Below are 144,179 nucleotides of genomic sequence, written 5' to 3'. Positions count from 1 at the left end.
GGAAAGTAGATATATAAAGGAGAAAAAGAGGTTAGAAAGGATAAGACTAAGGAAGACACTTTTAAAATATCATAAAGACAGGGGCTGGGGTTGTGGCTCAGTGGTAGAGCACTTGCCTCACATGTGTGAGGTACTGGGTTCAATTCTCAGCATCACATATAAATACCAATTGCAATGGGACCGACCTAAGACAGGAGGCTGACGCCTTGAGGTTAGCTCATGACCGGTATGGACCATATGTAGTATTGGACAACCTAAGGCAGGCACAGTCCCTAAGCCACATGCTTGTTGTTTAAACAGAGAGGGGGAGATGTTGAGAGCCACAGCTGAAGGGGCCCCAGCAAACTTCCAGCTGATTGGCTCACGGTGGCCCCAGCAAACTTCCAGCTGCCAGCTGATTGGCTCCTCTGTGGTGATGCTCATTGGGCTGTTTCTCTGCCCTTTCAGACCACAGAGCTGCTCATTGGGGGACTCTTTTGGCTCCACCCACGCAACCCAGCCAATCAGCCTCAAGAGCAGGAGGAGTGGGGGATTGAGAGGCTCCCCGGAAGCCAGTGGTGGCAGCTGGGCTCTGAGGGAATTCCTGAAGAGCTCCTGTGGTGCGGTGGAGTGTGTGTTCTAAAAATAAAGTTCGTTTCTGCTTGACAAGTGGCTCGTGAATTGTGCCCATCCAGTCTGCGGCATTATGAATAAAATAAAGGTCCATCAACATTAAAAAAATTTTAAAAAATCATAAAATTTATGGATCTTTATAAACATCCAGCTGTATGATATACAACATGAATTCTCTTCTTTAATTTCTCAAGAACTGTCCAGAATAATTTTTTCTACTTTGTTTCAAAGTTGAATCTGGTTTGGAGAATGAGATTAATGTGTAGATGAGCTCTAAGACTGACATGGGATGAAAGGTGAAGTTTTCCATAAGAAGCCGGCCATGTCCAGGGTAAGGAGAACCAGCAGGCTGGTAGGAGCACAGTTGCTATAGGATACCAAGACAAAGGCCTTTGTTCAACTGAAAACTAGTTTTCTGTAGCTCTGGGTGCCTCCAAAATATTTTCTTCAAATACTGTATCATCCAACATCCAGACAAGAAATAAAAACTACATCAACAGGATAAAGAAGAAACATTTTAATATAAAGAACTACTGATTTTTTTTTTTTTTTTTTTTTTTTTTTGGTGAGGGAGGGAAATCACATAGAATGGGACAAAGCAAACAAAAAAAACAAAACAGCTTTTAATGCCTGACATGTGAAGAGTAGACAACTCTAAATGAAATTCTGGTGTTTTATTATTGTTGCTTCATTTTGGAGTTCTTTTTTTTGTGAATTTTTCCCAATAAACAGGTGTTAGGTTTTATGAAAGATAATACTGGTTGTCAATGAAATTTCCAGGATGTTTAGTTCACAAAGTCATCACTATTTTTTAAACAAACCCCTTGACACCAATCTCTAGGGATAAAGCCAACTGACCATGAGCAGAGCACACAGCAGCTCTGGAGGCTTCCTGGGCTCACCTGTCCCATCCTTATCCTCCTATAATTTCTCATAGTCTTACGTTGGTCACAGGATGTCCCAAGTGAAACAGAATTGCAGGGAGTAATGCACTTTCCCCCCCCAAGAGAAGCACAGTGGGCTGGGGAGACCACAAATCCACAAAGGCTCAATGATTCTCAATTCCTGACCTCAGGATAAATATTAAAATAATATTTATATCACAGGAGGAACCAAATTTTAGGACGCTGCTGAAACCAAAGCAAACAACTCTAAGAACTGGAAACATATTGAAGGTTTTTGTTTGTTTGTTTGCCTTCTTGTTACAGTACTCAAGAATAATTTCTCACTTTTGCAGAGGTGAAAAATGAATAGTAACAATTGGTAACAAATAGTAAGTATGTTCTAGGTACTACACACTATGCTTAAGTAATTAAAATAATATTTATCCTCACAGTGATTTGTGAAAATATACACTAATATTCTTTCCATTAGAATATCGAAGCTTAACAAGATTAAACGTTTTTCTCAGGATAAGACAGCTAGTAAGTCCATAGAAACTGAACCCCAGTTGGACTCCAGAGCCCATATTTCTCATTGTTATGTAAATACACATTGAACTCTGAGAAATATTTAGGGATAGCCCAACACTATTTTAGGCATTTAAAAAATGGCATCCAGAAGGTCTTGAAAATATGGAGATCCTAAAGTCACATTTATTTCACTTAACCAATATTTGTTTATATAACATTTACTCTTTAATAGGAGACACTCTGGAAACCCTTCTCCAGATGACCTTGAGTATCCCCCCCAACCCGGCCCGCATCCAGTCACTACTTCCCAGAATTACCCCTCCAATGTGGAATGGAGAAAACCAGAAGATGGTAAAACATGGATATTAGCACTAGATACCATAATATCTTAGGCAGTGAAATATCTTTTGAGACCCTCTAGATCGAGGGGGACTTTTTATAGGGAACCTCCTCACTCAAGCAGAATCACCACCATTAAAAATGGAGTAGAGTTGGAAGTGATTTGCCACTTGTTCTGATTATTGATGACTGCTTTATAAAGAACCTCAGATTTACTAGAGTAAAGTAACAGCCATCATTTATTAATATTGTTGTTTCTGGCTCAAGGATCTGACCGGGCTTAACTCCGCAGTTCGTGCTTGGGGTCACTCATTTACAGTCAGCTGGTGGCTGGGCATGGAGCCACCTCAAAGGCTTCCTCATTCATATCTGGTAGTTGATGCTGCCTGTCGGTTGGCCAGAGCACTTATGCCGACCTCTCCATGAGGCTTCCATATGGGACTTTCTAGGCTTCCTTATAGTGTAGTGGCTGGAGTCCAAGAATATGTTCCTCAAAAGAAGACAGTCTGATAGACATGAAATAGTGTAAAGAATGATGCCAGTCTACATTCCAGGGGGAAAGAATTAGACTTTACCTTTTGTAGGGAGAAGGGTCAAAGAATATGGGGATACTTTTTAAGCACCACATCATCTGATACCCAGAAATAAATCTCTTGGAGATTTAGTTGTGCTAGTTGAGGTCACAATTGAGTGACTCTGAATGAAGTGTTATATGGGGACTCATGAATATAGGATGGTGATTACAGGACCTCATGTCCCTTAAGTGTATGTGCCCTCTTACTTCTCCACACAGTGAATCGTTGTTCTCTAGCCTGTTTCTTTTTTCTCTCTTAGAAAAGTAAGAAAACATATTTTAAAAGTGAGAAAATTGACTGAAGTTGCCCTCATATTTTCATCCATGAGGACTTGAGAGAAAGGACCAGATTGAGAACAGGTAGAGAGATGGGTTTCACAGTGTAAGATATTAACAAAAATGCTCAGTTATCCTGTGGTGGCTTAAAAATAGACAAAAGTATCTGTCTTACTATTGGGGCTTATTGGGAACAAGAATGGTAGCTGGCTAAGACAGGAGGAAAACAAAAAAAAAAAATAAGGACCCAAGGCAGGTCCCAACAATGTAGCAGGAAGCAAGCTCTGGTAGGAGAGTCCATGTGCTTCATGTAATTAAAAACACAGTGTGATTTCTGATGTTTTATGAAAGTATGTTCTAAAGTCTGGGTCAGAGTTTCCCTTAATATATCCAAATCCTCAGTGAGTCTGAAACCCACTCCAGCTCGAGGTTAGTGGTAAATTGATAAATGAAGTTGAGATAGATGTTTTCATGTATTGGGACAAACCAGAATGAAGATAACTAAAAAAATTGATAGAAATAAGTTCCAGTCCTATCAGATAAATCTTTGGAAAGAGCAGAGAGGTGCTGGGCTTCTTAAAATGTCATGAGTGGAGGGCTTAAGCTGCGTGATTATGAGCAAGATTTTAAAACTTAGAGCTTCAACATATTTGTAGAAAAAGAGTATCAATGATACTTAATGTATAGGCCATTATAAAGGATAAGTGAGTTCACACATATAGGACATGTGACACATGGTAAAAACTCAATAAATGGGGACCTTATTATTATAAATCATGTTTTATAGATTTGGATAGTAAAGAAATGGAATTCCCAAAGGAGAACCCTTAGGAATACCCAGATGACATATTTTAAGTTAAAAATTAAATTTCACAAGAACTAAGTTTGTATATATTTTTTACAGATAGAGGAATGCTATTTTTATAGTCTCTCATAACTGATCAGTTCTTCATTTACTATGGCAAAGGTCAGTCCAGGGCTTCCTGTTTTGCATTTGTTCAATCTCTATAAAATATGGGGTTAAACCCATGATTTATTACTTATCTCTGGGAGACAGGAAAGTATCATGGTAAGATTATCTTACAAAATGGAGTGTGGTACATCTAGAAAAAGCAGTGGGTATAAAGTTTGGTTTTATTCACTATTCCATAGGAAAGCATCCCAGTTCTGAAGATCTAGAGCATGTTGGCAGGGTAATTTTGTCCTACACCTTCAGAGGGAGGGGTAAATAAGTTTAAGTAGTGGGATTTAGATTCTGGGTTATTTTACAAACAGTGGGGAAGCTCTGTCCATTGGATTAATAGAAAATGTTACTTGAGTGTAGCTAGTTTCAAGGAAATATACTGTTTGATACTAGCTCATAATTCATGAAATGAAGGAGGAGGACTTGGAGGATCGTTGTCTGCCTTCATCAGCAGGTACAAGAAAAGGGGGAAAGATCTGATTGACCTGCAACAGGTCAACAGGGGGTGACTCAAAAAATGTCTTCATGGAGCCATGAGGAAAGATCAAGTGCATGGAAAGTCTGATCCAAGTCTGGTGGCAAGAAGGTTCTTGGTGGTAATTCATCTTCTAGAACACAGAAGGGTGAGGGAATTTCTTACCTTTCCCTGTTTTCTGGAAGCACACAGGGTCCAAGTAGAGCTCAACTTTGCCACAGGGCATCTTGAGACCTTGTTCCCAGTTTACACTTTGCCATTAACTTCTGTGAGAATCGCAACTTCCTCATCACCAAACTGAGGAGAAAAGAAAGAGAAAAGATTTATCCAATGCATTTTATACCCCAGTACTCTGTGAGTCAGTGGAGACAGCAGAGGGATTTTGGAAAAAAAGGAAACGACAGGGAAAGGCAGGGAGAGAGGTTTAAAGTCACAAAGGAAGGAGGGGACCACAAAGAAAGGCTATGTCACAGAGAGGGAGGGAAGAGGTGATCAGGTTATATAATGACGCCTTGGGAGACTTCAGGGATCAGAGAGGAGGCACCAGAGCTTACTTGGGTCTGTCCCTTCCTCTCCTTCACCCACATCTGAGTTGGCTCCTTAGACAACGCGTCTTGATAAGAACTAGTTTGAAGACTTCCGTAAGACCTTCATTTCTCTCCGTACCTCTCAATTCCCCAGCTGTTCTTGTCAAGGATTTGGGACTCATTTCGGATGAACTTTCTGCTCTAGAAGGATTGCAGTCTGCCATGAAGGATTTTCTGATTCTCGTGCTCTTGAGTGCAACTGGTGAGAGTTTGGGCCTGGTTCCTGCCTTGGGCAATATGCAGGGGTTGGAAGGGCAACTGAAGAGAGCAGCAACTGCTGCAGGAGATGAAAGAAAGCACCCTGGATATACAGCTGGTCCTCTGGACCTGCTCTCTGAGTCCCTATGATGCCTGTGAGCTACTCAGGACATACCCACTGCCATGCCCTGTTCAGTCCTGGAACCTGCTCTTTGAGCTCTTGGGCATGTGATTTTCTCCTGCACAGCCTGGTGGTTTCCTTTCCCAGAGCAGATGGTTATTCGAGGATGTGGGCCTAGAAAGGGAGGGCAGGCAGGTCAGGGGTTCAGGAAGCCCCCCATTATCCCACTTCTTTTCAAGTCAGGCAATCTTTTGTTTTGTTAGCCCCATTCTTGTCAAAAGTTAATTTTTTAAAATATTTTTTTTAGTTGTAGATGGACACAATATCTTTATTTTTGTTTATTTTTATGTGGTGCTAAAGGTCGAACCCGGGGCCTCATGCATGTGAGGCAAGCACTCTACCACTGAGCTACAATCCCAGCCCAAAAGTTAATTTTTAAAATAATGTATTTAGGGTGTTCATTTAATTTTTTCAGTTTTATAACACACAGTACAGTCAATGGGCATTTCTCATCAACACGAGATGAGCACATAAGTTAGTGTCACCAAACTTTAATATAATTTCATCTCAAGCAAAAATACATGTCAAATTCCTTAATGTGTAGAGCTCAGATGGCATGGATGGTTTTCTCTTATTTTTTAAAATGTCAAGAATAAATTAAAGAACTCTATACTATTCTTGAAAACTTTTCGTTAGAGAACACCTGCATAGTCATAGTCTCTTTTTTTCTTTGTCTCTATGACCCCTTTATTCTCCAGGACTTATTGTGGAAAATGTTTCTAATGAAAAGAAAAAAGCACAAGATGATTTTACTATTCCTTACATGGTCTATCTGAAATCCACCCCAGAGCCCTGTGTTGGGTGTCTCATCCACCCCCAGTGGGTATTGACAGCTGCCCACTGCCCCTTACCGTAAGTAGCCCTTTGCTTATGGAATCAGGGGGAGATTATTCAAATAGATGTAAGTCTCATAAAACAGCCCAGCAAGTTTTTGATGGAATTGGAAGATCCATGAAAATAGAGAAGCTTGTTTTCAATAGAATACACAGTCGGGTGCTTTAAGTAGAGATCCAGAGGAAGATGTCATAAGATTTTCATGGGAAGTAAATAATATTCTCTCATCATGAGTCTATAGCAACAGCTGTTTCATGCACTGAGAAGACAGTGAGGAAACAGGATGGAAATCAGTTTTCCCATTTGGAGCTTACATCTGGTAGAGGAAGCAAGCCAAAATAACAAATAGCCGAAAATAAAGCATGAAACAGAACATCAAGTTGCAATATAAAGGAGCAGTGTATAGGGTAACCTATCAGGCCTCTCTGAAGACATGAGAGCAACAGGAGGAGGAAGCAGTCAGACAAATAAAGTGGAAAGGGTATTCCAGACCCAGGGATCACTATTTTTATAGTCTCTGAGGTAGAAAAGATAGTAGGGTATTTGGCCAAATGGTATTGGTCAGGGGATGTTCATAGGATAAGAATTGCCCCTGCCTCTTAAGCAGAGTCTCACCATGCAGGTAACAGAAGGGCAGGAGGGCGTCATGCACAATAATGATGCACAATAATGTCACATCTGCACTTTGGTTGGGCATGCAAATGTGTCATGTGAAGGGAGTCCTCCTCAGTTGCAGGAGTATAAAGGGCCATTTCAAACTTACAACTCTCAGCCACCTGATTGTCAAGACAGTTTATTCCAACGCAGATTGAAAGCCTGGCCTCTGTATCAGGAGGAACAGAAAGGAAATAAGTCAGTTCTCATCCTCCTGGACTCAGAGTTGGAAAATCAGACGTTCTTTCTATCACCCATATCTAACATGTGAACTGCTTTGGGCAGGTTATTGGGAGCCCAGGAATGATTAGATATGTTGTATGATTAGACTGCTGAAAATGGAAGTAGGTGAGTCTAAATGGGGATTATAAGGGATTATAAGCAAAAAGGCTTCTAGCCGTCTCAACAAACTACTAGTAGAATCCCGTGAGTCTTTGATCAATCTAGACAAGACATGGTAAGTATAGTGATATGGGCCTGAGAAAATCATCAAAACACCTAGGAATATCCGGAAACAGTGTGTCCCATGTCCCATGTATGGGTCAAGACAGTGTAGGGTAGACAAAGCACTGTGGAATCACTGATCAAGGTACCATCCCACCACCTACTAATTCAGATTATCCAAATCTTAACAACTGACTCTTGAGTGCATTACAGGTCAGGCTTCATAAAAGCATGTCTGTAATACAATGGTCCTGTCAACAGTTATTATTCTACAGACAAAGATACATCACTGCAGCTTTCAGGTTAATAAATGAAATTAAGATGATAGGAGAAGGCGACTTCTGACCTTTTTTGTATGATGACATTCTTGACTCTCCTCTTTCCCATTTCCTTGCCTTTTTTTTTCCTTCCAAAGCATCAAAATTCGACTTGGAGTTTATCAACCCAGCATCAACAATAAAAAAGAGCAGGTACAAAATTATTCATTGACTATGACTCACCCTGACTTTGATGCAAACTCTCTGGAAAATGACCTGATGATGATAAAACTCTCCAAACCTGTGGCACTCAACAACTATGTGGGGACTATTGCCATATCGTTGGAGCCCATCTCATCTAACGAGTCCTGCTTCATCCCCACCTGGACTTGGAATGACTACAAAAACCGTGAGTGCTCTTCATCCTGGGGAGGTTGGAGCTGGGAAAACGTGGTCAGATACACTTGATGGAAAGAGCTGGTATGAGGCAATGTTCTTGCTCCTGGAGGGATTCCTGCTAAGCTTTATGTGGCCAGAATTGGAGGTCAAAGATAAAATTTGGAGACTGGCCATAGGGCAGCTAATCTGACACCAACAAATGGAGCAGGCACTAATTGTTGTATATGTAGAACAATTTAAGGCCAGAGTCCAGGGAACTCTGAACTTTAAAAATAAAGATGGGGAATCAGTTTTCCCACTTGGAGCTTACATTCTGGTAGAGGAAGCAAGCAAAAATAAGTAAATAGCCAAAAATAAAGCACAAAACTGAATATCAAGCTGCAATATAAGGGAACAGTATATAGGGTGACCTGTCAGGCCTCTCTGAAGACATGGGAGCAACAGGAATAGGAAGAGGTCAGACAAATACAGTGTGGAGGGTATTCCAGACTCAGGGTATTCTAGACCATTACAAATGGCGCATACAGATGGAGTGTCCTCATGCACAGACAGTAGGCCAAGAGGGTGGTTGCTAATTGAGACTTTCAAAGAGCCCACCCAAAAGCAGGGGAAAAAGAAAAACAAAGCTTACAGGACAAGGTGAAGCCACAGAGTTTATATCCCACTCCCCACCACAGAGAACCCAGCCTGTACAGAGCCATGATAATCCATTCATTCCAGGTGACCCTGAGAGAGAGGAGAGGAGGGTGGTTGTAGAACCACCTGTCCTATCACCAGAGATGGCTCCCTGCTGAGATTACTAATCTCATCCCTCCTGATGCATCTGAGATCTCCCTGTAGAGGCAGAAGACTTGGGTGGTTCATAGAGAGTTGATTTTTTATGACTTCCTGAAGGTGTCTTTCTGGCCACACATACCTTATGGTCACCACCCATGTTGTAGGCACACATCCTCCTCTGTGAGCCCAAATTTGGATGAGCAGAGAGATTTGATGTCTATGGGAGATGTCTGTCTTCTCATGGGCACTTTGTAAAGAAAGTTAGTGAATCTGTTGGTCCCTGTTGGTAGATAACTTCATGTGGCTGCTAATAACCACTTATGTTCTCTTTAAGTATTGTCAAAACCTGTTGAATCAGGTTTAAACCCTGCATCTGGCACCCACAGATGGTCTCTTTATTCTGCGAAGACAAATAACGTGGGACTTTTAAAATAATTATGTTACTTAAAAGCAAAAAAAAAAAAAAAATAAGAAATGAGAACTTTTATATTTTCAGTGTGTTGCAATTTCACATTTCAATTTAGAAGCAAAGTACCTGGGGATCTTAAGTGAATATATTTTCTGAACAAAAAATTACAACATGTGATTTTTGTCCTTAAGTCTTATTCAAAGCAATTTGGATCACACCTTACAAAAGTATTCCTTGATATACCATTTGTAAATAAAAGAAAACCACGCAAAGGTTTTTATGGTGTGGGCTCTACATGTCAATTATAGTGAGGGACCACTCCTCTCCTGATATAATAAATATCAGGGTTTCTGATATTTATTAAGAATTTTTTTTATTTCAAGTAATTTATTTCATCTAGCTTGTTCAACATATTTTAATTAGACATATAAAACTAAACATAACTTCTCTCTGTTTTGTTTTGTTATGTTTTTTTCTGTTCTGAGACTTTTTGGCTTAATCTTCTTTGGGGCATTTTTTTGGATATACTCTATCAGAAAAATCCTGCTCCTTAAGAGCCACCAGGCTTAGTATGATCAGTCACTGATCACTTTTTGTTTCTTTTCTTCTTCCTTCATACTCTCTACCAGATATTAAAATTATACAACCCTGTAGCTAGAGTCCCTGCATCTTCAAATTGACAGTGTAAAAAACAATTGCTATGAAAGAGATGAACAGAATGACTTCTGAGGGAGAAATATGTCTTTACATACAGATAACACGCTTCTAAGTGATCAGTTTATAAATAATCTATTTGAAATCATGTACCGCATGCTTCAGTGATGGAAGACATACAACACTGGTCCCTTAAAATTATAATGAAGCTGAAAAATTCCTATTGCCTATTGTTTTTCACTTTATCTTTTCAGATATATTTACATACTTTAATCCTTACTATTGTGGTACAATCACCTGCACTGTCCAGTACAGTGACTTGCCATATGTGTTTGTAGCCTAAGAGCAGTGGTTATCCCTCATAGCCCAGGTGTGCAGTGGACTGTCCCATCTAGGTCTGTGAAATATATTCTAGGATGTTCTTACAGCAAAATAACCTGATGTGGCATTTCTCAATCATTGGCAACCCAAGACTTCAATTTGAAAAGCAGTTCTACACCATAAACATAGTTACCAATGTAAAGAAAATGAAGTAGATGCTAAAAGGAAAAGATGGTGTGTAGACCACAGAGACATGGCCTTTTTACTATCTTTCTTCTAGTGGCCACTCATCGTCTTTACACAATTGTTTCAAAGGTCTATACGTTATTCACAGTAGAGAGAAAATTAAAGATGTGGTGACTGGTGGAAGGGGACTTATGAATCTGCTTCTCCCACACAGATTCTGAACCAAGAACCTCAAGAAGGGTGGAATGTGGGTTGAAATATTCTCAGGGATGAATTTGTCTCCAACATAAGGGTTGATCATAAGGGCACTTGGGATAAGGAGCTAAACTCTGGAGTCCATTTGTCTTCTCATTCCCACAGTCAGTGACCCAGACATCATGACATGGATAAGCCAACATCCTCTTTCTGCCCGTGATTGCCAGAATGTGCTCCAACAACAAGAAGAAACAAACCCAAAATTAAACATCATGTGTGTGGGACAACCTCTAAGCCTCATAACTAAAGTAAAGGTATGTTCCGTATGGTAAGACAGTATGGGCTCCATGGGGCAGAGAGATGACAATAGGGTGCTAATCCCCAAAGCCCTCCACAGAGTAAAGGGCAGAGATCTGGGGTCAACCATCTATCTGTCCTTTCCCCTTCTTCCACTCAGGTTGGATCAAGCTTAAACTGAGAAGGGTGAGACTTCTCCGCATGTGAAGAGAGGCTTGTCACTTCTCAAGCAGTAGAAATCCATTCCCTTAGACGATTTTGCTACTATAGTGCATCACTTCATAGTGTTTACTCTTGTGTGACAACAAAGTTACATCAACGTGTTCCTTCTCCCTGGCAGGAAGTTTCCGCTGCTCCAGCCATCTGCAGTGGGAGGCTGCATGGAATCTTAACCTGGGCAAAAGCAGGTTATACTCTGGGAAATGAGGGATTCTTTACAGAAATTTATGCCTATTCAAGATGGATCATGAAAATCATGGAATCCTATTGAGGTGCCTGTTCCCCATCCCCTCAGTCTGATCTCTTCATGTTTTCTACACTGGATAAACAATTCTTCATCTTTTCTCTTCATGAACATGGTTGAAGGGGAATATATTCAATAAAAACAAAAAGGCACCAGAAATGTGTCATGTCTGCTGCTTTCTTTATCATGTGAACTTTGAAATGATGAGAAATTTAGCAACACCCCAACTATTTGTTCATTCATACAAAAATCATGGTACCACCAATTATTTAGTACACACTGCATTCGCTGGAGGTACATGCAAGGGTATGGAATGACCTTTGTCATTGGTTAGTCCATTCTTGTAGCAACTGTGATCATGGAGTTGAACAATAATCTCTAAGGGCATAAATCTAAGCATTTAGGTGGAATCACAGGAGGAACCATCAAGGAGGCAGACCATTGGGGAGGTATCAGAAAAGCAAATAAAAGTGTGAAAGTGTGATATGTTCTGGAAAAATACACAGAAATGAGTAGCACCTGAAGGTAGAAAATAAATGATAGAATGTAGTAAGATTCCATGTATTCTATAACCGCTGGCCCCATTCAAAATGTGAGTCTCTCCCAACCTGCTTTCTTTCCCAGCTTTGTCCCTGTGTCCCCCACTTCTGGTGCTGATTCCTTGCCCCCTTAATGAATCACATCTGTATTTGTGACCCCATGATTTAAAAAAAATAAAGCCCTCAACTGAGCATGTCTTGAAATGTCTATAGCAGTTAATTCTGTATTTTGCAAGTCAATTGTCAATTGTTTGCCTAACTTCACAGCACCATTTCAGAGCATCTCCTCTCTTCTCACACCTTGGATGCAATGCTCAATTTTAGCAAATGCCTTCTGGCTTGGGAGCAGGGAAGACATCTTCTACGACAGCTGCCACCACCAAATCTGCAAACATACCTATCTCCCCTAACTTCCTTACAGACTTGCTTTATTGATGAATATCTTCTTTTTGGCTTGAATTTATTTATGAATGTATTTGTATGCATATATTTGCATGCATATAATTTATTTATGCATGTATTTGAGCGTTTATTATTTCTATATGTAGGGAAACTTCAAGACCCTTCTAGTTATTTTGAAATAGATCATAAGATACCATATTCTACACTATTCACTGCCGTAGAATATAAGAACAAATTTCTCCTGTGTGTTTTGGTACCTCCTATCTGACCTTTCCTCTCTGAAGACTTCTTCCTGCCATCACTTAAACCAGATAAATCCTCTCAAAGACATGCTTCCTAGACCCGCTCCCTGACTGCTCTCTCTTCAGTTGTAGGTTTTCTGAAATATCTGTTCTGTGTCTCTGGTCTGTCTCTCCTTGCTGGTGTCTCTGCTCATACTCTGCTCTTTTGACCTGGTTCATCTTTCCAGAGACTTCTCATCTGTTCAGTTGTCTAGTTTCTACTGATCCTTCAAGTCTCAGAAATCACTTCCCAAAGGGCATCTTCTTTTAAATGTTTCTCTGCCCCACTTCACTTCCCACACCATGACATTCATGATGATGATTTTTATGACATCTGTCTCCTTAATTAGACTATGATACTCGAGCACAAGATCCTCATCTCCCTTACCATTAAATCATTGATATCTGAGAAAACACCAGCCCACAGGATACATTTGTATTAACTTTCCAATGCTGCATTAAAATCCTAACCAGAGACAGCACGGCTTCAAACATCATCATACATTTATCATCTTACAGTTTTAGTCCAGGCCAGACTTAACTGCATTGTCTTAACAAGCCTGCAGGGGAAGAATTTGCTTCTGTGCTTACGCAAGTGGAATAATTCATTTTCTTGTGGTTATATGACACAGGACCTTGAGTCTCTGCTGGCTGTCAGCTGAAAGCCAGACTCAGATCCTTATGCTATCCCTTAGTTGACAAAGGTTCCCAACCATTGTGTATCCTCAAAATGGCTTCCTAAACAGCTACTACTTCATCAAACCAGCATTAAGATCCTGTATTTCTACACTAGCTACACACACACACACACACACACACACACACACACACACACTTTGTTATAAATAACACAATCATTTGGGTGACACCCCATCACCTTGACTACATTCTTGAATGTGGTGCTCACATTCAAGGGAAGGGGATTGTATAGGGCATAAACATGGGGCTTGGATCCATACCCCAAAAGATTCAATAATTTTTTGTCAAATCATGAATTTCTTGGCTCCTTATCTCCTATAAAGAATTAGGTGAGTCTTATGCTACACAGGTGAGGCTTATGTAAAAAAGCTTTCATTATGTGATTCTCACTTATCTATCTTCCTGAGAACTCTTTCTTCAACACTTGATTATAGTTCCACAAACATGACATATTGTTGTAGGTCTTCACATCTTTGCTAAAGTTTTTCCCTCTCCGTGGGCTGGTTTTTCTCTTCTGTTTATACTATATGAGCTCTCAACCTTTCTGTAAGACCCAAGTAAAGTGTAATACCTGGGGACCCCTTTCTAACACACCATGTAGAGTAGAAAGTACCTTGAATTTTTTACACTAAGACACATACCGGGATTTTACAAAACCTTCTCTCCAGCATTTTACGAAATTTTCCATGCATACAAAAACACTAGAAGAATTACAGTATGTCCACCAAGACTCTACCACTGAGTAGTCTGTTCTTATTAACATCTTTCACTGTGGTACACTTGCTGCAATCAATGAACCAATATTGATGTATAATTATTAAATAATTTCCTCAAATTGTACAGGTATGTGGGTATTGTCAAATGTATAATGTTGTGTATACCATTCCTGTATTATACAAAATAACTGCACTGCCCTAAAATTCCCCTATGATCAACCTATTCATCCATCTTTCTCCCCAAGCCCTGACAACCCTTGATCTGTCTCTGTAATTTTGCCTTTTTTAGAATGCCACTAATTGGAGTCATAACTTTTATATTCTTTTCAGACTGCCTTCTTCTCTTAACAAAACATGTTTAAAAATTTTTCGCAATATTTCACTTTGCGTCCGCACCGACCTGTTTATCCACTTAACTCTGCAGCACATTTGGTTTTCTTCCAAGATTGGTGATTTTGAATAAAGTTTCCATAAACATCCATGTGCAGACTTATTTGTGGACAGAAGTTTTCAACTCATTTGGGTAATAATGAGTGTCACTGGTGGATTCTACGTCAAGGCCATGTTTAGATTTGTAAGTAAATGGTCACTATTTTCTTTAATGGCTCTATCATTTTGCACTTAGCAGCAATAGATTCCCAGCATCAGTTCAAGAGGTAAAGAAAGAAAGGGACTAAGGTATCTCAAAGAGGAATTTAGTGTTAGGCAGAGGGAGCTATGTCAGTGCCAGAGGCCTGAGCACGTCCAGCCAGTGTCACACAAATGGGGCTCAGCATCACAGAGACAGGAGGGGTCAGTGTAGTTCAGACAGAAAACAGCCTGCAGACACCCGACAGGACAGGGCTGTGGAGACACTGCGAACTGAAACTTTGTCAGGTTATGTAATTCCTTGCCTGAAAGGAGCAGCTGGAGGGACCCAGGATTCCAGAAATACTTTCTGCTGTGTCAGGGACAGAGTCACCAACCTTGTTTCCTTTCCCTCCAACAGCAGAAACCAACCCCCTCGTTTGACAGATGAACACCATTTTGGTAACTGAATCCTGACACTGAAAGAGTTTGGATAAGACTTTTATTTCAACCCTAGAGCTCCTCTTGTTTATCTGATTTAATACTTTCCCCATCCTCCTCTCCTTGTTTCCCAGAGACTCTGAGATGAAACGTATCCTGGCAAAAGGCTCTCCCACTGTCATGAAGCTCATCCTCATCTGGGCTCTCTCACACCTGTCTCGTGAGTATCTGCCCAGCTGGCTTCGTGTTCACCAAAGAGAAATCCTGGGGGAAAAGTGAAAGATGGGTCAAGACAGGAGACACCAGGGCAGACTTGAGATGTAGGACTGATTCTCGGTCCCCACCAACTCTCTCCCTGTAATAGTGCCTGCCTGCCTGACTTGAGGTTGTTGGTTTGTATGCTTCTGGGGAGTCCAGGACATTGACACCCCAACCAGAACCACTCCTAAGAAAGAGCTGACTCTGGACCTTTCTGGACCAGGATTAATGTTGGGGTGAGAGAATGGGAGTGAGGCAAGGATTTCCCAATTCATGGGCACCGCAGAGCATGAAACAGTCCTTTGTATTGGTGCATAGGTCATTCTGCTTGCATTATTTTTTGGAGAAAATAAATAAGACTTGTGAAAGTATTCTAAAATTGGCAAAGAAAAAAAAGTTGGTTTAATATTACATACACTGGATTTAGAAAGTATTTAAGAAAGCTTATTTGAAGAATATTTATTGTCACTTAAAAGGGCAAACACCTTTTTATTTTTTAAACATATGTTTCTATCATTATTTTCTTCATGTTTAGAACAGAATCAATTTATAGGTTTAGTTTATACTTAAAGATATCAAGAGAAGGTTGGAGAAGCCTATTAAATAATTCTCCTTTGGTTTTTCAGTGACTATTGAGAAATCTCAGAATTTCTTGTTGATGTCTCTCTTTCCAGTTGCCTTTGCCTATAATCCAGAGTACACAGGTGCCATTACCCCCTCTTACTTGGTCTACTTGAAATCCGATTACTTGCCCTGTGTAGGAGCCCTGATCCATCCACTTTGGGTAATCACAGCTGCACATTGCAACTTGCCGTGAGTAAAAAGCCACACTACTGTTTGGGTTTTCAGGTAGGACACCGCCCAGAACTATCTCCCAATTAAATGGGGTTAGAAAGATCTTTGAGGGGCATTCAGTGGCAGAGGAAAACATCTGTGGGCTAGTGAAGGCCCATAGGATGGAGAAGCCACCTATGTTAAGTACTGTTGTGAACATCTATATCGTTCCAGGAAGCTCCAAGTGGTGTTGGGGATCACAGACCCTTCAGATAGCAGGGAACGTTATGTGCAGGTGGTCGGCTATGAGAAGATGATTCATCATCCTTACTTCTCAGTCTCATCTATCCAAAATGACGTCATGTTAATCAAGCTGAAAAAAGTGATTAATCTCAATAACTATGTGAAACTGGTCAAACTCCCCAACCATCCTGTCCGTGTGAATACCATGTGCATGGTCACCACCTGGGGCTACAACATTTGTGATGTCTGTGAGTCTGTAATATGTGTGATGTCTGCTGAATTCAATGGCATTCTCTTGAAATTAGCCATGCTTCTGAACGCTCTCATCTCAGCTTCTGCAATTCTGCTAAATGAAGCTTTTCCCAGGCCTCCAAATTCATCCCTTTCAGATCATTCCCTTTCCCTTTCCATTACTCAAGGAATCCTTTAAGCCATTTTCCTGCTGTATCTTTTTATCATCTCTGCTTTCATGCATGATAGAAGTGGTTTCAGTGGAAAGAAGCAATAAAGAAACTTAGAGCCTTGAAATAGATAAATAAAAAAAATAAAAATAAATAAATAAAAATAAAATATAAGCACAAGAAATATACCTAATCCTGTGCTAAATCGGAACTCCCTTATGCAAGATGCAGGAGATGACCTAGTTTAACTTACAAAGTATTTTAAACTGAGAACATTCTAGATACTATTCATTTTTTCAGAAAACTGTCAAAGGGTACCATCATTTTTATCAATGAATTTTGAAACTAAATATTCTACCTAAGCTTTCTTCTATGTCTTAAAATTAAAATTTCTCGAAAAAAAGTCAAGTTAACATAGCTTTCTGTTACCTGTCTGCCAGCTAGCTTAGCCCAAAATTTTCATGCAAATCCTAATAGACTGTCAGTAGCTATTCATTTAAACACATTCATAAAGAGACAAGCACTTGTATCATAAGAAATTGTTAATGTGGTAACCTGTATCCAGGTCATCCTGACTACCACAGTCGTCCTATTCACACAATATTTTCTTTTTTACAATAGAAAGAGAAATAAGTTGAAAAAGAGAGAAAGTAAAGCTGATTCAGTATGTAGGAAAACTGTTGAGGAAGTCCAACTTCTCTCTTTTCTGTAGCCAAGGAACCTGACTCACTGCAGAATGTGAACATCTCTGTAATCTCTGAGAAAGATTGTCAAGGAGGCTACAGAACCCAAACCATCAAGCAGAATATGTTCTGTGTGGGCATCGTGCCAGGAAGGAGGGTGCCTTGCAGGGTAAATGTTCTAATTACTTCTGCCTTAACTCCCCCCTTCCTTGTGGAAACTGTGGAAGGTAACCTGGTTTTCTTTCTGCTGGCAGGAAGTCTCAGCAGCCCCCGCAGTCTGCCATGGAGTACTCTACGGAATCCTGTCTTTTGCAGATGGATGTGTCTTGAGAGCCGATGTTGGCATCTATGCTAGTATTTTTCACTACTTGTCCTGGATTCAAAGTACAATCCAAAACAACTGAGGGTTCCACAGCAGGAATTCCACAGCATGTGACACAGCATCTCCCATGTCCAACCTCAGAATTAATTAAATGGATTCCTGGGATGGTGCCATGTATAACTCTTACTTGTTCACTCATACACAGCAACCCTTTCCTCCCACATAAATGAAGATGGAAAACTTAAAACTTCTTAGACCACTTGGGTTATTGAAGTGGACATGGTATTCTCTCCAACAGACAAAAGGGCCACTCCATCGTCACGTGGGGTATCCCACTTTCTATTACTTCCTGAGTTACACAATATGTGTTTTTGGAAACTTAACACAACAATTGGAAAGAGGCATTCTAACAAGGAGTGGGCTAAATAGAAGAATGGGTGGGGAGAAGTGTTTAAACATGGGGACTGTGAGGGCATTGCACTTCATTTCTGTGTGTCCACATAGGATTCTACACCAGGCATGGATAGATTTCACCCAGTCTTTTTGCAGGATTCTGGGTGTCTACTTGAGACAAATGAGGTTGCTATAAAAGTTACTTGGGGTTTGTGATGTGGCAGACAAACAGAATCCAGGCCCAATTTTCTTAATGCAAGCTTGCCTCTTATATTACAGCATTTGGCCTAGAAGCTCTACTTTCTCCTGGCTGTCACTCTGGCTTCTTTCTTTCCTCTTTACTTTTCTTTTCATCTTAACTCTGCAGCTTTGGTAACCACCAGAGCATTTTAATGTGTAGGTTTACAGGAGAGAGTTCTGTGGCTATTTGACTGAGGGTTAACAAAGCAGAAGCTAAAAACAGGTTCCAGTAAGTTCAGCCTATGGCCACTAGCTTTTCAGTACAGCTGGGGCAGAAGAGAACCTGTCTCAGGAAACCCAAGTTCCAACAATACATTGTCCTCTCAAAGGTTCTAAAACCACCGAATCAGTTATGCCTAGCTTGGGATGCTTAGAAGAAGAGTTTTGTGTATGAATTATTAAGCACAATTATGAGAGCTTCACATTCATATATTTCATTAACTAAAATTTTAGTTAATGGAGAAATAAGTGGCATTGAAACAATTTTGCAAGAGACCACCTCAACCTCTGAGGATGTTTCTCAGCTTGAACTGGTGCAAAGATTTCAACAGGTCACATTAATGCTGTATAAGACCAGTTGATTCTGGGTAGCAACAAATGTGAGGTCCCTGAATTCCACGGACCTGTGTGCCATCCCCAGGTTTCACCATGAGCACTAGGAGGGGACTTCCTCAGTTGCTGAATATATTCCTTTTTTTGTGGAATGCATAAGACATTCACGTAATTTGAGGATGGGGATGCTAGGGCACTGGTGATAGTGAAGACAAATAGCTACTATGCTACAACAGAAAGGCCCCCCTTACCTCCACATGGCAGATGGGAAACATGGGATACAGTGGTAAACTGATGTTGATAACTGATGTAGGTTGTTGACTCTAGGTCTACAAGAGTAGTGGTATCGGGGTCAGACTTACAAGAAGTCTTTGATACTCAGCCATGCACGTGGTCCACTTGTCTCTATTGTTCACTGTTCATGAAGCTCTTTCACAAGCATTTGGAAGCATATGGAGGAAGTTGAGAACAGACTGTCCTGTCCATTGGATCACCAAAATCTTCTGAAGAGGAGTACTTAATGTGAGAATTCTCAGGGGACACAATTATTATCCTGCTCCAAGTTGACTTTGAAAAATTCTACTACAATACATAAATCTTCCACAAAGAATTTGTTCCCATTCCTCCCATCTTGCTCCTTCTGAGTGCCTATAAGGACAGAGCCCTAGCAACTCCCCAGAAATTCATATAAATCTTAATCTCAGGAAAGAGAACAACTGGATATGTTAATTGAACTTCTGTCTCCTAAGAATTCCGATCATTTTCCTCAAGCATCCCTGTGAAAAGACCCCCAGACCCTCAAATCCCCCATCCAAAAGAACTAGCGTCACACTGGCTGCAAAAGCAAGAGGCAAGTTTATTAATACACAGGCGCCTGCGGGTGCACAGCAAAACCTCAGCCGAAGCTTTGGTGAACTGGCACACCGGGCTTTGGGGTACAGATCTTTTATAGGGAAAAAGGAGTTGTTTCCCGCCTAGCACAGTAACAGGTGTCTCATTGGTCCCTTTGAATCCAACGTACAGGTCACTTAAAGGGTAAACTTGTTTTTCACTATAGGTTCCCGAAAAACTCATCAATCTCACAGGTTTACATTGTGTTTCCTCCCTGTTCCCGCTTATGGTCCCAGTTTGCTCAAGCATGTCCTGTGATGTGGTCAGGGTGCCCTTTCTAACAGGTCATGTGGTGAGCTCACCTGTTTACTGCATACTTTCTACTTTTTATAATCGGGCCTTAGGTTATGGGGCTGGGGTCTTTCACCTGGAAGGGGTGGTCCTATCACAGTAGCACACATGTAATTGATACCAATATATCAAGCAAAACCAAACTCTCAACATCACTAATCATCAGGTGAATAGAAATCACAAATACAAGGAGATATCACCTCACATTTGCTAAATGGCTATTCTCAAAACCAAGAAGGATAACAAGTGGTGGCAGGGATGTGGAGAAAGAAGAACATTTATTCATTGTCAGTGCATCATTATGTAAAATATTACGGAGGGCCCTAAGAATTAAAAATAGTTACCATAGGACATAATAACCCACTTTTGGACATATATCCAAAAGTCTGTACCTTGAGGGGAATATCTGTATTTCCGTGTTCATTGATGCATTATTCACAATGGCCAAGACATGGAGACAACCTAAATGTGCATCACCAGATGAATAAAGGAAATATTATCCTTAAAAGAATATTATCCTTGAAACAGGAGATATTTCCATTCACAATAATGAAGCCAGATTTCAAGACAGGTACTTAGTGTAGCTAGGTTAAATCAGTTCTGATATACAGTTTAATAGAGAAAAATAGATTCCCATCTGAGTCTGGGAAATCAGAAACTACACCTGGGAGATTTAAATGTTAATGTCCCCACCCCCCACACACACACACACACAGAACTGTTAATGAGGCAGCTCCCAGCAGATAGGGAGGTGCTAATCAATTCCACCAGCCTTCCCACCTGCCTCCCGCATCATATGCAGGATAAAGGAAAATAAGCAAGACAAAGGACAGGAATAAAGACCTCAGATATAAAAAAGGGATGAGACCTCCTCAACCCAGGGATTCTGCCTTTCAGTTCCCTTTCTTCCTGGGTGGGCGGTGTATGGGGGGTCTTCTCTGCTGTCCTTTAGTAAAGCCTTTTACTTTCCACTCTGCACTTGCCTTGGTGTGCTTCTAGGGTGTTATACTTCAACATTCGGGAAGCAAGGACTTGTCAAGGTTAGTATCAATAATATGGATCAGCCTGAAGAGAGTTAGGCTAAGAAAACATTATGTTAAGAACCTGGAGAATATTATGTTAAGGCACAGAAAGACAACTGCGGAATGTTCTCATGTACACATGTACATAGGGGAACTAAAACAGTCAAACTCTTAGAAGCATGGAGTGGTTCCAGGGCCTCAGAGGAGGGAAAATGTTAGTCCATGGTACAAAAAGTTTCATATATATCAGATGGTTTAATATTCATGGTGACTATAATTAACAATGTTATGTTGCACCCTTCCTTGAAATTTCTAAGGTGGTACATCTTAACTGTCCTCACCACAGGCACACACAAAAGGTAACTGTGAAATGATGAGTATGTTGGTAAGCTTGAGTATGGTGGTCATTTCATCATCAAATCACACACTTGAAATATATGCAATTTCTAGCCCAGCCACTATGGAAATCAGTGTGGAAGCTCCTTAAAAGACTAGGTATGGAATCACCAGGTGACCCAGTTAATGCCACTTCTCAAATTTTCTCCTGAAGAATTGAAGTCATAATAATACGGTGAAACATGCATACCTATTTTTAAAACAGCACAATTCACAACAGCCAAACGACAGAACCAGCCTAGGTCCCTCAATGGATGAATAAATAAAGAAAATGTGGCATATATACACATTGGAGTTTAATTCAGCCATAAAGAAAAATGAAATCATGGCATTTGCAGGAAAATGCATATAACTAGAGACCATTATGTTAAGTAATATAAATCAAACTCAGAAGGTTAAGGGTTGTATGTTTTCTTTCATGCAGAAGCTAGAGAGGAAAAGAGAAAACAAAGTTGGTGTATATATACTAAAATTCAAAGAGAGATCAGTAAAGGAAAGGAACTTCAGGTGGTGGGGGCAGGGAGCAAGTGCTGGGGAATAATACTGGCCAAATTATATTGATGATCTATTGTGTGTATATATGAATATGTAACAACCTGTCACAATCAATATGTACAACCATAGTGCACCAATAAAAAATATAGAGGAAAAAAAAACAAAATGTTATCCTTTGGGGAATACATGTATAAAATAAATTTTATTTTTGGATTTCTGCTGTCTTGAACAAAATCAAATGCATTTATCATGAAAACAAATGTCTTTTCTTTGTCTCTCTTTCCCAGTCTTTTGATTTGTTTTTCAAAATAATTATTAAGTTGTTAAAAATCACAGATAGGATTTACTTTGACTACAAAGTGCACATGAAAATTTGCTTTTGCCTTTTTGCCTTTTTTTCCCTTTATACCCCTAAATCCCTATGTCTATTCATCTATTTGGCACATCTGTAGTCTCTTGAGCCCCATGTCAGCATCTCAAAACAGGGGGCCAGTCCTATTTTAGATGAGAGAATTCAAACATCCTCCTGGTTCCAGTGACTTGTCACCAAGCCATGCTTGTTGTTACCCCTTCCCAGTAAAACAATGGGACTTCTGTTCTGTTCATGCAACCATGCATCGAAGTCCCCCTTTCATCCCAGTTCTATAAGCATCGAAGTCCCCCTTTCATCCCAGTTCTATTACTACTATCTTTGTCTTGACAATCTTGTTTGACTGTCCCGCTTTTACAAGCCCAAGACTCTGCCTTATCTCCCCGATGATTCTGAAATCCCTGCGGGCCCCAGCACCCACTGCCAGCCTTCCCAAGGAATCACAGCTAGTTTCTTCCTCTCCACGCAGCCTCTTCTCAACCTACAGTGCCCGTGCTCACCACGTGGCCTGGACTCTGCCAGCTTGCCCTTTCCACCTCATTCCAATAGGCTTTGGTGAATGGATTCCCTTCTATAATTTCCATCCTCCCCACTCTTTGATCTCTGCCATCAGCACTCCACAGAGAGCTCATCCAATTCTTAGATCATCTATTACCTCTGTTTTCACCAAGACCAAAAGACTCAAGTCCATCATAATAAGAGTTTTAAAAAGAGCACTCTCTTCCACCTTTAGCTAACTTAGCCTCTTTGGTCCTGCTTTCTTTATCTATAAAGTGGGACAAATCATATGTCTCTGGATTGTTGAGAAGGAAAAAGAGGACTCACCAAAGTCATGTGCCATGGTATTTAGTACACAGCTGGCATTCAATAAGCCTTTGCTACAGGAGGATTGGGGAATCTGTTACCATTTCTTTATAGCTCCTGTCTTAGTCCATTTGTGCTGCTATTACAAAATACCTGAGACTAGATAGTTTAAAAACAGCTGAAATTTATTTCTTTATTTCTTACAGCTTTGGAGACTGACAACTCCAAGATCATGACATTGTGTTGGTGTCTGGTGAGGGCCTTCTAGCTGTATCCTCACGTGGCAGAATGCAAAACGTCAAGAAACAAAACAAAACAAAAACACCAGTTCTCTCCTTGGAGCACATTGACAAGGCACTATTCCTGTCCATGAAAATGGATCCCTCAAGTGCTAGTTACCTCCTAAGGGCCCCTACTGCACTGGGGATTGAATCTCAACATACATTTTGGAGGGGACACAAACATTTCAATGTAGCGCCTGTGTTTATCTTTCTCCAACCAGAGGAGAAACTATGGATCAAGTCCACAAAATAAATTAATCAGAATCAGAGAGCCAAAGAACATTCTGATATGTAACTTCTCCTACTCAGGCACCTGGGCCTTATACAGCCTGAGAGAGAGGCTTTTAAACATAAAACATACAGCAGATATTTTTCTGCAACCTCTCACGGCTGGGCCATGACAGGTTGAAATTGCAAAGCAGGGTAGCAGTCCAAGCCTGTCTAGGGGCCGTTCCTCATGCTCTCGTTTTTCTTCCTCCTGCAAACATGTCCCACTCTCTCCAGTTCCCAGTAGCTATCTGTGACCCTCACCAAGGTTCTCTCCAGCCAGTGAGAAACCACTTTCAAATTATCTGTTTCTCCAACTTCCCTACATCTCCATCTAGTCTTTGAAGTTCTATTTTCCATTCGGACAAGGTGATTGTACCTTCAAGTAGTGACAGGTGAATCATGCTCCAGTGTTAAAATCTACTTGGGGGAACCTTCAGATTTACTTCTTCTGGTCTATTTCTAATCTGATTATTGACAGAACTGTAATCTAAAGAAATAGTGATGGGATTCTAGCTGTTATGTCAGGAAGGTAGGAGAATTATTTGAAGATAAGAATGGATGTCTCAGAATGTCCCTTGGGTCATGAGAAGAAAGCCTGTTTGTCCTCTGTCCCCACTGTCACACAACAAAGCCATCTTTTTCAACAGCACATAATGTTTTAGGAGAGATTGGGAACATGCAAACCTGGACAAGGGTGGTGGCACCCAAGCTGGCCTGCCCAGCCCCAGGCTGCACCAAAGCAATATTGCCGCCAGATGACACCCATCTGGAGATCTTTCTGTGGGAAGAGAGCGTGGGGGTGACAGACAGGAGGCTGAAGGAAGGAAGGGAAGAATACAGGAGACCCCTTCCAGGGTGCTAGGCCTCCCAACCAACACCACACACATCATGGAGAACAGTGGGTGTATGGTGACCCCTAATGGAAAAAATCCTCAATCACAGGGGCTTAGGAAACAGCCCTGCCAGCGTCTCTACCACACAACCCACAGCACCATTAGTGATTGGGTACTTTGGATCTGCCTTTGCAGCTGTTCATTGCCACCTGCATCCTGGTTGCGTGCCCACATGGTCTACACCCCTGGGATACAGACATTCAATCTAGAAGCAGAGTGGCTCAGCTACAGAAGCCCTTCCTATGGACTTAGGATCTCTCTCTCTCTCTCTCTCTCTCTCTCTCTCCCTCCCTCCATCCCTCCCTCCATCCCTCTTCACTCTGCACTTCCAAGCTTCCAAGGTACTACCTAACCCTTAGCCTGCAGCTTGTGCCTCCTCATTCCACTCCTTGCTCTAGGAATGACCTCAGAGCCAGTTCTGACTCGTGGCTTTATGGTACAATATTCAGGAATCCCTCCCCTGCAGATCCAGACCTTGCTCTTTTGGGAGGTCTTACTGTCTTAAAGATAAGCTTGAGTTTGAGGTGTAAGGAGTTGAGATAAGTATGAGTAATGAGAATGGAGATGTCATCAGAAAAATAAAATAGGAGTTTATTCTAGGGGTGTGAAGGGGAGGCTACACACTCAGCAATTCTGCCCATGCCTTTATTGAGCTTCCAGAGTTTCTCCAGGTTTCTCTCCTTTGGGATTGATACCATATTATCATGCAATATGCTTTTTATGTATGCAAACTATGGAAAGAACAACCATTGCTAGTTGATTGAGGTTTAGGTGGAATAAGAGCCTTCCCCAACACACACAATTGTTCACACTCAAGCCCTCTAGAAGCTGGGATGAGATTGCTGTGCTGTTTAAGCAGAGAAAGTCAAATGGTAAATCAGCAGAAGATTCCACTTGTGGTTAGAGCAAGAAGGGAGGGTGAAGGTGAGGAGGAAGCAGGCAGAAGAGATCCTAGAAACCAGCGTGTCTGTGTGTGTGGTTTTTATTCAAAGGCCCCAGGAGGGTTTCTCACTGTGTCTTTGCTGCAAGTACAGAACAGGACTCTTCCCTGGGTGAAGTTGGCCACGTGCAGCCTCAGCTCAGTGTCACTGACCCGTGTGGCCAGGTAATTGGCTCCTGGAAGGGATATAGCCTCCTTGTCCCCAGGGCTTCTCAGAGTGGCCAGCCACTGCAACTGCTGCTGGAGATCCTGTTGGTACCAGCTCATCCAGGGGTACTGGGAATTCCTCAGGATGCAGCGCAGAGTCTCAGCTTGTCCACGTGGTACCAGAACCCACCTGGGCCTTTGCTCCACCAGGTTTGCAGAGGGGTCTGGAACATAAAGGCTGGTGGAAGCGAAGGCACAGACAGTGGTTGCAGGGGGGTAACAAACTGAGCTAATTTCTGGGGAGGGAGTCCATGAGTGACACTGACAGGAGGCTGCAGGGAGCAGGGGGACACTTGCCAGGGTAGAGGCTGTCCCTGGGGCATTGTCCAAGACTGGGATTAGGGAGCACCTTCTCTGCCTATGGTGCTCTAGTGCTTCATCTCTTCCTCCCTCAACCCACCGAGTGGCCTCCCCCGCTGGTCATCAGACCTGCACTCAGGTCTGCAGCCAGGAGCACCCAGACGCACACAATGGAAAATGGCCCCATCTCCTGGCCCCTCTGGCTCTCTCCTGAAGCGCTGTGAGACAAGGCAGGATCTCGCCTATAAGACAGCAACCAGAGGCTGGGTCTCCTGGCCTGAGGTGCCAAGGGGTGTGGCTTCTTCAGGAAAACAAATATGTTGTCTCATTTCTCTGAAGCACAAAGTTCAAACAAAAAGGCTTCTGTGATTTCCTGCTTCCTGAGCTTCCCCATGCACTCCCACTCTCAGCCTGCACTCCCCATATTCCTGAAGACCTCTTTGAAGGGAGGCCTGGCACCCTCTCCTGCACCCCAAGATACCTGGAGGTAGTCGGAATCCAAGCCTCAGATCGTTGCAAGGGATCAAAATATCTCAGTGCAACCAAGTGAGGCTTATAGAACTGAGCTGTGATCCCTGGCTTACATGTTCCACTTACGCTGGAGGCTGTTACAGGGCCACACTGAGACATGACCATGTATGGCAGGTGTATGATAATGGTCACCCATCTCCAATGATCTGTGTCTGACTCTGTGAGGACCAATACAAATTCCATGGAGAAAAATGGGAAGACTCCTTTCTTACCCTCCCTTTTCTTTTTTTGAATTCTTTTTAGATGTTGATGGACCTTTATTTTATTCATTTATTCATACGTGGTGCTGAGAATCGAACCCAGTGCCTCACACATGCTAGGCAAGCACTCTACCACTGAGCCACAACCCCAGCCCAATTATCCTCCCTTTTCTTGAAGCATTTTCATTAGAGAACTTGGAATGATAAATTCCTCCTATCTGTTGGGAATGTTTGAAAATCTTTTGAAAAGCTCAGTAAACTCCTTGCTAGCCTTAAAACTCAAGAATGACATCTTCTCAAGGACCATTTCTTTGAAATTTAATCCTCAGGGTTAAGGTTGGCGCCCCTATCTCCCAGGTCCCAAGGAAGTAGCAACCTTCTATTGGGAACCTGGCTTAACTCAGGTAGAAGCCTATCTTAACTTAGCAAAGAGCCTAGTGCAGAAGTCCAAATTAAGTAAAAACCTTATTTCAAGTTGCAAACCTACTTTCTGTTGTAAAGATACAGGAAGTTTTTTATTTAGTGGGGGGCAACATGGATGTACTCCAGTTGCCAAGTGAGTCTAAGATGAAGGATGTTTGACAAATGGGTCTTTGAAGCCCTCCAAGTTCATCTTAAGAATACAGTCATAGTGGGTTATATCTATCTTTGCAACTTTTTAGTAAATTAAGATTCGTGCGCCTTACTTTCCAGTGTAATGCTTATTTACTAATAAAGTTATTTTCTTTTTCTTTTACCTCGTGGGGATTTTTCTCACTTATTTTAAATAATATTTAATTATTAAACATACATTTATTAATTTATTAAATATATTTAATCATATTTGACTGATTTATAGTAACTTATGTATATAAATATAACTAATTACATATTTCCCAACTGCTTACTTTGCTGTCTCTCCTGCCTAGTGGCCCTCAGTTTCTTCATCTACAAAAGGAAGATAATATTGAAAACTATTTTGTAAGAGTGAATGCATTGGTACATGAAAATATTCTTAAAATAGAGCTTGGCACAGGCTAAGCATTCAGTAATAACTGCATTTTATTATTGCGGTGTTAAATTTTAAATCCAATTAAAATATGGTAGAGTTAATGGTAACTTCTGTCTTCAATTTCTTATCACTTAGTAATCAGCTGAAATTGGAAGCACAAGTTCTCTTGACTGTGTATCACTGATAAGAGGCCTCCTGGTTTCCAGTTTGAAAACCAACAGTCTGGAAAATACCACTGAAAAGGCCCTGTGTCTGCCCTCTCTCCAGCCTCAGCAACTCCTGGATGACAGTATAGAGACACAGGCCAGTTTAGCCACTGAACTTTACCTTTCAAGACCTGGAACTGCACTGGGTTCTACTCAGTGCCAGCCCCATCACAGACACTGGGTAAAAGAAAAGGGGGACTTGGGTGACCCAGACACCAGGCCCATCTCCCTGGGGACCCTCCAAAATGTGCAGCAATGGCCTAGTGTCAGACAGACAAGGGTCCATAATGGCCGGCTTCCTGCTCTTTCGTGAGAACCCTGCCTCTTCCCTGAGAACGGTGCGTCAGCTGGTAGGACAGATTGCAGGATAAGGGATCCTAGGCCCTTCTCCATTTACAGGACCGGCTGTCCTGTCCCCCGTCTTCAGCCTAATCCTCAGATGAGATTGGGATCAGAGTGTCTCCAGTACTCCTGATATCTCCTCCCTGCTGTTCCTACTCCTCAAGGTCAGGGCCTCCCCAAGTATGACTTTGTCTTCAGTCTTGGCCACTCTGTTCCCAGCCACACTAAGCCTCTGGCTTCCAGATGGCTACCTGGATCCCCACTTTCTCTGCCAGGTCCAAAGATGGAGATTGTAGCTGCCCCTTGGGGACATTTGTTTTTCTCCCCCACGGCACCTCAGTTGCAAAGAGCTTCACCAGCTTTTGAGCTTAATATGTGATTCAAAGACTATGCGGGCACTGAATGAAGACACAGGCAGCTCACGCCAGCGTTCTTCACTCACCGCACACACTCCATGAGCTGCACTCCTGTGTGGGGATGCATGGGCCAGAGTGAGTTGGGCAAGCCCGTGGGCACATGTCCTGTCCATTTCCAAGTAGAGAATAGGCAAAGGGGTCATGTGAGGTGAACCACAGCCCTTGGGTGCTGTGTCAATAACCAGAAGGAAATAAATCTGGAACTAGAGTGAGACTTTGGTCCCTGCCTACAAAGCAGCTAACAAATGACACTAACTCCCTCTATCAGGATGAACCATGGAGGAAGAACATTCAGGGCTCTGCTGTCCTGCGGGGTCAAGGACCTAAGAAAATAAAGAAAAGAGCAATCCCAGGGCATGCCCCTTGGTGCTCCCATTTCCTTATCTAAAAGTAAATGGATTGGAACTTTTGGAAAATTAAGTGGGTCTGAAGTTTCTTTCCACTCTGTTATTCTAATATTCCCTTTGTGCTGTTATTGTTTGTGTAATAAAACAATAAAACCAATATGTTCGAACCTAGAGAAATTGGGCCAAGCCTCCCAGGAGAGTCAGTAAAATGTGGCTCTGTTGAGAGGCAGCTCGTCTGTTTCTCATTTTCTTCCTCTTCTCCCCTCACTCCTTCTCCTTCTTGTTCCTCCCCAGGAATGTGATGAAAATCAAAGCTGCCCTGGACTTGGACTTGCCCACCTGGGAAGCTGATTGTGGTTCTTTCACCTCTAGGTGTCCTTCCTGGGATTAGCAGCAAGGATTCCTGCAGGAGATGCCCAGCAGAGCCCGCCCACCCCTCCCAACAACTTCCCTCCTCCCTACATGGTACCAAGGACTGAGAGACTAGGTTTACACCCACCCCCACTAGTGCCTTAGTCTGCACAGACAAAATGGAAAACAACCATCTAAACTGGGGGTGGAGGGAACATGGCAGAGACAGAGCGCTTAGTAAGGATATCTAAGGATCCAGGATGGGGGAGTGAAGCAAGGCAAGGAGAGACAGAGAGGCAGAGAGAGACATGAGGGGAAGAAAAGCAGGGAGATGCCGAATCCTCCTTGACTCTGCAGGGTCCCATGGGCAGGAGACTGACCTGCAGTTGGGGTGGGAAACCTGAGTGATTTACTCAGGAGAATTTCACGCTAGGTCCCCTCCAGAGTGAGAGAAACCTGCCCTGTGCCCTCTCTGGACATCTGAACTCCAGTTATGCAAGTGGCACCACTCAGAACCCAGAGGATAATCAGATCAGAAGATCCCAGCCTGGCCCTCCCTCATGGCATGGTGCCTGGCACAGGTACAGACATATAAGTCCAGAGCTCTTGAGTCTTCATCTGCAGGAGAGATGCTCCAGGTCGCAGGAGCCATGACCTGTGTCCTTCTCTTTAAACTTTTTCTACTTCTGGTCCTGTCCGACACCTGCCCAGGCAGCCACCTCAGCCCCACATCCCGCCTGCGCTATTCCAGGTTCCTAGATCCTTCCAATGTCATTTTCCTGCTCTGGGACTTTGACTTTGAGGCTGAGATCATCACTTTTGAGCTCCAGGTCCGGACAGCTGGCTGGGTGGGCTTGGGCATCAGCCACCGCCACACTGTGGTGGGAAGTGACCTGGTTGTTGGAGGAGTCCTGCCTGATGGCCATGTCTATTTCTCGGTAAGTCTAAGGGTGACTCCTGTCCAGGGATGAGCGCCTTCGTTAGGTTGAAGATGGCTTTGTGTCCTGAAAACACCCATATTCTCCAAACATAACCAAACACACTCTCAGAACTCCTGCTGACTACTGGTCTCTCCCTACAAGAATGATCTAGCCTAGAGTTTGTAGCCTAGAATGCATGTCTTCAAGGCTGCTAAGAGAACCCAACCATTAGACTGTGAGAGATTCTTGCACCCCTTCTTTGCTAACAGCCTACTAAATACAGGTCACTGGGAAAAGCTCAAAGCTGTTTGAAACATAGGCTCTGAGAACCCAGCCCTTGAAGCTGTGCTCTACCCTAGGAGGAAATTCAATAATAAAGCAGACCTGGGTTCTGTGGTGTCGGTGCCCTGTGGGAGATAAATGGACACCTGCTGCCCCAAAGCATGATGATTTGAGCTTCTGGTTCTTACTCCTCAACTTTCCCTGGACCCTAGGATCAGCACCTTGTGGATGAAAACACCCTAGAGGAGGACGGGAGCCAGGATGCCGAGCTGCTGGGGCTAACAGAAGACGCTGTCTACACAACCATGCGCTTTTCCAGGCCCTTCCGCTCCTGTGATCCTCATGATCAAGACATCACGGTAAAATAGGGGAGGGAGAAAAGCACTATCCACACACAACTCCGGCTTCTGGGGAGGTACATTGCCTCCAGTCACACAATTCCTAGGGCATCTGTCCCTCCCAGACTTCCCAGGGACTTACCTCAATTGTTCCATCTCTGGAAATGCACAGGCTCTCCTCTGCCCCGTCAATGACTCTGCACCCACCCCTCCTGGAAGAACCCACTGTCCCTGAACCTGAGAATGTTAGAATTCCTGTGTTCAGCTCTACGACTGTGGACACAGGCACAGAGAGGGAATGTGAGGGTGCTCTGATTGTTCAAGGTGACCCGAAAGTTCACCTCCGAGTGGAACTAAGTTCAGACTAGTCTCCAGGCCAAACTCCTTCCCCTTCCACTGTGTCAACATGCGAGGCTTGATTAGGGTCTTGGGTACACATCTATGTGAAGTGCTTCCCGTGGGGGCAGCCCCTCAATGCTCACGGCACCCCCAGAGTGACACCATCAGGGTGCTGACCGCCTATGGCCTGGATGACACACTGAAGCTGGATCCCGAGCGTACTTTCGTCAAGTCCATCTTCCTACTACAAATGTTCCACCCTGACGATCTGGAGGTCCCCGAGGAGATCATCATCCATGACCTGGAGATCACTGATGTAAGCCCCTCCACCCCACCACCTGCATCCTGCTCCCTTTCCACCTCTCCACTCAACCCAGACCCCTCCTCTCGCACCCCGTGTTCAGCACATTCCTGGGGGTGAGGTTACTCCCAAAGACTGCCCATGTAGCCCTCAAGTGAACCCCCTCCCTGGCCCACCCTTCCCCTGGCATCGTTGAGAACCCCACCCTCACCCTGCTTGCCTTCTGGGTCCCCTTCCCCAGTTCCTCATTCCAGAAGATGATACCACATATGCCTGTACCTTTCTTCCTCTACCCATCGTCAGCAAGAAGCATCACATTTACAAGGTATGTGAACAGACTGGGGAGGCCGCCGAGTGGGGAAGGCACTCACACAGAGTCTCTAGAAGAAGCCATAGGGAAGCAGCTGGGAGAATGGAACCAGCTGGGGCTTGGTGGGGGTGGTATAGAAGTATACCTACCTGCACTATTTTACTCAAGCAGTGGAGATTTTTGACAGAGGTTACTAATTAATAACATTTGCAAAAAGTAAGCCCCAGAATTGTGCTCTGATAGCCCAGAAGGAGGTAAAAATCAGGAAGGGGAAGTGGCTTTGGGCTGTCAGGAAGTCAACAAAGCTAGAGTGAACTCAAAATTGGTCATCTAACTTTGCATATGAAGGGTTTAATCTTATCAAGTACCTGAAAATAGGATCTTATAGTAAGGGCCAAGTTTTGTATGGGAGCCACTTTTTGCTTTTTAGAAAATCGAGTGTGGATACATTCTCAGAGATCATGCACCCATTGAGGTTAGAGTGTGTTACTCACCTGTCCATTACTGTAACAAATACTTGAGAAAAACAACTTAGAGGAGGAAAGATTTCTTTGGGTTGATCGCTTTGGAGGTCCACAGTCAGCTGATGCCATTGCTTTGGGCCTGAGGTGAGGCAGAGCATTCTGACAGAAGGGTGCAACAGAGAGACGTTTCTCTGCTCATGGCAGCCAGAGTAGGGAGCAGGGATAACCAAGGACAAGAAATACGCTTCCAGGGCACAGCCTCAGAGACCTACTTCTTCCATTCACGCCCCATTACCTACAATTTCCACCACCTCCCTTAGTCCATTCACCCATCAGTGGGTTAATCCATCAATGAGGTCAGAGCCCTTATGATCCAATCATTTCCAACTCTGAACACTGCTGCACGGGTGACCAGGCCTGCAACTCATGAGCCTTTGGTAGATATTCCAGACTCAAGCCTAACACTAAAGAGAGCCAGAGGCCTTGGAATGTCCCTAGCTGGATGTAGAACCATGTGCTGTGATTTCAGGAAAGAGGTTTAAAGCCTTGACAGGAGAGTCAGGCAGAGTTGGGAAAAATATCACTTGGGGAAAAGAAACAGAGAAAGGAAATAGAAGAGGAAGAGAACTGGACAGAAGTGGAGAATGCCATAGTTGTAGCTGGGAAAAGGAGTGGGGAGAATAAGGATTGAAGGCAGGGACACTTGAGCCCATTCTGCCCTCCTTTCTCGGTGTAGTTTGAGCCCAAGCTGGTGGAGCACAATGAGACTATGGTGCATCACATCCTGGTGTATGCCTGTGGCAATGCCAGCGTGCTCCCCAAGGGCATCAACGACTGCTACGGGGCCGACCCTGACTTCTCCCTCTGCTCACAGGTCATCGTGGGCTGGGCTGTCGGGGGCACTGTGAGTCCTGCAGTGGGGGTGACGCATGGCTTATGGGGAGCATGCTGTTGAGCAGGGAGCATTGCTGGCTAATGGAAGATGGGGATAGGGAAGGTTGGGGTGAAGGTTAGAAAACCAGGCAGGAACCCTTGGATTGGCACCTAGTTCCAGTCCTTCTTGCTGCCAAATCTCCATCCCTTCAACAGAGTTACCAGTTTCCAGACAATGTGGGCATCTCTCTTGGGACCCCCTTGGACCCTCAGTGGATTCGACTAGAGATTCACTACAGCAATTTCCACAACCTTCCCGGTGAGCCTGCAGAGGACCTGGAGGAGGGCAGTTGGTGAGGTCGGCTGGTTCCTCGAGGTGTTGGGAATGCATTGCATGCTGACTCTGTGGGTCTCAGCCCACCCAGCTTTCCTACACCTCTTCCTCTACACACGGGGACCCACTGTCCTGCCTTCTGCACCAGGTTTATATGACACATCAGGGATCCGACTCTACTACACCTCTCACCTGCGCGAATACGACATGGGAGTCCTCCAGCTGGGTGTCTTCACATTCCCCATACACTTCATTCCCCCGGGTGCTGAGTCCTTTATGTCCTACGGGCTGTGTAAGACGGAGAAGTTTGAAGAGGTAAAGCTGGGAGACAAGCCTTTCCCGAGGTCCCCTGTTCCCCATCACAGATCTGGTCTGATCACCAAGCTGAAGAGCCGGAGCCTCAGACTTTTATAATGATCGTAGGCTGGTGCTCAGGAAAATAAATAGCATGAATCATACAAGGGAGAAAAGGTGTCAGGGTTTGGGAGTTCGGGGAGCAGGGTGTCAATTACAAGAGGAAGGTGTCAATTACCAAGGGAAGACAGGAGCAAGGTCAGGGTTCTCAACAAACCAGGTGTGCATCCCTCCTGCTGCAGATGAACGGCACCCCGGTGGCTGACATCCAGGTGTTTGGCTACCTGCTCCACACCCACTTGGCTGGGCAGGCCGTGCAGGCTGTGCAGTACAGGTAAGGGAAGACCTCGATTTGACTTGCCCTTCTGTATAAGGAATAGATTCTTCAGCAGAAGGTTTTGCTTGGTTGAGAATAAGGGGGAGCTCGCACTGTCCCCAGAATAGAGGTGACCACATAAGGCAGTGGAAAGAGGGGCTTCTTATTTATTTTAATGGACAATTTGTGTCTCCAGAAGGTCCCCGCATGCTGCATGTTTATTGGCAGACCCATTCCGACGTCATCTTTTTATTTCTGTCTTCTCTCCTTCTCTCTGTAGAAATGGAACACAACTCCAAACAATCTGTAAAGATGACTCCTATGACTTCAATCTTCAGGAGACGCGAGACTTACCACACCGGGTGGTGATCAAGCCGGTGGGAGCCCGCGGCGGGGAGCCCTGGCTGGAGCCTGCGGAAAGCAGGATCAGAGCTCACTGTTGCCAGCCCAGAAAGTGCCAAGACCGCACCATCCCTCTGTGACTTATCTCAGCTTTCATGTTCCACCCTGAACAGGGAGATGAACTGCTCATAGAGTGTCGTTACCAGACGCTGGACCGTGACTCTGTGATTTTTGTAAGTGTCTTTCTTCACTACGGCCACAATAACCACAGCCCCAAAAAGAAAGTTCTGCCCCTGGCTTTGGTAATCCAGTGACTCTGACTGTTCCTCCTCCCAATGGCATTATCCATTCATGTTCTCCAGGATGGGTACAGGGACTCCCTGTCGATGACCCTCTCTAGGCCATGGAAAGTTAGAGTGAAAGGAACAAGAACTCGGGCTCCTTGTGACCTGTGTTCGAAAACCAGCACCATCATTTAGCAGCTTTCTAACCTTAGGCAAGTGATCTAACCTCGTTGTGCCTCAGTTTCCCAGTTAATAAAGAGTACTACAACCTAGCCCCTCAGACCGTATGAGAACGCATGGACTCACGGGGAACTTCCAGAATGCTGCCTGTCTTGTAGCAGATACCTGTCGCAGTTACCATGGTCCCAGGGGACCACACCTAAGTCATGAGTAGGAAATGGCTGGTGGGTCCCGTGCGTTTGAGAAAGAAAACACAGCCTTACAAATGATCCTATTACAAATGATCCTAATAGGAGGTAGAAAGGAATACACACAGTAAGAGAAGAACAGGGATAATGCAGTAGGAAAATTCACAGGGAAAAAAATCCCAAGACAGTGAGCTGATCACGTGACACAAGTGAGCGTGTCCTGCTTTGGACCCGCCGAGACAGGGAGATCTGGAGAAAGACAAGTGTGAGAAAACCTCTGAGAAGGGAATATGGGGTGTGCGTAGGAAGCATCGCGCCCGTGTGGAGGGTGGGGAACAGGGGAGGTGACTGGACGAGTGGAATGAGGGCAAGGAGACGCGGCTGGGAAGAGTCCTTGAAGCAGGGATGATCCTGTCCTATCTATATCTCCCAGAGGGAAGCCTCTGCCTCTGCCACACCATAACTACCTGCCAGGTAAAGGAAAGCAATTTAAAAATGCACTGGAATAATTACATATCATCTAAGAATTTCTTTAATGAAAATGGAGTACTCTTAATAGGTTTGCTAGAAGCTGCGGAAGATGACTGAAGAGGCAGGTGAGGGGAGGCAGGAAATGTGATGAACAAATGGTCACATGGCTCTAAGGTCAGGTTGCCATCAGGACAGATGGGTGACTGATACTAGTTGAGAGGCAGTGGCAAAGGAAATGCAGAACACAGGGCGGATGTGTGTGATATTTCTTTGAAAATATTATCAACAATTGTCCACCGATTGGAAATGGAAAAGCAGAAAGGAAGAGGCCCCAACACGCTGGCCCTATGCTAAGGGAAAAGAGGATGGGCGTCTCTGGAAGGGTGACCACCGAGAAGGCTCTCGGCCTGCCTCGTCCCTCTCTGTCGGCTTTACATCTTTGACTCTCCATCTCCTTCCTCTTCTCCAGGGAGGTCCCAGCACTCTCAACGAGATGTGTCTTGTGTTTCTCTTCTACTACCCACGAAATAACATCTCCAGCTGCCAGGGCTACCCTGACATCATCTACGTGGCCCATCAGCTGGGGGAGGAGGTATCAGAGTGAGTCACCTGTGCGGGGAGAGATCTGGGGAGGGCTGGGGAAGGAGGAAGAGGAGACCCACCCACTCCCTCCCAGGCTGGTGCCCCAGGAGTCCTGGGTGGACGGCCTGTCCAGCCCCTCCCTCCTCACCCCTGCTCCTGCCAGTGTCTGACACTTAGAGCTCTGATACACACAGGATTGTGTGGGAAGTTTTCCATATCAGCGAGGTCATTCAGTGGAACAGATGAGAACCGACTGCTACAAGCCGGATCACTTATATATACATTCTGGGTGCCTTTCTCATGAGCACTGTTTGGCTCAAAGACTGTATTTCTTTTCAAATGATTTGGTGGTAAGGATCCTCTCTGGGACTCTCATGCATCCCTGAAACTTCCATGATGCACATCTGCACAGACTCTTCATTTCACCTAAGGCTCTGGCAAAGGCAGCCTGCAGTCCCCTCTCTCGATCCTCCTGGACTCCTATGTGAAAAAGCCATGTCCTTAAAGATAATCTTCTTTTCTCAGTTTCTGAAACTCTCCACTCTGGTGATCTTCCTCCTCCTGTCAACTCATTATTATAGTTTCATTAACTTCTAAGACGTTCTGACAGTTTACGCTGTCATGAACTCAGGCTGCTAACAAGCATGCTTTATACACGTTGTGGGAAAGCACTAAGTCGACCCTAAATGGCTCTCTCTCCCCCTGCCCTGCTCCTTCTGCCCATGGCAGTCCCATGGAGGGTACCATGGTCATGAGCAGCATTGAATGGACCCCAGAGAGCATCAAGAAGGCTGAGAGAGCCTGCAAGGAGTCCCAGCAGATTGTGGTAATCAAGACTATCGATGTGAGTGTCCCAGGAGCACCCACCCTCTAGGGCAGGGTGAGGGGTATGAGAGGGTGTTGGGCCAAGGTAGGAAAAAGGATAAAGGAAGCCAATGCAGTGGTGGGCACATGGGTTGGGGAAGTGGGATGCTGCTGCCGGGGTGTGTATGTAGTGGGAGCCTGTAAGGACAGGGATGGCCCAGTAAGGTTTCAAGGACGTGAAGATGGTAGGGAGGCTTTTGGAGTTACCATTTTTCTTCCCTGACCTGCAGGAGCTGGTAGAAAACACCACAGGCTGGATTCCTGACATCATCCCCACTCCTCGGGGGCCCTGTTTGGAATCCTCCGGAGGCAAAGTGGAGCCCCAGGACCAGACCCCTGCGGGCTTCAGGGCTGCACCGGTGGCCCTCTCGGGATCCTCCACTGCTGCCCTGAACCACCTGCCGCTGGCTGCCCTCTTGTTCATGCAGGGCACCCTCTCATGGCTCCTTGCCATGCTACAGCCTGAAGTCTGATTCCTCCTCCTCAGGCCACACGCCCAGAGCCCTCTCTGCTCAGTCCTCCCCTTATCAGCAAACACAGAACTCCCTGCTCTGGCCCCAACGTGTTCCCCTTCTGTGCCTTACCATAGCCCAAGCCATGACTCTGCAGGCCCTGGGCACGGCCCATGTCCCTGAACCCTTCTCCATGACATGCTGTGGGACCACATGTTTGCCAAGGCCTGGTTCCTAGGCTGGCTGTGAAGTGGTGGAGCTGCTCTCTGAGGACTCTGATGTCCCAGCCCTGCCAGGAGGATGCCGTGAGCCGGAGGGTCTGAAATCAGGGGCAGAGTCCTGCCATGCCCCGGCCCACCCTCCACCCTGATGGTGGTTCCTGTTTCTCTTTTCTAGTGATATTTGCCTCTAGCCCTCCCTGTGAGGCAGCCACAGGGAGAGTGGAGAGAGAGAGCAATTTGTGATAAAGGGAGGGACCCAGTGTGTGAGGGACAGAGCTCAAGACATCCCATTAAATAGAACTGGACTTGCTTCCTGTTGCCATCTCTTTCCTTTGAGCCCTTGGTTTGGGAGCTGAGCATTCTATTGAATTCTTCAGTGTGAGGCACCCAGAGGTGTATGAGTTCCTGGCTGCTCCAAAGGCAGCATTCAAAAGCACAGCCCTTGCCTCCGTCCCTGGGTCTCTTTTGTTAGATGATCTTTGTTTATCTCACCAAGTGTCACATTGTCACACTCAGAGCCCCAGGTGTCAGGAGCTTAACTGGGCAAGCGAGCTGAATTGAGCTCGGAGAACAGGTGCAGAGAGGGCATCCTTAGCCTTAGAGTCCAGGGCTTGTCCAAAAATTTCACAGGGACAGAGCAGCAACTAGATGTAAATGCTTTGTGGAGCCAAGCTGCAGCTCCCTGGTTCTTAGGAAAGGGCACTGGAGGTGGCTTCCTCGAGATCTTCTAGGGGTGTGTCTATATGCCTGGCTTGAAAAGCTCAGCACCTTGAGGATTTAATGTCACCATGCTGGTCTATGAATTGCCCTGCTCATTGTCCTCTAGAAGACACACCTTCCCTGGATTTTTCAAGATGTTTAGAAAGATCATCAGCCCCTGGAGACCAAGGACATAGTCCTAGCAAACTCCGTGTCATTGTCTAAGGGCCAAGGATGGGTCTAACAGAATAGCCCTGCTTCCTGACAGAGCAACATCCCTCTCTGGAATGTGTGAGGTGCACCTGAGACATGGGGGACAAAGGCTCATTACTCTTATATTCTACCCTAGAAAATTCTGGATATTTCACTCTGAGATTCTCCAAAATCCTCAGTGTTCATATTTAGCTCCTGCAATCTCTGTTTCTTATCTTAATTATTGGAACCACTTCTGAGCCTCATGGCATGGGAATAGAGAGGCTTTCCCTTCTAACACTGAAGATGCTTTCCAAAGCTCATGATTATGGACAAAACAGGCACACCTTAATCGACTGTTGGTCTTCTCTATTGGAAGCATGCAAGGGAATGAAGGTTTTCTTTTTGAGTAATAATCCTAAGGCATCTTCCACATAGTCCAGTATCTTCTACAACCCCAGGAGAACACAGAGATAAAAATGGGATCTAGAAAGATACTTAGAGCATCCAGAACAGATCACTTCTCCCCCTTTGCTTTGTCTGATTCTTGAGCAAGGCTGACATGTCTGTTCTAACATGTTACTCCACAAGTCTTCTCAAGCAAATACTTCCAGCCTCAGTCTTTAAGGTATAGGGTACTTTATCGCTGGGTTTCAAATGCTAGTCCTCAGGCTATACTGCAGCCTTACTCTCAGGTTTCTTCTATAGAGTTCAAGTGACCCCAGGTGCTGCAGCCAGAACCCCCAGGGCCCTCTCTGCCCAAGTCCTGGCCCAGCAATCCCCAGACACTGTTTCTGCTTTCCTTTAACTTCATGTTCCTCCTTGGCTTGCTTTTTTTCATTTCATTTCCCTCCCTCTTCTGATCTCAGCATTTGCTCATCATGCACATATTTACCAAGCAATATCTGCGCACTTCCAGAAGCAGGTGCTACTGAAATGAACAGGAAATAGGACAAGCACCCTTCTGCCCTTGTGGGGCTACAGTTAAGTGTCCACAAGCCCTTTAGTAGCTATTTTCCCCTTAGACTTGCACTGTCCATCTTGAAGGCTGACTGCCTCAAGAAAGAAATTATATGTATCCAGCCAATAATTTGTTAAAGGGTCACATTCATATCACATGTATGTGGACAGAAAGCGAAGGTGAACACTGCTGAGAAAATGTTTCAAAATACTCCCACAGAGGTTGAGTGCCTAAACCAGATGGCTTCAAGATCCTTTTCAGCCACAGTTCTGTGACTGCAGTCTCCTGATCACCTAATAGCACACTACACCAGGAAGATGCCAAGTTGAAATGGAAACAGGTGACCCCAACTTTCTCCAAGAATGTTCTGTCACTTGGCCTGCATGTCATCCTTCATCCTGAAAGGGTCTCCAAGCTCTCTTTGCCCCTGACTTAACTTTCTCCTCTACTAAAACTCCATATTAAATGTGGAGGATAAATAAAAGATTCATTCCTTCTTATAACTTTTATCTATGGTTCCCTGAGGTCAAAAGGAATCACAGGTTAATGTTTACAGTGACTCTGTCTTATGTGGAATAAGGATATTTGATACAAATTCAAATTTATAGAACAATTGGAAGAATTCTCTGTGTCCTTCATCTAGATCTTTACCCAGATCTATCCATGATATGCATTAGTTCCATTTTTCTGTCTCTTCTTGTCTCTTCTGTAGGGGGCCACCCTGAGCTACTTGAAAAGCCTCTAGTTGGCCTTGGAACCAAGGAGATTTGGGGTCTGGCATTGCAGGTCATTTTGTGACTTCTCCCACTTAATGGATTACACAAAGCATGTGACCTCAGTCTTTGCTTGGCTAGAGAGGCTGCTCTGTAGCTCCAGACTTGGGCATTACCCACTGGGCTTGGACAGCCCTCTTCCTATCTTACTTGGCAAAAGAGCATTCCATGAAAATCCTCTGAAGCCCTCTTGTATAAATAAAGCAAACACGTGGCTCTTCTCAATCTCCTTCCAGTGTGGAAGCAGGATTCCTAAGGTCACAGAGCTGTCCCACCCTGCTTTTTGAAAACTACTTTCTGTGTCCTGTGATTTTTCACTGTATGGGAATAAAGTTGTGTGGCATCCATAATACAGTTCACCAATGACCAATATTATTCATTTTCTAATTAATCATATATTTAAGTAATTTTATAAAAGACCAGATTTTTCTCAAGTGAATTTAGAAAATCTGAACAAGATCATAGAAATTGCTATTATCATAAATTATAAAATGCCAAGAAGAAAAATATAAGCTCCAGTCTAGTTTGAAATTAGAGTATCATATATTACTCTTTTTTTAGTTTTATTGATTTTATTTTTTTTAAATACACAACAGTGGAATGCATTACAGTTCTTATTACACATATAGAGTACAGTTTTTCATATCTTTGTATATAGAGTATGTTCATGCCAATTCATGCCTTTATAATGTACTTTTTTGCATTACAATTTTTATTACTCATATATACCACAATTTACCTCTATTTGTATATAAAGTATGTTATAGTTATCATATGGTAAAACTTCTAGACTTGGGTGAAAGCAGCTCTTCAGAAGAGACTTTGAATATCTTATGTTTAAATGAGTCAGCCATCTCTGGTCCAATGTGTCCATCAAAAGTTTGTGTGTTAGGAACTTAATCCCTGCATTCATGTGTCAGTAGAACTTGGAGGTGAGGCCCTCCACTTACAGCCCCCTTCTCTCACTCACTAACTACATCAGCCTCCGGGGTAACTCGCCATGATCCACATAATGCCCCACACAGCCCCAGCCTAGCCCCACTCACACCATTCTCTCTCAAATTTCTCCACAAAGAACTTTTTAAAATGTTTTTGTGAGTGCATTGTAGTTATATATAATAGTTGGTTCATTTTGACATAATCAGACATGCATACAATTCACAGAGACCTTTTGAAAACAACAAACTCCCAGTTGGGCCTCAGGCAGCACATACCAGCTCCTTACAATAAGAGAGGGAGGTGGGTTATACACTGGCTTTTCAAACTGCTTTCATTTTTCTTTCAAACCCCAGCTCCTTTGTAAAACTTGTGACAAGAACTTTATTGCCCTTTGTGGCTACTGGTACTGCCATGGCTTCTCCACTCACCTCCCACCCACGCAGACAATTATAGCCATCTCTGTCTGCATCACCTTTTGCTTCTGGTAAGGTCAGCCCTCCATGTGAGCAAGCCTCCCCACCCCACCTGCCTGCTGCCCCTGTTCCTATGCACTCACTCTATTTAAGTCCTGTCCCTCCTCTCCATGGCTGGATTCCATATCCAGAATCAGAACTGCTTCCTTACAAACACCCCTGCCTTTTTTCATCCTCTTTCCATCCTATATGCACACCAGCATCTCCTTCAGGATCTGGCTTTCTGTCTGCTTGCTTTCCCTGACCCGTCTATGTAGTGCCACTGGAGAAGCAGCAGCCCTCCGGTGTGCTCATGTCAAATTCACTTACAACACAGCCGTCCATCCTAATGTGAGTCCCTGTCCTTTTGTGATCCTGCTCCCCTCTCCGGCATGACTGTTACACCTTTCTCAAGCTTCCAACAACCGCTCCCTATCCTCTGATTCCCAGCGGATGGCCTCATCAAACACTTCAGAGAAACAACAGATCATCAAACAAGGAGAAATACCTCACCCTGTCCACACCAATTTCACTACCCTGCCTGCACTGCACTCGCATATTTTTCTTGCTCTCCTGTGGGAATGCAAAACAATTTTTTTCTGGTTCAAAGGCAAACCTGTTCAATAGGACTGGACACCATTTCCTCTGTTTCTCAGTGATTTTGCTCCTATAAAAATACTCCATTGACCATTTCCACTTGTTGGAACACTTGGCTTCTCACCTCTTGGTATACTCCCCGCACCCAGCACGCACCTAGTTTTCTTTGTACCTGCTATTCCCTCTCATCATCGGTCTCTTTTGCTGGCCTCTCTTCCTCTTCTAGATCTCTAAATGTTGGCATAGACCAGGGCTCTAATCTCAATCTCGTGTGTGTGCGTGCAAGCCCGCATGTGTGCTTTGATGTACATGTGCCTTAAGTGTGTCCCCTACAGGTCATGTGCTGCAAGCTTAGTTCCCAGGGTGGTGATAGGAAAGGTAATGGTACCTTTAATCCATGGCACCATAATAAGAGGTATTTAAGTCATTGGGGGATTCTTCCCTAAAAAAGATTAATTCTGTTCTCAGGGAGTTCATTCCCATAAGAATGGGTTGTTAAGAGCAAGACTGGCACCTCCCAGGTTTCCAGCTTCCTCTCTTGCCATGTGATCTCCTGTTGATACTATTGACCATGATGTGATATGGATAAGGGAGCTTCACCAGAGCCAAACAGCTGGGGCTGCCTGATCTTGAATTCTTGGTCTCCAAATCTGTGCGCTAAAATAAGCTTCAAATACTGTGTTACATTGACAGGAAATGGATTGATACCATATATGAAAATTTATGTACATTTATCCCTCAAGTTAATATAATTGAGTCCCATCGCTCAAATACTAGCTCTATACTAATGATCCCAAATTTATCTCCAGCCAGGATTCCCCAGCTTCGGAGTTATAGCTCAGCAGTAAAGCACTTGCCTAGCATGTGCTCAATCCTCAGCCCCACCCCCACATAAAGATAAAAAAAATAAAGGTATCGTGTCCATCTACAACTAAAAAAATGTTAAAAATGAATTCCCCAGTTTTGAACTCTGTTCATACATCTTATGATCTACTTAATACCTACACTTCGGTATCTGAAAGTCATATTACATTTAGCATGGCCAAAAGTGATCTCTCATCCTAACCCTCCAATTTCAGGTCACCCACTTGGTGCCCTGATAAGAACTGCAGAGAAGCTGGTATTGTACCCTCACAGGTGGCTTGCCATGGTTTCATAGATGTTGGTGTGATGATCCTGAGTCAGACAAAGGACTTTCTGACACCACAGGCAGCTTGAGCTTCCTGCTTCTATCAGTCCCATTTGCCTCTGAGTCACATGAGCTCATGCGAATGTGGGCCAAGATGGATGTAGCTCACAGAATGGTTTTGTGTCACATTTGAGGTACCCTGAATTTAGGAAATCCCAACCTTTTAAAAGGACTTCTAGTAAATATGCCCTATTTTTGCCTTAGAGGGATCCTTAATGATTTATTCCAAAACATGTTTTACTATTTATATCATATGTTGGGAAAACATAAATAAGTAGAAAAAAAAATATGTTCAGGTTAGTGAGAAGCAAGAGTGTCCTGTACACACCTTAGTGCTGGCCACAGTCAGCTTTGGAAAAGCATCATCAGGCAACCTTCTTATCACTGGGATCCCCTGGCTTATAGGGCATGCTTCTTTGTGACAGCTACGGCCCAGCCACATTCCACCACACCACCTAAGGAGCTCATTTCCTGGCTACATTGAACACTGTGAGAGTCTAGGCTGCAGGAAAGCTGCCCTGGCTCTACATCCACCAGCAGAGAGACTTCAATCCTTGCCAGCTCCAGAATTCTCATACAATGTGTAGGACCCACTTCAATTTCCCCTATTCCTCAAATGTTCCTTAGTCCCTCTAGCCTCTAGTGAAAATCTTGTTAATGCAAACTTTTCTATCATCTATATTTTCATTGGAAAACTAATCATGCACATTACAATGGCTTGAACACCCTGGGAGATGCAGAGATTCTGGTGACCTTTGCCCATATTCCATACTCCACTATGTTACTTAAAGAGGCTAGGACTTTCTGCAGGTCAGTGGTGCCCAGATGTAAGTCAGAAGCCAGTTTCAGCTTTCCACAGACTCTCAATCTCTGTAAGTGCTTATTCTATGCCTTTCATGCAATGTACACTCCATGACCCCAAGTACGCTGGGGTCTCCCTCTGTAAAGGTACAAGTGAGGGAGTTCATGACCAATCCCATAGAGGGAATATGAAATCAAAGCATGCTTTCCTGTGGACTCTGCTTGAATAAACACCCTTCCAATCCTCACTCAAACGTCATTTATCAAATGATAAGATTTGGCTGTGGACATTAAACTTGTACCTTTTCTCCCACTACAATTCTCTGCTATAGAAAGAGTAGCCTATTTTTTAAATCAGCTAATCATACTATATGAAGTTGCTTTCTTTGTCTAATTCACTCCCCACCAGAAATGCTTTCTCACGATCTTTTTTTACATTTTTATTTATTTTTTACATGAGCTCTCTTGTTATTATTATTGTTATTATTATCTTTTGCATTACAATTCTTAATACACCTTTATACCACAATTTATCATATCTCTGTATATTAGATATGTTGACACCAAATTCACATCTTCATACATCTATTTTGTACAACAATGAGGGTCTCCTTCCACCATCCATGCAATTCCCTTTCTCCCTCCCTTTCCCTCCCACCCCTCTTCCCTATCTAGAGGTAGTCTTCTTCCCATGCTCTTCCTCCCTACCTCATTTTGTGTTGCTCCCCTTATATCAGAGAAGATATTTTGCATTTGTTTTTTTGGGATTGGCTAATCCCACAATCTTTTCCATACCATTGAACACATCCCAAATTCCCCTATTCCTTAAATTGTTTCTTAGTCCCTCTAGCCTCTAGTGAATATCTTGTTAATCCAAAACATCCATCATCTATATTTTTCACTGAAAAATTAATCATACACTATGAATACAAAAATTCTTACATGGTTGATAAGAATAGTGTTTGCATAGTGACAAAATAAAGTTTAAGTGAATAATATAATGTAACATATCACATTATATTGTATTATAGTATCAATTGTAATACTAACAATAACTGTGCACAGGGATGATTGTGTGGGTGGAAACATCTAAATATCAGAAGTGTAGAAAAATAAATGTATTTATATTTAGAACATGATTTGTAATACATAGTGCAGAATTAACACCACTTACTTGAGTGGCCCAGTGAGGTAACAGACTAATAAATAAAGTTTTCAAGTCATTGTAGGTCACAGAAGTTTCCTTGGATCTTATAAATTAGGGTCCATGCATAAGTTTTACCGTGTTGCCACTGTGTGATAGTTTGGAACTGGGATGTCCCCAAAAGCTCAAGTTAAAGGCTTGTTCCCACTGTTGGTGCTACTGGGAGGTGCTGGAAACTTGAGGGGGTGGTCATGGAGGACTTGCTCTTGAAGGTTATTTTTCCCTTGCCTCGGGCCCTGTTTCCTGGCCACCATGAAGTAGCAGCTTTTCTCTGATATTCCATCCCTTCCCTGATGTCTCTCTCATCACAAGCCCAGAACCTACTGAGCCAAGTGACCATGGACTGAATGGAACCTCTGACACCATGAACCAAAATGAATCTTTCCTTGTCTGATTTAGTTTCCTCAGGTGTCTTGTCACAGTGATAGAAAGCTATCTCACACACAGTGGTAAGTAAGCATTGTCCCCATGTTTTCCAAACCTGGTTTGGGGACCACTCCCCTTGCACTGACTGTTGAGTTTCAATTCTCAAATGTATTCAGATATTTGACCAAGTCCAGGATTTTGTTTGAATTGTTTTATTTTTCAGACTACTTCTTCCATTCTTGTAATTATGGTCCACTTACATGTACAAAGGGGTTGGGTTTCAGCAACTTCAGTGCTGTTTATTAGAGCAAACGCATCCGGTTTTCCAAATCTCAAGTACTTATAGGGAAGCCTTTGGCCAAGATTCAGCTGGAATCAGCATCTTCTGGGGCCTTAGGACACTGAGCACTTTATTTTGTCTGAGTTTGGTACCAACAAGACAAGTACACTGGGGTCTCCCTCTGTAAAGGTACAAGGGAGGGAGTTCATGACCAATCCCATAGAGTTATATAAGTTTTGTTTGGAGTTGGAAGGTCAAGTTAAGGGCCATGTATACTCCAGCATATGGTCTCTTGGCCTTGTAGCTTGTGTGCCAAAACCACAAGGCAAATGTAGCTAACTGATGATCTTGTGGCCCTCATGTAGAGCACCACAAAAATGTCCTGACCACAGCACAGCTGTGATGGCCATTCAGAAATCTGGGAAGAAGTGTTTGTAGAAGGTGGTGGATAATCATGAGGAATAAGTCACAGATGCTGGAGTTCCCCCATGCTGTTCAGTAGTGAACCTGGCCAGGACCTGAGAGTGTGAATGTGGTCACCCTAAAGAAGTGGTTCTCAAACTCTGTTCTCAGGCCTTCTTTACATCCAATTCAGTAAAGACACCATGTTTCCTTTATGTGTGTTATATCTGTTAATATCAACTGCATTCAAATTTAAAATTGAGTCACTTGTAAAATATTTTTGTCATTATTTATTTTTTCATTCATTAAAAATAACAGTATATTCCCACATGTTAACATAAATAACATACTTTGTGAAAAATAACTATATTTTTCAAAGCACAAAAAAAGCAGTAAAAGGAATGGCACTGTTTTACATTTTGTAAATCCGAATAATATGAGTATCTTGCATAACAGAATAAAACTATATTATAGCATCTGTCTCTATATTTATCTATTGTGATACAACGCAGATTAGAATCTCTGGGAAAAATCTACCATATACTAATGAGAGAATAAGAGTAAGAATAAGAAATAGGCAAATAACAGCTTATTAGAGTGAAGATAGTTTTGATCCCAGAGAGTATTGTGGGGCACTGCACAGATTCTGTAACTGCACTTGGAGAAAGCATTTCTAGAGTTAAACCTTCAACAGCACAAAAGTGGCTGGATTTGGCAATGACCCTGAGTCTACTAAGGGGCCTCTGGGTGATCTGAGGAAGTAATAGGTTGGAGATAAGTGATGAATTTGTATATAAAACACCAAGAACATACAAAAGCCTTATCACACTGAAGAGAGTGTCAAATATCAGTCAAATAATAAAGGGAAAGAAGGCAGATAAAGGAAAAATAAACAAGATTATGAACTCTGATTCTAGGGTAGACCACTTCCCATGGGCTGTGTCTTTTCTCTGGGTGATTTCTGGAAAGTCAGAGCTAGTCACTGGTGGTACCAGTAAGGGCCTAGATTCATAAGTAAGATTAATGTGAATGTTCTGGAAGGACTTTAGTGTCCCACACTAAAGTAATGCATGTTGGGCATCCCTAATATGTAAGTCTGAAATTAAAACATTTTGAGCACCAACATGATGCAACCAGTGAGAAATTTCATACATAAAACTTTGTTCAGGAAAAAAGTAATTAAACATACTATATAAAATTAACTTTGGGCTATATGTACAAGGTATATATGAAAAATAAAGCATGTTTAGATTCGGATCACATCCCCAAGGTAAGCTCATTCTGCATATACAAATGTTTCAAACTCTGAAAAATACATGAAATCCAAAATACTTCTGGTCCCAAGCATTTCAGATAAGGGATATTCAACCTATAGTTATCAAATCTGTAGTATCAATAATGCCCATGGAAATAATGAATGCAAAATTGGGGGACTGCTTTTTTATTATGTAGAGTCATTTTTATTTTCTGTGATAGCAAAAGGTTTAATATTCATAATTTAATGACTTCAGTGCCTGCAGTCAAGGCATATACAATATCTACAATGATAGCATTTTCCATATATACAGCAACAACGAGAATTTTATGAAAAGCAATATGACTTTTAGCATGTGTGATAGCAAATTTCTATATTGGTACTTGGAAAAGTCCTCAGGAAAATAAAGTGCTATTTTGTATCATTAATCAAATAATTTGCAATATTAATAACTGTTGTTGGAAAGGTCAATTGAGTGTCATGTGTATCACTAGTGCATTTAGTGATACTGTTGTATCATGTCCTGTTACCCAAGAAACAATTTGAGCTATTTCAATAACTACATCTACAAGAACTCGAGTCTTGGGTACTAGTATTCATAGCACCTAATGTCTATAAATATATTATCTGAAAACACCAAGATTGTGTGTGAAGTCTGTAGCGAGGATATAAATATTTAAAGTTTAATTAATAGGGCTATGGAAATAATAAATATGATTAAAAGAATCATGGTACACAATTTGGCTTCTTTGGTGAAAACTTTGTAATGGATGCATTCTTAAACCTGCCTGCAATGTTGACAGTGTTGGAATACCCATATCTGCTCTGGTTAGAGTAAAAATAATGGTGAAAACAGAAAGCATAAGATTGGGTATCCACTGATTGTCTACATATGCAAAGTTGTTTCAAAGGGTTATCTGTAGTAATGACCTGGCTTCAACAGCAGTCATGGAACTAGAGCAGCATTTATGGCACTTGAGACTTCTGTAGATGCAATAACAGAAGCATCCTATGTTATTCTATGAGGAGTGGAAGTATCTAAAGTATATATTGAAATATACAGGATACCTGTGGCACTTGGGATGTAAGAATTTGAAAGGACTGTATAAGTAGTAATTGAATTTGTGGGTTTTGTGTTGAAAATATGTGTAGCCATGGTAGAACTACATACTGTAATGGCATTTCCAGTAGCTTTAGCAGCAGATGTGCTGTCTTTAGTGTTTGTGTATGAGAAGTGGCAGATTCTTGAGTACCATGTGGGAGAGTAGAGAAAGTATTCAGTAGAAACACTTGCGGTGCCAAGGTTAAGAGTAGTTGACTAGTTGGGGTACCTCTGGTGGGAGTTTCTGCAGGACCTGTGATGCCTGGTGCTACACAGCATGGTGAGCATTGGTGGTGATTGGTGTCAGGTATCCCCAGTGCCTGTGGAAGTGGTATTTAAAGCATGAGTGGGGCTATTTTGAGGATGAGTAGCAGTGACTTTTCTGGTATGTTCCGTCAGAGATTCATCATCTCTGGTGGCACCAGGGTCACCTATAGGAGGCAGAGCTGACATGCCTTGGTCTGTAGTTTTTACAGAAGTATCATTGGCAGACATAGTGACCATGGCGACTCCTCTGGCTGCATTTGTGTTTCCTGCAGTGGTGAGATGTGTAGCATTTGTAGTAAGTGAAACCATAGTTGTGGCCGTAGTGCTTGTGGTAGAAGTATCAGTGGTGCCCTGATTAGGAACATGAGTGGGGATTAATGTTGTGTGACTTAAGACTGGTGTCACAGTAACAGCAGAGCCGGGAGCAGTGAACTCTGTGATTTCAGAGGAGGCAATTGTAACCTTTTCAGGAGCAGAGGGGAAGGAACTCGAGTCTTGGGTACTAGATGGATGTGTGTCAGTAGCAGTTGCTACTTCAAAAGTGGTATCTGTGGTGCCAGAGGTTGTACCCTCTGTAGCGGGGCTATTTGCTAAGTTTGTTGTGACAGGGGAGGTTCCCGGGCCTAGGTCTGAAGATGGTGGCACTGCAGTATCAGTGGGATTAAGAGAGGTGGCAGTTGTTCCATCTGGGGAGAAAGTCGAAACAGAAAGAAGATGACTAGAAGCAACAGTATTTGTAGAAAGAGTACTCACTTCAGGAAGAGCCTTACCACTGTCGAAACCACCAGGCACCTTAGCGGGAAAAGGATGTGTAACAGGAGACTCACTGCCAGTGCCAGCCACCTTCCTACCTACGGGTGTAGTTCCCGTACAACAGTGGTGTTCAAAGCATCAGTACTATTTTCAGAGAAAGAAGGAGTCAAAACAGGAAAGCTATTGCTCATGGAATCAGCACCAGTGTGTGCGAGAGGAGTGGACGCAACTGGAAGCCCATGATGAGGACTAGTATCATCCTTATTGGCACGAGAGGAGGTGGTCACCAGAGAAGCACTAGCACCAGCATTGGATGTGGGAGAGGATGCAGGGGAAGGGGTGGCACCAGGAGGGGAAGGGGTGGTGCTAGGAGGAACCACAGTGCTCCTGCCCACATTACTGGTACTGGTTAGGGGGGAATTAGATGAGGCCAGTAACGCAGTACTGCTTTCAGCAGCAGCAGTACTGGCCGAGGAGGCCACGGCTACAGGAGGCACCACATCACTCGGGCTGGCAGCAGTGGTACCAGGAGGACGAGTTGTATCCTGAGCAACTGTGTTTGCTGTGGCACCAACAGTGCTTATAGGGAAAGTGGCTTGGACAGACACAGTGGCACTGGTGACAGTGACAACACTCGTGGTGAAGGAGGCATTGGTGGCAGTGGTGACATTAGTAGTGGCTGTGGTGAAAGGAGTGGTGGGGACGGGGACAGGGGCACTGGTGACAGTGACAGTACTCGTGGTGAAGGAGGCATTGGTGGCAGTGGTGACATTGGTAGTGGCTGTGGTGAAAGGAGTGGTGGGGACAGGGACAGGGGCACTGGTGACAGTGACAATACTCGTGGTGAAGGAGGCATTGGTGGCAGTGGTGACATTAGTAGTGGCTGTGGTGAAAGGAGTGGTGGGGACAGGGACAGGGGCACTGGTGACAGTGACAACACTCGTGGTGAAGGAGGCATTGGTGGCAGTGGTGACATTAGTAGTGGCTGTGGTGACAGGAGTGGTGGGGACAGGGACAGGGGCACTGGTGACAGTGACAGCACTCGTGGTGAAGGAGGCATTGGTGGCAGTGGTGACATTAGTAGTGGCTGTGGTGAAAGGAGTGGTGGGGACAGGGACAGGGGCACTGGTGACAGTGACAGTACTCGTGGTGAAGGAGGCATTGGTGGCAGTGGTGACATTAGTAGTGGCTGTGGTGAAAGGAGTGGTGGGGACAGGGACAGGGGCACTGGTGACAGTGACAACACTCGTGGTGAAGGAGGCATTGGTGGCAGTGGTGACATTAGTAGTGGCTGTGGTGAAAGGAGTGGTGGGGACGGGGACAGGGGCACTGGTGACAGTGACAGCACTCGTGGTGAAGGAGGCATTGGTGGCAGTGGTGACATTAGTAGTGGCTGTGGTGAAAGGAGTGGTGGGGACAGGGACAGGGGCACTGGTGACAGTGACAGTACTCGTGGTGAAGGAGGCATTGGTGGCAGTGGTGACATTAGTAGTGGCTGTGGTGAAAGGAGTGGTGGGGACAGGGACAGGGGCACTGGTGACAGTGACAACACTCGTGGTGAAGGAGGCATTGGTGGCAGTGGTGACATTAGTAGTGGCTGTGGTGACAGGAGTGGTGGGGACAGGGACAGGGGCACTGGTGACAGTGACAGCACTCGTGGTGAAGGAGGCATTGGTGGCAGTGGTGACATTAGTAGTGGCTGTGGTGACAGGAGTGGTGGGGACAGGGACAGGGGCACTGGTGTCAGTGACAATACTCGTGGTGAAGGAGGCATTGGTGGCAGTGGTGACATTAGTAGTGGCTGTGGTGAAAGGAGTGGTGGGGACAGGGACAGGGGCACTGGTGACAGTGACAACACTCGTGGTGAAGGAGGCATTGGTGGCAGTGGTGACATTAGTAGTGGCTGTGGTGAAAGGAGTGGTGGGGACAGGGACAGGGGCACTGGTGACAGTGACAACACTCGTGGTGAAGGAGGCATTGGTGGCAGTGGTGACATTAGTAGTGGCTGTGGTGAAAGGAGTAGTGGGGACGGGGACAGGGGCACTGGTGACAGTGACAGCACTCGTGGTGAAGGAGGCATTGGTGGCAGTGGTGACATTAGTAGTGGCTGTGGTGAAAGGAGTGGTGGGGACAGGGACAGGGGCACTGGTGACAGTGACAGTACTCGTGGTGAAGGAGGCATTGGTGGCAGTGGTGACATTAGTAGTGGCTGTGGTGACAGGAGTGGTGGGGACAGGGACAGGGGCACTGGTGACAGTGACAACACTCGTGGTGAAGGAGGCATTGGTGGCAGTGGTGACATTAGTAGTGGCTGTGGTGACAGGAGTGGTGGGGACGGGGACAGGGGCACTGGTGTCAGTGACAACACTCGTGGTGAAGGAGGCATTGGTGGCAGTGGTGACATTAGTAGTGGCTGTGGTGAAAGGAGTGGTGGGGACAGGGACAGGGGCACTGGTGACAGTGACAGCACTCGTGGTGAAGGAGGCATTGGTGGCAGTGGTGACATTAGTAGTGGCTGTGGTGAAAGGAGTGGTGGGGACAGGGACAGGGGCACTGGTGACAGTGACAACACTCGTGGTGAAGGAGGCATTGGTGGCAGTGGTGACATTAGTAGTGGCTGTGGTGACAGGAGTGGTGGGGACGGGGACAGGGGCACTGGTGACAGTGACAACACTCGTGGTGAAGGAGGCATTGGTGGCAGTGGTGACATTAGTAGTGGCTGTGGTGACAGGAGTGGTGGGGACAGGGACAGGGGCACTGGTGACAGTGACAGCACTCGTGGTGAAGGAGGCATTGGTGGCAGTGGTGACATTAGTAGTGTCTGTGGTGAAAGGAGTGGTGGGGACGGGGACAGGGGCACTGGTGACAGTGACAGTACTCGTGGTGAAGGAGGCATTGGTGGCAGTGGTGACATTAGTAGTGGCTGTGGTGAAAGGAGTGGTGGGGACAGGGACAGGGGCACTGGTGTCAGTGACAACACTCCTGGTGAAGGAGGCATTGGTGGCAGTGGTGACATTGGTAGTGGCTGTGGTGAAAGGAGTGGTGGGGACAGGGACAGGGGCACTGGTGTCAGTGACAACACTCGTGGTGAAGGAGGCATTGGTGGCAGTGGTGACATTAGTAGTGGCTGTGGTGACAGGAGTGGTGGGGACAGGGACAGGGGCACTGGTGACAGTGACAACACTCGTGGTGAAGGAGGCATTGGTGGCAGTGGTGACATTAGTAGTGTCTGTGGTGAAAGGAGTGGTGGGGACGGGGACAGGGGCACTGGTGACAGTGACAACACTCGTGGTGAAGGAGGCATTGGTGGCAGTGGTGACATTAGTAGTGGCTGTGGTGAAAGGAGTGGTGGGGACAGGGACAGGGGCACTGGTGACAGTGACAACACTCGTGGTGAAGGAGGCATTGGTGGCAGTGGTGACATTAGTAGTGGCTGTGGTGACAGGAGTGGTGGGGACAGGGACAGGGGCACTGGTGACAGTGACAACACTCGTGGTGAAGGAGGCATTGGTGGCAGTGGTGACATTAGTAGTGGCTGTGGTGAAAGGAGTGGTGGGGACGGGGACAGGGGCACTGGTGACAGTGACAACACTCGTGGTGAAGGAGGCATTGGTGGCAGTGGTGACATTAGTAGTGGCTGTGGTGACAGGAGTGGTGGGGACAGGGACAGGGGCACTGGTGACAGTGACAGCACTCGTGGTGAAGGAGGCATTGGTGGCAGTGGTGACATTAGTAGTGGCTGTGGTGAAAGGAGTGGTGGGGACGGGGACAGGGGCACTGGTGACAGTGACAACACTCGTGGTGAAGGAGGCATTGGTGGCAGTGGTGACATTAGTAGTGTCTGTGGTGAAAGGAGTGGTGGGGACAGGGACAGGGGCACTGGTGACAGTGACAGCACTCGTGGTGAAGGAGGCATTGGTGGCAGTGGTGACATTAGTAGTGGCTGTGGTGAAAGGAGTGGTGGGGACGGGGACAGGGGCACTGGTGACAGTGACAACACTCGTGGTGAAGGAGGCATTGGTGGCAGTGGTGACATTAGTAGTGGCTGTGGTGAAAGGAGTGGTGGGGACGGGGACAGGGGCACTGGTGACAGTGACAGCACTCGTGGTGAAGGAGGCATTGGTGGCAGTGGTGACATTGGTAGTGCCTGTGGTGAAAGGAGTGGTGGGGACAGGGACAGGGGCACTGGGGACAGTGGCAATACTCGTGGTGAAGGAGGCATTGGTGGCAGTGGTGACATTAGTAGTGCCTGTGGTGAAAGGAGTGGTGGGGACGGGGACAGGGGCACTGGTGACAGTGACAACACTCGTGGTGAAGGAGGCATTGGTGGCAGTGGTGACATTAGTAGTGGCTGTGGTGAAAGGAGTGGTGGGGACAGGGACAGGGGCACTGGTGACAGTAACAGTACTCGTGGTGAAGGAGGCATTGGTGGCAGTGGTGACATTAGTAGTGCCTGTGGTGAAAGGAGTGGTGGGGACAGGGACAGGGGCACTGGTGACAGTGACAACACTCGTGGTGAAGGAGGCATTGGTGGCAGTGGTGACATTAGTAGTGTCTGTGGTGAAAGGAGTGGTGGGGACGGGGACAGGGGCACTGGTGACAGTGACAACACTCGTGGTGAAGGAGGCATTGGTGGCAGTGGTGACATTAGTAGTGGCTGTGGTGAAAGGAGTGGTGGGGACAGGGACGGGGGCACTGGTGACAGTGACAACACTCGTGGTGAAGGAGGCATTGGTGGCAGTGGTGACATTAGTAGTGCCTGTGGTGAAAGGAGTGGTGGGGACAGGGACGGGGGCACTGGTGACAGTGACAGTACTCGTGGTGAAGGAGGCATTGGTGGCAGTGGTGACATTAGTAGTGGCTGTGGTGACAGGAGTGGTGGGGACAGGGACAGGGGCACTGGTGACAGTGACAGCACTCGTGGTGAAGGAGGCATTGGTGGCAGTGGTGACATTAGTAGTGGCTGTGGTGAAAGGAGTGGTGGGGACAGGGACAGGGGCACTGGTGACAGTGACAACACTCGTGGTGAAGGAGGCATTGGTGGCAGTGGTGACATTAGTAGTGGCTGTGGTGACAGGAGTGGTGGGGACAGGGACAGGGGCACTGGTGACAGTGACAACACTCGTGGTGAAGGAGGCATTGGTGGCAGTGGTGACATTAGTAGTGGCTGTGGTGAAAGGAGTGGTGGGGACAGGGACAGGGGCACTGGTGACAGTGACAACACTCGTGGTGAAGGAGGCATTGGTGGCAGTGGTGACATTAGTAGTGGCTGTGGTGACAGGAGTGGTGGGGACGGGGACAGGGGCACTGGTGACAGTGACAGTACTCGTGGTGAAGGAGGCATTGGTGGCAGTGGTGACATTAGTAGTGTCTGTGGTGAAAGGAGTGGTGGGGACGGGGACAGGGGCACTGGTGACAGTGACAACACTCGTGGTGAAGGAGGCATTGGTGGCAGTGGTGACATTAGTAGTGGCTGTGGTGAAAGGAGTGGTGGGGACGGGGACAGGGGCACTGATGTCAGTGACAACACTCGTGGTGAAGGAGGCATTGGTGGCAGTGGTGACATTGGTAGTGCCTGTGGTGAAAGGAGTGGTGGGGACAGGGACGGGGGCACTGGTGACAGTGACAGTACTCGTGGTGAAGGAGGCATTGGTGGCAGTGGTGACATTAGTAGTGGCTGTGGTGAAAGGAGTGGTGGGGACGGGGACAGGGGCACTGGTGACAGTGACAATACTCGTGGTGAAGGAGGCATTGGTGGCAGTGGTGACATTAGTAGTGCCTGTGGTGAAAGGAGTGGTGGGGACGGGGACAGGAGCACTGGTGACAGTGACAGCACTCGTGGTGAAGGAGGCATTGGTGGCAGTGGTGACATTGGTAGTGCCTGTGGTGAAAGGAGTGGTGGGGACAGGGACGGGGGCACTGGTGACAGTGACAACACTCGTGGTGAAGGAGGCATTGGTGGCAGTGGTGACATTAGTAGTGGCTGTGGTGACAGGAGTGGTGGGGACAGGGACAGGGGCACTGGTGGCAGTGGTGACATTGGTAGTGCCTGTGGTGAAAGGAGTGGTGGGGACAGGGACGGTGGCACTGGTGACAGTGAAAATACTCGTGGTGAAGGAGGCATTGGTGGCAGTGGTGACATTAGTAGTGCCTGTGGTGAAAGGAGTGGTGGGGACGGGGACAGGGGCACTGGTGGCAGTGGTGACATTAGTAGTGGCTGTGGTGACAGGAGTGGTGGGGACAGGGACAGGGGCACTGGTGTCAGTGACAACACTCGTGGTGAAGGAGGCATTGGTGGCAGTGGTGACATTAGTAGTGGCTGTGGTGACAGGAGTGGTGGGGACAGGGACAGGGGCACTGGTGACAGTGACAGCACTCGTGGTGAAGGAGGCATTGGTGGCAGTGGTGACATTAGTAGTGGCTGTGGTGACAGGAGTGGTGGGGACGGGGACAGTGGCACTGGTGTCAGTGACAACACTCGTGGTGAAGGAGGCATTGGTGGCAGTGGTGACATTAGTAGTGGCTGTGGTGAAAGGAGTGGTGGGGACAGGGACAGGGGCACTGGTGACAGTGACAGCACTCGTGGTGAAGGAGGCATTGGTGGCAGTGGTGGCATTAGTAGTGGCTGTGGTGAAAGGAGTGGTGGGGACGGGGACAGGAGCACTGGTGACAGTGACAACACTCGTGGTGAAGGAGGCATTGGTGGCAGTGGTGACATTGGTAGTGGCTGTGGTGACAGGAGTGGTGGGGACAGGGACAGGGGCACTGGTGACAGTGACAGCACTCGTGGTGAAGGAGGCATTGGTGGCAGTGGTGACATTAGTAGTGCCTGTGGTGAAAGGAGTGGTGGGGACAGGGACAGGGGCACTGGTGACAGTGGCAATACTCGTGGTGAAGGAGGCATTGGTGGCAGTGGTGACATTAGTAGTGCCTGTGGTGAAAGGAGTGGTGGGGACAGGGACAGGGGCACTGGGGACAGTGGCAATACTCGTGGTGAAGGAGGCATTGGTGGCAGTGGTGACATTAGTAGTGGCTGTGGTGAAAGGAGTGGTGGGGACAGGGACAGGGGCACTGGTGACAGTGGCAATACTCGTGGTGAAGGAGGCATTGGTGGCAGTGGTGACATTAGTAGTGGCTATGGTGAAAGGAGTGGTGGGGACAGGGACAGGGGCACTGGTGACAGTGACAGCACTCGTGGTGAAGGAGGCATTGGTGGCAGTGGTGACATTAGTAGTGCCTGTGGTGAAAGGAGTGGTGGGGACGGGGACAGGGGCACTGGTGTCAGTGACAACACTCGTGGTGAAGGAGGCATTGGTGGCAGTGGTGACATTAGTAGTGCCTATGGTGAAAGGAGTGGTGGGGACAGGGACAGGGGCACTGGTGTCAGTGACAATACTGGTGGTGAAGGAATCATTCGTGGCAGTGGTGACATTGGTACTGCTTATTGTGAGCGTTGTGGTGGGAACAGGTAAAGTGGCACTTGTGCTAGTACCAGTGGCCACGGAGTAAGGCGTAGTGTCAGGACCAGCTGCACTAGTTGTGACTGCTGTAGAGCTGGTTGGAGGAGTGGTTATGGCAGACGGTTCACTAGTGCCAGCAGCAGGACTTGCACTAGCAGAGCTAGTGAGAATCTCAGTACCAGCAGCTGTTGTAGAAGATGTAGAAGGCTCAGGACTCATGGGGAAGGCACTTGTCACAGGTGGAGTAGTAAAGGAAGGATCCCCATGAATCCAGAATACCTCAGTTAATTTTTCCAGACTAACACTCTTGTCAGTCAACTGAATAGTTAGTGTCTGCCAAAAAAATAAAAATAAAATAAAATAAAATAAAGTGGGTGTATTAAAACTTCTTTACCATATTTTAGTCCCATCTGAAATTTCATTTAAAAACAATAATAGAACCCACAATGTGCTCATTCTTTGCCAAGACAGTGACAGTATACAAACACTTTTTTTTTTTTTTAGATCACATGTATTCCTGACAGTTTAATATGTGCAGAATCCTATGATGGCAGTCTCTTCCTACTCACTTCATTCAGTCAGAACCACATTGATCACAAATGTTACAGCTGCAATTAAAGCCAGTGTTTATTAAAACCTCCTTGCCTTGCCATTGGCCTTACTCTTCCTGGCAGCAGGCTAGTTTCACACCTTCACTATGTTCAACACCTAGAATGGTGACTGGCACCTACTGGTATCTGATGTGCTATGGAAATGTCCAAAAAAGAGGGTATTCAAGGACTTCCTGTATTTGTCTTAGTTAGAAACAGTTACTTGATAAAAGTGGTTCTGAACTCCATAGTCCAGGGTAAATGTTGCAAACAACTAGAAGAGACTATAGAAAAAGGAATTATTTGGCCTGTATTCAGAAGGGCCTTTTTCTAAAAATAAAATATCAACAGGGCACCCTTTTCACCTTTTAGAAGCTGGAACTAGAGTTATTCATTTTCACTTTTTTACACTCTACACTATGACTTGCTGAACTCATATTTCTGATCAGTGTCATGTGCTAAAGTAGAGTGCTTTTTCCTCTGTGATTGCCCCAGGTGTTACTATTGTTAATACAACTTCCAAAATGCTAATTTACGTGGCTCTAACAACAAAAGCAGATCCTCTGATAGGTTCTTCTATTTTTGTCACTTTGTTTTATTAACCAAATAAAACATCAAAGGTTAGATATAGTCATTGAATGGTCACCACAATTTACTGCCAATTTTCAACCTAAAAGATCCATAAAAATTTGACCAGGGATGTGATTGCTGCAGGAAGCAGCAGGGAAACTTCGCAACTTTAAGGAATCATTCTTTTCTTTGTTTTAGCCTCTGAGCAGAAAAGTAAGTTCTATGATGCAGCCTGGGAAACTGACCTATTCAAACAGCACAATTTCATTTGTAAATGTACAGAATGTATCATCAAACCACTGACCACTGGACCTGGGACAACATACTATGCATTTCACAGCATAATCCAACACTGAACTTTTCAGGAACATACCTATTGCAAACATTTATAGCATTTGAAATATATGTACATATAAGGCTGATAATAGTGTTGATAATTTTGCAGAATAATAAAATTAGCTCATGATAGTATTCCTTTCAGACATACCTTAGTATAAGGGTCACTCTTGAAATTGGTTGTCGTGAATTCCCAGTTGTCATATGTGAAACCGACTTGTGTCACATAAGTAGAGTTCACTCCCCAGATTTTAATATATCCAACTTTCAATGAATTTGAGTCGCTTAAATATTTATTGTGTATGACCTGAATTTTCAAGGTGTTCTAAAAAAGATTTATTAAAGAAAAATGCAAAATACATTATTAATGACCTATGCCTTGCATTCAGATGCTTAGAAACCTCAAGTTGCCTTTGTTGTACTGGTTTGCTATTTTTATTCTTAGTTGAACATTTTATAAAGACATTTCCTGAATACTTGCTGCAAAAAATTTGATGATGTCAAAAAATAGGCCTATGTACCAGCATACCTTGCGTGTATCTTTTACTAATTCTTATAATAATTTTGAAAAGAAACTCTGTTTTAAAGATGAGAAAACTGAGGTTCTAGGAGATGAAGTGAGTAGCTGAAGGACAATGTGCCTATATGCACAGCATTAGAAGAATTAATACAGGTGAATAAAGAAAAATCCCTAGAGTAAGGATGGTTGACAAGAAATGCAGGAACTTATCTCAATTGTGAGCTCGTTAAGCATCAATGCAAGGATTAAAATAATCTTAAATAAATCATGAGATGCCATGTAACTAAGGCCAAAAGAAACACACAGTGAAAATTTGTTACTATAGGAACAATGTAGTCAAGGAAGATTTGGTAAGGACACAGAACTTCAGAAGTCCTGGGAAGATGGATAGGATGTATAAAGGTGACATGAATGGGGCAGGGAAAAGAGACAGAGATAATTTGAACAAGGGCACACTCATTGAATTAGGGCAAGGGCTACTGTAGGTGGTGCTAAGAAAAAAAGGAAATGAGACTGGTTTTGCATGTAAGTATGTCAGATAAGGTTGTGAACTATGCAGTAAGTTGAAATAATTGCAGTAGACTAGAATTGTGAATATCTTGATTATGGTGGTAGTAGTGGAAAGAGAAAGAAGCATACAATTGGCATTATCAAGATAGGGAAGAGGGGTGGGAGGGAAAGGGAGCAGGTAGGGGAGTAACAAGGATGGTGGAATGTGATGGACATCATTATACAAAGTACATGTGTGAAGACTTGAATTGGGTGTCAACATACTTTATATACAAACAGAAATACAAAAAGTGTGGTATTTATGTGTATTAAGAATTGTAATGCAAAAAAAAAATAATGTTACCTTAGATTAGGTAGAGGGAAGTGAAAGAAGGGGAAGGTAGGGGATGAGGGAATAAGAAAAATAGTAGAATGAAACACATTATTACTGTATGTATATAGGTGACTGTTTGACCAACGTGATTCTACAATATGTATACTCAGAAAAATGAAAAATTATATCCCATCTATGTATGATACATCAAAGTATTTAAGTGCATTCTACTGTCATGTATAACTAATTAAAACAAATTTTTTTAAAAAAAGAATTAACAGGATTTTTTGGCTGAATCAAAGGAAAAATGGGCAGGCCGAATCAAAGGAAAGATCAAGGAAAAGGTATACACTTGAAGCAAGTAGATGTATTAGGGCTAGATCTTACTGATTTGAGAGAGCAGATGGTTCAATTTCCTGAAATTGTGCATAGTAGTAATAGTTAGAAATTGGTTAAGATGGTGGATGTTTTTATACCACAGAAGTCAGGAAATACTATAGATCAGCTCCTACCCCACAAGTTGGCTCACTAGCCAGGCAACACTGATAATAATTACCCCAAAGAACGCTAGCAGCTTTTTTTTCACTTCAGGCCACTGATCTCTAGGGGGGAAATTTATTAAACATCCCAGAAGTAAGAATCCTCTTATCACTACTGTGGAATAACAAAAGAATGGAAATTTAGATTTAAAAGTAATTTAAGGGCCATCTTATGTTTTATAAGAAATAGATTTAACAAGAAAAGTGCCTCTTAGTAGTAGAAAGAGAACTAAAATCCAGGATTTCTAGATCAACAGCTTCATTTACAAACAATATTTTGAGAGGAAAAATAAAGTTTTCCACTCCAGTATTCTTTTGTTAAAAACAGGGAATGTACAGATTTAATGAGAATACAAACTCTTGCATTTAGTTTCGAAGAGGCAAATTCTGGATAAAGACAATATGATCTGATACTCATGTCTATGAAAATAAAATGTAGTTGACCATGAGATCTTTATGTGCCAAACATCTGATACATGTGTTTAAAAATTAACACAATGCAACATCAGTAAAAACCAGTCTGGCTAAAAAGTGGTAGTAGGCAATATAAAAATTAATTCTGTCCTGTAGGAATATAGTGCAAACCATGTATATAATTTTGAATTTTCTAATAGCCACATTTTCAAAAAGTAAAAGGAAAAATTGATTTTAAAAGATATTTTATTTAGTATCAAGTTTTATAAAATATTATTTCAACATGTATTCAATATAAAACACTCTGGGATATTATACAACCTTTCTTCAAACTTAGTTATTAAATATTTCAAATTAGGCTGGCCATACTTGCAAGGGCTTAACAGTCACATGTATTTTGGATAGTGAAGGTCTAAATTGTGCTCTTAATCCTGAGAACCAGGTTTTAGGGGAAATCTAGGATAACTGGAGTCCAAACAGAATAATCACATCTAGAAACCAATAACGTTAGCCGGGAGATGCATAAAGGCAGAAGGGATATATATATATACACACATACATAAAAGACATCTCACGTATTTGAAGTACTTAAGGAAAAGAGAATAGATTTGTGCTACAATTATTCTTATTTTAAGTCAATAGATAAAAATTACAGAGAAGCAAATTCTAACTTGAAAATTAAATGAACCTTTTTTTCTCTAATTAGAATTACAGATTATTCATAGAATTGCTTAACATAATACATTGATTGTAATGTTGTCTCCAACTCTTCATTCCTCACTTTTCTATGTAATTTTGGTAATTTTGCCTGACTTAATGCAATATGCTGTCCCGCATGCGCATCTGACTTAGCTTTGCTAGTGGGAGATTAGTCAACTCCATGCATGAAGTGATTTTAGGCATTTCCATGTCAATTTGCACCTTCTACCATAATCATAAAAACATCATGCTCAGACCATCCTATAGGTCATGTTAGATCATCTGTAGGTCAGCTGATATGTCAGGTATGTGAGAAAGTGAAGCCAAGATTACTCAAGCAGCCTAGAACCAGTGGCTAAATGCAGTCACTTTTGAGCCAGCCAGTATCAGCCAAATTCAGTCCAGGTCATCTGAGTTTTGCAGTTTAATAACCAAGTGCTTATAGTTGCATGCCACTGAGGGTTTGAGGTTGTCTGTAGTGCAGCATTATTGCATAACAGCTTATTAAATTTCTCATTCCTGAAAACATGTTATACATTTAGGAATCCATTTTTCCCTGGATCAATGTGAGCTCCAAATTTCTTTATCTATAATAATACTATTGGATAATTATCATAATAAGTATTTCTTTTCTTCCCTATTTTAATGTTAACAAATCTGAATTGGTAAAGGCAGTAAAGACCTCCTATTAAAATGTGAGATATTATAAACATTAACTGATAATGTTTAATCTGTAACTAACTGGAAAAGCATTTATAAAGTTCAACAAAATAGCATTACCTGAGCTGCAATAAAGTTTGCCAAGAAATAGTTTCCATTTTCATAGGTGTCTGAAAGCAAGAGAAAGAAGAAAATAAGCAACTTCTCAATGCTTCCATTGCAGCAGATAATCAAGTCAGAAAATGTCTTAATGTGGTCACAAAAGCCAATCTGGATATCGTCAATTCCCTGAGAAGTACTCAATAGTAGCCAACCACTTGCCCAAAATACATGAGGTTCTGGGTTCTGAGTAACACATCTACCACCACCACCCCTGCAACTATAGGTAGTATTCAAGAAATATTTTACCCTGGGTTATTATGGGGATGTATGAGTGGAGTAGGTCTGGAGATGGAGAGGGGTCAGGAGGTTGCATATGCAAAATAATCTGAGTTAAACTCAGAATAGAACCATAGGTGAAATGTGGAGACTTGGTTAGTCATTCTGCACTGATGTAACAAGCATATAGCCATGAGAGTCCCCATGGGTGTAATGATAAAGGCCCAAAGCTGAGAAAAGTGTTTAGGGATTCAGGCTTCCAAGTCAGAGAGACATGGATTTAAATCCCAGCTCTAGTACTTAGTAGTTGTGCCTCAGGCAAGTAAAAATATTTTATCATCTGTAAATGGAGATAAGAATAGTGCCCATTAATGACAATAGGCACATACACTGTACTTGTGAAAAATAAATGGTCAAAATTTGTTGTACGTGGTACTAGAGAACAAATTTGCCCAAATTATATTGTTATGTTGTATGCATGAACAAATACGTAACAAGTCCCACTGATGTGTATAATTACAATGTACCATTAAAAAAAGGGGAAATCGCTGTTCATTGTCATCATCAGTCATCATCTTTATCTTCATCATTCTCTATCTCTACTCTTAGCTCATTCTCCTAGAATGCCAGAGATCCAGAGTCCTCCTGCTGCTACAGAGTTCACTCCGTGAGTTCTTCATTGCTACGTGCCTTCACTGATCTTCCAGGATATATATATATATATATATATATATATATATATATATATATATATATATATAATATGCTCCAGAAAACTCGACCATCAGATCTCCTTTTCATTGCCATGTGTCTCAAAAAGGTAGATTTTGCTTGTGATGTTTGTGTATTCAACTTGAAATTTGATCTTACATTTCTTATGTTCCTCTTTTTTTCTTTTTAATCACTGAATCTTATCCTTTCAAAGTCACAAGTGACATAATATATTAAATCTAAATATCTCTTCACAGTGTTCAAGATTCTTAAGACACCCTTTACCTATTCAGTAGTCCCCACTTATACATGGGGCATATGTTCTGCTATCCCTAGCGGATACCAGAAACTGGTTTCTAATACCAGTACTAGTATTAATAGTACTGAAGCTTATTACTGTGTTTTTTTTCCTATATATACACACCTATGATACACTTTAATTTAATAAATTAGGCATAGTAAGAGATTAACAATAATAATAATAAATAGCAATTGTAACATAATTTTGTAGGCTTGAGCTTTGGGCCATTATTAAGTAAAATATAAGCATTGAAATAGTGCAACAGTTGACCTAATAACAAAAATGCCTTCTCAGTGACTAATTGGAGGGTAGCATATACAACATGGATACACTGAACAAACTGATGGTTCATATCCTAAGTGAGATGGACTAAGATTGCATAAAATTTCATACACTCTACCCACTGCATCAATTACTTATTTCTGGAATTTTCCATTTAATACTTTTAGACTGTTGCTGACCATAGGTAATTAAAACCACAAAATGTGAAAACTCAAATAAAGAGGAATACTTTATTTCTTAGTTGATATCTACTTTATTCATTCTACTCATGGTATTTTCATACCTCCTCCTATTCCTTAAAAGTTAGTTTTACATCATGATCTGTTCTTGACCTTTGTCAACATTTCATTCTCTTGCCAATAGTCCAAAAAATTATCTCCTTGAATTGACTAACTCTCTTCTAAGTCTTCAACATTACCTCATAGGGAAATAAACAATTGTAAAATCCATATGGTATTTTAAATTTAGCCTTAAAATGAATGCAACTTAATCAAACACTATAGCCACTTTTATTGGTTAATGAAGAGTTTTCCAGAATGAGATTTGGCTCACAGAATTTTTAAAGATTATAAGATTATCCTTGAGGTAGCCTTTATATTACTTTATGTAACCAAGGAAAATCTGCTAACAGAAATTTTAAATTAAATCTACTTGTTCCATATTTTAGTATTTAGTAATTTAAATTTTAATTTCTAAGTCTATTTGATTTGTTTAAATAGGGGCAACAAAGAGCATTATTAAAAAGAGTAACTTTTAATATTTCAAGGAATATCAATTTTTAATCTTTAAACCAAACATATTTTTATAGAAACTTAAATTGTTCCGAGAAACATACAAACTAAATCCAAAATGTAATGTGTTGTATGCCTGCAAGAGTGGTTGATGTTTTAAAAACTGATAATACCAGGTATTATCGAGGATGAGAAAAGTTGGATTCTTAATCATTGCAGTTAATAATAGGAAATAGTTACAGCCACATTAGAATATAATTTTGGCAATTTCTTTGAACATTAAACATGTATTTATCCAATATGGTGCAGCAATTCCACTCCAAGGTTTTTAGGCAAGAGAGATGAACAGATAAGATCACAAAATGTTTTACACCCAAATAATGGTTCCAAAAATGAAACAACTTAAATATTTATCAGTAAATCCATGGGCAAATTGTGATATATCCACAAAATGAAATGTTATTCAGGACTGAAAAGTAATTAGCTCCTTTTACAAGCATCAACATGAGTGAATTTAAAAAGCATCCTGATAAGTGAAAATCTAAAGACACATAAAGGGTCTACACTACCTGATTCTATTCATATAAAACCTAGGAGACATGGCTCTGTCTGTAGTTGGAGAAAGCAGAATAAATACTGCCTTGTCCTGGACGTAGCAGGTGGAAGTGGGAAAAGCTGACTGGAAAAAAATGAGGGCGCTCTTGGGTCATGAAAAGAGCCTGTATCTTGATGTGATGGTGGTTATCTCACTGTGTGGATTTGCCAGCTATTCAAGAGCTCTATTTAAAAATGAAGACATTTTATTTATGTAAATTACAACTCTTTGAATAAAGGAAAATAATTATCTTCAAGGAATATACTTTATGGAAATAATTTAAAATGCAAACACAGGCTAACACTACAAAATGTGATTCATAAAAATGAAAACTGAAAACATCCTATATAAAGAACAATTACACAGTTACATAAATTACAGCATAGCTTCTTGATAGAATCTATGTCATAATGGTGCTTATAAGGAGAATATACATCTAGGATTGTGTCTTTCATTATGTTAAGTGAAAATAAGCAGGCTTCACAAATTAAATTTGTAGTATGCTTCCAGTTACAAAAAATCACACATTTTATTAAGTAATGTAAAGGCAAAGGTAATACAGCAAAAATATTAAAAGTGGTCATATTTTTTTCTAATTTTCCATCTTAAAGACTTTTTGAAGGGAACACTTCATGCTTTAATGAGAGTATCTTATCTTTATAATGAAGAAAACTAAGAAGAAAGAAGCCTTTAGAAATAGCAGTAGTGAGAAACAGATTGATGTTTCAGAAAACGTGGCAAGCTGCAAGACAAAATGTTCTGTTCCACAGTATTTAAGTAGTGAAAAGTAACTGGTTGGAGCAGTGTGTCAGTATTTCCATAGAAATGTCTGAGAAAGAGGCTGCTCTGATTACAATGGCAGGTTCCAATCCAAGGCAGAATGAGCTTGTCCCTGGATCGGGGAGTGAAAGCACATAAGGTGTGAAGAATCCTTTAGGTGATACTTAATTCCCAATTTATGAGTTACCAAGAAATTTTCTAACTCTATTTTTTTTTTCCTGAGTGGGCCAACATATGAGGAAAAAGATGCCTGGTGTGACCAGCTGGCCCAGTAATAGAGCCCAGTCCTTGTCCCATTGAGAATGAATTTAACTGTCAGCCTGATATTTGTATCCACACTATTTTATCAGAGTAAGAGAGTTCAATAGGGATAGATCATCCCTGGCTGGATAAATATACCTGGTCTATAGCATCATATACCTGGTCTATAATAATTTGTAGCATAACATGAGCAGGGAAAAGTTGCAAAAGTTCTTCCTACACCATGGTCATATTGACAGTAGCAGACACAGAGAGATTTTAAGTTCCTATGATTCACTGATCCTCTAGGGTACTGCTTTTCTGAATGATGTTCAAGGATTCTGGGAAGTTCACACTCACCAATGCTTTGTCCATCATCCCAGAACAGCTGACCTTCGGCCTTCCCATCATCGTCCAAAGCAACAGTTAACCCCATAAAACATTGTCGACTATCAAAAAAAAAGGAGGGGGGTATTATTTTTCACTAGCTTGTAGGTTTTAAGAATGAAGAACAGCTCATGTTGAAAATATTACTTATCCAGAAATAAAAGTAGCATATTAAATATGCACATAAAGTTCTAAAAAGAGGTAAAATGTGATAAAATATGATACTTAAAAGTTAATGGAAACACATTTAACGTTTAATGAAACATTTGATTTAATTTCAACTTTCAAAAACTAGATATACATACTTTATAAATATACATATTCAAGTAATTTAACGAGGTCTGAAGCCCTCAGGAAGAAACCCCAAGAAAAAAAGTACTCTTCAATAGCTTTCAGGTTTCTCTAAATTACCTATTCAAGTTGCTCTAAATTACTTAGACAGTCATAGCCCTCCATGATCTGCTCTGTTCCTGCTTGAATTTAATTTATGTGACCCCTTCCCTTATCTATGCTCCAATTAAACTAAATGGCTTGCTATTCCCCAAATCCAATCCACTCTTTAGTTCTTTCATACTCCCAGAATATCTTTTTCTCTTGCACTCATCCATTCAAATCCTATTCATTATTTAAGAGCCAGCTCAAAGCCCTCTTTAATGTAAATCTGGGCTTTATACCACAGGCTGTAAGTTGACCTCTCTCCTTCAGGGTTGCTATCTCTGTTTGCAGATGCCTTTCTTAACAAAATATATTCTCCTTAATGAGTGAGTTCATACATATAAACTGAGAGAGAGAGAGAGAGAGAGAGAGAGAGAGAGAGAGAGAGAGAGAAGGAATATCTTCTTGCATTGACCAAAGTCACCCTGGAATTAGAACTACATCCCTGGGTAGCCATCACAAGGCAAGAAGGTCATTAGAGCTCATTAATACTCCTATATTTTTAATTGCGTGGGAAGAGAAACATGCTTCCACCCTCAGGAAAGCATTTCACCATCACACAGCATTAGAATAAAAGATCTTCCCAAGACTGACTTTATGAACTCATTCTCCAGATCCTATTCAGAAGGCACTCAGAATCCAACCAGGAAGACCCATCTGCAATTTGATTTATTTATCCACATAGCCCTGGTAAATATGGAACAGCCTTAAGGTGCCTCACATGGCCAAGCAAGGCCATCAAATCCCACCTCTTCTTCTTACCTGTAGTAAGTGTTAATGGAAGGCTCTTGCCAAGGCAGGATGTAGCCTCCTCTGACATGAAGGTTGATGTGGTCTAGGGGAGCCTTCAGTATCACCAACTCACCTGTGGATCTGTAGGCAGATTCCTAGGAAGGATCATACAGGCAAGATATGGGAACAGATGAACTGTTGAGAGCCACAGCTGAAGGGGCCCCAGCAAACTTCCAGCTGCCAGCTGATGATTGGCTCACAGCCGCCCCAGCAAAATTCCAGCTGCCAACTGATTGGCTCCTCTGCAGTGATGCTCATTGGGCTGTTTCCCCGCCCTTTCAGACCACAGAGCTGCTCATTGGGGGACTTTTTTTGGCTCTTCCCACTGGACCCAGCCAATCAGCCTCAAGAGCAGGAGGAGTGGGGGAAGTTGAGAGGCTTGTGGGAAGCTGGTGGTGGCAGTTGGGCTCTGAGGGTTTTTCCTAAAGAGCTGTGTGGTGCAGTGTGTGTGTTCTAAAAATAAAGTTAGTTTCTTTTGACAAGTGGCTCCTGAATTGTGCCCAGCCAGACTTTGGCAGTGAACTGATTAATTGAATGCATGTCCCATTACAAGTCCTTCTTTTCAAAGAAGTTTGCAACATATTGCAAATTGGAAGATAAAACTTTATTTTTTTTCATTTTGCTTAAGACTCTGAAAAACTAGTCTTTTCTCTGTCTTTCCTGAAAGGTAACTGGTAGACATCAGTGGGATCCAGAATCTCAGATTTTATCTATTTATGCTTTAATGCATCCCTTCATTTAAACAAATCTTGCAACAGCTGAAAAGGCTTGAAGTTACTGCCATAGAAAATATATGTTCAGAAGTCAGAAGCAAGCTCTAACCACTTCTCTAACCTGCACAGAGCCACCCGGGTCCTCACAAATACATTTGTTCTTACCGTGCTATAGTCATACCACTGGGCTCTGGGAAAATAAGCACTGATCTCAAATGTGTTCTGAAACACAAAATGAACATGTCATTATTGAGTATTGCAATAAGGAAATAATTTTAACTTTTAAATCATTTTCTGAAGAATTAATATTAAAAATAGAATTCTATTAGGATGTCAAGAATTTGAGATTTTTTAAAGAAATAGTCTGAGAAATTCTTCTTCAAATACACAGAAAATAATTTTTATAAAGAGTAAGTTGGAAAAGGGCAAAAGATGACAAAAATTTATAATGAGAAGTTAATCGTTACTGTGAGGCTTTCATTAATGGGAATCTTGGAAAAAACCAAAAAGATCTCCTTGAGACGTTCTAGAAAGTAAACAGTGATTGTGACAAGACAAGGGGATATTGAAAATGCTTTTCCTGTGACTTTGCACTGTGTGATAAGAGGCTTTCTGATCTACAATGAAAAACTCACACTTTCCAGCACAGGGCTGATCAAGATGGCAGGTCCCAACATAAACTGACGGTCTATATCCCACGTTGTCTTGTCATCTGTAAACCTTAAATGATAAATATGAAAATTCACACACACTGTTACAGAGGGTGATTTACAAGACCTGTCCAGATCTGCAGGCCACCCACAGGCAAGGGACACAGGCTATACTCACTCATGGAAAAGGGGTCGGATGACGGTTCTGCCCTCTGAGTGAGCGTTATGCATCAGAGTGTAGAGGTAGGGCAGCAGGGTATATCTGAGCTGCAGGGCTTTCCTTGAGAAGTTCTCAAAGGTTGAATTCCAGGCCACAGGATCTTGTCTCTAAAGGGATAAGAGAGCACATCACAGATCACCAGTTTTTGTAGCATCAGAAAGGGGTTATCCAGTGTGTATACTGGATATATATACTTCATTCCAGCCTACTCTTTACCCTGCCCTGCCACCTGAAAAACTAGAAAGTGTGAAAGTGTTGCTCTTTCTTTTTACACTGATCCCTAAGGACCACACCCAGGTCCAGCTTTGCCCTTGCACATGTGAAGAGAAGTAGTTCTCTATTCAGTGCTGATATATCTCAGGTGAATCTGAATGCAACACAAATTCAATATTCTTAAAAGCAAGAGGTGTTTCTTATATTTCAGTCCTATGCAGGAACTATAAAAACTTCTTTCCCCATAGGTACTAATCCTCCAGAACATGATGAATAGCGTATTCTTAAAAATTATTGATAACTCTGGAGTTTTGAATTTTGTAGACATTCCAAGAAGAGGAGTTTCTGTGCTTTGTGTGTGTGTGTGCTTTTTCTCGGAAAATAGGTATGATACTCTTGTGAATTAAAAAGAAGGCCTGGCTGAGGGTACAAACGCCTGCAGCGTGAACGATGGCTGCCTCACCCTTGTCCCTTTGGTGTTGTGGCTCCTGGAGAAGGGGTAGAAGGCTCCCAGCTGCATCCAGCGAATACACATCTCATATTCAGCATCTCCAGAGAAGCCACAGATATCTGCTCCTGTCTGAGAAAATGAAAAAAAATCAGAGCATGAGAGTTTTTGTGGATTTTTTTGAAGTTGCTGACATTGGAATCTGACAAGGCATCACTAATGACTCCAAGGTGACTTACATAAGATATTCCAAAGAGACTGAACTCCATCATGCCTGCAATGAGATAATATGGCTGTGTTAGCAGAAGAGGTCCTTTTGGAAGAGAAAATGTTTGACCAATTTTTCCCTACCATTCAAGACCCTGGGCCATTCATAGTGAAAATATTAAAAAAAAATGATTGTAAATTAAAACCCACAACCACAAAGAACTCAATTCTTCTTGACTTTGCTGCCTGCCTACATGATAATCTATACATACCCAGTACCCCACCCCCCAAAACCAGCAGAGGCCCCTGGGAACAAGCCACACACCAATGATAGATTTCCCCAGCTGGTCCCACTCAGCAGTGTTGTCTCCCAGCCAGTGTCCTCCCCAGCGGCCAGAGGAGGGGAATGTGGAGCGGGTGATGACGATCCCTCGCTGTCCAGTCACCTCCTGCACAGCTCTGGTAGGAGGGGAACAAGATTGAGTTAACTGTTGAGTTGTTCCATGGCCTGAGTTCTTTCACTCATCCTTGACTTGTTAACTGATCAGTCTTTAAAAATGTAGTTTAAAAATGTCCCTCCCATCCTAGCCAAGGTCTGACATTCAATAATGACCTCCTGTTGCTGATTTTCTGACCCTGATTGCATTTTCTACAAATTTCTGCCTATGTGAACACAGCTTTGGGAACGAATGTGGTAAATTTTACAAAAGACAATGTACTTTGTTTAGAAGAACTCTTTCATCCTCCCTCTCATTCTTCACTGTGTAAAACTAGTCTCCTATTCTCTTTAATCTGTGCATATCAATTAGACAGAAAGGGGGGCGGGGTGTTGTGCCATATTTGTGCATATCTAAAAAAAATTGATCAATTTTACTCCCCAATACCTTCTCCACCCTCCCCCTAATCTTCTTCCTATCCCCTACTGGATCCTTTCTAATTTCATAAAGTACTTTTGTGTTTGATTTGTTTTTTTCCTTCCAACTTCAATATATGAGAGAAAACATACACTTTTTCTCTCAGTCTGTTTTATTTTACTCAAAAGTATGGTCTCCAGCTCCATCCATTTTCCTGCAATAATATAATTCTGTGTTTTTTTTAATGGCTGAATAAAACTCTACTGTATGTATGTGTATGTATGGGTGGGTATATGTATGTGTGGAATATATATATATATATATATATATATATATATATATATATATATAAATACTTATACATAAAATTTTCTTTATTCATTTATTTGCTAATGAATACGTAGGCTGATTCCATAATGTTATAATTCATGAGTAAGTCAATGCAAGAAGGTTCATAAAATAAATGAGACCCTTAACCCAATCAGTACATAAAGAACAAGGGAAAAAAAAGGAACAAGATTGAGGAAGCACAGCCATGGGATTCCGTGCAGCTGGAGCATGAGGTAGCAGTATTGTTCCCTTTGGAGTCAGAGAACTTCTCCCTAAAAGGAATTTGCTATCTGAAAGTGATGCTGAGAATCCTAACCAACTTCACATCAGGACAGGAAGGGATACACCAGCCCCTAGAGTATGGATTTCATTTCTAAAAAAAAATCTATTAAAATAGTTCTCTATGTGGATGGAAGAGGAGGGATGGGGTGAGGGCTTGACAACTATTTGTGGATCTGTTGCTGTATCACAGCAGCACATGGTGCATCTTTGAAGCACATGAGGAAGGTCTCCCTGCATTCTTTTTACTGTTAGGAAACTGAAGTTCAGCTAAGTTTCAAAACTTGTTAAATATTATTTATAGAGCAAGGAGGCAAATCTGGGATCCAAATAACAATATATATGACTATAGCTTATTGGTACAATGCATTCTGTTATGCCATGCTTCAAAAAGCAGGTCATAGACCAGGTTTAGTGGTACATGCCTGTCCCAGTGACTTGGGAGGCTGAGACAGGAGGATTGTAAGTTCAAGGCCATCCTCATCAACTTAGAGAATCCCTAAGCAACTCAGCAACCCTGTCTCAAAATAAAAAGGGCTGGGATTGTGGCTCAGTGGTCAGGCACTATAGGAGTTCAATTCCTGGTACCAAAAGAGAAAAGAAAGAAAGAAAAGAAGAGAAACAGCAAGTTATGTTTCCTCATGCACAAACATACATAAAGGATCTCCAAACAGCTCTTGAAAGAAAATGAATCTTCTGTGCACATATGTAGTCAGAAAATAAAACAACTATGTGAAATAAAAAAAATCAATAGAACAAAAAAGGCATTATCAAGTGTACAAATACACATTTGTATGTGTATTTGAAGAAATACATTTGAAGAGACAATGGTCAAAAATATATATACTGAAAACTAAAATTATTGTTGAAAGAAATTGAAGAAGTGGAAATATATTCTATATTAATGAATCAGAAAATTTAATATTGGTAAAGAAGTAATACTTCCCTAATTGATCTGCAGGCTCAATGTAACACCTATTGCTGTCTTGTAGAAATTGCCAAGCTGATCCTAAAATTCATATCAAATGCAAGGAAGCCAGAATATCCAAATAATCTTGAAAAAGAACAAAATTGAAAGATTCATAACTTGTTAAATAAGACAGCATAGTACTATTAAAAGGTTGATATAGAGATCAATGAAATAGAGTTGAGAGGCCATAAGTAATCACTCTCATTTGCTGTTGGTTGATTTTTTAGAAAGTGCCAAGATGATTAAATGGGGGGAGGAGAAATCAAACCTCTACTTCATATGGACATTCTGTGAAAAGACAATTTACAGAATGAGAGAAAATATTTGCAGACCATATATATAACAATCACTTGTATCCAGAATATATGAAGTGTTTTTACAATCCAATCCTAAAAACAAATAACTTAAAAATAGGCAAAGAATTCCAATAGACATTTCTGCTAAAGTCATACATAAATTGCCAATAGGTATATGAAACAATATTCAACAGAACTGATAATTAGGGAAATGAAGACAAAAATTGATGTACTTTACGTCCATTAAAATATCTATAATAAAAAGGGTAAAAATAGCTTGTGTTGGTATGGATACAAAGTAACTTAAAACCCATTATAATGTCTGTCTATAATAAAAAGGGTAAAAATAACTTGTGTTGGTATGGATACAAAGTAACTTCAACCCTCATCCATTGCTGGTGAGAATGTCAAATGGTATTTTTTCAAAGCCAAACTCTTTAGACAGTTCTTAGAAAGTTAATATCTCTAGGATATTAAATATACGGTTGCCATACAATCTGAAAATTCTACTCCTAGATATATATTAAAGAGAAAATAAACTCATTTCGATTCAAAATCTTGCATTAAATGTTTATACATGTCTATTCATAATAGCCAAGATCTGAAAACCACTCAAATGTCTGCTGGCTGATAGAAACATGAAATGTGCTCTATCTTGACAGTAGAATATTATTCATCAATAAAAGGAATGGAGTACTGATACATCCTCCAATGTAGATGAACCTTGAAAACATATACCAGGGAAAGAAGCCAGACACAAAAAATATTATGCAATTTCATTTACTTGAAATACACAGAATGGATAATGTTAACGACAGAAAGTAGCTTAGTATTGGCTGGAGCTCAGGAAGTGGGGACAGGGAGGAATGACTGCTAACAGATCAAGGTTTTTCTTTTGAAATGATGAAAATATTCTAAAATTTTATTTTAGTGTTGGATGTACAACTCTGTGAATGTACCCTGGGTTGTGTGGGCAACCAGGCGTGATCTGTTTGACATTGCTCCATTTAGCTGGCATCATGTAAGTACAAACACAATACAAATATGAAACAACAAATACAGGAATGTAGAAGATTATCTGCGCCGCAATTGACAAAAGCACTCACTCATATGTCGGTCTGGTCTGGGACCACCCGTACAGGCTGTGTACGTCATAGTGTCGCACCCGGGAGCCATCTGGCAGGATCTGCTCACTCTCCATGCACAGGGTCTTACTGCTCAGGCCTTTGTCCCTAGATTCCAAATCTGAGGGGAAATGTTGAGTTATTTCCCAAATGACTTGTACATTCATTCTGACATTTCTCTATTTCAATCAGCACTTTTGTTACCAGTAACAGGTTCAATTTCTGAGTTTTTTTTTTTAATGTACAAAAGCAACATCTTATGACTTAATAAAATTTGTAAAAGGTAAGAATGGGGTATGGCAGGGGAAAAGTACCCTTGGCTGTGTTCCAACTCTAACTTAGGGAATGCTGTCACCACTGGTTTTACAAGTTGACAAACTCCTTGGGTGAAAGGATTGGGTTTTCCACTAGATGGTAATGTTCTCAAGGGAATAGATCTTGTTTTGCTCAATCTTACCAGCTTTTGCCTGTCATATACATGTGGGAGGAAGGAAAAACTGAATGAAAGAATAATTGAGTTAATGGACACAGCTCTGCACGGCAGTGATCTAGACACAAAGAAACCTGTGTCCCAGATTCTGCTTCATGAATTTATGGTACACTGCTCATAGGAACTTACTTCCTTTTGGGGCCTCTGTAAGATGAGAGGATTCAATCATTTGAGAAGTGTTTGATCCCAACATCATATTTCAGTTTGCACTCTGGAACTACCAAGGGGTATCTTTCATGAACTATTTGCAAACACAGACTGAAAGTTCAGGACTAGACTTTCATTTACTAATAGAGAGAGAGAGAGAGAGAGAGAGAGAGAGAGAGAGAGAGAGAGAGAGAAGGGGTTTATTGAAAAGTTTAGCATTTGGGGCAATTATTAAGAATACAAGTAACAATGAATGTTGGCAAGGATGTGGCGGGGAAAGGTATAGTCATACATTGCTGATGGGACTGCAGATTGGTGTAACCACTTTGGATAGCAATGTGGAGATTCCTCAGAAAACTTGGATTGGAACCATCATTTGACCCAGACATCTCACTCCTCAGTCTATACCCAAAGGACTTACTATACCCATAGGACTTACTATAGAGACATGGCCACATCAATGTTTATAGCAGCTCAATTCACAATAGGTAAGCTATGGAACCAAACTAAGTGTCCTTCAACAAATGAATGGATAAAGAAAATGTGGCATATATACACAATGGATTATTATTCAGATATAAAGAAGAATGAAATTATGGCATTTGCTGGTAAAAGGATGGAACTGGAGGCTATCATGCTAAGCAAAATAAGCCAATCCCAATAATACAAAGGCCACATGTTCTCTCTGATACGTGGATACTAACATATAATGGAGGGGGGGGCAGAGAATAGATATTCACTGGATTAGACAAAGGGGATGAAGGAAAAGGAGTGGAAAGAAAGACAGTAGAATGAGTCGGACTTAACTTTCCTACATTCTTATATTAGTATACATCCAGTGTAACTTCACATCCATGTACAATGACAAGGGAAGTTATACTCCATGTATGTATAATATGTCCAAATATTATACATGTATATCTAAAAAGAACATTTTTCTCATATATATCTAAAAAGAACAACTTTTAAAAGTTTAGCATTCAGTTCACCATTGTCAATATAATAAAACGCATTGCTTCGTTTCTTTCATACAATGTCATGTCATTATTTCTACACACACACACAAAAAATTAGGCTTTACTTTGACAGTAAGAGGGAAATCTTCAGTGTTTGAACAGGGCAATAATTTGATAAAGTAACATTTTACTACCTGGCATATAGGGTGGGTTATTAAGAACTTCACTGCGGCAGCCCCCAACAGATCCATCCACAAAGTTTGACGGCTCATTCATATCCTGAATTAAGTTAACAAGAGAAGATTCCATCACGTCAGGTCCGTATGGCCTTCACCTAGAGGACACTAGTTGCAGAAGATGCCTGGCCTGCACTGAAGCTTTGTCTCTGTAGTGGCTCAGGGGACTCTGCTTAATCCTGGCATTGACTAAAGTGGACTTAAGAGTCTACATCTACTTCTGTGGAGTGTTAAACTCCTTCCAGCTCACTTGGCATTTTTAAATTTATGAAGTGGTAACCTAGCAGCAAAAATATTGAAACTATGCTGAATCTAGAACCTAAGGAAATATTTTGATTCATCTATACCACAGGAGAAGCACATCTTTGTTTGTCTACCCACAAATTATTCACTTTGTATCTGAAGCCAGGGGCCACTACAATTTCTCTCTCCTTTTTCTTAGCCAATAGCTTGGACTAATTCTGCTATTCAGGTGCACCAAACACAAGGAGACATATCTCACTTTCTGCAGTAGACACATTCCTGAAAAGTTGTATATGATTCAGAAACCAGTCTGGAAATAAAATCATATTTTGGCAAAAGTTGTCTACTTTATAAATAGAGAAGTTAAAGTTTTGTATGTTATGTTATCTTATATGGAATATACTAAAGGCAAAGGCAAGTATTTGGACAACTATTCATTATTTTGAATTATGCACCTTTCTTTCAATGGGAACAAATACTTCAGTTATCAGAATCTCTTGTTTCTCAAAGTTATCTATATCTCTTCACTGTCTGATTTGCCTGTTTGGGTTCATTTATGCATTCTTACCTGTCTGCTCTGTGCCTATTTACCCTGAAGGTTCAAGTGGGCAGGGAGGCCCCCAGGCAGACAGTTGGCTTATAGGTTTGTCTCTTGTGAATCACAAGCTTCTTGCAGACTGACCTAGCCTTGAGCAGCTCTTCCTAGCTGACCTGGTAACTGCTGAGGTTTTCAGGCCACTAGATAGAGGGGAAGGAAATCACGACATTGATAAGATTCCTATCCTTAGAAAAACATAAATAGAGGGGCCCTTGGACACATGTCCCAGAGACACCTCCAGAAGCCCTACACTCAGGGCTTTTTAAGCTATTCCTTCAGGGTAAATGTCTCTTTGCTATAGATTTATGCCTTGCCTGTCCCCAGTTCTGCCCTGTGTTGCAGGACAGGCTTTAGGGTTTCTAGGTCAGTTTAGCCAACAGGAAGCACCAGCAAGAGATGGAGGGTTGAGAGTAAGAGACGAGGGCACATCTTCCTCTCCCTAATGCCCTGGCATCTCCTGCAGTAGCACGTCTCCTCCATGGGCTCCCACTTCCTCCAGAAGACATGACCCTGGGCAGGTCCACAAGAATCTCTGCTACTCCTATTCCCAGGACCTAGATTCTGTACCATCACCCTTCCTTTCTTGCCTCTGGTTCCAGTGCCCTGCTTCTTCTAGTCTTGGAATTGCTTCCCCAAGTTTTGAATGTGAACAATCAAAAGAGTAATCACTGAGGGTGCACTTACGATTGACAGTCCATCAAACTTCAAGCTCTTCCCTGGCTCTCTGGGGTTAGCATAGAGCTCGTTTATCTCTTTCTTCCACCATGCAGCTGTGCTGTTACGAAAGAAGTCAGGGAATGCAACGTGGGCCCTGTACATCTGTAAGAGTGATACATATTGTCATAGTGAGGTCATGCATGTCCAAGAAGGGGAATCCTGGGAACAGGAAGGGGAGATGAGCAGGCTCTTGAGCCTGTCCAGCTCAGCGTCTGATTTAACCTCAATTCTGCTGCTGTTGGTGTTTCAAAGTTTACAGTGGACACACAGTTGGGGAAAGGATGCCTTCATTCTTAATTATCTTAGAAAAGGGTTAGATATCTTTTAAACATAGAACTTCCTTTATGACTAGAAAATTAGTCATGGCAACTAGAAAACCAATAGTCAGCATCTAAACAATGTAAATTTAGAGATGCATGACTCATTTGACTCATCAAATGAAATGCAGGAGGACCCCATAATCCAAGGAGAAGCAAGCTGCACAGTGGAGGGGTTGGTGGGTGCCAGGCTGATGTGGGAGCAAGGACTGAGACCAAGTCCTTTGCTCCTTTCAACTGGCTAGTGTTTGCTTTGGTATGTAGGTAATTCATTAACCTGCAAAGGGTTTTGTTCATAAGAGATACTCTTCCGAGAAAGCATTCTGGACTTTGGTTCCTTATTTTTCAAGCAACACTAGATTCAAATTACAACCCATTAAAGGCATACATGTAAGGAACTCCATGGGTAATTTTCTTCTATACTTTTCCATTTTAGCTATTTTTTAGGTTTCTCATTTGAGGATCACCTTCTGCAAAAAAAATACCACCAGACAAGCACACTGGCTTTAAAGCCACTTAACCAGAGCATAAGCTATTTATCTAACAGAATAAAACAAATAATATCCAGATATGTAGGGCAATGAAGACCAAAATCCATGTATGACTGTACCTTGACCTGAGTTTCCTGGTCAAGGGATTCATCCACATTTACATTGGGCAGCTCTGGCCAAACCTAGAGAAAAAGAGGAAATATTGAAACCTTTAAGTCATGGCAAACAGACCATGAGGTGTTTCATATGTTAGACTTTCATGACATGCATCTTCACAAATGCTGGGCATCTTGGCCATAAATTAAATTGTAAATACAAATCAATAGATGAAATCCTGGTAGGTGAAATCCTGTTAGGCTCAGATCTTTTTGTTTCATTCCATAAGTTTTCATAATGTTATTTTTAACTTAATAAGTAACCCAATTCATTTTAGATGTGTCTTCTGAGTAACCATCTTTCAAATAATTACTCCGTTGTCTGGTCTGCCTTTTATTTTTGTGTATAACAAAATTCCCTTTATAAAAATAAATGTTAAGGTTGACTCTAAGAATAAGATTGATTTACATTTACAGCCATAAACTCTGTCTCAATAGTTCTAAGTAATACCATAACTTTTGGGCACCCACAAATGTACTTAGTGTTTAAAAAAACTTCCATATATCAACCAAATTCATCTGTAATTAGTAGGACTTTATATACATTGATTAATTAATTCAACCAGGAAACAGTTACTGAGCACTTATTATGAGGATCTATATCTACTGAGATTATAGCAGTAAATACTGCCTGTTTTTTCCAAGAGTTCACAGAGAGTAATATATAAGTGCTACATGGTATGCTATACTCTCTCTGGAATGACACCAAAAAGGGAAAAACAGCAATTGAAACAGTTATGGAGTACTTCTCAAGAAGTAAGATCTGGGCTGGAGATGTGGCTCAAGCAGTAGCGCACTCGCCTGGCATGCGTGCAGCCCGGATTCGATCCTCAGCACCACATACAAACAAAGATACTGTGTCCTCCGAAAACTAAAAAATAAATATTAAAAACTCTCTCTCTCTCTCTCTCTCTCTCTCTCTCTCTCTCTCTCTCTCTCTCTCTCTGAGTTCGTCTTGGGGTGCAGATATTATCTGGGGACACCGGGAAGGCTATATTCAAAGTGAGAAAGGCATGTATCCAGAACTGTAGGCAGCAGCATAGTAAAATTAAGGAACAGAGTTAGAACCTGGCAAAAGCTACTGTCATGTGGGTCAGGAAGTTCACATAAAACACTGCTGCTATAAATCAGATAAATGAGGATGAGGATTGAGGACACAGAAAAGGAATTCAAGGGGTCAAAGAAAAAAACAAGAATCTATAGGATTTGCTGATTCATTTAAATAAGAGGCTGAGTAAGCATCGTAAGTCAAAGGTGACTGTGAGTTTTGAGTTTAGGTGGCTGGGAGACACAGATTTCAGAGTCTCTCTCTCTACAGGATTCCTCATGTTTACTACTAAATGACTAGCTGGAATACATAAAGCGTGGGACATCAGAACATATCCAGGCAATAACTTGGTATTTAATATCTAGAGGATTAGAGCTGTGACCTTGGTCTTATTAATGTGTATTAAGCTAATCAGCATCAGATAGATTTCTACTCATTCATAATTTATTAGTTAACCAATATATTTTTGTACGATTTATTGAGAGCACCTTTTAATCAAGACATAGTGCTGTGTATTAATTATAGCCCCTTCCCCAAGCCTCACCTTTCCCCAGACAATGTCATTGGTGTTGGGCCATTTGATGAACACGTTGTCTTCCTGTCCTCTGGTGAAGGTGAGATACTGTGTCTCATTGCCAGAAATGGCTGGGTCCTGCAGTGACAGGATTTAAGACTGCAAAGGTGAGAAAAATGTCCCTAAGGCAAGTCCTCTCCCAGACTTTGACAATTTAGTGCAGAAAGAAATGATGGACCAAAATAAAATTAGATAAATAAAAAAGCATTGATAATTTGACATATCTACTGGGAATATTACATAACCAATTAAGATGGAAGTTGCCACCAGGACCCAAAAGTAAGATAGATGACCCTTATAAAGGATGACCTCTTTCAAAGGGAGCAAGAATCTCTTACATATTATAGAAAGTAAACACCCAGAGCCATAACTAAAGAAGGGAAAAATCATAAAAATTGAAATATAATATGACATATGTGACTTTTCCAATAAACAGGGAAATTAATATTTTAAAAAAGAGACCTAAGAATTAAAAGAATTTGTTAATATTTCTCTATAAAATTATTGAGAAATAAAGATGTGCTAATGTTTGGAAAACAAATCCTGGAGATAAAGTAGTTTAATAAGATATTATCCTCAATTGGAGAGAGACAATTTATAGCATTTCCAGAGTCTAACAGCAGTGCTCCTTAAGAAATTGAACTTCTGCATTCTATTCTCTGGTGCGGCCATCTGAGATGGACATTAATGTTCAGCCCATCTCATACTTCCCCAGTTACTCTCTATATTGCGCTGTTTCCAATTGGATGTAAATCATCATTATCTGAAATTACCTTCCTAATAGTTTTTTTATTGGCTGTCTCCCTTTACTAGAATAAATGTCATTAATTCATTAATTTAAAACACATGCACTCTTTCTAAAACAGTGATTTTCAAGTAGCCAATGTTTTGTAAATACTTAAATTTTAAAATGAACAAGAATCATGCTCTGATTTTTGGAAGCTAGAAGGAGGAAATCCTTTGTGGGTAGTTACTTCTGTATTTACCAAGATATAACTTCCAATGTAAAATAATAAGTTGGCATTCTGGATCTTACCTCCGTTGTTTGTGGGCTTAATAAAAGAGAAATGGGTCCCCTAAGACTCATGGTTGCTGAATGATGATACAGTATAAGAGATTTTTTAACCCCCTGCAGTTTCCTAAAAATGAGACTGAGCTATAGCTATTCATCCTGACGCCTGAAATAGTGAGACCCTTTTTTCTTTCCTACATTCAGTGTTTCTGCCTACAGTTGTCCTAACTCTCTCCCCAAAAAAGTATTGATTAATTAAAGCCTAGTGGCATTCAGCAATGAAAAAAAATAATAAATATGACGAAGTATCACCTCTTACAATGCATTTTTTCACCTGTTCTTTCCTTCTTTATTTGCTTTTCAAAACTTTTAAAAGATAATAATTAAAGACTCACAGGAAGAGGCCAAGATGTGTGTGTGTGTGGTGGGGGGGATTTCTTTTACCTTTTTCCCAGTTCTTCCCAGGGGTTTAATTTTTGAATTGTGAACACAGAAACAGAAAGAGGCATGCAATCTGCCTTCACACCTACCAGAACGAGAATAAATCTGGTGCCATTCTTCTTCATTTGCTCTATCAGGACACCGAGGTTTTGAAAGCTGGGGCTGAGGGTGAAGTCCAGCTTCCGGTCCATGTAATCGATGTCCACATGCTGGACGTCCTACAAGAAGGAGCGGACACTCAGGCTCCTGCAGCGGCACCTGCAGGGCACACTAACTGCTCTTCCAGGCTCCAGACCCTGCTGCTTGCTCCCCCAGCCCCAGCCCTCATCATTCCCCATCTCAATACCCACTACACTGACTTTGCAATTATGTTGATTGACCTTGCTTTCTGATTCCCGCTCACAATTCACTTGTCCCCACTTTCTTCTTCTGTGCCCCCAACAGGAACTTGCTTTCTCTCAATTTATGTCTTACTCACTCTTCAAATCTCAAATTTGGTGAGCCTATCATACAAAAAGCTAGTTGAAGTGTCCAAGAAAATGAGACTTCCCTAATAAACCAAAAAGGTTGCATACTAAGTTTCTTTTTTTCCTACAGTAAACCTTATCGAATTAAATCAACTTAGAATACATATTTTACTTTAAAATATATATATCACGTGTTTATTATATTGTAAATAGAATATCTATATATTCAAGAAAGATTTAACATTCTCTAATATTTATTTATTGGTTGTCTCCCTTCACTGAAATAAATGTCTTTTATTCACTAATTTAATATATATTATATACATATAATTTATATACAACATACATATATATTATATATGACTTATATAATATATTGTATATAATTTTAAAGACATATAATTCATAGGATTTATATACATAAATAGCATGATTGCTTTGGTGAGGCAGATCTATGAACTTTTCCATCTTGTGATTTTCCTATATTTTAAAATTTCTGTTTAATAAGTTTATAATAAAAGTTAAGCACGGACATGTGTCAATTTTTTTTAAAAAAAATTTGTGGTTGTAGATGGACAGAATGCCTTTATTCTATTTGTTAATTTTTATGTTGTGCTGAGGATAGAACCCAGTGCCTCATGCACACTAGGCAAGTGCTTTGCTACTGAGCTATAGCCCCAGCCCTCAAATTATTATTGATGGGAATATCATAGCACTTTATTCTCATCTTCCAGTTGTTAATTGCCTTTAAGAATCTCAGGAGGTGAACTGAAAGCCAATAAAGACAATGAGTGGTAGAAAACTAATCAGTAGAGAAGGAGTGCACTGTTTGTGGAATCCAGTTGACCACACTTCTCAGGGCTTTCCTGGGGAACTAGGTGGGTACTTAGGATAATGTGTGTGTGTGTTTTAAAGAAAGCAAAGGCTTCATTTTAATCACTTCCTTGCCTATTGCCACTTCATATCCATCTCACACAGACCCCCACTTCTAAGACTGCCTTGGCCACTACATTATGTTCCAGGGAGTCAGTGGGTGCCAATACCCTCCACTCATTCCACCAGTGGCCAAAGGATCCATGCAACTCTTAGTTTTGAACCTCGACTCAAAAGGGCAGCAGGCAAAGACTTTAAAAAACAATGTATCACACAGAACTAGCTCCACAGCTACAGGATTTATGCTGAAGTAGCCACAGTAATAATTTCAATGAAGCTGTTTTCAATACACAATTAGTCACAGAATCCCATAGCTAAACCCAGAGGTTGAGGGAGGGTTTCATACATAGGGTATCTGGGCTGCCACCATTGCATCATGCAGATTGGCGATTTCAGAATCATTCTGGTATCCATAGCGACTCAGCTGGAATCCCAGAGCCCAATATGGAGTCATTGCTGGCCGACCAATCAACTAGAATAGAAGAATGCTAATTACCTTGATAAGATCATTACACATTGTATACATATACCAAATTATCATACCATACCCCATAAATGTATGCAAATGTTATGTTAATTAAAAAAATAAAAACTAGATCCAAGTAACTTTGTAAGGAAGAAAAGATAGTTGACTTTTGTTTGAAATAATTTGAAAATTTCTACTGACTACTGTCTGACCTGAGGCCACCCTCCAAAAAACTAGTGAAATCAAATAAATGTGGAACAACCCTAGAGATGAAGAATGCTAGAAACATTGTAATTAACATTTCCCTATATTCTATTACACTGTGAAACCTGAGAATGTGGTGGTTATTACTGATCTGAGATTCTTAAGATAGGCTGTTTAGCAAGCAATTGAAAGACATGTAATATTAATATGCATTTAGCATCCATATTAATAAAATCTGACTTACACCTCAGGGTAAAAAGAAAAAGACTGACCCAACTCAGTACTGAAAACATGGTAACAATACCCAATAAATATTTAGTGATATATCAATGGATAGAATGGCTTCCAACCTCAGTGTATTGCTGAGTTACCAGTTCGGGGGTTGGCCCCAAAACCAAATAAAAGTCCAAAATCCCTCCTACAGTGCGGTATGTCAGGGCAGGAGTGGGCTGCAGAGTCATATCTGTAAAAATTTTAAAATAAAGAGATAGATGAGGAGCTTGTAAGACACCCAGAAAGAGAGATGCTCTAAAATGTGCTGTCTTCACTCTCCTTCCTTCATGTCTATCTCCTATAGAATGTCCTCCCTTGTCCAGTGGTGTCAGAGATGGACCTGCAGTACCCCAAACTGCATCTACCACATTATATGACACTCAACAGCTGACATCACCTGCATTAAGGAACTGAAGTGTCACAGCAAAATAAGGGACCGCAGTTAGTCAAATGGTACAATTAATGCCTGTTCTGGAACAATTTTTAAGTGTTGAATAAGTGAACAAATGAATGGAAGGTCAGTTTGTCCATGCCACTTTCCTTTCCCCTTAGCTTATTCGTTTCTAGCAATCTCCCAGATGACAATGGAGTGGTCAGGTTGTTTGTGGTGGCGCCCGGGGAGCACGCCCCTGTCTTACCCATGGCATTGCTGTTCAGCAGGAGCACTCCATGGGCACTGCCGTCTTCTTCCAAGGCCATATAGTAGGGGTGAACACCATAGGAATTTTTCTTGTACTGGTAATTGAAAGTCATGAGAGTAATAGAAAGATAAAAATCCAATAGTTTCCAGATCATAATCCAAACAGCAAACTCATATTCCATGTAAAAGATTTGATTCAGCGTTATATCCTTTGTAGAACCTTCTTTGACCTTCCTTTCCACCCCAGCCTAAAACCTATGTCCTCCCCCTCTCCGTCACCTTTATTGATTATTACATAATTCTTTTTTTTTTTCCTTGTGGTACTGGGGATTAAACCCAAGGCCTTGCTTATGCTAAGCTTATGCTGTCACTGTGCTACCTCGCCAGCCTCTTATATTTTTACTTCTGAGACGGGTCTCACTAAGTTTCCTAAACTGGCCTTGAACTTGTGACCCACCTTCCTCAGCCTTCCAAGTAAATGTGCACCAACATGTGTGGCTTATTATTACACAATTCTATCACAGCACTCACTACACTGTGCTATCATTATTTCTACACCAATCTGTCTGTCTATAAACTTCTGAAGGGCAAAGACAGTGTCTAATTAAATTTGCAGATAAGCATCTAGCAATGTGCTCAAACACTGAATATATTAAATAAAAGTTTGTGAAATAAAATTTGTAATCCACGGGAGACGGGTGGAAAAATATATGTTAGGAGTTTGTTTGTTTGTTTTACAGATAAAAGAGCATGACCTGTGGCCTCTTATAACCTTACAACCAAGAGCTAGAAAGATGAGGCTGATAAATGGAACCTCATTTACTGGCCTAAGAATTAAAAGTAAATTTGCCGAAGGAGAAACTGCTAATTTCATTTTTGTCCTTACCGCTGGTGGCTCATCCCGAGCAAACATTCCCCAGGTTGTCCAGTTCATGTTTCTTCTGAAAGTCATGTGCTCAGTTTCCCCAAAACCATAGATGTACTGAGAAGGGAGGCGAGTAGAAATGGAAAGGAACATGTCGTTGAAGGTGAAGCCTGGGAGTTGAGAATCCCAACTGCAACACAAAGGCAGACCTCCAAGCTGAGCTGCAGATCTCAGGCAGAGCAAATGGAGCAAATGGGATGCCTAGATGATTCAGAAGCCTCTTGAATCATTGCACATCAAGATCCAGGTTCAAATGTTATAAAAGGACCTGGTCATAACAATAGCCATGACTCAGTACCAAGGTTCCACATTTGCATTTTAATTCTGTGCTTTGCAAAACTGAGAGCTCCTTCTCAGAACTATGGGCTCATTGAGGGCAAGTACCAGGTCTCATTCATCTCTTTATGTCCAGTTCTCAGTGCCTGGCATACCAGCAAATGTGAATAAATGAATGAGATCTAAAAAGTACTTTTGGATAGAAAAAATTGACACTCTTGGAATAACTTCTCTAGATTGACCAGAGAACTCACTGAAATTGAAAACAGAGAAAATCAGATACATAGTCAAAGATAGCAGAAGCCCCACATAGGAAAAAACACAAATGTGCATACAAGTGACAACCTTTGCTGGGATGGGAGGCCTCACCCTGGGCAAAGCCTGGACCTCAAGCATCAGGATAAGAGATGAGAGATGACAATCCACATTTTCACACTTAATATCATAAAAATGCTTGAAGTCTATGGTGTCTATAGAACCAAAGATGATGAAAGTCCATTTCTCTCTTCATACCCACCTCTTTCCTCTCTCCTGCCTCTTCAATTATTATTTCTTAATGAAGCATAATACAGAACAGACATATCTGAGGTTATTTGTTATACTTACTTAACAGTTTTCTGTTCTACTCAACAAGAGTAACAAATAGGAAAGATATTTCTTTCTTTGAATTCAAACAACACTTGTGGCTTTTTAAACCTAAGGTTGATTAATCTTTCTGAGTTAATGACTAACATAAAAATAAATTCCCTAATGAAGTAAGAGGAAATTGACATGCTCTTTAACAAATACACACACACATCATGAAGAGTCTCTGAGACTAATATTTTACTTGCCTTAATTAGCAACACCATAATTACCATCAGTCACTCTGATTAAAGCCAATAAATAGCACTTACATCACAGTTTGGGAACTTCTGCGTCGAATCTGGATTCCAGGGGGATTGTTCTGAACCCTGACTTCATACTGGCAGTTTTCAGGGGAGACAAGCGGTGAACGTGGTGTGTTCAGAGGTACTGGGACCTCGTACCTTTTATTAGTGGGATCATAGATCTGGCAAGGAGAGAAAAATAAAAAAAACTCTTCCTGATGGAGTCTGAGACCTGATACCCCTCATGTTAGCCCACAGAATTCATTTCCAATGTTGTTTGTTTTCGACCAGTTTAAACCACATCAGGAGGCACTGAACATCCCAAGAGCAGTTGCGAGGCCTCCTTATCTACTGTGGCAGATTCTGAGCTTCCAAAATGCCTCAATAATACCCACTCAAGAGAACTTGTAATCTAAGGTTATAGAATCTTGTGGAGAGAGTGTATATGTACTTAGGATGTGTGCTATATGAACATACATGTGCATGTAACTTCAAGACTGTATGTGAGAGATTGCATGTGTATACTGGGAACTAGACCTCTTTACCACTTGAGCTTCCAGATGCTGCATGCCTTCTCAATCCTTCAGGTTTCTCCTTTGTACCCTCTATTCATTCCTACTCATCTAACAGGATTGGTGTGAGAAAAAACAAGAGGACTGCAGCATGCATGCAAGATAGGGACCATCACCACCATGGCGACCATCCCCTCCTCATGCTGCTATTAGCCCACAGCCTGGACTTCAGTAAAGCTTTTTCTAAAGCCCTACTTTTCAAAACTCTGTTTCTTAAACAAAAAACAGCAGCATTGTCTGGGAGCTTGTTAGGAATTCAGACTCAGCCTCTGTCCCGGATCTGCTGGTCAGAACATTTGGGTTCACAGGATGCCCACAGTGATGGAGGACACACTCAAGTGAGAGGAGCAATGTCAAGAGCAGAGCTGCTCAAGCCTGTCTCCACCAGCCATGTGTGGCTTTTGCACACCAGAAATGCATGAGTCTAAATCACGATTCACCACAAGTGCAAACACATGCCAGATTTTGATGACTTAATTAAAATGTTGTGAAATCTCTCTCCACAATTAAACTTGGATTTCAAAATGAACTGATACATATTTTATAACATTGGTTAAATGAAATAGCTAATTTACTTGTATGAGTGTGTGTGTTTTTCAAACACGTTTTTTTAAAAAAATACCCCTACTAAAAAACAAACTTGGTTCTCACTGTATTTCTGGTAAGTAAAGGACAAGAGTGGGTCTCAAAGTGTGGCCCTTTTACCTGAAGCATCAGTCAGCATTGCTGGAGAACTTAGAAATGCAAATGCTCAGGCTGGGCCAGCCCAGAATGCTGAACTGGAAACCGTAGGGTGAGGCTGAGCAGCCTGAGTTTTAACATCTGCAGGTGATTCTGATGCATGTTAAAGTCTGAGAGCCACTATTAAAGAAATAACTAGAAATTTTGGAAGCCAGTTGGTTCCTCTCATATGTATTAACCACAAATCAAATTCATGTTTTCAGGGCTAAGAATTTTTTGAGAACATTTATGATCTAGAGAATTCATTATTATAGGAAATTCACAAGCCTGATGGATCTAAGGTCACACCCTGCCTCTGTCATTTACTTTTTACCTTTATCTCTCTAAGGCCTTCTCAGCTCTTGCATCATGAACAGAGAGGTTTGGATGAAAAGTCTTTTCATGACTTTCATCTACACAGGCCTGTAGGTTAAGAACTCACCTTGAAAACCAGAATTGTCAGCATGGGAATTACCTTTATCTGCAGCATGCTCTCTGTATGGTAGGTCACACTCAGTCTGAGGAGGCTGATCTTTTCAGAGAGACGATTAGAGACAGTGGCTGCTCCTGGTGATGGTGGAGCTGCCGCTGCCCGGGTAGATGCAGGGACCTCCAGGAGGGTAAGGTCGGTGGTGATGCCCGTGGGCAGGTACTGAATGTTACTGGCAGCATAGTTAGGGATGGTGTCATAGTAACAGGTGGGCACACCAGGAGTAGCTGTGGGCTGCAACAACAGGAGACGCTCTTGGTCAGCCTCAGACACCATACTCTGAGACTCTAATTACTAAAGAAGCTGGTTAGCACAGACCAAATCAGGATGCTTTGCCCTTTCTTATCTGATGAATCATGTGCCCCCCAAAGATAGACCCCAAGCCCTGGTACTATGAATGTGACTAGTTGGAAGCAGGGTCTTTGTGAATGATCCAAGTGTAGAAGAGGTCATTAGGATGGGTTCCCATTCAATATAACTGGTGATCTCAGGAGGGGAAATGTAGACACAGGTGTGAAGATGAGGACAGAGATTGAGTAAAGCATGTGCAAGCCAAGAAATGCTAAATACTGCCAGTCTGACACCAGAAGCAAGGCGTAAATCATGGAGCAGAACCAACATCACATCCCACAGAAGGAGCCAACCCTGCTAACGTCTTGATCTCAGACTTCTAGAGTCCAGAACTAGGAGGAAATAAGTATGTATTGTTCTAAGCCAATCGGTTTGCATGAATTTGTTAAAGCAGCCCTACCCAATGAACACAGGTACACTCATTTCACACACACACACACACACACACACACACACACACACACGTCCCAGCCTTCTGTAATGAGTGAATCCTTCAAGAACAGCAGGAAGCCCAGTCTGGAGCCTGGAACCCTGAGGCAGGGTCTGCTCCCAGTGTCCTTACTGCCCTAAATCCCATCTTGAGGAATCCTTAACTCTTTCAGGCTTTCTTTCTCTCCATTGTTCATATGAAAGGACCCGCCTTCCCTTAACCCTTCTTCTTTGGGTTCTCTAATAGAAGAAAAATAAATTCACTTAAAATACCCAGTGAATGATACAAACCCACTGGACACTATCATATAAAATGGGGTTTTGAATGACATGGCTGGGGAAACAATCAGAATAGCCATAAGTCTCTTCTGATTCTGGATATCTGAGGAAAATACATATCCTGAAGGGTTGACAGATGCATATGGGCAGGCTGTCATGGTACTCTTCAGGCCATAAACTTTTAAAGTGTTTCCTTGGTGCTTAATGACTTTTGGGGCAATTTCTCTAAGTTTCTGGTCAACATGGGAGCTTGCCTTTGCTCAATACCTCCCAAAGGCATCCCCGCTGTCTGCAACTCTCCTCAGAAGCAGTGGGATCCTCAGGGTAGCAGTTGAACTTCTCCAGATCATTGACTACAAGATCCCACTCTATAGAGAATTCTTGTCCCAGAACCAGTCCCTTGAGATCAGTGATGGTCACCACCTGGGGAAGACAAAGAAGACTCCAGTGACAAATGAGATGAGGTAGAATTATGTGGACAAAGCCCTGCCTGGTGGTCTGGAAGCCATGTGTAAATACTCTCCAGTACTAGGCTAATGTGTGCAAAGTGTTTCCCTGGGTCTTAACCGGGCTCAGCCTGTCTGGTTCTAAATGTCTAGAAAAGAGTTGTCTCCTATCTTAGGATTCCAACTCTCACATCTTCTTCAGACCCTAATGTAAGCAAAGTGTTAGGGTTTGGATTTATATGCAAAAGTTTCCCCTGCACTCTGCCTGTGATGCTGTGGCTGTCCCAAGCCAGTGTCCTATCTGACTGCCCAAAGTCAAAAAAAACAAAAAGGGACTATTCTTCAGAATCTCAGGACGGGGCTTTCAGCAAGGACCTATGAGATGGAACAATCTCTCACCTTTGTTGAAGCACTGTAGACAACACTTGAAATGGAGGTGGCGACATTATTTAAAGACACAATAAAATTACTCGGCTCTTTGTCCATTCCCAAGATTCTGATATCTGTAAACATGAGGTTGTCCGGGTCCACATAACCATTATGTATGATCTTTGCCTGTAGACGGTTCTGGAGGGGAAAAGCCAGTTTGCAGTAAATGCGTCACATTCAATCTCTCTCTGGGATCTTAGGTGTTTCCCTTTTCTCTGTGTTCTAAAGGCTGCTAAGTGTCATCCCCAGGGAGCCTCTGACTCAGACTCAAGATCCTAAGTCTTTCAATAGTATTTCATGTTTGCTTTGGGCCACTGGCTCTTACTGATTCATTACTCAGATTATCTGACCCTGACATTAAGGATAGTCTGGTAGACAGGATAGGTTCTTGCAAGGCAAACAGAGATACAAGCACACACAAAGACCACTGGTACACAGATATAGACACACACACACACACACACACACACAGTAACTTTTTCTTTTAATTTTAATTAATAATAAGAGCTAAAATTTATGAATGCTTACAATGTTCAAGGCACTGTGCTAAGGTGTTTACATGTATTGCCTCGTTAAATTCTCCCAGCAGATTATGAAGTCAAAATTATAATTATCCCCATTTTTTAGATGAGAACACTGAAACACAGAGAAATTAGATAACTAATTTAGAGAGCCAGAGTTTAAAATCAACAGAGCTGAGTTCAACAAAGAAAGTGGGACTGAACACTAAAGAGCAAAGGGACACTTGGATGGTTGCAAAGAAGTCCCACATAATGTGCCTGATACCTGACCGAGGTTCAATGGAGGTACAAGAGAGAAAGGATGGCCAACTCAACAAGGGTGAGAGGGCAGCTGGGTGTGCACAGGCAAAATGTTGAACCTGGCCTAAATCAAAATGGATCAAACAGAACACAGACTTAAATGTAAAAGTCAAAATTTTTAAATCTTTAGAAAAAAAAATGTAGGAGGAAAATACCAAGTATCTATGGCCAGTAAAAGATTCTTAGAAAAAAAATTCTTAGATATTATACCAAGAACATGATCTATAAAAAATAATGAGAAATTAGACTTATCAAAAATTTTAAATTTGCTTTGTGAAAGACTACAAAGAGAAAAAGTATTGGTAAACTTCATGTTTGACAAAGGACTGATATTGAAAATATGTAAGAACTCTCAAAACTGAACAGTTAAAAAAATAATGTCAAGGGCTGTGGTTGTGGCTCAGTGATAGAGCACTTTCCTAGCACATGTGAGGCACTGGGTTCGATCCTTGGCACCACATAAAAATAAAGAAAGAAAATAAAGGTATTGGATCCATCTACAAGTAAAAATCTTCTTTTTAAATGACAAAATAATTCAATTAGAAATTGGGCAAAGAATCAAACAAACATTTCATTGAAAAGAATTTACAGGCTTCTTGGAGCCTGCTCCTATCAGAACATACACCGAGCCCGGAGCGGCCGAATTCTGGCTCCTGGAACTGCTCTGGCCCAGGGCTAAAGAACCCGCGGAAACTGCTTCTCGGTCCGGGTCCTGCTGAATACTGTGAAGGCCAGAGGGGCAGAGCAGAGCCGCCGCCCGCACCCGGAACAGGCCCAGCGACCCGCCGGCATGGTATCACTTCACCCCAACTGCAGTAGGGGCAGAGCAGAGCCGCCACCTGCGCCCACAAGGTAGGCAGACCTGCGACCAACTGGCGGATCAGGCCCAGCGGCCTGCCAGCGTGGTAGACACGTCACCCCAATTGAAGTAGGGGCACAGCAGAGCCTTCGCCCGCGCCCGAACAGGCCCAGCGGCCTGCCGGCGTGGTAGTCACGTCACCCCAATTGGAGTAAGGGCAGAGCAGAGCCGCCGCCCGCGACTGCAAGGTAGGCAGACCTGCGACCGACCTACAGAACAGGCCCAGGGGTCGGCGGGCGTGGTAGACACGTCACACCAATTGGAGGAGGGGCAGAGCAGAGCCGTCGCCCATGCCTACAAGGTAGGCAGACCTGCAACAGACCGGCAGAACAGACCCAGCGGGCCGCCAGCGTGGTGGACAGATCACCCCAATTGGAGGAGGAGCACAGCCGCCGCCCGCCCCTGCAAGGGAGACTTTTCAACTATACAAGAGCAATATAAATAAATAGGGGGAAAATTTCAAAAACACAACAGTTTCACCAAGCAGAAAGAAACGCAAGCAGTATGAAAAGACAAAGAAAGAAAGGACCACAAGCAATGCAGGTCAACTCAACTTTAGAAGAGGTAATAGCTGCAGCATATGGAATTTCAGATAAAGAATTCAGGATATACACACTTCAGATGATCTGGAGTCTCAAGGAAGACATTAGACAGCAAAATCAGACAATGAAAGATCACTTCGACAATGAATTACATAAACAAATCCAAGAAGCAAAAGATCAACTATACAGGGAGATAGAGGTAATTAAAAACAAACAGAAATCCTAGAAATGCAGGAAGCAATAAACCAACTTAAAAACTCAATTGAGAATACTACCAGCAGAGTAGAACACTTAGAAGATAGAACATCAGACAATGAAGACAAAGTATTTCAACTTGAAAAGAACATAGACAGCTCAGCAAGACTGTTAAGGAACCTTGAGCAGAACATCCAAGAAATATGGGATAACATAAAGAGACCAAATTTAAGAGTCATTGGGATACAGGAAGGTATAGAGGTCCAAACCAAAGGAATGAGCAATCTATCCAATGAAATAATACGAGAAAACTTCCCAGACTTGAAGAATGAGACCGAATCCCAAATCCTGGAAGCCTACAGGACGCCGAATGTGCAAAACCATAAGAGATCCACACCTAGACACATTATAATGAAGATGCCCAACATACAGAATAAGGAGAGAATTTTAAAAGCTACAAGAGAAAGGAAGCAGATTACATTTAGGGGTAAACCAATCAGGATAACAGCTGATCTTTCAACAGAGACTCTGAAAGCTAGAAGATCCTGGAATAACATATTTCAAACACTGAAAGAAAATGGGTTCCAACCAAGAATTGTGTATCCAGTGAAATTAAGCTTCAGGATGGAAGATGAAATTAAAACCTTCCACGATAAACAAAAGTTAAAAGAATTTGCAGCTAGAAAACCATCTCTTCAAAACATCCTTGGCAAAACATTACAGGAAGAGGAAATGGAAAATAACAATGAAAACCAATAGTGGGAGGCAGGACAGTAAAGGGGGGAAAATAATCAAAGAGGAAAACAAACCATGTTAAGTAACATAAATAAACAAATATGGCTGGAAGAACAAACCATATCTCAATAATAACCCTAAATGTTAATGGCTTAAACTCACCAATAAGGAGACACAGGCTAGTAGAATGGATCACAAAACAAGACCCAACAATATGCTGCCTACAGGAGACGCATTTGATAGGAAAAGATATACATAGACTGAAGGTGAAAGGTTGGGAAAAATCATATCACTCATATGGACTTCAGAAACAAGCAGGAGTGTCCATACTCATATCAAATAAAATAGATTTCAAGCCAAAGTTAATCAAAATGGATAAAGAGGGACACTACATACAAGGGAACCATACACCAACAAGACATAACAATCATAAATATATATGCCCCAAACAATGGTGCAGCTATGTTCATCAAGCAAACTCTTCTCAAGTTCAAGAGTCTAATAGACCACCATACAATAATCATGGGAGACTTCAACACACCTCTCTCACCACTGGACAGATCTTCCAAACAAAAGTTGAATCAGGAAACTATAGAACTCAATAACACAATTAATAACCTAGACTTAATTGACATATATAGAATATACCACCCAACATCAAGCAGTTACACTTTTTTCTCAGCAGCACATGGATCCTTCTCAAAAATAGATCATATATTATGTCACAGGGCAACTCTTAGACAATATAAAGGAGTAGAGATAATACCATGCATCTTATCTGATCATAATGGAATGAAACTGAAAATCAACAATAAAAGAAGGAAGGAAAAATCATGCATCACTTGGAGAATGAACAATAGGTTACTGAATGATCAATGGGTTATAGAAGACATCAAGGAGGAAATTAAAAAATTCTTAGAGATAAATGAAAACACAGACACAACATATCGGAATCTATGGGACACATTGAAAGCAGTTCTAAGAGGAAAATTCATTGCTTGGAGTTCATTCCTTAAAAAAAGAGAAAACCAACAAATAAATGATCTCATACTTCATCTCAAAATCCTAGAAAAAGAAGAGCAAAACAACAGCAAAAGAAGTAGAAGGCAAGAAATAATTAAAATCAGAGCTGAAATTAATGAAATTGAAACAAAAGAAACAATTGAAAAAATTGACAAAACTAAAAGTTGGTTCTTTGAAAAAATATATAAAATCGACAGACCCTTAGCCATGCTAATGAAGAGAAGAAGAGAGAGAACTCAAATTACTAGCATATGGGATGAAAAAGGCAACATCACAACAGACACTTCAGAAATACAGAAGATAATCAGAAATTATTTTGAATCCTTATACGCCAATAAAATAGAAGATAGTGAAGGCATCGATAAATTTCTTAAGTCATATAATCTGCCGAGATTGAGTCAGGAGGATATAGACAACCTAAACAGACCAATATCAATTGAGGAAATAGAAGAAACCATCAAAAGACTTCCAACTAAGAAAAGCCCAGGACCGGATGGGTATACAGCAGAGTTTTACAAAACCTTTAAAGAGGAACTAATACCAATACTTTTCAAGCTATTTCAGGAAATAGAAAAAGAGGGAGAACTTCCAAATTCATTCTACGAGGCCAACATCACCCTGATTCCTAAACCAGGCAAAGACACTTCAAAGAAAGAAAACTACAGACCAATATCTCTAATGAACCTAGATGCAAAAATCCTCAATAAAATTCTGGCGAATCGGATTCAAAAACATATCAAAAAAATTGTGCACCATGATCAAGTAGGATTCATCCCTGGGATGCAAGGCTGGTTCAATATACGAAAATCAATAAATGTTATTCACCACATCAATAGACTTAAAAATAAGAACCATATGATCATCTCGATAGATGCAGAAAAAGCATTCGACAAAGTACAGCATCCCTTTATTTTCAAAACTCTAGAAAAACTAGGGAAAACAGGAACATACCTCAACATTGTAAAATCTATCTATGCTAAGCCTCAGGCTAGCATCATTCTGAATGGAGAAAAATTGAAGGCATTCCCTCTAAAATCTGGAACAAGACAGGGATGCCCTCTCTCACCACTTCTGTTCAACATAGTTCTCGAAACACTGGCCAGAGCAATTAGACAGACGAAAGAAATTAAAGGCATAAAAATAGGAAAAGAAGAACTTAAATTATCACTATTTGCAGATGACATGATTCTATACCTAGCAGACCCAAAAGGGTCTACAAAGAAACTATTAGAGCTAATAAATGAATTCAGCAAAGTGGCAGGATATAAAATCAACAGGCATAAATCAAAGGCATTCCTGTATATCAGTGACAAATCCTCTGAAATGGAAATGAGGACAACCAATCCATTCACAATATCCTCAAAAAAATAAAATACTTGGGAATCAACCTAACAAAAGAGGTGAAAGACTTATACAATGAAAACTACAGAACCCTAAATAGAGAAATAGAAGAAGATCTTAGAAGATGGAAAAATATACCCTGTTCATGGATAGGCAGAACTAACATCATCAAAATGGCGATATTACCAAAAGTTCTCTATAGGTTTAATGCAATGCCAATCAAAATCCCAATGGCATTTCTTGTAGAAATAGATAAAGCAATCATGAAATTCATATGGAAAAACAAAAGACCCAGAATAGCAAAAACAATGCTAAGCAGGAAGTGTGAATCAGGCGGTATAGTGATACCAGACTTCAAACTATACTACAGAGCAATAGTAACAAAAACAGCATGTACTGGTACCAAAACAGGCGGGTGGACCAATGGTACAGAATAGAGGACACAGAAACCAATCCACAAAACTACAACTATCTTATATTTGATAAAGGGGCTAAAAGCATGCAATGGAGGAAGGATAGCATCTTCAACAAATGGTGCTGGGAAAACTGGAAATCCATATGCATCAAAATGAAACTGAATCCCTTTCTCTTGCCATGCACAAAAGTTAACTCAAAATGGATCAAGGAGCTTGATATCAAATCAGAGACAAGGCGTTTGATACAAGAAAAAGTTGGCTACGATCTACATACTGTGGGGTCAGGCTCCAAATTCCTCAATAAGACACCCATAGTACAAGAGTTAATAACTAGAATCAACAAATGGGACTTACTCAAACTAAAAAGTTTTTTTCTCAGCAAAAGAAACAATAAGAGAGGTAAATAGGGAGCCTACATCCTGGGACAAAATCTTTACTCCTCTCACTTCAGATAGAGCCCTAATATCCAGAATGTACAAAGAACTCAAAAAATTAGACAATAAGATAACAAATAACCCAATCAACAAATGGGCCAAGGACCTGAACAGACACTTCTCAGAGGAGGACATACAATGAATCAACAAGTACATGAAAAAATGATCACCATCGCTAGCAGTCAGAGAAATGCAAATCAAAACCACCCTAAGATACCATCTCACTCCAGTAAGATTGGCAGCCATTATGAAGTCAAACAACAACAAGTGCTGGTGAGGATGTGGGGAAAAGGGTACACTTGTTCATTGTTGGTGGGACTGCAAATTGGTGCAGCCAATTTGGAAAGCAGTATGAAGATTTCTTGGAAAGCTGGGAATGGAACCACCATTTGACCCAGCTATTCCCTTTCTGGGTCTATTCCCTAAAGACCTAAAAAGAGCATGCTACAGGGACACTGCTACATAGATGTTCATAGCAGCACAATTCACAATAGCAAGACTGTGGAACCAACCTAGATGCCCTTCAATAGACAAATGGATAAAAAAAATGTGGCATTTATACACAATGGAGTATTACTCTGCATTAAAAAATTACAAAATCATAGAATTTGGAGGGAAATGGATGGCATTAGAGCAGATTATGCTAAGTGAAGGCAGCCAATCCCTAAAAAACAAATGCCAAATGTCTTCTTTGATATAAGGAGAGTAAACAAGAACAGAGTAGGGACGAAGAGCATGAGAAGAAGATTAACATTAAACAGGGATGAGAGGTGGGAGGGAAAGGGAGAGAGAAGGGAAATTGCATGGAAATGGAAGGAGACCCTCAGGGTTATACAAAATTACATACAAGAGGAAGTGAGGGGAAAGGGAAAAATAATACAAGGGGGAGAAATGAATTACAGTAGAGGGGGTAGAGAGAGAAGAGGGGAAGGGAGGGGAGGGGAGGGGGGGATAGTAGAGGATAGGAAAGGCAGCAGAATACAACAGACACTAGTATGGCAATATGTAAATCAATGGAAGTGTAACTTATGTGATTCTGCAATCTGTATATGGGGTAAAAATGGGAGTTCATAACCCACTTGAATCAAAGTGTGAAATATGATATATCAAGAACTATGTAATGTTTTGAACAACCAACAATAATAAAAAAAGAATATATCATTGAAGCCCTGAGTCTAGATCAATATATCAGGATCCATTTATTAATATTGATAACTTCATGATATTTCATTCTTTAGTAGATACAATTATAGTTGTAACATAATTTATTTGTTCTTTACTCAGTTAATAAACATTGAGGTTTTTTATTTCTGTTTCAAACAATGCTATAATAAATATTTTTGTACATTTAAAAAAAAGAATTTACAAATGGCAAACAGACCAACATCAATAGACATCAGAGAAGAACACACTTTTCAGAACAGCTAAAATGAAAAATAGCAACAACATCAAGTGCAGGTGATCATGCAGATACTAGGTCATTCATATCTTGCTGGTAGAAATGCAAAGCAGCCTTTTTACTTTGGAAAACAGTTTGGAGGTTTCTTATAAAACTGAACATGGGCCAGGCACCGTGGGGCACACCTGTAATCCCAGTGGCTTGGAAGGCTGAGGCAGGAGGATCATGAGTTCAAAGCCAGCCTCAGCAACTTAGCAAGGCTCTAAGCAGCTCAGCGAGCCCTGTCTCTAAATAAAATATAAAAAGGGCTAGAGATGTGTCTCAGTGGTTGAGTGTCCCTGAGTTTAATTCTTGGTACCAAAAACAAATAAAACAACACCACCACCAACAACAACAACAAAAACTAAACATGGACAAATAAAAGACCCAGCAACTGGAGTCTTGGGCATTTGTCTCAAAGAAATAAAAAGCTCTGTTTTATATAAAATCTGTACATGAATTTCCATAGCAGTTTTATTTATTTAGAATAGCCCATGACATGAGATGCTCAGGTCCCAGTGCCAACCTGTACATGGGTATATTCCAGATTCCCTTTATCAAATGAATAATACCTGGAAACTACTCATATATAAAAAATATGACAACATGGAAGAATTTTGAGAAGATTTTGATAAATGGAGAAAGCAAATTTCCAAACTTACATATACTACATAATTCCATTTACATAAAATTCTTAGAAGAACAAAATTACAGAAATGGGTACAGATTATTGGCTGCCAGGGAATACAGAAGGAGCCAGGTGGGTATGGTTATAAAAGGGAAAGGAGGGATCTTTGTAGTGATGGAGATGCTCTATATTTTGAAAGAATCAATGCCAATAACCTGGCTGTAAAATTATTCAACAATTCTATAAGATTAAGGGAACTGTGTACAAGGTGTATGGTAGCACAGTGTTATGTATTATAACTGCATAGGGATCTTTATCTCAAAATGAAAGTTTAATTTTTTTAAAAAATGTGAATTTATAAGAAAGAGAAAATTTATAAGTAAAGGAAAAAAAAGGATAGAGATCCTTACAAGAGAAATATCTGCACACACATAATTGGACTTCCAAGAAAACCAAATTAGAATTCTCCCACTTTCTATTAGCCTTGCAGCTTTTCCCTGTCCTCAGTCCCTTGGGAAATGGAGGGAGGCGAGTGATGTTCTGTACTTTCCAAATTTTCCAAGCCACCTGTGCTCAAAGGCAAGTTTTAGGGGCTCAGAAGGAAAAGAGAACCTCAACAAAGCACTTTACTCATCAACCACACTGTACCCCCCACACACTTGCACCCCTCTGAAGGACACATCTTAGAAGTCCTGACTCATCACCTAAATCAAATGCAATGATATTTTCCATATATATATATATATATATATATATAATTTCTGCACACAACTCAGAATTTTTTTCAGAGCTTATTATACATCTGACACAGATTAAACTTTTCAGTGTTATCTCAAATCCTTTCCAGGACATACAGTCAAATGTTGCTGTCCCTATTTTAAGTGACCAAGCATCTATAGAACACCAAAAACTCAAACAGCAACCTCAGCAAGGAGCATCAAGTGTGTGTTTCATGAAAATAGTACTTACAGAAGTAATAGAGAAATCATACAGAATATACGTCTTATTAGTTACAGCATCTGAAAGAGAAAGATAGATGCAGGTCCATCACCATGGGAAGCAGAGGAGTCTAGCTTTTCTCTTTACCTGAAATACCTTTGCATCTAATCTGCACATTTTTGTCAACCGTCACAGAAGTTTCTTGGAGCACTTTCTATGAATTCTTATTACTCTTTGTGGTACTGTTTTGCTGGAATTAATACCGTTTGAATTGCATTATAGTTATCCACTTGCTTAGTACCTATCAGGCTAGACTATGGCTTTCCCAAGGTACATTTTATATCACATTCTTGTGCATATGTCTTGTTTATTATGTATTAATACATAGCAAATAAATATTAACAGTTCTGACTTCATTCAGGGTGGAATTTTTATATAATCCCAGGCTAAAAACTTGTGAGGCATTCATATGAAAAGCTTAAAATGTAAAAGCACACTACACAAATGAGATTCATCTGCCTCAAGAGTAACTGAATCTGTACTTTACAAAGATGTAAGCAAAATGTATTGCTTTGTATAAATAATGATATCCAGAGAAGAGAATAAGTAAACTAAACAAACTGATGTCTGTTGCTTTGGAAGGGTCCATAACACAGAAGCTGGACATTTTGAAGTCATTTATGCACTGTGTGGGGCTAACGGAACTTATCGGTTGAGTTCTCACTCAATAATTATAAGCTACAGAAATAAACAGCATGATAAGAGTGCCTTACTGGGCAGCCTTCAGTGATTCGCTCCCACTGAGGGCCACAGAGATGGCCCCAGGAGGAAGTCTACCTTTAGTCACACCGTCATCCCAGTACAGCTCTCCTTTGGCTTCTCTCTTATAGTCCAAGGCGACAATGAGTCCCAGGGAATTCTTCCGGCTGAGAAAAGTAGTTCCCAGTTTCAGAGAATGAAGAAGAGAGGGATCCATGTGAAACCAGACCCCTTGATGTCCCAGGGACAGATCCTCCCAGAGTCCATCCCAGAAACTTAGTAGATCCTAACATTGTGTGCAAACATGGAAATTGAGTGTAAGCAGACAGCAGAAGTTAATAGAGTGATCGTAAGATTGACTGGTGGAGGGATGCAGTGCCTGTTGGAAGTGGGTTTGCAATCACCCTAACAGTGAATATGTATTGGGTGCTTACCATGTGACAGGCACTCTTTTAAATATCCTACATGCATTGTCATCTGTATCAATCCATTTAACAATCACAGACATGCTAAAAAGTCAGACTATCATCCTTCCCAGTTTACCAAGGAAAAGCATAAGTACAGAAAAGTGAGGTGCCCAGGATATATATATATATTGCAGAGCCAGGACTTGAACTCAAACTGTCTGTCTCCAGAATCTGAGCTCCTGAACTCAAAGCTATGTTGCCTTTCACACGATCACCCTTTATCTCCTTCTGAATTTGTGTTCTCCCACACAATAGGGGATTTACCTGAGGATAATTTCTGGCTACAGGGAAATCCTCATGGATTATTATTTTGATTATCCTTATGATTTAATTTAATACAAGTGTAAAGAACTATAGAAATGTAAAGGAACTGAGGCTATATTTGCTCCTGCCTAATGAGGACTCAGAGGACAATTTGGAACCGACTTTGAAAGGAGGAGAGGAAGACTGCTTCCTGGCACTATTTCCTTGGCCACCTGCTCTCGGCCTCTACTGTCTCCCTCACAATGCCATATCCCACTAGAGCACCAATGTAGTCACGTCCTAGAAGACACAAGAGCTTACTTACCTGGTTTCTGTGGTTGTGTTCGGCTGCTGGATGGGAAATATGTAGCCTCCTCGAAGGTGAAGCCCGATCCTGTCACCTGGGAGTAGCATATCCACAAATTGCTTTCTCCACTGGATGGCATCTCCCTGATCCACAAAAGGAAACAGAACGTGAGGACTACGAAGAACCTTGGAGATCATCCAGTTCAATTGCCTCATTTTAAAGAAGAGAAAAATGGAGACTTCCAAAACTAAGTGACTTTCTTGAGGTATATAGAGAGCAGAGCTGAGACTCCAATCCACACCCTTCCTTTATAGCATACCATACTGTACAACGCAGTTGGAATCAGGATGTTCCCAAAGGTCCACGTGTTAAAGGTTTGGTTCCAGCGTGGAGCTATTAGTAGGTGGTGGAAACTTTTAGTAGGTGGGGGCTGCCTTGTGAGAGGTTTTAGGGCGTTGCTGGTGTATACTTAAAGGTCTCTACCTCTTCTTTTTCTCTCTTTCACTTTATGGCCAAGAGTTGAGAGGTTTTGCTTCACCATAAGTTCTTGCTGTGATGTGCCATCACAGGCCCAAAGCATAAGGCCAATTAATCATGGACTAGAACCTCTGAAACTACAGCTGAAATAAACCTTTTCTCTTTATAAGGTGATCATTTGGTGTACTTGTTATAGTAACAGAAAACTGACTAACACACCGTGATTCCCCCAACTGAGCTTGAGTTCTTTATATTATCACAGATAAAGGCCAATAACTGCACAGGTCCAAGAATGAAAGAGTAAATTTCCAAAAAACCTACTCCAGTTATTCAAATTATTTCACTGTACATTTTAAAAAGTCTTCTACTATAATCTTAGTGTCAATGTCCTCCTAAAACTCATATTTTGTAACCTATTACCCTATTGTGGTGATATTAAAAGGTGGGGCATTTGGGTAAGTGCTTAAGTCAAGAGGGCTCAGGGGAAGTGCCATCAGTGAAGAAGAGTGAGCCTCACCAGACACTGCCTCTCCTATTGCCTCCAGCTTGGACTTTCCAGCCTCTAGAACTTGGGTGATAGATCTTGGTTGTTTACAAATTACCCAGTGTAAGGTATTTTGTTATACCATCCTGAATGTACCCACAATCAACTAAATGTAAAACCTCATATGATTATCCTACCCCGAGCCCTCCAGACTGCTGGCATACAATTGCTCTCTGCCAGAGGCATATTTCTGAGACAATTGGAGTCACTGCACTTACTGTCTCGTAGTCATACCAGGTGGCATCTGGAATGTATGCTCTTACTCGGTCTGCACCCTAGGGAAATGAAAAGGAAAAGCAGGGTAGCATCCCACTTTACAGTTTACCCAACACCTCCACATCACTGCACATCATCATTTGAACAACCCTGGGAGACAGCGGGGATCATCCACTCCACTAATAAAAACTACAGAAATTCCGAGAGGTTGGGCAGTTTATTCAAAGCAGAGTTGTATCTAGAAATTAAGTCTGTAATGCTTGTGCATTTTCTAGGAAAAGCATAGAAAGTTCATTCACTGAGTCATGCTGCGTGGAGATGAGCCAGCCAGGCCCCCAAGACAAAAACCCAGCTCCTGTGTTTATAAGCAGGTGTACTCAATTCTGATCCTTCCCCCACCTTCCTCACTCAGCCCTGCCCCAAGTCACACTTCAGGAAAATGCACGTGGTCCTCCATGCAGGGACCTCAGAGTAACACTCCCACCTTTGACCATCCCTCTGTTTTCCCTCCCTGCTCTTCAACACGTCCAAACTTTCTCCTCAGCCCAACCCCAAAGCACACCCTTCTGGATAACGGGAAACACAGATGTCAGCATACACACACACACACCAAGGTATTTAAAACCCACGTCAATGCCATCCTGAATGTCTAATGACACAGGTTGTGAAGCAATTTTTCAAGATGAAAATTGTTTTCCTTGGTGGGTCAATGAACCAAGAATACTCTTTTCCTATTTCTAAACCTTTATGGTCTCTCTTATTTACATACATAGTCAGATTTAAATACAATCATAGATGCTCAGGACCTGGTTCATTCAGCTGGAATGCAACAAGGACAAGTGTAATATCCCACCCCGTGGTGGTTCAGGTTACAAACATACTTCATACAGGACAGGTGTGATGAGGAGTCCAGGCCCCCACAAGAACTGCTCATGCACTTCCCACGTGGCTGGGTCCTGGTAGAACCTAGAAAAGAGAGACTCGGTGAGGCATGCACAATTATCAGCACAAGACAAGAGCACATGATGTACCCTGTGTCCTAACTGACCTTGTTCCCATTAGCAAGATAAATGAAAAGGCTATCTGAAGGGGGTTCTCTGAGGGTTAGGAAACTCACTCATGTAACAGGGGCCTTGCTACTGTCTGCCCCTGGGTGTGAGCGCGGTAGAAGAGGGTGTAGAGATAGGGCAGCAGAGTGTATCGGATGTTCAGATAATGTCTGGAGGAATTCAGCAGCAGGGACTCAGAACCAAAGGCAGCAGGATCCTGGTCCTAGAAGAAAATGGAAGCAATGACTGAGTTGTTTTTTCCATCACCATTTAAAAGTCCCCTCGTGACAGGTTTTCCCAGGTGACAGGAGCAATGTTTCCCAACTTGGAGGACATCAAAGCATTTCCATAACTGAAAGACTCTTGACCCCATTCCTTCATTGTGCAGCTAAGGAAGCACCATCAAAGGTCACACGACTTCCTCAATGTGGAATTGCAAGCAGGTGGCAGAACTTTCATTTGGCACTTGTCTTCTGAGGGCAGATGAGAGCAGCCCCGGTGGCCAAGAATCCCACAGAGTTGCAATGGACATAAAGGGGCCACAGTGGGCCCTGCTCCCCCCCAAACTGCTCTTATTTATTGAGGGTTTTTATAATATTTATTTGGAAGATAATAATAATTAAAAAATTGTACAAAACTGAGTTGCACTACTAAAATAATTTTAAATCCATTTCCCTAGCCATACTTCTTACCACCATGATCTATAATTCATTTTTTATTTTCATGTATTTTAACAAATTTTCCAATTTAAAATATTATCTAGTTTCATCTGTCATATTTTCGCCATCACAACTTATTTTATTTTCTATAGCCTGAAGAGAATGACCTCTATTTGTTCTTAGATGTATAAGGTGTGAAGAAACCACAAGGCCAGGTTTTAGCAGATTTTTTTCCAAGAACAAGAAAGGAACCCATTAGAAGAGAAATCTACTCTTCTTACCACCCAGAGACAGAAATTTTCCATCAATGGTTGGCACTCATTTTGTAATAATTTCATTAAAATTTGGAAGATGTAAAAGTTTTGCACGTCATATTTAGACCTGTCATCTGGTAACATATGACTGGGAAAGCCAGAATTAGACAGGCAGACAGGGGAGGGTCAGATCCAGGAAATGGAGGGATTGAAATGTTAATTCCTTCATAGCTCTTCCTCCATCCTTATCAAGAAAGGTGCCCCTGCTCCAACCTGTTGCTAAGGTAATCAGTCCCAGGAACTGTCCCTCCCTACAGGGAGTTGTAAAAAATGCTAATTAATTTGCCCTGGGCCCCCCTCCTGCCTGGATCACTCCTCCCAGCGTCTTCACCTTTGGCCATCCCACTGAGCATTTCCTGGGCCTAGTCACATACACAGCAAGGAGAGAGATAAAGGGAAGAGAGCAGGAGAACAAAGGAAGCCTAGGACATATAAAAACGCAAAAAACCTTCACTTCTCAGTGTTGGGTGCAGAGCAGGCTGAACTGTGTTGTCTGCAGGGCAGGCTGAACAGATGTTGGCTGCAAATAGCCCACGCACTCAAACCCCCCTCTATCTGGTCCTTTATCACCTGTTTGCCTCAAGTCTGAACATTCAACCCTGCTCCAGGCTGAACACTTAACCCTCCCTTGGGCTAACAAGGCAGCTTGCAGACCCAGAGGCCCCATTAGATTTGGGCTATAAAAACTCCCTCCTGACAGGCCCCCCTCTCTCTTGCTCTTCTCTCTTGCTCCCTCTCTCTCTTGCTATCTCTCTTGCTTTCTCTGTCTCTCTCCTGTGTGCGCTTCCCCCCCCCCCTCTCTTTCCTTCTTTCTTTTCTCTTTGTTGCACTGCTGCAATAAAGATCTTTTGGTTGCTCCGAGTGTTGTGGTCACTTTCCTTTCACTCAGGATACCAGGGTACCAGCTATGGCCCCCTCCTCCCTCCTGGGAGAAGTCTATGTTACCCCTTTATAAATAAACCCTGCTTTATATGCTTGCCTCGGCATGCTTCTCTAATGCTCAAACTTCAACATGTGGGGAAGCAGGACTCCTCACCAGTAACCAGTGGTATCACTGGGAGCAAATTTTGGAGGAAATTACCTGAATTTACTGCTTTCCTTTGTTCGTGCTCTGCAAATAGAACTATTCTATGTATTCAGTATGGGGCTCATAAGAACCCTGAGGCCAAACACACACAAAAAACCAGTACTCAATAGCCTCCACCTCCTTGGTTTCCAATTGAGAAAGTCTAGAACTGTGCTATTCACTGTGGTAGCCATGAACTACATGTCTACTGGACACTTGAAATGTAGTCAATAAGACTGAGAAACTGAACTTTTAATTTTATTTGTTATGGCCGATTTAAATATAAATATAAACACTGAATCAATGTAACATAGTTTCCATTAAACAAAGCTTCATTGTTTTGATAGAATTGTTTTACTTCAACTGCTAAAAATTTAACTAATGCAAATTAAGATGTATACAGTTGTAAAAATATACACTGAATTTTGAAGGCTTGATAAAAAGGGATATAAAATAGCTCATTAATAATAGCTTATGTATATGGATTTCCAGTTTTCCCAGCACCATTTGTTGAAGAGAATATCTTTTCAACCCCTATCTCTCACCATGCACAAAAAACAAATCAAAGTGGATCAAAGACCTAGGAATTTAACCAGAGACCCTGCGGCTATTAGAAGAAAAAGTAGGCCCAAACCTCCATCATGTCAGATTAGGCCCCAACTTCCTTAATAAGACTCCTATAGTGCAAGAATTAATATCAAAAATCAATAAATGAGATAAATTCAAACTAAAAAGCTTCTTCTCATCAAAAGAAACAATAAGTGAGGTGAATAGAGAGCCTACAATTTGGGAACAAATTTTTACCACACGCACATCAGATAGAGCACTAATCTCTAGGATATATAAAGAACTCAAAAATCTTAACACCAAAATAACAAATAACCCAATCAATAAATGGGCCAAGGAACTGAACAGACACTTCTCAGAATATAATATATAATCAATCAACAATTATATGAAAAAATGTTCAAATCTTTAGCTATTAGAGAAATGCAAATAAAAACTACCCTAAGATTTCATGTCACTCCAGTCAGAATGGCAGAATAAAAACAATAATAAGTGTTGGCGAGGATGTGGAAGCGAGGAATACTCATTCATGCTGGTGGGACTGCAAACTGGTACATTATCAATATAAGTAATTAATTAAGTAAAATCAGGGAGACCGGTTTTGGGTGAGTTCTAAAAATTTAGAGACTGTTACCTGAGGGATTAAAATTCCCTCAGTGCTCTTCCCCTACCCTATCAAAGATTTGAAAGGGACACATAAGGAAAGGGGGGAATGATAGACCCAACCTGATCTTTTATTAAAATTGGGAGCCATCTTGCCACAAAGCCATGAAAAGCTAATTTCTGCTTTACTATAAATTACTGAAAATTCTGAACCTGCTTGGAATGCCTGCCCGTGCCTTGAACTCACCCATGCCTGGCTCTCTGACCAGATAGCAGCCCTCTCTGAAACTTTAGTGACACCTCATAAATATTGGCCTTCCCTGGCCAGACAACGACCCTCTCTGAGGCTCTAATGGTCTTCATAAATTCTGATGTTAGGGCCAGCAAAAAAAAAAAAAATGTAAACTACCATTAGTGTGATGCTTGTCAGAGTTCTGTTATCTGTAACCCCCCTTTTGTGTAACTTTCTGGACTATAAAGCTGGGCTGTAGGAAAGGTGGGGCTGCTGTTTTGTTCCCGCCATTTTGGGAGGGAAAGGCAGCCAGGCCGGTCGAAATAATAAGCTTGCTTTAATTTGATTTTAATTGGAGTCAGTGGTCTTTTCTTGCATCCTGGTCTAACAAATGGAACCACCATTTGACCCAGGTATCCCACTCCTTGGTCTATACCCAAAGGACTTAAAAACAACTTAATACAGGGACACAGCCACATCAATGTTTATAGCAGCACAATTCACAATAGCTAAACCGTGGTGGAACCAAGGAACCAACCTAGGCACCCTTCAGTAGATGAATGAATAAAGAAAATGTGGTATATATACACAATGGAATTTATTGACTATTAAAAAAGAATAAAACCGTGGCATTTGCAGGTGAATGGATGGAGTTGGAGAATATAATGCTACGTGAATTAGCCAGTCCCAAAAAACCAAATGCCGAATGTTTTCTCTGATTTCAAGATGCTAATTCATAATGTGGTTGGGGGTGCATGGGAGGATTAGATGAATTCTAGATAGGGCAAAAGGGAGGGAGGGGAAGAGAGCAGGCATGGGGGTAGGAAAGACGGTGGAATGAGATAGACATCATTACCATAAATACATGTACGAAGACACAAATGGTGTGACTCTACTTTGTGTACAACCAGAGATATAAAAAAAAATGCTCTATATTTGTACTATGAACTGAAATACATCTGCTGTCATATATAACAAATTAAAATTAAAAATAATAGCTTATGTAAAACAGGTTGATAATGTTTTGTATATTGCATTACATAAAATACATTTAAGATATTCCCTATTTCTTTTTACTTTCTAAATTTAAAGTTAGACTGGTATGCGTAGCTCTTATTACAATCCTACTGAAAAGAGGTAGCATATGAGAAAGCAAGCTAACATTCTAATCTAGCCACCTTGGTGAGCTGAGTGTTCTTATCTAAGTCATTTCAGTCCATTTCTTTGTGAAGAGCATATGCCTTCTGTGCTCCCAGCCACCTTCTTGAACAGTCAGAAATAATTCATCTCTCTCTCTAGACCACAAGCGGCTAGGAAAGCCCAGGGATAAAATGTGTTGAAGGGTTGACAGTTGTTAGAGTTTAGATATGAGGTTTCCCCGGAAAGCTCACATGTCAGACAATGCTTTTTTTGAGGGGAGTGCTCCCTGTTTCCTTGTTGCCATGTCCTGAGCTGCTCTGCTCTTCCACACCTTTCCTCCATGAAGCTTCACCTTCAGCCTAGAGCAATGGAGTCGGCTGTTTATGGACTGAAACCTCTGAAACTATGAGCCCCAAATGAGTTTTTCCTCCTCTAATTGTTCTTGTCAGGTCTTTTGGTCACAGTGATGAAAAAGTCGACTAAAACAATGGTTAGTTCCTCCAGGTTAGAGACCGTCACTGTACAAAGTCAGGAGTCGGAGATAAAATGATTGCGAGGACATGACTGTAATGAGACTACTAAATGTGAACCCACTCAACTTGAAATATTTCAGCTGCAGATTATTTCATTACAACAAAGGACAACCAACCTTGCTTATTTCTGCTGTGATTATAAACATCTCCTTAAGAGGGACTCTGAAGCCACTTCTATATACTTGCCCATCAATAATATCATTTTGTAATCCCACTCATGAGGCTGAAGGAAGATGGCAAGTCCATTTCTAGCCTTGGTAACTTATCAAGACCCTGTCTCAAGAATAAAAACTAGGGCTGGGGTTGGGGCTCAGTGGCAGATCACTTATCTCACAAGTATGAGGCACTGGGTTCGATCCTCAGCACCACATAAAATAAATAGATAAAATAAAGGTATTGTGTCCATATACAACTAAAAAAATTAAAAAGAAAAGAATAAAAACTAAAAAGGGCTGGGGATACAGCTCAGTGGTAAAGCATTCCTGGGTTAAACCCAAGAATCACCCACACTTAAAAGATGGAAAAGGATAAAGTTTGCATGAATCATGGGAAGTAGTAGAGAGGTGGTCTTCCAAACTATTCATAAAAACATACAAAGTGAAAAAGTATTTCAGGTCACTGGTCTGCCTGTCCCTAAATCCTTCTCCTTTGCTCTACCATATCTATGAGTGGTTTCCATTTTATTAAACAAAGTAAGATTCTAATGAACTCCAATTGTCTCAGCTCCTGTAAGGGGACAACAAAGGTGACAGAAGTACTATAGAAGCTTTAACCAATTTTCTCACTTTTGTGGGTGAGTTTCCCACAATAAAATCATTTAATATATATGCATGCCCCTTCCCACCCACTCTTACCCTGATACCCTGTGTTTCAGGTGTATCTTGTAAGATTTACCTATCCTTTTTCTGTAGTGAGGGTTAACTATAGACTCTCCCTCAACCCCTCTTTGAAAACAAACAAATAAGACAATCACTTCTCCGCCACTTCTCGGAGACCTTACCCTGAACCCAGGCCCATTGTGATTCCTTGATAGTGGATAAAATGCTCCAAGTTGCATCCACCTTCTGCAGAGCTCCTCTGTGACGTTTTCTTTATAACCACAGATGTTGGCACCTACCTGGAGAATCAGCACACAGACCAAAATGTTAATCACTGAGAGAGGTAAAAGCACTGACTGTGTGCTTCTATGATAAAGAAAAAGGAAATATCACATTGGCATTAGAGATTCCATAGTCCCAGGGCAAGACCACAGACAAATGAGAGAAACAAAGTGTGTATTACAGGATAGACTGAGCAGACTGACTGGTGACATTGATCATGGTCCGTATACAGAGGACTCTTCCTCAACATTCAGTTCCCAGTTTCATTCTTCCCTATTCACTGATGCTCTCCTGGTGGGATTTTTTCTGTGATACTAATGCAGTTCACTCGTGGTATCTCTTTCCCATCTCCAGAGACTCCATGGGTGACAACACAATGATTAATTTTAACGTCCTATCTTCAGAAGACAGCTTACACCACCCATAGAAATTTATTTTTTCCAACACATATCTCAAGAGACATGTGCTCCTTAGTTTTTCAAAGATCCTCAAAGACTGATAATGGAAGGAGTGTCCAAAGACAAAGGGTTGAAGTTCCTTGGCTAGGAATGAGGCTCACCATGGGGATGCCAAACAGGTTGAACTCAAGGATACCAGGGATGGACCATCGGAGATCATCCCATGTAGCCGCATTGTCCCCCAGCCAATGAGCAGCAAATTTACCAGATCCCGCAAAAGTAGAACGGGATAAGATGAAGCTCCTCTTATTGGAGAAGATAGTCTCCATGGCCCTGAAAAAGAATGCATTCAGTTGAGTGTGAGGTGAGTTGTGGGCATTTAGAACCCACCTTGCCTGGTGGGAAGCAACAGTCTTTCCAACCAAACTGAAATAAAACCTCAGGATATCAAAAACCAGGCGTGTAAACAAACCAGCCTTTTTAAGGGCTCCTGTCCCACTTCTTTTTTTGTACTGGCGATTGAACTCAGAGCACTCGACCACTGAGCTGCACCCCCAACCCTATTTCTTATTTAGAGACAGGATCTCACTGAGTTGCTCATGATCCTCCTGCCTCGGGCTCCCAAGCCACTGGGATTAGAGGTGTGCACCACTGGACCCAGCTCCTTTCCCACTTCTGAGAAAGATTTTACATCTCATATGAGACTGTGAAAACCACTCTCTTGTAACCCCAAAAGAATTTCTCCAGGCTCCTGTCCTCCTGACTATGCTTTCTCCATCTTGTTGGGTCGGGCTTTGGTCCAAACCCCTTGATTGACAACATATTGTAACTGTGTGTTGGGTTGTTGGACCCGTCCTCTCTCTCCAGACAGGTTTTCTAACATCCCTGGATTCCATGCCTTGCTGCCCACGCACAATCTTGCGTAGTACAATGACAGTTCAGGTTGGAACTCTGTCTTCACTTCCTCTTGGCATAGACTTGCAGACACTTCACCCTTTTTACCCCTGGCTGGAGGTTTATTGCACTCTGCAATTATTGATCATGGAAGAAACACATTCAACCCACTCAGATTGAAACTGAAACAGAGATGGACGTGGCTCAGGTTATGGTGAGAGGCAGGCCATTATGGTAACCCAGATTAGATAGCAGTCAGGTTCTTCCCGGCCAAGAAAAAGCCTCTTCGAGATCCTTAAGTTTCTCTTTCCCCTCCTCCAGGTATGGCCTTTTACAGTCAGGTCATATCTCTGGGAAGATCTGATATTTTAGCCTAGAGGAATGTGAATTTCACTCCCTGGTAGCCCAGTAACCACTGTCCCCAAACTATCCTTCCAGTTAAGTTTGCATGAAATCTACATCAGACCTATGACTTCTCTTCTCCTGATGTACAGATCTCATTGAATAAAAATCTTGCCTCTTTTTAAATGTAACTCTGTCTCATGTCCAAAGGCCAAGTCCCATGTATCTGCACTGTTCTCAGGGAATATAGGTGATCCTGCCCAACCCAGGGAAATTAGAAAAGTCCCCTCTACTTTATCAGTCACAGTTACATTTTAACTATTAGTCATAATTATTCAAATATATTAATCCACACATTCAAGATTTTATAGCACCTTTATCACATGAAGACATGGTCAATAAAGCAATTTGAAGCTTTCCTGACTCTTTCTGACCATTTAGTCACTTGCCTTCCCACCTCCCATTCTTAAACAGAAGCATCTAAGAGTTGGAATATATCAGAACAGGGAGGGACTATTGGGAATATCGATTCAAATCTTTCATTTTAGAGATGAGAAAATTGAGTTTTACTCACTAGTTTATGTTTCAAGAGAGGTGGTATGAGAAAGAAAAAAGTAAGAAAGAGAACATAACAAAATCAGAAATAGGTATCCTTCTTTTTGGAACTTTGTTTTCACTGAGAATCAAATTTGTGCATTTACTGGTCAAGAACTCTCTCCCCTGGACAATCCAGGGTACTGCAAAGTCCTGAAGATAGCATAGCATTAGGAAACGGCAGACTCAGTCTCACCTCTAATTCATCAGGTCCCCTGTGTGTGCTCCCTGCTCTTCCTTTTCTCATATCTGTTCCACCAAAATATCCTCAAAGCTCATACTATTCACAAAACTAAAGATACAGAGGTTGGTTGCCCTCAAGGAATTTATTCAGCAGGAAAAAAGAAATGACCATCTAAAAATTATGATATAATATTGTTGCATATTAACCATATTGCAATATGTGACAATGTAGTACAAAAGAGGAGAAACAGCGTTTTCATAGAAATGTTAGGAAGTTTTCCAGATTGTATATCTGAGGTGAGATATTATAGATACATATGTGTTCACAAAATGGACAGCACAAGGAAGGCCATCTTGTGCCGGGCAAGCACCACATGGAAAAATGAGTAGCATTCAGAGTTGGGAAAAACAAGCATCAATATATTCCATAGCATAAAGTATGAGTGCAAAGAATCAAAAAAAAAAATAATTAGACTATGATGGACCTTACAGGTTGTACTAAGGGATTGGATTTTATCAAACAAAAGTCAGCAATTTTACATTGACAAAGAAATGAGAAAACTCAGCCTCTCAGAAAGATGACTTTGACAGCAGTGTAGAATAATACTTTCAAAACTTGAATACATATTCGATACACCCATAGTTAAAATGAAGATTTTGATTCCCAAGTTCTAGATAGAGGTCTGAGATGTGGCACTTTCAGTACATCCCCGTTGATGCTGACATTGCTGGTCCTTGGATCACACTCTAGAGAGGGCAGAGGATAATTTACTAGAGATAAGGATTAAGTCAAGGAGAAGGGTCATAGGTCAAGTGGAATGATCTACATGAGAGATGATGATGACCTCAGTTAAGAAGTGGCTGTGGGATAAAATGGGACATGGTTATGGTAGTGTTTCAAAAGTAGAATAGAAAGATCAAGAGCTGATTTGATTTCTTATGAGGGCATTAGAAAAAGGATGATGCCAAGTTTCTCACTTGAGAGTCTGGGAGATAAGGATGGTACTGCTACCAATCAAGATAGGGAATTCAAGAGTTTCAAAAATGATTAGCCAGTATGGAAGAAAGCCAGGTGAATGGTGTGAGAAGTACTATAAGACATACAAGTAGAGAAGGTCAGAAGGTAGTTTTGGATATTTGTGTCTGAAAATCAAGGAGGAATCTCATACAGAACTATAGATTGTAAAGTACAGCAAAAATCATTGAAAGGAATAAATTCCCTGTGCTAGCAGAGAATGGAAAGAGAAGCCTGAGGATTGATCTCTAAGACTCATTCCTGAAAGAGTAGACAGAAAATATCCAGATAAATGCAGACATGGATGTGAGAAGGAATAGCAGCAAAGGGAGAGATGCCAGCTACAGTCCTGTCTCAAGAACTAACACAACAGGTTCAAAGGAGAAGTTGTGACTTCAAGTGTCACAGACACAGAAAAGTTGAGTGAGGCAAATAAAGGCTGAGACATGTCCCATGAGCACATCAAAGTCCCCTCCCCTTTGTCCCCACAAATACCAGACCAGGAGACAACAAGAGGAAGACTGAGACTTTAGCTCTTCCCTAAGCCACTGGAAGATCTCCAATAGCCCTTCCAGCATTTTGGTTTCCCCATCTCTGCTGAAAATCTAAAATTAAAGTTTTCTTAAGTTGAACCCCAAATTTCTTGCTGTCTTGGGTATAATGATTATATTTCATCATCTTCAAAGGAGAAATTGGGTGGAGTAAAAGTGGCTATTTATCAGTTTGCAAAGTTATCCTTAATAAAATTCATGTGGCAAAGTGAGTGAAGGATGGAATGCTTTACAGAACACACCTGTCTCCTTAACAGACTTTCCTAATGGGTGGTGCTGATGGTGCTGATGTGGTGGTGGTGATGGTAGTGGTTGTGGTGGTGTGGACATTATGTGTGTGTGTCTGTTCAGATAAGTTCAGATAAGTCTGAACTTCACATAAACAATATTTTAGTATGCTCTGTAAAATCTTGTTACCCTGTATTTTTATTAGCTAAAATCAATCCCTGATCCATAAGGCAATCCAGATTAATCCGATACAGAAACCAAAGGTTTGTAGGAGAGAACTTCTTAAGTACCCAGCTAGACCAGTTTCTATATGCTTATATTCAAAACAATATTTGAACAATATACTTATGGAACACAAGAGAAATCCTCCACCTCCCACTTCCCCAAATCTGGAATGAGGGAGAAAATCGAGTTCTTACGAGTGTGTAGCTCTTGCCATGGAATGGCCATACAAGCTGTGGACGTCATAGTGAAGGCCCCAGTAAAACTCTGTGTCCATGCAGAGAGTTCTTGCAAACAGTAAGTGGTCTAGAATGCCTGGGGGGAAACACCCATTAGTAAGGCAAGTCTCCATCAATCGACTTTAACAAAATAGTCACCCAATGTTTTTCTTCCTGGTTGCTGTAAATTCCCCACCAATTTCCACCTGACAAAGTCCTGTGCAGATCTTAAATTCTATCCTAAATACCACTTTCTAATGGGAGCCTACACTGACCATCCAGAGGTCATTAAAAATAATTTGCGTTCCCTTGAGCTCATAAAGGATGGTGTTGAGTGGAGGTAGCTGGAAACCCTGCTCAGAGCAATATGCAGTTGATCTGAGATTAAACATATAGCACACACTGTTTATCTGCAGAGACTTAGTCAAGGAGAGTTGAGTGTAAATATACTGGTATGAGTGCCCCAGTCACATTTTAAAAACAAAAAGCTAGATATGGCACTTGGGTGGTTTCATGACTAAAAGCCAAATCCTGGCTCTGAGAATCTCCATTGTTACTGTATTTTCCCTTTCCCAAGCCTATAATGGTCAGCCTTTACTGTGTCATGGCCTGCAATCTCTATCTTCCCTTTCTTCTCCTTATGGACCCATACCTAGGACTATGTTTATCTTCCTTCATGAAGTCTTCATCACATAGAGGGCCTTAGTATGAGGTACAACTTCAGAAAGTGATGGAACAAGGAATGACTGAGGTTAAGATTTTCCCACCAACCTAACACAAGATTTTGAGTCAGATATTAAATTGGGTTATAAAATATTTTAAAAATTCATATTTCTTGCCCAGCTTGGATTGTAAAATGAGATAAACAACCACTATAGTAATAAAAAAAAAGGAGACTAGAATTTTTTCAGGCTGAAACATTGTTGCATCTGTATCTTTATCATGCCAATATGTGCTGCATAACCATGAAAAGGAACATGACTGATCATATTGTGAGTAGACAAAATGCCAAGGGGTAGGGAGTGGGGTGCTTGCCAGAGCAAACAGAAGGCGATACTTTGAGGTTTTAAGTAAGGAAAAAACAATATCTATGGCCAAGAAGATTAAGAGGTTGAGGGGAAAAAATTAAGAAGCTGATCCAGAGTGGGAAAAAAAGGTGTGTGTGTGTGTGGGGGGGCAATACAGACCAAGCAGAAAAGAGTAAAGAATAATTTAGGGAAGCAAAGAATAGATTTTACAGTTGGTTAAATGGTTTGACATCAAGACTCTCCTCACCTCAAAATTCTTTACTCCTTCAGTGATCAAAGGGAACCAAGAAGGAGATCAGCCTATCAACCTTGAGCTCACTTTTGTTAGTAGCTCAGGGGGTCCACCACTGTGACCAAAATATCTGATGAGAACAACTCAGAGGAGGAAAGATTTTCCTTGGCCCCTGGTGTCATAGGTTTACATCCATGGTCAGGGGTCCCACTCCTTTGGGCCTGAGGTGAGGCATAATATCATGGTAGTAGAGTATGGTGAGGGCAAGCTTGTCAGCTCATGGCGGCCAGGAAGTGAAGAGGGCAAGGGGGCTGGGGAAAAGATAAGCCCCTCCAGGGACCTACTTCTTCCAACTAGGTCCCACTTCCCACTAGTTCACGAAGTTATGGATGGATTGATCCATTTGGTGGATCAATGACCTAGAAGTTCCACCTCTGAAACTTGTTGCACTGAGGACTCTGCACTCAACCTGTGATCTTTGAGGGTCATTTTAGATCCAAACCATAACAGCAGGCATGGATGTAGGGTAGTCAAAGCAAGATAAATTGGCAGAGGCTGTCCAGATGTCCACCCAGCCCATGTTTTCTTCCAGGAATATGAGGAGATTGTACTTGAAGATTATACCTCCCCTTGGAGTTAAGCTGAGGCTGGGAGCAGATTCTAGAAAAGGAATTTGGGTAAATAGGGTAGACCCCATTTCCAGGCCCACCCATAATATTCCCTCCACCCTTTCTCCTCTTTGCCCTGGAACCTGGAAACAAAAGCCTCTGAGATAAGAAAAACAGACAATGGAGGAAACTAGATCTCTGAATCACGGATTGGATCAAACCAGCCATCCTCACTAGAGTACAATGTCAGTGAAGAACAAAATTTATTGATTAATGCATGGAGATAATGGGATTTCTTTGTTTTCAGGTATGTGCATGCACACACACATTCTTTCAAAAGAATATCATGACAGAAGAGTGTGTTGAAGGAAATGAGTCCTATAACTAGAACCTTTAGGGAACCACTGATGTCTTAAGCTATTGCTAATGGTGTGGGGAGGATGGAAAAAGGAAGGGAGAAAGAGATAAAGAGAGTAAGGGAGGAGGGAAGGAAAAAAAGAAAGGGGGGGATGTTAACAAAATTACAGCTTTACTTCAGTGTAAGGCAGTTTGTGCTTGGAGAGTTCTAAACCTCTCACAAAGCCTGAAATGGTACCAGCTAACGGATGAAAGAATCTGGAACTCCGGGGTGGAAGGATGGCCAGGGGAGAGACCAGGCTCAGACAACACTTTTCACCACCTATTACCCTTGGTTTGTGGCAGTGAAAAGGTAACTGGAGACAAAGCAATGCCACCAAGACACAAGTGGAAGAGTGGTTGGGAAGTCTGGGGATCCACTGGACCAGAGGGAATTTCCATGACCACACGGAGTGTTAATGAGGCTATTTTAAACACATCTCATGTCTGCAGCTTTAGCAAACAGGCACACACTCACCAGGAGTAAAAGGTGGGAAGTTCAAGCTGTTTGATTCACACGTATGACCAGAATCTTGGAGAAAGCTAGTTACTTCATCCATTTCCTTCAAAGACACAAAACACACAAAAATGGGCAATGTTATTGATTTATAATTAGCTATGAGGAGATGCAGAATGAGAAACCAGGATATCTGGGGGTTCTCTATGATCTAGTTCTTGGATTTTGAATAATCTCCCCAACTTTTCTTGGCCTCTGTTTTATCTTTTGTAAAATTAAGTCATTGGATTAGGTCCTCTCTCAGCACAGTCCAGTTCTAATGACATTGGCTGGATTTAGCTTTGTATTAGTTTATTTCAAACTATTGATTAAGAAATGTCATTTCAAAGGCTGTCCCTAGCCTTATAAATTGTGAAGATTTCACTATTGATGTTATGTTTTACTATGCTTAAAGAATAAAAATAGGCTAACACTTCTGTGCTATAATTTTCCCTGTTTTTTTTTATTCCACTGTGCAAGGAATAATGAGAGAATATAATTGAGCTCAAATCTATTTCTTTAAAATGAATTAAAAATAAGCAATGTCTAATATCACTATCATATCAGATGTTTTCAAGTTTCAAATAAATTTCCCCACTGTCCTTTAATAAAAACTCAGGACCTCATTATATTATTTTCTAGTGATTAAATTTTTATGGGCCAGTGCTACAATTCTTAGAAATCACAACCTTTAATAAAACAGTCTTTTTTAAGCTGAAAAGACAGTAAATGGAGGAAAACAACAAAGCCATGAGAAAACACCGTTTTTACCCAAATGAAGTAACCAGATAGTGGCTAATTCAGAATAAGAACACGGAGTTCTGAGGAGTCTGATTCAATATATATGTGGTCATCATCAAGTAAAAGAATTATGAACACCAGTATGTCATGCAAACTATTTTATTATAGATGAGGAAAGAAATTCATATGAAAATTTGGTATGTCACTTTCCAAAGGAAATTTGGGTCTAAAATAATAACTTACAATCCACACTCCATCAAAGTTCAGACTACTGTTGTGAAATTCAGTGACCTGTTGCGTCCACCACTGGGTACACACTGGATTGCTGAAGTCAGGAAAGACAGTTGGACCAGGGTATCCCTAGAGATCAAAGAGGGAGAATGGACAATTTATGTGCTGTTCAGTGATTCATTGCTTATTGGCTACTATTTATTTTACTAGAAAACCCACATTGCCTTACTTTTAGAATTAAAATTTGTTATTTCTCCCAATGCCTATTAAACCGAAAAATGCATACAAGTTGCCAGAGGAAGAAAAAAGGAAAGGAAAAAATGACCAATTAAATGAAAATCCATCATATGCCTTTTTTGTAAAAAAAAAAAAAAAAAGTAAAATTTCATTATGTCAAGCCAACTGGGAGATAAACCAATAAAAGTACTGTAGGATATTTTTAAAGAGAATAATTGAATATGTTTAATGTATTATTAATTAAAGGTTATATTAAACCCTTTGTATAATTTTGTTATAAATAATATTCTAATTTTTGCATAGAAACAATATTTTATAAACAGTTGAGTAAAGTTTATGCCTCTTATTCCTGCCAAATATTCCTAATCCTATCTCTGTTTTAGTTACATCTATTTGACAGCAGCTTTAAGTGTCTTCCATGGAAGGCAAAAAGATATAACCATAGCCAAATTACTGAACATTCTAATTTAATAGGTTCCAAACGTTTTTGCAACATTCTTGCTGATTTTTCCACTACATTTATTTGTTGGCAATTAGGAACAATTTAAACTCACGCAGCATAATGAATATATATATGTGTGTGTGTGTGTGTGTGTGTGTGTGTGTGTGTGTGTAAAGAATCCTTCAAACACAAGGTAGGCAATGGAAATCCCCACTTTCAGTGGATTGAGCTCTTGGACTTTTGTTGCAGGTGATGGAAACCAAGTAATAATTTCAGATAATTTTGGATTCCGGGAAGCAAGTGGTTTGGCAGAGCAACAACCAACAGAAGCCTTGGAGATCAGGCCAAGCGAGCTCCATTCTAAACAAGAGCATGGGCAGCCACCTCTACCCACTTCTACCTCCACTGCCTCAGCCCATTCATGTAAATTACCAGTCAATGAAAAGAATCTAGTGAGCAGAGTAAGAAGGGGCCATCAATAACTCTTGAGAAGACAATTTTGCAAAGTCATCTACTCAGAAAAAGCAGGAACTGCCTTCACGTGAACTTTCGAGAGTTCTAACTTTAATAACTCTCAGATAATCCAATCACCTGGGGTTGACAACCACATAACTGGATAAAAGTCACATCATGATTTGACTTAAAGTACATTCTCTCAGAAAGTCAGCTGTCTTTAAAATAGGCTCCTGAGGAGTCATTCTATTTCAATTCCTGCAACTACTACCTTAGAATAAAGCCTGGGCTTTATCTAGAAGCTTGGTACAAATTAATATACTACCTGAGATAGGTTCCACATTAACCTGTAAGCACAATGATCTATTGTTGTAGTTAAATTTATTATTTTGGGAAAGAGGTAGAAATTGGAGGCAGGAAGACTTCAAGTAACTGAATTGTTTTGATACATTGCTTCTTAATTATCAGTGATATTCATGGATCAGCTAGCATTTTATGTCTTTCAGAATTTTAATCATTTTATTAGTACATGTATTGGTTTAAAAATAGTGATGAAGGAAACCTTTAAAGCCATTAAAAAAATAAGCAATAGTGTAGCTGGATTTTTACCCATTACCAAAAATACCAGTTCCCCAAAACTAACTATAATTTACTCTTTCATTAGAAATTACCTCCCCAACAGCAAAGTCATTGTTCTCCAAGATCCATACTCTCTTTAGTCTTCCATCTTTATATGTATTGTAGTTAGGATCTTTCAGGATACCAGGATTCTAATAAAGAAATAAGATATAAATATTATTTTTATAAATTTCCTTTGCATTTTGAAAGAAAATACTAGGCAATAGGGTAAGTGTTTGACATACCATAATAATTATATATTTTTGGCCATTGTCATGTAACTTCTTGGCAAAACCTGAGAGATCAGGGTAAGCCTTTTCATCAATAGTGAAATCCTTCTTTCCATCCATGTAGTCTATATCAGAGTACTGGACATCCTGAAAGGTAACACTGGCCAATTAGAACTTAGGAAATACCACCAAGCTGATGGGAAGGAAATCAGCTCTATTTTCCAATCATGGGAACCAAAGCTGAGGGAGATACAGAAGGGCTTAGGCAGCCAGGCAAAGATGGGGAGTGCAGAGGTCAGGGGCAGGGCCAGAACAAAGGAGCATGAGAAGGTCTTCTGATGACATCAGCTTCCTAACTTGACAAAAGTACTCATGGACCCAAGTTGGGGGACCCAATCAGACACTTCTGCACTCATGCTCTTAAGCAGGGGATCCAATGGAAAAATTAAAACAGATGTGTAGACAGAGGGGGCACTAGTCAATAATAGTGAGGAGAGAATGGACAGGAAAGGAGATAGGGAAGGAGGAAATTCCAGAGACCATAAAAGAACAGTCCAAAACTCCCCCACTTGATTCCTGTCATTTTTGCAATAAACCTACTTCTTTCTTACTACCTCTGTGTTCTGTCTTTCAATTCCCTGCTGAACAGAGACAATGAATCCAGTATCCCTAGATGGTAACAAAGCCATATTTCTTAATAATCCTGGATCTTCCAGGTTTTGGCTAACTCCTAGAAGTGAATATGTCCTTCCAGAAAGAGGCAGCTGCTTTTAGGTTCCAGCTTTATTTTCTCATCCTGATAGAGGCATGCCATAAGGCATTGGAAGGAGTTGAAAGTAGGAACTGCATTTTGTTCAGCTCTGTAACCCATGAGCTTGAATACTTGACATGTCACAGGTGCTCTTGAAATGTTTGTTAATGAATATATTAGGAATGTTATAATCAACCGTGATGATTGATGATGCAGCATGCAAATTTCTGACAGTGGGTCTGCCTCTCTATCAACCATTTTTTATATCATTTCCTAATAGGCTGAATTTCATGCAAAAAATTAAAGATGGGGTCAAATACATGATAAGAGATGTGCCAACTTACATACGGGATCCCAGCTTTACGAGTTCGGTTTACAACCTCTTCCAACCCATTGATGCCACCATAATCCCTGCGACTTAACTGGAACCCAAGATTCCAGTAGGAAGGCAAGAATGGTCGTCCAACAAGCTGGAAAGAGAAGTAAAGCAGTGTCTAAGCCTCACAATAAACATTTGGTAGTGCCAAGTTCAACAACAGATACATTAGCTCCATTTCATTTTCTCTAAAGTCCTCAGATCCTAAAATGTCAGAGCCAAGAGTAATCTCCTAAGGCTAATCTGAAAAATTCCACAGCTCATATCTTTTTTCACTTAAGCATCTAAATGTATTCCCAACTATGGCAAATTCAAAAAATGATAGGATTTTCAGAAAATGTTTGCCTAATGGTGTCATCTTTGGGGGAAAGCAGTTAGTAGTCCTTCAATCCATAAATATTTCATCAGAGTTTATAATGTGGTAGGGGCTAGTGTGAGCACTGAGACTATAATGTCACAAAGCAAGCCTAGTTTCTGCCCTCACAGAGTTCACAGGAGATAAATGTGTCAGATGTGATGTCAGATAGTAGTGTATGCTAAGGTAAAAAAATAAGGATTGATGAGATGAGGAGCAGATGGATGAAGAAATACTGAAATATGATTAAAATCCGCCTTTCCAAGTTGTTCCAGCCAACATTGAGATTAGTAATGCCATGGATAGGAAGCATCTTTCTCTCTTCCATGGGAAAGAGTAGGTCTTAGGAAGTTGCTGTTATAGAAAAGACTTCTATGTTGAGATCACTGTCTAGCAGAAGCATGCTGAACTCAACAATACTTCTATTGAATGTGGAACCTGAAAATTATTAACCTGTCCCACACTATTACCTGAAAGTCCCTTCCTTCTAACATAGGTGGGCTTTCTGTCATACCTTTGAATTCCTGTACAGTTGCACCTTATTCACAGAATATATTGTAAGGTTCTCCTTATTATAATTATTTCAGGCTGTATGTATCATATTCTCATATTTGATTATAAATTCATTGGCATCTTGGAACCATATTTTCGTGCCTTTACGAGCCATCCGGAGCAAATCACTTTATCTTTCCATGTCTGAGGTTTTCCATATGTAAAGTATCTACAGTTCCTTCCTATCCTATAATGTGAATCAAATATGAATAGCAAGCAGAGTTTCTTTTACATATGACTTTCCACTGAATTTTTATCTGTGGAATGGATGCACTTCACTGACTTGTATCCTTTGGTCTCTGGAGTGATTGATGGCTCAACCTGGATAGATGATGAGTGCCTTGAGTGCAGGATGCTGACTTATTTTTGCCAAGCCTAGCATAGTGCCTTTTTAGCATGCAGAAAACATCCAATAAGTGTGATCAAAATAAGAAAATAAGCAATAAAAGACTGCAACCCCAGTGTTTACAATCCATCCCGTCTACTAATAACCCTTATTTTCCTCTTGATGATCTAAACCAGCATATGAGGCAATAGCAACAAACAACAACTCTAAATGCCAAGTCATACCTCCAGGTATTCCTGAACCACTTGCTCTGGAGTGTTTCCCAGGAACACGTAGAAGTCAAGAATGCCCCCAATGGTGCGGTAAGTGACTGCTGGGGCAGGCTGAAGAGCGACCTCTGAGAGAATTAAAGTGAGAGTTATTAGAATTGAGTATATACTTTTCTCTGGGGTATGAATACCTGAGCCATCCAAAAAAATCTCAATAGAAATCATATATGTTCATTTTACTAGAGGATTGTTGAAATTTATTAATCTATCAAGTTACTAAAATAGCAAGGAAGAATTAAGTTTTGTTTAAGAGAAGGAAAAACAAACTCTATTTTAATTTGGCCATATAAAAATACAAACTTCTGGGTTGTGTGAGTGGCTCTGCTTGAAGAAAATGTTTTGAAAATCTTATTGGGAAAGTTTGACTATAATTAAAAATGTAAAAATAACCAAAATTCCTATTAATGTACCACTAATCCAGAACCTAGAGGGGAAGATTATGGGTAAATTAGGGGCAAGCTATGAGAAACCGCCCTTAAAATGAAACCTGTTGCCTGCAGACAAACAGCATGCACATGTTGAAATCTGCAAGTTTTCTTGGAATGTGTCTATCAATGATTGCTGTTATCCACAGAATATTAAAAGGAAACATTCCATAAAGGAAATCCCTGAAGCAGTTTTCAATGAAAATGGCTTTTAATGATGAGCTGGATTTGTAGGCAGATTAATATACCTTCAAGTTTCAGTTTCAATGGAAGTATCATTAAGATCACCATGTCTCTGTCAAACAGTGATCTCAACATACAGTCATTTTTTATAAAAGCAGCATCCTAAGACTTACTCCTACCCATAGAAGAGAGAAAGATGCTTCCTACCCATGGCATTACTGTTCATCAGAAAAACTCCAAAAGAGGAACCACTGGTGTCTTCAAGGCACAAGAAGAATGTATGTGCTCCATACAGGTTAATCATGCCCTGTCAGCAGGAAAGGGAGAGAGAAGTAATAGTTGTTCAAAATGAGTACTCGCCCTACATTAAAACCAGAAGCCATGTGGACATGTGCTTGGTCAATACTTAATGCAGAGTGGTATTGTACCAAAAAGCTGTTGGAATGGCATCATCAACTAACAAATGGAGAAACAAAATATGGTATGCCTGTACCATTTGTACCATTCACAGTGGTAGGATGAAACCCTGACACAGGCTACAAAATAATACTCCTCAAAAAATGCTATGCTTAGTAAAATAGACACAAAGGACCATATTGCACGATTTTGTTGATATGAAATGTCTAGAAAAATTTAAAAAATCAAATCTGTAGACAGCAGGTTAGGGATGGCCTGGGACTAGTGTGGATGCCAGGATAGGAACTGGGCTTGACTCTAAAAGGACATGAAGGATCCTGTAGGGGTGATGGAAATGTTCTAAAACTGGATCATGATGATTGTACAATTCAGTAAATGTGATAAAAATTACTAACTTGTACTTTGAATAGGTAAACTTTATGGAATACAAATTAAACCTCAATCAAGATTCTTTTATATAAAATCTGCTATGATCTATACCAAATTTTAACAGGATGAAATGGTGTTATGAGCAATTATGACTTTTTTATTAATGCCCAACTGTTTTTTTAATATTTCTAAAATAATATGTAATTCTGAGGTAGTAACAATTAAAAAAAATAAAAGAGACTGAGGTACTGAATCTTGACAGAAAGGGTGGTGATGAGAGCTGATATAAAAACAGATAATGTTTACATGTATAACTGTCTATAAAAGGAATAATGTTGAGATTATAATATGCATAAAGTTTTACAGACATTCTTTGTGTGATAATGTCACAAATCTTAGCCCCTAGTATGAGGCAATAGTACTAATAATGGTAAAAAGAAAAAGAAAGAAAACCAGTATGATTTGCTAAATAGAGAGGATCAATAGGACGATGAAGGCTGGTAGCATCAACATGTGGAGAGAATACAGATTACATTTTTTTTTTAAATTTTGAAGCAAGTAAAAAGTGATGAGAAGAAAGAAAAGGGGAAAAACAGAAGAAAAAAGAAAATGAAAAAGAGAGATAGGGAAGGCTGGAAGGAGGGGGGAAAGCCAGAGGAGGGAAGAAAAGGAGAGAGAGAAATAGGGAGAGAGGGAGGCCATGAGGGAGGGAAGGAGGGGGAGTCGTGTGTAGGAAAGCACACATTTCATTTAATCTGTAACTAAATAATTTAAGAGTTTCATCCAGGCACGGAGGTGCATGTCTGTAATCTCAGTGACTCGGGAGGATAAAGCAGGAGGATCACAAGCTTGAGGCTCAGCAATTCAGCAAGGCCCTAAGCAATTTCGCAAACCTGTCTCAAAATAAAAAGTCCTGGGAATGTGGCTCAGTGGCTAAGCACCCCTGGGTTCAATCCCGTGTACAAAAAAAAAAAAAAAAGTCAAATTTGGCACAATGCTCAGGGTATGAGTATATTTGACCAAACGTTTGAGTCGATGTGTCAAGTGTCAACCACTGATTTTTCCTCTCTGTTCAGTTCAGTAAGAGTACTGCTTCCATTGCATCACATATGGGCAGATGGTCTGCAAGTTAATGAGCTACTTGATGTGTTCATCTCTTGCAAATATAAACTGCAAAACATCAGCCCAATCACCCTACGCCAAACTTCCACCTGCATGCAGCTCTTGCCCAGACCTTAGAACCACCATCAGCACAAGGGAGGCTTCAACACAACCTCCATACACTACTGCTTCTCAGTATTGTCCAAGCTCTGGCACCTTACCAAGATAAATACAAAAAAAAAAAAAAATGAGTGTTTAGAAAGTCTTTTACAGAGATTTAAGAGTAATTTTATGGCCAGGCCCAGTATCACATGCCTGTAATCGCAGCACCTCAGGAGGCTAAGACAGGAGGATCTTGAATTCAAAGCCAAAGCAAGGCACTAAGCAACTCATCGAAACCTTGTCTCTAAATACAACACAAATAGGGCTGGGGGTGTGGCTCAGTGGTTGAGTGCCCCTAAATTTAATCCCTGGCCCCCCTGCCCCCTAAAAAGAATAATTTTTTGTCTGTTCAATTTAAAATTCAGGCTTATAATTTTTATATCTCTGGAAATTTTTATTCCATTTTCAAAAAATGCTTTAAATTATGTTTTTACAAACGTGTTGCCCTTGTTGGTTTAACAACAACAAAAGAAAAAGAAAGTAAACCTTCACTCCAGGTAACTTGAGAAACACTATTCTAGAATGACCCTTCTCCCACTTCACTATGGGTGTGACTCTCCAGGGATCTTATTAACATGCCGATTCAGATTCAACAGGTCTCCTGGTCTTTACGGCCTGAAGCTCTACATTTCAAACAACCTGCAAGGTGATGCCAACACTGCTGTCTCTGGAACACACCTTCACTAGCAACATAGAAGCTGTCAAGAGAGACTTTTTTTTTATTCACAAGTTCTTACTAAGAATGGCCCCTACTGAAGTTCTTCTTTAGATATTAAATTTTTAAAGCTAGGAAGTTGCAAAGGTATTTTTCCATATAGGGTGAGCTCTAATACAATCATTAAATTGCATTTACCATTAAAAGTAAAATTTTTAATTGCACTAATTTCTAATCGTGTCTTTATAACCTCACGAACAGGTATTCCTCAACACAAACACGTCTAAACTGAACAAGATAAGATATAGATGTCTCTGTAGACCATTTTTAGGGGAGGAAGGAGAACATCCCTGACTGTGAGCAATGACCAGGCAGAAGGGGACCTCACCGCGGTGGGGGCGGCATCCCGGGTGAAGATGGGCCAGGTCTTCCAGGCCATGTCGTGGCGGTACTGTTGATGCACGTGCTCCCCCAGCCCATACACATTGGTGCTGGGAAGTCGGAAAGACAGCTGCAGGAACTGCTGGGCAAACTGGAGGGGCCCAATGCTTGTGTCCAACCTAGGCCATACAGGGAAAGTGAGACTCGCTGAAGCTCCCGCTTCTCTCTGCCAAGAAGCTATTTGTTCCTTTCCACATACCTCAGAGATCAGTTGCTTTAGGCGTTATCAACTCCCATGCTACCTTGAAGACCTTTCTAGGGCATTTCTATTTCTTTGAATCTAATAGAACATAGTGATGGGACACCAGGGGCTCAGGTTGGACGATTGGGCAAAGAGAAGAAATGTGACCTTACATTTCTGTGCACCTGCTGCATGACAGACGCTACTCTGGATACTTTATAAATATTATCTCATTGCCCCTAGCAAAAGTGGATATTTTGGTCCTCTTTATGGACAAGGAAACTGATGCTGATGAGATTTTCTGCCTTCTGTCAGATGGCTGACTGGTTTTCCAGTGCAAGGATTTGAATACAAGTTTTACTGACATTGGTTCTTAAATATTCTCCAGCTTAGCTGTGATGTACCCTCAACATGTTGGTAGTTGCTTGATAATGAGATTCACAGGAAATAATACTTTGGAATGATAAACAATGAAGTTCAAGTTCCAGTATGAATAATGATCCAAAATAATAAAATTCCCTATTTCATAATACAAGTAAACCATATATATATCATGTAACTCAGCAAACTAATACATTGTATTTTAGTATTCTTTGCTCTATGGTCATGATAGATTTCCATTATTAATTAGTTATAGTAAGTAATTCTGCAGATTTTTGAAGTTCAAGCATATTTCTAGGCCATAGTCATTTTACTATGTCAAAATAATTGATATTGGGTCACTATATTCAAAGATGTACAAAGAGTATCAAAAAAGCTCACAGGACTCTTTTGTTGCTCTTCCTCATTATTCTGATGCTAAAAGGATTATCAGTGACTTCTACATGGTAGCTCAAACTGGAGTTATCAGCAGTGTCATTAAGTAAATTGATGTTTTCAAAAGGGACTTCATAGCGGATCGCATTGAAATCAGTTATCTGTCAGAAGAAAAACAGAAAGGACAGTTCAAAGTAAGACTACTTCCTTGTAGAACTACAGAAGATATTGCCTCTCAAACGGCTCTCCATGAGAATAGCCTCTAACTCCTGACTCTATGGTTCCTGGTTTGTGAGAAGAAATCACCCAATCACACATGCCCTGTCAAATAAAATTTAGCCTTCACACCCCATGCAAAGATTCCTACAGAGAGGAATGGAGGTGCCTTCTGTCTCTGCACCTGGCATGGTGTGTGATGAGGAAGGGAGTGGACCCAGGGTGGAGCACTGCTTTCTTCAGGAATGTGTTCAATGTTAACTCCCCAACCAACCTTAAAATGAAAACGATTGGCTGTCTGAAATTCAGCTGTGAGGAGGGCATTGGTGACATCCTCTCCAAACAGAGACGGGGATGGCAACTTTCTCAACTGGGCAGTAAACCCTAGGGTGGGAAATGAAGAGCAAGAAAGAGGCTTTTAGATTTTATGTTTTGCAGTTATCTGGACCATAAAGAGTTGTTCCCTGGGGCCACATCAGGACAGTGCTTACCTGTTCTTGTATTTGTTTGGGCCCTGATGACTTCATAGCCCCAGTTTCTGGGGAAGAAGCACCTAGGGACATTGGTCTCTGCTGCAGAATTCCAGCAGCATTTATATTGCCATCTGCAAGTTTCCTGTAAAAATAACAAAGAGTTGGCATTATAAAAAATGAAAGAATGAGAGTAATATTTGCCTATTCATTTATAAAATCTCTTATTCTAAAGAGAATGTAAGATACATCATAATTACATTAATTCACTTATTTATTCTTTATTCATTTATACTGTTATCCAATGTTGATTTCTCCTAGACAAGAAACTCTTACCAGATAAATAAGATTAAAAGTTTGTGCCTCCAGAAAACCTACAGTCTAGTGGTAACTCAAGACAATTAAAAATAGCAATGAGTTGAGTGTTCCAATAGGGTTTGCTTAGGAGCTGAGCAGTAGGCTGAGAGTAGAGTGGGAATGGCTTATGGATAGTACAAAGGTAAATCCAGTCCTACAACACCAGAAGGAGTTAGACAGGTGAAGAGCAGAGTGGTACTCCAAGCAGAGAAAGCAGAAATGCATGATAGATGGAAAACCCACAAATATATTGTACCAAGAACATTGAGTAAGAACAGTGAGTACAGGAAGATCAAGGGAAGCTAGCACACTAAACCATCAGCCTACTCCAGGAAGAGGACTTGGAGACAGAAAACATTTGTGTAACCGATGTGAATCTGCAATATGTATATGGGGTAAAAATGGGAGTTCATAATCCGCTTGTATCAAATGTATTAAATATGATATTTCAAGAACTTTGTAATGTTTTGAACAACTAATAATAAAAAAATAGTGAAAAAAAAGTTAAAAAAAGAACTTCCCTGCTATATTCTGTCCATAAATACAATGTCTGAATCTTTCTCAGTAAAGGAATATATTCAGTTTAGATTATTTTATTTAAAAAAAAAAGAGTATGTCACAACACTATTCATTTGAAAAAGGTAAACCTACACATATTTTAAATGCCAACATCTGAATTGCTCTGAAAGGCCATGATACAAATATAATTTAAATCAACACTTCACACTATTATGAAAAAGCAATCATGTTATAACCATACAATCATTTTAAGTACTTATTAATTCTCCATACATAACATTGGTATTTTTGCCTCATTCTTTTCAGTTAAAAAAATGGCTGAGGATATCAATGGAGACAAAATTTAGGGTTGGATAACTGATTCCCCTAAGACTGAGACAAATGGAACACCTTAGTCACCCAGAAACTGAAGTCTGTAAAGTACAAAAGGTTAGTTTCATTGCCATAAATTGTTTCAAGGTCTATAAACCTCATAAAAAGCAATGAACACTCAGATAATGTTTTGTGTGTAATCTGCTCTAATATCCTTCTGTCAGTCCCAGACACCAAAGGTCAAACCATGGGGACAATTATTTACCAATCCTTCAAACTCCATATTTCTTCCCCATTTATTTGGGGAGAGAGATGGAAGAATATCACTCTCTTTAATTTCCATGGACACGGCATCAAGAGACTGTCATAAATTCAGCCTGCCCTACTGTGTTAGCTCAAAAGTCTCCTTGTCTCTCTATTATTGCCTTAACACCAAATATTCCTAAAGAATATTCTCCAGCTGTCTTCCAAGTAGAGGTCATGTTATATTTCAATCAGACATCATTGACTAATAGAATTTAACAATTGGAAATTGACTTGGAATTATATAGAGTCCAACTTCTTTCTGATGCAAGCATTTCTTCGGGAGAGTCTCTGATAGATCCTGAAGCTATGTGAATGATGGATTGCCAACTTCTGGAATCAGAAAAGCTCACTTTTGTATTTAGTATTTTACTACAATGATATTTCTTATGTTTAGATAACAGCCTCTGGAAGTTTCTTTATTTTTTTAGTGGAAGTTTCATTTTTTAAAACCCACAATGGTGACTTTTAGATACTATCTCAAATCATATTAGAGTTTGAAAAAGAAAAAACAAAATTTTGTGCTATGAGATAAGGAAGAAAAGGGAATATACATTGGCAAAAACACTGAAATTGTTATCATCCACAGGTAACAGTACTATTTCAAAAATCATTAAAAAGATATGACATACCAATAAAGATAATTCATAAGCAAATTTAAGATTTCAGGTTTCAAGATGAATATTCAAAAAATCAATTTAAAATCTAAACATAAACTACAGATAAACAGAAATTTTAATTTAAAAATAGCATTTAATAGAATTAAATATTAAATTGTTAAAAAATATGAAAGAAAAGTGAAAGATTTCTAACCCCAAAATTTCAAAATTAACACTCTGAATAAATTGAAAGCTATATCAAATTTTTGGATTTTACTATTCATTTTGGTAAAAATTGCAATTCTTCCATATATGAAATCACAATCAAATTATTTTGTGATAAAATTGACAAGCTGATCCTAAAATGTATTCAGAAGTTTAAAGGCCAGAGAATGGGACAGGCACTATTGAAGAAAAATAGAAATGATTTGGAGGACTTACAAGACCACACATCAAGAGCTATTACAAAGTTTTAATAACTAAGGCAGTGTTGTATTGGCCAAAGCACAATCAACAAATTAGCAAAGTGAATTCCAGAAGCAAGTCTACATATATAAACATATAATTTACAGAAAGATGTTACTGCAATGAAAAAGAGAAGGCATGGCAGTCATTTTAGTAATTGGTGATGGATCTGTTAAAAATTCAAGAAGAGGGCTGGGGTTGTGGCTCAGGGGCAGAGTGCTTGCCTCATATATGTGAGGAACTGGGTTCCATCTTCAGCACCACGTAAAAAATAAGTAAACAAAATAAAGATATTGTATCCATCTATAACTAATAAATAAAAATATATATTTAAAAAGAATTCAAGAAGACATTTTTTCTGGACTCTTATCTGACATACACATACACACACACATACACAAACACACACACAAACACATACACAAATGCTAGATTGATTAAAGATCTAAATTTGAAAAAAAATACAATAATAATGTTCTTAGAGGAAAAACAGAAAGATGTTTTCCTGACTCTCTTTGAAGCAGGAAGGAATTTTTAAATAGAATATGAAATGTACTGGCCACTGAAAAAATGACAAAATGGACTACATTAAAATTAGGAACCATTTTTTCATCAAATATTGACCATTAAGAGAGTTAAAAGACAACCCACAGAATAAAATAAGGTATATGTCTTTAAAAACAAAAGATTTGTGTCCAGAGTACATAAATAACTACAGAGCATAAGCAAAAGAGGAATAGCCCAGTAAAAAAAAAAAACCTGGACAAAAAATTGAAACATTACAATATGATCATCCAACTATTCAATAAGCCTAAGAAAAGATGATTAATTTCATTAACCATGAAGGATGTGAAAATTATAACTACAGAATTGTTACATTGATGAAGGAGAAAAACATCAAGAGTTGTTAGGACACATAGCAACTGAACTCTTACATACTGTTTCAGGAAATGTAAATTGTCATAGATATTTTGAAAAGCTATTTTGCAATATCAACTAAACCTAAACATGTACATATCCCTATGAATGGAAAATTCCATTTCTTGGTATAGAACCAATGAAATCCTTCCACATATTCACCAAAAGACACATAATATACTATTCATTGCAGCACTATTAAAATGTTTCTCATATGCAAACTCACAAATGCCTATCAAAAGTAGACAGTATAAAAATATTGGGGTGTATTCACACAATGGAATACCATATAGCAAAAGGCATGAAAGATCTTTAACTTCTCCCAACAACAGGATGAATCTCATAAAAATAATGTTGAGCTTAAGATTTATTTAGTTCAACTCCAAATGTATAAATTTGAAAACAGATGAAGTATATAGTTTTCCATAAAAATATTAATAGTGCTACTATGAACATTCTAGTATATGTCAGTAGGAGAATGGTTAAAAGACTGTGGTATACTCATTCAATGGAACATCCCTCAACAACACAAATCATTTAATACTGTATATGTAACACTATTGACAAATCTGAAAACTATGCTGGGTGAGATTTTACAAAGTATGATTTCATTTATACAAAGTTATGCAACAAACAAAACAAACAAATCTATAGTGGAGATAGAGGGAATACAAGGGGAAGTAACTACTGAGGAATATCACGAGAGAATTTTCTGTGGTGATGATAACATCCCACATCTCGACAGATATTTGGGTTACAGGGGTGTAGTCAATGTCTCAACAAGTTGTCCTAAAAGTGTGTGAACTGTAAAACTTTTCATATTTGCATTGTGTATAAGTTTAATATCTAAAGACAAAAATTATAATCAAACATTCAGCTCTTGCTAAAGCTATGTGTGATGAGAAGTTTATAGAAACGTGAAATGGCTTCTGGAATTTACTTTGAAATGCATTAAAAATAAGATGATTGATGGATAAAGTATAAGACATACTAATATAGATGTAAAAACAAAGAAAAATATTAAAGGTGGCATGTAAGTGGGAAATTCTTTCCATTTTTTCTGTATGTTTGAAAATTTAAATATTAGATTACTGGAAAGAAAATCCATTTTTCACTTCCTAAAGGAACTATTAAAAATAGGACTCCTAATAAAAATAAAGCAATTGTCCTAAGTTAGCAGCCCAACATCATGCTCTATATTTTACATGTAAAAAATTTCCATTGAATTCAAGCATAAATAAAGGTTGCTAACCATCAGCACTTAATTTATATTACTCTGGAAGAACTGGAATGTGCAGCTGGACATATGAATGATGAGACAGACATAAGCATTAAGACAAAGCAAAATCATTATTTGTCTGGGATATAATTGTAAAACTAATAAAGAACTACAAAATTCTTTTTCTAGAAACAATGAAAATATTCAGTTGGTCAATTATATAATAAATATAATAGAAATATGTAAAAATGATTTAAAAATATTTAAATTTAAAGTAATACATATAAAATAACTATTAGTAAGAAAGGAAGTATCATAATAAAAGAAGCATTGGTTAGAAAATATAATAAATTATATTTACACTAGAAGCTAAAAATATGAAATACATAAGGAAAAGTTCATTATTCATATCAAAGAAAATTTAGAGAAACATAAAATTCAATTAAGGCATAGATATGTATATGTCCATATTCATATATTTATTAATATATAGAGATATATTAGATATATAATTGAAATGGAGAGATGTTCTGTTTTTAGAATAGGAAGAATCAAAACCATTAAGTGTCAATATTATTTAATTTAACCCCCCAATTTAGTGTGGTTTTAATTAATAATGTTATAGGATGTTCTGGGATATAGAAAGTAGAAAACAGGGTAAAGAAATAAAATCTAAATATATAAGGCCTTCTTGACAAAGTTACGTTTCAACTAAGCAGGGTTCAGAGTTGATATTGTCATGGAAGCCACACACGTTCACTGGCACCTCTGTTGCCAGTGTCACAGTGCCAGAAGGCTCTTGTTAAAACAGTTCACCTAGTTCTAGAAGTGGCTCCATGGTCCATATGTAGTTGATAGTCTCATTCTCAAGGAGTATGTAACCTTTACACAAGAGCACATATTGGAACCACACTTACAAAGCATTTAACATTGGTAAATTCCCTCCACTTTGGGTTTTGGATTTTATCTCCTCCAATACTTCTCTTTTCTCTATTCTGCTTTCCTCACTTCCTCAGTGTTCCTGTAGATTTCATTAAGGCAAACAAAAAAGAAAGAACTCCAAGCAAATTGCAGACCCATAAGCCACTTCACACCACTCTCTCCACACTTAACATCTCTTTTAAATAAAACCCAATGATCCCAGCAGGGACCTCATTTCTCTGACCTCTGTCACCGCCTGTCCAGGTGCACAGTCTATCCTTTCCGACTGAGAGATCTCTGGGCACACTGGAATAAATGAAGAATCTGCACAGAAATTAAAGGACAAAGTTGAATATTTGTAGTCTGTTCACAGCTCCAAGAAAGGTGGCATAATCACAAACTTTCAGTCAATTCTTCCGTCAATAACGTCATGGGTAGCTGGTATCCTTATTTACATACAATGTTTAACAATTCTCCAAGTGCTAAAAATACTTGTATTCTTTTTTCTCTTTTGTTGTTTTTGGTTTGATTGTTAGATATATAATCATGTACCATGAAATTATCTGTTTTAAAGCATACAATTCAATAGTCTTTTAATATTTTACAAAGTCCTGCCACCCACAAGCTCTATCTAGTTATAGAACATGTTCATTGTCCTGGAGGAGTCACCCCATGAGGGATGGCTTTCCATGCCCCTTTTCTCCCAGTCCCTGGAAAACACTTGCCAATTCTCTCTCTGTGGATTTGCCTATTCTGAGAATTTTACACAAAGTAAATCATAAAGCAAGGGCCTTTTGTTCCTGGCTTCTTTCATTTGGTGTGATGTTCAGAGTTCTTCCATGTTATAGCAAATATCAGTGTTTTATTTATTTTCACAGATAAATCATATTCCACTAAGTAGATATAACACATTTCATTTTGTTTCTCTACATATCAATTCATGTATATTTCTGTTGTTGTTTCCACTTTTTTACTATACACACACACACACACACACACACACATATATATATATATATATATATATATATATATATATATATACATATATATATATTTCTGCTATAAATGTTCATGCAAAAGTATGTGAACATATTTTCAATTCTCTTGGTTACATACCTAAAAGTGAAATTTGTAAATCTTATGTTTAACTCTATCCTTAACTTTTTGAGAAACTTCCAAACTTCTATTCAAAGTGGCTCCTAAGAGTGATGTATGAGGATTATTACTTCTCTGTGACCTTAGCAGTAATTGTTATTAATTTTTTATTATAGTCATCCTGGTATATGTGAAATGAAATATCATGTTTTAACTTATGTTTTCCAAATAACTGATGGTGTCAAATATTCTTTATGGTCATTTGTAGATCTTTTGTTATATATATATAATCTTTTGTTCATTTAACATTTTTTTCTTTTAGCTTTGAATTGTAGCATTTTTTTATGTATCCCTGATGTTAGGCCCTTATCAGATATTTCATTTGCAAATGCATCTGATTCTATAGGTTATTTTTTCATTTTCTTTATACTGTCATTTGAAGCATAAAAGTTTTCATGTATCATGAAGTCCAGTTTGCCTATTTTTTGTTTTGTTACTGTGCTTTATATATCATCTATCAAACTGTTGCCTAATCCAAGGACACAAACATTCAGACCCATGTTTTCTGTTTAAAGATTTATAGTTTGGGGTCTTACATTTATGTCTTTGATCCATATATAGTCAACTTTCATGTATACTATGAGGTAGAAATCCAACCTCCTATTTTAACATATGAATATACAAATGTGTTACACCTTTGTTTTTATCATTTGTTTGTTGGATTACATTTGGTTTTGTTCAACTCACTTCTAATAAACTTTGATGTAGACAGGGAAGATATTATTGGCCCCTTAAGAAATATATACAACTGCTCAAATTTACGCATATTCTAGGCTTTATCCACTTTGTTTACCCTTTTCCTACACAACAACAAGCTAAGTAGGACTGGGTCTGTGGGCTCCATGAACCAGTCAGAGCACTGGATCTCCCCTGAACCTTCAGGCCACTGAAGTTACTATGGGTGTCAACTACATTTCCACTATCCCTATTGACTCATGCACTAGTGTATGCATGTCTGTTTTAAAAATAGATTAAAGACTTAACATAAGGCCTAGAACCATAAAATTCCTTGAATAAAACATGTGGAAAGTTGCTTAACACTGGTATGACCAAGAATATAAGCAACAAAAGCAAAAATAGTCAACCGGAACTGAGCCAAACTAAAGCACTAATCAGCACAGTGAAGAGGTCACCTAGGCAATGGGAGAACGTATTAATAAGCCATATATCCAACGTGAAGTCAATTTCCAAATGACAAAAGAAATTAAAAAAAACTCAATGGCACGAATGGCTTAGAAACTTGAACAGATATTTATCCAAAGAATACATACAAATAAATGGCCAACAGGCATGTGAAAAGATGCTCAACATTCCTAATCATCTGGGAAATGCAAATTAAACTGTAAGGAGATATTACCTCACACTTGTTAAGATGGTGATTATCAAAACAGAACAGAGGACAATAACTTTTGGTTAGCATGTGAAGATACGGAAACCCTGGTCCACCATTACTGGGAATGCAAGGAGGTACAGTTGCTATGAAAAACAGGATGGAGATTCCTAGAAAATTAAAAACTAAAGCTACCATAGGAATCTTTATTCCCACTCCTGAGTCTTTATCCAAAAGACTTGAGTCAGGAATTTGGAGATATATCAGCACTTCCATGTTATTGCAACATTATTCACAATAGCCATCATTTGTAAACAATCTAAGTGTCCACTGAAGTACAAATGGGTAAAGAAAATGTGGCAGAATATTATTGAGACTTAAAAGGAAATACTTCATTGAAACCTGCGGCTACAGCATCAAATTAATTTATAGGAGTAAACAGTAACTCAGCAGTCAAACAGAACAAGAAGTAACATGAGCAGCTTCAAAAAGCAAGGAAGAAAAGGAGTACAAACAATGCAGGACAGCCTAAATATTCAGGAGGACCTAGAGTCATCAGAAAAATGGTCATATAAAGAACTCAAGGAACACCTTAGACAGATGGAATGGAACCTTAAAGAGGATACAAGACAACAAATTCAAGCAGCGAAAGAACACATTGAGAATGAATTACATAAACAGATAAAAGAAGAAGTTAAGCATCTTTATCAGGAGATAGAGATTATAAAAAATAATCAAACAATAATTCTAGAAATGAAGGAAACGATAAACCAAATTAAAAACTCAATTGAGAGTATCACTAACAGAGTGGAGCAAGTAGAAGCCAGAACATCAGATAATGAAGACAAAATATATCATCTTGAAAAGAGTCTAGCCAACTCAGAAAGGCTGGTAAAAAAATCACGAGAAAAACATCCAAGAGCTATGGGATAACATAAAAAAACCAAACTTACGAGTCATCGGGATAGAAGAAGGTACAGAGATTCAAACCAAGGGAATGGGTAACCTGCTGAATGAAATAATTACAGAAAACTTTCCAGAAATAAAAAAGGAAACAGATATACAAATTGAAGATGCATACAGGACACTGAGCACACAAAATCACAGTAGACCAACGCCAAGACACATTGTTATGAAGATATCCAATATACAGAACAAAGAGAAAATATTAAAAGCTACAAGAGAAAGGAGACAGATTACATTCAGAGGTAAACCAATAAGGTTAACAACGGATTTTTTATCACAGACACTGAAAGCAAGGTGGTCATGGAACAATGTATTTCAAACACTGAAAGACAATGGATGCCAACCAAGAATTCTGTATCCAGCAAAATTAAGCTTCAGGTATGACAACGAAATAAAAATCTTTCATGATAAACAAAAGTTAAAAGAATTTGCAGCCAGAAAACCAGCATTGCAAAGCATTTTGAGCAAAACACTACACGAGGAAGAAATGAAAAACAATAACCAAAACCATCAGTGGGAAGTGCCTCAGTAAAGACAGAGGGCGAGGAGAAAGATAATCATGGAGAAACAAACTAAAATTTTTAAAAAAGGATAAACAATCAAACATGGAAGGAAGTACAAACCATATATCAATAGTAACTCTGAATGTTAATGGCTTAAACTCTCCAATAAAGCGACATAGGCTGGTATCATGGATTAAAAAAACAAATCCAACAATATGCTGCCTCCAGGAGACACATCTGATTGGAAAAGACATACACAGGCTGAAGGTGAAAGGATGGGAAAAAATATACCACGCACATGGTCCTCGTAAGCAAGCAGGGGTGGCCATCCTCATATCGAATAAAATCGACTTCAAGACTAAGTTAATCAAAAGGGATAATGAAGGTCATTATATACTGTTAAAAGGAACCATTCACCAACAAGACATAACAATTATCAATATTTATGCACCAAATAATGGTGCTGCGACATTCATAAAACAAATTCTCCTCAAGTTCAAGAATCAAATAGACCACAACACAATAATTATGGGTGACTTCAACACACCTCTCTCACCATTGGACAGATCCTCCAAACAAAAGTTGAATAAAGAAACTATAGAACTCAATATCACAATCAATAACCTAGACTTAACTGACATATATAGAATATATCAACCATCATCAAGTGGATATACTTTTTTCTCAGCAGCACATGGATCCTTCTCAAAAATAGACCATATATTATGTCATAGGGCAACCCTCAGTAAATATAAAGGGGTGGAGATAATACCATGCATTTTATCTGATCATAATGGTATGAAACTGGAAATCAATGATAAAAGAAGGAAGGAAAAATCCTACATCACATGGAAAATGAACAATATGCTACTGAATGATCAATGGGTTACAGAAGACATAAAGGAGGAAATCAAAAAATTCTTAGAGATAAATGAAAATACAGACACAACATATAGGAATCTATGGGACACAATCAAAGCAGTTTTAAGAGGAAAATTCATCACCTGGTGGTCATTCCTCAAAAAAAGAAAAAACCAACAAATAAATGATCTCACACTTCATCTCAAAGCCCTAGAAAAGGAAGAGCAAAACAACAGCAAATGTAGCAGAAGGCAAGAAATAATTAAAATCAGAGCGGAAATCAATGAAATTGAAACAAAAGAAACTATTGAAAAAATTAACAAAACTAAAAGTTGGTTTTTCGAAAAAATAAATAAGATCGACAGACCTTTAGCCATGCTAACAAAGAGAAGAAGAGAGAGAACTCAAATTACTAACATACGGGATGAAAAAGGCAATATCACAACAGATGCTACAGAAATACAGAAGACAATTAGAAATTATTTTGAAAACCTATATTCCAATAAAATAGAAGATAGTGAAGACATCGATAAATTTCTTAAGTCATATGATTTGCCCAGACTGAGTCAGGAGGATACACACAATTTGAACAGACCAATATGAATGGATGAAATTGAAGAAGCCATCAAAAGACTACCAACCAAGAAAAGCCCAGGACCGGATGGGTATACAGCGGAGTTTTACAAAACCTTTAAAGAAGAATTCATACCAATACTTTTCAAGTTATTTCAGGAAATAGAAAAAGAGGGAGCTCTTCCAAATTCATTCTATGAGGCCAACATCACCCTGATTCCGAAACCAGACAAAGACACCTCAAAGAAAGAAAACTACAGACCAATATCTCTAATGAATCTAGATGCAAAAATCCTCAATAAAATTCTGGCGAATCAAATACAAAAACACATCAAAAAAATTGTGCACCATGATCAAGTAGGATTCATCCCTGGGATGCAAGGATGGTTCAATATACGGAAATCAATAAATGTTATTCACCACATCAATAGACTTAAAGATAAGAACCATATGATCATCTCGATATATGAAGAGAAAGCATTTGACAAAGTACAGCATCTCTTTATGTTCAAAACATTAGAAAAACTAGGGATAACAGGAACTTACCTTGACATTGTAAAAGCTATCTATGCTAAGCCTCAGGCTAGCATCATTCTGAATGGACAAAAGTTGAAGGCATTCCCTCTAAAATCTGGAACAAGACAGGGATGCCCTCTATCTCCACTTCTATTCAATATAGTTCTCGAAACACTGGCCAGAGCAATTAGACGAAAGAAATTAAAGGCATAAAAATTGGAAAAGAAGAACTTAAATTATCACTATTTGCAGATGACATGATTCTATACCTAGAAGACCCAAAAGGGTCTACAAAGAAACTACTAGAACGAATAAATGAATTCAGCAAAGTGGCAGGATATAAAATCAACACACATAAATCAAAGGCATTTCTGTATATCAGCGACAAAACTTCTGAAACGGAAATGAGGAAAAACACTCCATTCACAATATCCTCAAAAAAAAAAATACTTGGGAATCAACCTAACAAAAGAGGTGAAAGATTTATACAATGAAAACTACAGAACCCTAAAGAGAGAAGTAGAAGAAGATCTTAGAAGATGGAAAAATATACCCTGTTCATGGATAGGCAGAACTAACATCATCAAAATGGCGATATTACCCAAAGTTCTCTATAGGTTTAATGCAATGCCAATCAAAATCCCAACGGCATTTCTTGTAGAAATAGATAAAGCAATCATGAAATTCATATGGAAAAATAAAAGACCCAGAATAGCAAAAGCAATTCTAAGCAGGAAGTGTGAATCAGGCGGTATAGCTATACCAGATTTCAAACTATATTACAGAGCAATAGTAACAAAAACAGCATGGTACTGGTACCAAAACAGGTGTGTGGACCAATGGTATAGAATAGAGGACACAGAGACTAATCCACAAAGTTACAAGTATCTTATATTTGATAAAGGGGCTAAAAGCATGCAATGGAGGAAGGATAGCATCTTCAACACATGGTGTTGGGAAAACTGGAAATCCATATGCAACAAAATGAAACTGAATCCCTTTCTCTCGCCATGCACAAAAGTTAACTCAAAATGGATCAAGGAGCTTGATTTCAAATCAGAGATTCTGCGTCTGATAGAAGAAAAAGTTGGCTCCGATCTACATATTGTGGGGTCGGGCTCCAAATTCCTTAATAGGACACCCATAGCACAAGAGTTAATAACAAGAATCAACAAATGGGACTTAATTAAACTTAAAAGTTTTTTCTCAGCAAGAGAAACAATAAGAGAGGTAAATAGGGAGCCTACATCCTGGGAACAAATTTTTACTCCTCACACTTCAGATAGAGCCCTAATATCCAGAGTATACAAAGAACTCAAAAAATTAGACAATAAGATAACAAATAACCCAATCAACAAATGGGCCAAGGACCTGAACAGACACTTCTCAGAGGAGGACATACAATCAATCAACAAGTACATGAAAAAATGCTCACCATCACTAGCAGTCAGAGAAATTCAAATCAAAACCACCCTAAGATACCATCTCACTCCAGTAAGATTGGCAGCCATTAGGAAGTCAAACAACAACAAGTGCTGGCGAGGATGTGGAGAAAAGGGTACACTTGTACATTGCTGGTGGGACTGCAAATTGGTGCGGCCAATTTGGAAAGCAGTTTGGAGATTCCTGGGAAAGCTGGGAATGGAACCACCATTTGACCCTGCTATTGCCCTTCTTGGACTATTCCCTGAAGACCTTAAAAGAGCATGCTACAGGGATACTGCCACATAGATGTTCATAGCAGCACAATTCACAATAGCTAGACTGTGGAACCAACCCAGATGCCCTTCAATAGATGAATGGATAAAAAAAAATGTGGCATCTATACACAATGGAGTACTATGCAGCAATAAAAAATGACAAAATCATAGAATTTGCAGGGAAATGGATGGCACTAGAGCAGATTATGTTAGTGAAGCTAGCCAATCCCTAAGAAACAAATACCAAATGTCTTCTTTGATATAATAAGAGCAACTATGAACAGAGCAGGGAAGAAGAGTAGGAAGAAAAGAGTAACATTAAACAGAGACATGAGATGGGAGGGAAAGGGAGAGAAAAGGGAAATTGCATGGAAATGAAGGGAGACCCTCATTGCTATACAAAATTACATATAAGAGGTTGTGAGGGGAATGGGAAAATAAACAAGGAGAGAAATGAATTACAGTAGATGGGGTAGAGAGAGAAGATGGGAGGGGAGGGGAGGGGGGATAGTAGTGGATAGGAAAGGTTGCAGAATACAACAATTACTAATAGGGCATTATGTAAAATTGTGGATGTGTAACCGACGTGATTCTGCAATCTGCATTTGGGGTAAAATTGGGGGTTCATAACCCACTTCAATCTAATGTATGAAATATGATATGTCAAGAGCTTTGTAATGTTGTGAACAACCAATAAAAAAAAAAAGAAACTAGCAAACACTACAATCAATGTCTGCATTTATCAAATGCCTGTTTGTACCAAGAACTGTGCTAGGTACAATAGAGAGTTATTTAAACAAACATGGTCTCTGACTTTTAGTTGCTGACACCTAATATAAATAAAAACAAAAAAAAAAACAAAAAAAAACAACACAAAAAAAGGAAATCCTGTAATATGCAACAACATGGATGAAACTTGAGGACTTTATCTAAGGAAATAAGCCAATCACAGAAGGACAAACACTGCATTATCCTATGTGAAATATTTAAAATAGTCAAACTCATAGAAGCAAAAAATAGAATGGTGTTTGACACACATTAGGGGAAAGGAAATCATTAATAAATATGTGTAACATTTTAGTTGTACAGGGTAAGTTTTAGAGATCAGATACAATATACTCTTTTGTAGGCTTAAAAAAATTGCTAAGAATGTAGATTGCATTTTTCATCCTTTAATTATAGCAAATGGGGCTTGGAAGACACTGAAAACCATTAACATTTAAGATTTAGTAGCAAAAAAAATGACTTATCTTGGAGATTGACTTCAATTAATTGTGCATAAGTGTTTTGAATGCTGCGATGTGTAGAAGGAATAGAAGGATCTCTTTGGTACCCAAGGGTAACCTCCTTTACCCCTCTTTCCAACCCAGGAGCCACCAGATTTCCTTTACCTGAAGGTTTCTCCAACACAAGGAGCAGCAAGAGGATATCTACAGCCAATACAATTAGGAAGAAGACGAACAGAAGGACTTCCAATGCACTGAGCTTCCTTGCCATCTAGATGGACACAGATAACTGGATTAAAGCAAAACGCAGAGCCCTGAAAGAACAGATGGGTGCTTGTGATTAGAATGTGAACTTGTCTGTGAGACAACCTTGATTACCAGCATTCAACTCTACGTACTCAGAGAAGGTTTGTTTCTGCTCTTCATGGTGTCTCCACCTAACTCTACTCTGTGCACTTTTCAGGCTCTTACCTTTTTGTCTGTGTAGATATTGAGATTGTTCAGGGAAAAGTATATATCAGACATAAAGAACTAGAGAGAGAGAAAGAGAGGAGCCACATCCTGAAGAAAGAGGATGAGGGGTTGTGATGGCTCACAAAGCCCTTTCAGATGTCACTTTGACCTTTGTGCACACTCTGTACAGTACAATAGAGGGTACACTTAGGGAGAAAGAAAATAGCAAAAGCCAAATCCACATCTTCTTCCGATCCCTATGGCATAATTCTGAGATGTTTAACTACTTAGAGGTTACTG

At 40.8% G+C, this 144,179-nt stretch overlaps 4 protein-coding genes across 4 annotated transcripts; 3 read left to right on the top strand and 1 right to left on the bottom strand.

Moving 5' to 3' along the window:
• Positions 1–4,585: 4,585 nt before the first annotated feature.
• Positions 4,586–11,535, top strand: LOC308643500 (putative inactive serine protease 58; the record flags this gene model as incomplete). The annotated part of the gene is made up of 6 exons (XM_081283329.1): positions 4,586–4,631; positions 5,334–5,441; positions 6,317–6,470; positions 7,966–8,216; positions 10,914–11,062; positions 11,386–11,535. 6 exons carry the CDS (start codon positions 4,586–4,588, stop codon positions 11,533–11,535), a joined length of 858 nt encoding a protein of 285 aa, XP_081139455.1.
• Positions 11,536–15,297: 3,762 nt separating this feature from the next.
• LOC308643499 (serine protease 58-like) lies at positions 15,298–17,916 on the top strand (the record flags this gene model as incomplete). The annotated part of the gene is made up of 5 exons (XM_081283328.1): positions 15,298–15,373; positions 16,086–16,224; positions 16,420–16,676; positions 17,542–17,681; positions 17,767–17,916. The coding sequence occupies 5 exons, from the start codon at positions 15,298–15,300 to the stop codon at positions 17,914–17,916; spliced, it is 762 nt and encodes a 253-aa protein (XP_081139454.1).
• A 12,276-nt stretch (positions 17,917–30,192) lies between these two features.
• Positions 30,193–37,778, top strand: LOC308645500 (putative DBH-like monooxygenase protein 2; the record flags this gene model as incomplete). The annotated part of the gene is made up of 13 exons (XM_081287694.1): positions 30,193–30,501; positions 30,978–31,124; positions 31,597–31,758; positions 31,985–32,068; positions 33,254–33,421; positions 33,607–33,709; positions 33,873–34,039; positions 34,321–34,412; positions 34,675–34,771; positions 34,910–34,969; positions 36,329–36,459; positions 37,171–37,285; positions 37,536–37,778. The coding sequence occupies 13 exons, from the start codon at positions 30,193–30,195 to the stop codon at positions 37,776–37,778; spliced, it is 1,878 nt and encodes a 625-aa protein (XP_081143820.1).
• Positions 37,779–49,493: 11,715 nt separating this feature from the next.
• On the bottom strand, positions 49,494–143,697 carry MGAM2 (maltase-glucoamylase 2 (putative); the record flags this gene model as incomplete). The annotated part of the gene is made up of 53 exons (XM_081283327.1): positions 49,494–50,175; positions 50,313–50,991; positions 54,193–54,663; positions 55,945–56,091; positions 56,317–56,529; positions 57,097–57,345; positions 57,448–58,003; positions 59,318–59,491; positions 62,942–62,991; positions 67,200–67,288; positions 68,424–68,548; positions 69,332–69,388; positions 69,802–69,886; positions 69,995–70,143; positions 70,713–70,829; positions 70,937–70,971; positions 71,230–71,363; positions 74,740–74,878; positions 76,545–76,629; positions 78,112–78,246; positions 79,072–79,134; positions 80,700–80,807; positions 82,272–82,400; positions 83,929–84,054; positions 84,603–84,715; positions 85,164–85,260; positions 86,052–86,220; positions 87,263–87,417; positions 89,003–89,251; positions 90,344–90,499; positions 90,922–91,089; positions 100,353–100,402; positions 101,160–101,248; positions 102,117–102,241; positions 103,338–103,394; positions 104,217–104,301; positions 104,453–104,607; positions 110,499–110,615; positions 111,158–111,329; positions 115,223–115,340; positions 117,986–118,070; positions 118,988–119,104; positions 120,779–120,877; positions 120,971–121,102; positions 122,051–122,176; positions 123,560–123,672; positions 124,420–124,519; positions 127,305–127,476; positions 128,301–128,455; positions 128,785–128,894; positions 129,002–129,125; positions 134,838–134,917; positions 143,592–143,697. 53 exons carry the CDS (start codon positions 143,695–143,697, stop codon positions 49,494–49,496), a joined length of 8,391 nt encoding a protein of 2,796 aa, XP_081139453.1.
• Positions 143,698–144,179: the final 482 nt, after the last annotated feature.

This window comes from Spermophilus citellus, assembly GCF_964194105.1.
Source record: "Spermophilus citellus genome assembly, chromosome: 3".
Taxonomy (NCBI): domain Eukaryota; kingdom Metazoa; phylum Chordata; class Mammalia; order Rodentia; family Sciuridae; genus Spermophilus; species Spermophilus citellus.
The sequence above is the reverse complement of the archived record's forward strand: the minus strand, read 5'-3'. Positions and strand labels throughout refer to the sequence as shown.